The sequence below is a fragment of the Arvicanthis niloticus genome, chromosome 2 (assembly GCF_011762505.2).
Source record: "Arvicanthis niloticus isolate mArvNil1 chromosome 2, mArvNil1.pat.X, whole genome shotgun sequence".
In the NCBI taxonomy this organism is placed as follows: domain Eukaryota; kingdom Metazoa; phylum Chordata; class Mammalia; order Rodentia; family Muridae; genus Arvicanthis; species Arvicanthis niloticus.
Genome location: NC_047659.1, coordinates 89812941 through 89938579, shown reverse-complemented (window position 1 = coordinate 89938579; position 125639 = coordinate 89812941). Strand labels below are relative to the sequence as shown.

Here is a 125639-nt window from a genome sequence, read left to right as displayed (position 1 = left end):
GACAGCCAGGCCTCAGCTCAAGTCAGCAGAAGGGACCCGGCGGAACACCAGAAGTTCTCAGCTGTGGCTCTCTCAGGGAAGCGAAGACTAACATGCCAAACTCTCTCTCCATCACTCCTTCAAGTCCTATTTATACCCTCCAAACATCATGTGTCCTCCAAGTGCCTTGCCTCAGCACCGGTCTTGCCTCAGCACGTGCATCCAATCAGCCTGAGTCTGAGCAGTCCAAACAAACAAAGCTCAACAACGCATGTAAGGTGGACCAATACATGCATGTTGTTAGCAAACAATCCTTCACCACATGTTCTTTCACATGTCTGCTTTAGCAGAACATCCTCTCTCCTGTGTTTACTTCAGCGAAACATTCCTTCACAAGTCTGCCTCATTCTTTCACCCGTGTCCACTTCAGGAAAATACTCCTTCATGTTTTTTGCCCTACCAAAACACCATCCAACACATCTGACTCTCCAAAGAACCCTTAAGTTTCTACTTCAGTACACTGAGTGCTGTGAATTGAGGCGAGACAGTAAGTGGGCTAAGGGTGTGTCTAGGATGTAGAAGGCCCTGGTTCTATCCCTAGGGCCTCAAAAAAATACAGATGGAATGACCATGAGTACACTGACAACTAATGTCACTTGGTCACAGGCTGAATCCAGTGCTGAGGGGCAATATGGTCCCAGGCCTGACCACTCTGCCTATCTACCCATGGAGACCGCTATCCCTTGGGGCTAAGAGACCCCACTCTTTCTCCAAGCTGAAGGTATGGGGTATTGAGGTTATCAGCCCCAAGTGGTCCTACAGAGCAACAGGCTGCTGCCAGTAACAGAAACTGACACACAAGTTAGCTGGATGAAAGAGAGTAAGTAAGCCGATCAGAGCCAGAAAGCAGACATTGCTGGTGCTCCAGAGAGCAGGGAGTGGATCGGTGCAGCTCTCCTTACCCAGCAGGCCCAAGCCACAGAGAAGTAGGAGTTTGGTCTAAGGTTTGGGAGGGACACTGGAGGGTCAAGCCACACCACAGACCACCTCCACCCTCTATTATGGTTTTAATGTCAACTTGCCACAAATTGCCATCACCTAAGTAAGGAGCCTCACCTCAGGAACTGTCCTGGTTGCCTCGATTGATATGGAAGGGCACACCCTGACTGGGTGGCACTGTCAGGTAGCAGCCCATATAGAAAGGCATTTCAGAAGGATGTTCATCTCACTTTTGCCTGCTTGGCTTTCCTCTCTTCACCAGCTTGATTTTCCTCATTGTGGATTCCTCCACTGATAGTAGAATGAGTTTCCAATCTTCCTATGAAGCCTGGGTGGACTAAGAACCAGCAGCTCTCAGGATCCTTCCAAGCTCACAGTGGCCAGATTGGGACCAACAAGGCACCCATGCTACGAACTTAGTAACTGTTGGTTGTCCCACCACCCCTGGTGAGACAGCTACTGTGAGACTTCCTATGCTTGAGCACCCAGCTGCAATCACCGAGGAACTACCAGATTCTCAGCACCTCAGGTGTGATTCTGCTGTTGCCACTATTTTAAAGGTTACGTAATATATTTATTTATTCATTCCCTTGGCTCTGTCCCTGTAGAGAATGCTGACTAATGCACCCTCCTTTCAGGTTTGCTTCAAGGACATTTCCACACCCCTACACTGAAACTGCCGATACCTGGACCAGCCACAGGGTCTGGAACCTTGACCGTGCTCAGGCCATGCACACACCACACAGCTCCTCTGCAAAAGGCAGTTTGGAGACTGTTTTGAGTGCAGAGCCCTGCCTCAGTTTCTCCCGGCTCTTCCTCAACATCTGTTCCCATCCAGAGTCTCTTGAGCTTTCTCTGGACCGTTTATGGGTGTTCTGCTATCCCTGGGGAGCGGTGTCCCCTAGCTGTTGCTCCTTTTACTGCTCCTCCTGGCCCAGGCTGATCTATTCCTGTCTGTGTCCAGGGCGCTTCTGTACTTTTGAGGCTCCCGTTTGACATGTTGAAGCGCTGGCAGCCAAGAGCAGGTGTGTTCCTGAGACGAGCTTGGCATAGGGGGTTTTGTCCTCACATCTGGGAGCTCACTCTATGGCTGGTGCTGGCCTTTGAGTGCGTAAATTTCAGAGTACTTATTTCCTGGAAGATGTGACACAAAGTTCCAAAGCTCACTGGATTCTCCATATCCTGTTGTTGGCAAGAGCATTTGTTCTAACCTTCAGGAATCCCAGCGACCCAGGTGGTGGCTGCCCTGATGACCCCCTTACCCCCACCCCCACCCCCCAGGGCTGGAGGAACGACTCCCCAAGCTGTTGTATTTTGTTTTTTTGCTGCCTGGATCAAAATCAGGGCCTGATGTATATAGTCTTTGCTACTTTGTGGGTCTTTTCCCCACCCCTTATCCCTCAGAGTGGGGGGGGGGGGAGAGAGAGAGAGAGAGAGAGAGAGAGAGAGAGAGAGAGAGAGAGAATCTCTGAATCTAGTTTCTTTCCTTTTTTCTTTGAGCACCTACAAACAACAACCCGTCTGTGATGTTTGTATTTGCCTGGGCACCATATGAGTGGCAATATGAGGAGGTGTTGTTAAAGTAGGTGTGTCACTGTGGGCATGGGCTTTAAGACCCTCCCTCTAACTGCCTGGAAGCCAGTCTTCTGTTTGCCTTCAGAACAAGATGTAGAATCTCAGCTTTTCCTGTATCATGCCTGCCTGGACGCTGCCATGCTCCTGCCTTTAATAATAATGGACTGAACCTCTGAACCTGTACGCCAGCTCCAATTAAATGTTGTCCTTATAAGAGTTGCCTTGGTCATGGTGTCTGTTCACAATAGTGAAACCCTAAGACACCCTCTGAATGAACAACAAGCACTGACCCCGCCTTCTGGCATTTATATATTCTCTGAAAAGTTTCCAGGATTCCAAAATATTACACAATTGCAGAAACTATCTGCAGCTGGAAAAACCATGCCTCTGCTAGAGCACAAGGGAAGTCGTGGTCAGCTGGTAAGGACAGACCAAAGCAGCCCCACATCCCTATACCTGGGATTAAAATGAAAGCACATTCTTAGAATGTTTATGTGCTTTTAAAAGAAACCAAAATCCCAGAATTCTCACTACATTTCACCGCTTCCTTTGTAAGTCATTAATTGTGCTCTCTGTAGTGGGGAAATTATAAACAGAAAAACAAAAATTAAAAAATTTATTTTTTCAATGAAATCAGTGTTTTTCAGGTTATGGCCAAGGTTTTCAGGAGGCCTCTCCTGTTCAGTTCTAATCCTTTTATCAGTTTTGATGATGTGGAGGTTTGAATAGGTTTGGCCTCCATAGGGTCACATGTTTCAATGCTTGGCCACAGGGAGTGGCTCTATTAAGAGGTATGGCCTTGTTGGAGTGGGTGTGGCCTTGTTGGAGTGGGTGTGGCTTTGTTGGAGTGGGTGTGTCACTGTGAAGGCTTTGAGGCCTCCTATGTTTAGACTTCACCCAGTGTGGAATGAGAGCCTCCTTCTGACTACCTGTGGTGGACATTTAGAACTCTCAGCTCCTTCTCCAGTACTATGCCTGCTTGTAGGCTGCCATGCTTCTTGCCATAATAACAGATTGAACCTCTGAAACTGTAAGCTAGCCCCAATTAAATGTTTTCTTTTATAAGAGTTGCCTTGGTCATGGTGTCTCTTCACAGCAATAAAACCCTAGCTAAGAGAGACAGTAGGTACCCATAGCAGCTGGCAAAACCACACTTCCACTAGAGCATGAGTCAAATCAGGGTCAGCTGGTATGGACAGTCCAAAGCATCCCCATATCCCAGAACACATGGGATTAAAACAAAAGCATGTTCTTATAATGTTTCTGTGTTTTTAAAAGAAACCAAAGGGGAGCGGTTAGGGGAGGGGCAGACGGGGGGGGCGATGAAGTCTGGGCTATAAAAAAAGATTAAAGGATAAAAATGAAAAAAAAAAAAAAAAAAATAAAAGAAACTCCAGAAATCCTCGCTATGGTCTGACTCATGTGTGCAAAGCAAGTGCTCTACCACTGAGCCACACCCTATTCCCAACTTAAAAATTAATCATTTATCTTTATTGTGCTAGTGATAAATCCTAGGGTCCTGCAAATGCTAGACAAACATTCTGACTCTGAGCTCCTGCTCCCAAAATGCTTTTAAACACACCTCGCTGAAGTGGGAAGAGGAGTTGTAGCATTTGGTGCCAATCAAAGCACTAGGAACTGCCCTAATCACTTCTGTTGCCTGGATACGGAGTGGAGGTATCAAACCAGCCTCACAAACTCCAAAGTAAGACAGCCGCTGGCCTCAGAACGGCCCTTAGGATCCAGTGTGATCTTCCCCCTCCCACAGTCACTGTCTTTTGTTACCCATCTTGTAACAATCCACCCACTCTCTGAGACATGGTAATAAACACTGCATACAGTGTATCTCCTTTTAAACTGTGTTACTCTGCCAAGGAAAGAACCCAAATTATTTGAAGCTGGGGCACAGTAGGATTTATAAAAGTGGCTTTATTCTTCTATCTGTAAATAAAAACCCGGTTCCTAGACATATAGGACCACCAGGTTATAGTTGCTTTGAAAGGTGACCCAGGGAGCACATGTACTCTGGGTTCCTCCTCAGCACCTCACCAGACAGACAGGCTTGTAAAAGGGTGGCTGAAGGTGTGTGGTGGCGCACACCTTTAATCCCAGCACTCACATGGCAGAGGCAGGAGGATCTCTGTGAATGGAAGTCAGCCTGGTTTACATATTAAGTTCCAGGAGAGTCAGGGCTATATGATGGACTGTCTAAAAAAAAGACCAGATTCAGACATGGATACAAAAGGAAACACACATAGACACACACACACACACACACACACACACACACACAAATGTAATAACAAATAGAATCCTGCTCACACTGTGCTTTACCTTGATATAAAGGTTGCAGTAAAGCTCAGAAGACTGCTGGTATGCATATGTGTGATAGCAAGGCTCCAATCAATTAGCCAGGACCTCAGTGTCGAGAGGTTTTCACAGAGCCTTAGACCAGTAAACATTAGAACTAAATCCACACACACGCTTATTTGGAGACCATCAGCTTTTAACACTGAAAAGCAGGGTCTTGGGGTAGCATCATTTAGAGGACGGCAGTGGCTCAGGGAAGTTAAGGTCACAGCTAAGTCAGGTCCAATTATTCTGGTTTCAAAGGAAGCACTTCTAGGCCTGGTGAGGTGACATACACTTATAATTCCAGCCTTGGGATGCAGAAGCAAGGGGACCACCATAAGTTTAAGGCCAGCTTGGTCTTCACAGTGAGTTCTAGGCCACTGGTCCTATACAGTGAGGCCATCCTAAAAACAGATGAACAAGCAAACAAAACAGTCAGCTTTCTGACCTCCACATCTTGTCTGGCAGGAATCATACCCTGAGAACTTCTAGACAGGTGCAGGCCTGTAAAGTTGATCCCTGTAATGTAAACCCTAACTGGCTGTTAAGAGAACCCACTCCCCACCCCCCCACCCCCCCACCCCCAGAGCTCACCTGAACCAGGAATGCAAAGCAGACACAAGGCAAATGCAACTAGTCACTCAGCCTGTGGAGAGCCTTGGCCAGTGCTCCATGTGCTGGGGCACAGGACATGCCTATCTGAATCGTAAGCAATAATAACTTTCTTATCTACCTAGTGATGGCATGCGCTAAGTCTGGAAGAAGTCACCGGGCAGCTAGCTGTTTCCTATGCCCAGCTTATGTGTCTGACCCCTGTACTTTATGCAGTTTCTCCACTGTACACAGTCACTCACCTTCAGCTGTTATCCCGAGCCCACCTTGGTGAAATTTTCTTTTCTGCTTCTTTTCTGCCTTTACTAATACTTTATTGTAGCACTATTTTTTTCAATTTTAAAATATAAAAGCTAATACATATATATTCATCTCTTGTTTACAGATTTTAGGTGGTTTTATTTTATTTATAGATATAGATATTTTATTTATTTTTATTTTATTATTTTTATTTTACTTTATTTATTTATATTTATTTTATTATTTTTTAATTTATTACTGTATTTATAGATATAGATATTTACTATGTAGCCTTGGCTGGCCTAGAACTCACAGACATCTACCTGCTTCTATTGCTAGAGTGTTGGAAAAGAGATGTATGCCACCAAGCATGACTCTGTTGACTGATTCTGCGACATTCAGTCCAGGCAGGCTACAAGCCCACTGTATAGCAGAAGACAACCAGCTTCCCCTCCCCCTCCCCCTCCCCCTCCCCCTCCCCCTCCCCTCCCCTCCCCCTCCCCCTCCCCCTCCCCCTCCCCCTCCCCCTCCCCCTCCCCCTCCCCCTCCCCTCCCTCCCCCTACCCCTCCCCCCTCCCCCTCCCCCTCCCCCTCCCCAGTGTGGGGATCACAGGAGTCCCAATGCAGCTGTGTATGCTGTAACTTTAACTTTGCAAATCCTATTTCTAATGATGGTTCTTAAACACTTCAACCTCCCTTTAACCTACTACACACTAAAGGCCGTTGGAAAAAAAAAAAGGATACGGGAATGTATCATGTTTAGAAATGGGCCTGTTTAGAAGGGTTCCTTGGAGCAACTCCCACCTGTGTTGTCTGGAAATCAGCAGTTCAGTTCACAGGTCAGCAGGCAGCAGCAGCTTGATCCACTCACAAACACTTCACAGATACACAAGCAGTTCAGTTCAGAAGAGTCAGGTTAGCAACAGCAGTGACAGGACCTAGCAGAAACAGCCAGGCCTCAGCCTCAGCTCCAGTCAGCAGGAGGGAACCGGATGGATACCAGTTCTCAGTTGTGCCTCCCTCAGGGAAGTGAAAATCAGGGAAGACTCAAGACACACAAGCTTTGCACAGCTAGCTGTATCAGCAGGCCAAGCTCTGTCTGTCACTCTATGGAGTCCTATCTATACCCTCCAAACATCACATGTCCTCCATGTGCCTTGACTCAGCACGTGCATCCATTCAGCCTGAGTCTAAGGAGTCCTGACAAATGCAGCTCAACTACACAGTGAAAGGCAGATGTGTCATTAATAAAGAATCCTTCATCATGTGTCCTTTCACAGGTTTGCCCCAGCAAAACACCATCCAACTGACCTTCCAAAGAACCCTTAAGTTTCCACTTCAGTATGTGGTGCTGGGAATCCAACCCAGGATGTGCAGCATGCCCACATGACCAGGCTGGCAAGTTAAAACGACTCTGGAACTGCGGCACAGAGGCATCCAACTCTTTCAGCTAAATAGGAACCCAAATTAAGTATACATGGAAATAAAAAGTCCACGCCACAGAGAATACCCTTCAGAAATAACTTTTTAAAAAGAGATAGTCTCAGTATCTAGCTCAGGGTGAACTCAACCTCTCTACCCTGCTCAGCCTCTGGATTACAGCTGCACCCCACCACACCTGGCATTAACATAACCTAGACAGTGAAGCGTATCATAATGTGAACTCAAAAGTCATTAGCATGCTACGTCAGCATAATAAAATGCTGTACTGAAAGTGCCATCTAAGGACAGACATTAACCTCAGAACCAGTATAATTTGTCTCTGAATTTGTAGCTGGACCTCTCCCAGGATTTTCATGTTTGAGAATTATACACGTTGCTGGACACAGAGTGACAGTAAACACACAGTCCCTTGCTTACAAGACATTTGAAAACTAGCAGTTTGGCAACCTCAGAGTCACAGGGAGAGGTTGATCTTGTGGAACAACTATTGGTCAGCTTCAAGACAGCCACAGGAGCCTCTTGGGAGCAATAGCAGAAGCAGATGGTGGCAGAAACAGCATCTTTACAGATGTTCACTTGACATCCATCACATAATCATACAAAACCAGCTTATGAAAACTCAAGCTTTTATCCCAAAGCAGTATTTTTAAATTATGCTTTATTTATTTGTGTATGTGTGCTTGCACGAAGTAGTTCTGTCCTTCCACCGTGTGGGGCCCAAGAATATAACTCTGGTCACCAGGCTTGGTGGCAAGGGTCTTTATCTATTGAGCCATCTCACACATACATGCATGTATACACATGCCATAGCACATGTGTGGAGGTCTGAGAACAACGTTCAGGAGTTCTCTTTTATCATGTGGGTTCCAGAGATCAAATTCAGGTTGTCAAGCTTGGTGCTAAGTACCTCTACTTACTGAGTCATTTCAAGAGCTACTTAAATATTTTGAAAAAAGAAATTGAACTATATGTCATTCAGTCCCTTGTTCACAGACATAAGAAAGTGTAATAGTAACAGAAACAGTGATTTTAGAAACTTCAAACAGATCACAAAATATTTAGACACACAAATGAACTTTCAGCATACTACAAATAGACATTTAGATGCATTCTTGTTAATGATTTTAAAAGGAAGATTGGAGTGTTGGCTCAGTGGTTAAGATCACTCACTGAAACTAACCCAAGTTCAGTTTCCAGCACCCACCCACATAGTGGTCACAACCATCCATAACTCCAGTTCTAGGGGATTCAACACCCTCCTCTGACTTCCAGACACCAGGCCTACATGCTGTGCAGACATACAAGCAGGAGAAATACTGTCTTAGCTAGGGTTTTATTGCTGTGAAGAGTAACCATAACCAAGACGACTCTTAAAAAGGCAAACATTTAATCATGGCCAGCTTAGTTTCAGAGGTTTAGTCCATTATCGTAACTGCTGGGAGCTTGCCAGTGTCCAGGCAGACATAGTGCTGGAGAAGGGGCTGAGAGTTCTGCATCTTGATCTGCAGACAGCAGGAAGAGACTTCATGCCACACTAGGCAAAGCTTGAGCATAGATCTCAAAGCCTGCCCCACAGTGACACATTTCCTCCAACAAGGCCACACCTCCTAATAGTGCCACTCCATATGGGCTAAGCACTCAAACACACAAGTCTGTGGGAGCCGTTCCTATTCAAACCACCTCATACCCATACACATAAACAAACCCTTAATAATAAACAAAAATGGCAAAGCTTCTACAATTCCTAGCCTTTTTCTTTTTTTTCTTTCTTTAATTTTCCTATTTTTGAACTAGAGTCCTATGTAGATCAAGCTGGCTTGAGCTCACAGAGACCCACCTGCTTCTGCCTCCAGAGTGTTGGGATTAAGGTATGGGCAACCACACCTGGCAGCCTAGCTTTTTACAAGCTGGAAAGTGATTGTTTGCCTTCTGTCCTCTCTAAGGAGGACTTGTGACAAACTGGTGCTTGCTCATGGCAAGATGTCTGGATGTCACATGGGTCACCCACTGGTGACAAAGAGTCTTAGAAGCAGTGAGGGCAGTTGTGGTTTGATTATGCTAGGCCCATACGGAGTGGCACAGTTGGGAGGTGTGGCCTTGCTGGAGGAAGCATGTCACTGTGAGGGTTGGGCTTTGAGACCCTCCTCTTAGCTGCTTGCAAGTTAGTCTTCTCCTGTTTGCCTTTAGAGTAAGATGTAGAACTTAAAATTCCTCCAGTGCCAAGCTTCCTGACATGATGACAATGGACTGAACCTCAGAACCAATAAGCCAGCCCCAATTAAATGTCCTACGTAAGAGTTCCCTTAGTCATGGTGTCTCTTCACAGCAATGGAAACCCTACGACAGCAGTGTTCATCCGCTGTAGCAATGTTTTAGTAATACAAATTCTTAGAGAAATTTCTCAGCTGGAGAATATTTCAATTTAGAAAAGATTCCCAAATTGGCTTCTAAGAATGAACCAACCAATGTACAACTCACCTGCGGCTAGTGAGTGATCACTTTCTTAATCTCACTGTTATCTTTGATATATATATATATATATATATATATATATATATATATATATATATATTTAAAACATACATATATTAGGTTGTATGAGTGTTTTGCCTACAAGTATGAATGTGTACATTCCATGCCTGGTATCCTCAGAGGTCAGAAGAGGGTGCTGGATCCCCTGGAACTGGTTACAAATAGTTGTGAGCCACCATGTGGGACCTGGGACCAAACCTATGCCCTCTGGAAGAGAAACAAACTCTTAAATGCCTTAGAAGGCTGTTCATTTCCTACTTCTAGTCTGGTTTTCTTCTGTTTTTGAGTACTTTGGTGAAAGGTTTTATTTATACCTACACATTAGAGTTAAGAACATGAAATTCCTGTCCTTAGTTTAAGTAGTTGTGAGCTATAGAAAAAGGGTTTGTATATACAGGCATGCACGAGATCACTCCACTGTGCACAAGATAGTGAAAGGAGCTACAAAAAAAAAATACAAAGGGCAAAAAATGGACAGGAAGTAGCAGTGAACCATGGGATGCTACAGTGCATAAGGAAGCCAGTGAGGACTTCTCTGGTCAAGAGATTTGAGAAAGCACCTTCTTGAAGAAAGCAAATATGCCATCCACAGAACTGGAGAAGAATTCCAGGCAGATGAAAGAGGCCAGAGGGATACAATCTTTTTTTTTCTTTTCCTAAATTGACCTATCCAAATTGGTTTGGGGAACAAGGAATACAAGAGGTTAGACCACAGCATAGACTATAAAGTAAGAGGTTAGACCACAGCATAAGGATATAAAGTATATTCTCTGCACAAGGCACCAGAGGGGGTTAGAGGGGCTGAAATGCGCTGAGCTGTGCAATGGGAAGGGCTGGAGCAGTCTTTACCTCGCACTAAGGCACTGAGTTAACTAATGGGACACTGGGGACAGAGTTCAAGCTTTAGGTCATGGTTTCAGCACTGGATGCTGTGTAGTTCATTCTTTCTCACATTGATCTTTCAAAGGTTTTGTTTATTTATTGTGGGTATGTGTGTATTTGTATGGGCTTGTGTGACACGCACATGTATGGAGTCAGAGGACAACTTGTAGGAGCCTGGTCTCTCTTCCACCATGTAGACGGTAGGACTCTGGTCATCAGGCTTAGTGGCAAGTGCTTACCCAGACTTATCTGTACCTTGGTAAATACTCAGCTTCCATGCCTCTGAACTCATTAAAGTCAAAGTCTGTCATGTTAAAGACAAGCTGTACCTGCTCAATAGGGAGCTGTTCGTGAAGTCAGAATAGAGTAACTTTTGGCAGAGCAAGAATTCCTTGTTTTCATTTGCAATCAAGAGCACACCTTTACTGTCCTTGCCTTATAGTTTCACTTAAAGACATCAACAAGTTATTCTGAAGGCCTGTGCTAATGCTGAAAGGCTTTCCTACCTGAGATCACAGCTCGAGCAATAGGCCACAATTTCCTTCAGCAGGAAGGAAGTTCACACTTCCAGACTCGGGTCTGGCCTCAATTAGAGCACTCTGACTTGTGGGGAAGATGCCTCTAACAGGGCCCCAAGCAAGTGAGGGCACAATGCTTTGTGAATGGGGAGACCTTATTCCAGTCTTTCTCCAAACAAGTAAAAGTCCTGTTCTTCCCAGTTGTGCATCTTTCTCCCAGGCCCAGCTGTCTGCACTTCATGCTTTAGTGAGACCAGATCAAGAGCCACCTGAAGCCTCTGCACAAAAAACAAGGGCTTCCTTCTCCTAAGACTACAGGCATCAAATACAAGGGAGTCTGGTGGTTGGGTACCTGAAATCCCAGCCCTCTGGGGACTGTGACCAGAGTACCTGGAGTTTGATGTCAGCCTGTGTCATGCAGCAATCCTAGCTCAAAACCAAACAAAACTGAAGCTATGGCAGACACTGTTGGTGAGGTGATGTTCTCTCCTCTCCTCAAAGGCTGGAGTTGGCTGAGGTCTGAGAGTAGAGGGTGCAGGGTGTCCTGACTCCCCACTACTGCATGTACTTTTAGAAACAAGGTTTGTCTATACAGCAACTTGGCTGTCTAGACTGCTGAAGAACTCACTAGGTAGAAGCTTATGAAAGTTAAAGGCTCTCAATTTCCTGGGCAACACAGGGAACTGGGGACTAAGGAGGACTTGATTACAGAAAGGCAGTTTTGTCATTTAATATCTTCAGTATAAGAAACAAATTGGAAGATGTTTGCAGAGTTGTATTTTGGTTGAAAGAAAATATTTATTTTCTTTTATTATCTTTTAGATACAGAACATTTTTTCTAGCTTGACCTGCTGAGTTTGCCTAATTGTTTCAGTTGAGAAATTTACTTAGGGAATCTGCTCTCTAACAAGCTTAGAGCAACAATGGTGACAAGCAGAGGGGACTCGGGTACCAGCATGGATGGACATCAGGTGACTGATGCTTATTATCCTATACTGAACAAGCAAAAGCCTTAATGCCACCCGCAGCTGTGTTCCCCTTTGGTGCCCAGTGTTCCACCAGACACTGTTTCTAAATTAGTTCCCACTTCAGAGTCCTCTTTCTGTTCTGACCCCTGTTTTCCTCATGTCTAAGTAAAACTGTCTGTCTTCTGTCCACTCAGCAGCCCTTGTGTCCTGCATGAAATGACAGGCCGCTGAGTACTCTGTTCCGAATGGTTGGTAAGCACTTTAGGCAACGCCAAATAAACCCAGAAGCACTGTACTGTGCCCACTATACTATGAGTATAAACACCTCTGTGAAGCTTAAGAAAAGCTGGTCGGTATGCATCATTCTACCTGCTCTCCTTCTGGACCCCCGTGAGGAGGCCAGAGAGACCAGAGGAAGAAATGGCTGTTCAGCTGACTTCTTATAACCAAAAGGCAGCTGCTCTAAAACTAGGATACATACGTTTCCACCATAAATTAATTCCTCTCTAAAATAAAAGCATTTATCACCTTAGTTCGCAACTGCAGATGAAATGCCAGCAGCAGAAATGTAACAAAAAACGATTTTATTATAAAATACACAGTGAGAGGAGAGTACATAAAACAAAATTACAAAAGAGAAAAGGCAGAAAACAGAGGTTAAAAAGCAGCTGTTTGTATGGAATCGCTTTTGAATAAACCAGATGAGGCTGCCAGAGCACAGCCATCTGCTAGACGCTGTGCTGCTGAGAGTGACCCTCTGCTGAGGGACTGGTACTGTGTCTTAGCATGCTCTAAATCAAAGCACAGCAGCTCCAGGCCAGGCTTGCACAGTGCAGCCTTGGCTCAGGCAGGGTTCTGGGGGAGACTTGACTGCCTGTCCTCCTGAAGGAGCAGAGCTTCCGGACTGATTACCTTCCCCAACTTCCACAGGGCTTTGTTCAGGTGGCTGTGGAATGTGGTATCAAAAGCCCCACTCATTTCTGCGGCAAGTTCTCTCAGAACAGACACTGTGGACTTGTCACTGGCATTCAGAATCCGCACAAAGAATTTATTCCACAATTCACCGTCCTTTAGTCTAAGAAAATACAAAAAATAATTTCTATCAAGATTGGGCATGTGAAAATTAGAATTCTTTCTCAGCTTCACTCAGTAGTACAGTAACGTGCCAGAGTGATATAGGATGATACCAAGAAATCTAAGGCTGGAGATCATTCAAACACTCTTGAAGGTACCGGGGAAACTATAAAAATAAGTCTGCCATAGTGGCTCTGAACACACATAGAAAGAAGGAAATCCACTCTCACCCGAACCCACAGCTCTCCTCTGGCCGCTACTGTGCAGTGACACCCACTAGCACGTCTCCTCCACAGTCAAAGAAAAAGAACCTTCCACTCTCCAGAAGCTCTCACTGCAGGTCCCACCTCAGGCACTGTCATCCTTAGTTCTCTGAATCCTGAACTTGACTAAAGTGACTTGCTCTTACCCTCCTTGTCCCTTATCTGACAACATCTACTGTTGTAGAAAGCACGGGTGTTGACGCACACCCTGGCTATTTCTGCTTGTGTTAATTAACTACACCTAGTCAGTCCACAGCTAGCCGAAGACGCCTGTTAAACCTGCACATCTCAAAGTATGCTTCAAGCAATTTCATAACGTAAGTTGTTTTTGTTGTTGTCTGAGACAATGTCTCACTTTGGCTGGCCTTGAGCCTCTGCCTTCCATGTGCTGGGGTTAAAGGCCTGAGCCACCATGTCAGGATCAAACCTATTTTAAAAAATACATGCAAGAGACAAATGTGATTGGCCAAGTTCCGAATCAAATGGAGAAGAAAATACAACTTAATGTTTTTGGGAGGAAAGCAGGGAAGGGACATTAAATCTTCAATACTGATTTAAAATGAACTCAAACTTAAGAACAGGCAGGCAGTGTGTCATTACTTGGAGGGCTTCTGCTGGCAAAGGCGAGCTAAAGTGGCATGTAAGATATCAAACAGGTCCCCGGCAGGCCTGAGAGATCACTTATTTCTGCACTAGGAGACTGGTTTGGTTCTACCTAATCATTAAATAGATAATAATCTAAAGTCAGTATACAAGTTGGAAACTTAACTCTCTCCAAAAGACAATCTTTTGATAAACACAACTGTTAAAGAGACAAACACCAATTGGTTAGAAAACTTAATTCTTCTAAAATGTTTCTAACATTTCTAAGCTAAGAAACGTCCATACTCCTGTATGACATGGCAAGGTTCTGAATGCCCTGAAGTCTGAGCAGTCTAGGTCTTGTTTTCACCTGGCCGTTCCTTTCCCTGTAGTAGTGCTCTGCAGACACTGAAGTGAACACAAGACATCACTGCAACCACAGTGCTTGGTTTAAAACACTTAGGTTGCTCACCACAGCAGAGATCGCTGCAGAGAGAGGGCAAACCATTGGGATGGGGAGAATGCAGGACCCAGTACTTACTCAGAGGTATTTTGGCTCTGTTTCCAGAGGAGCCCATCCCAGAAGACATGCAGGTGTTCCTTGAACAACAGCAAGTGTGCTAGGTCCGCTATACCCAACAGATCCACCTGAAATCACAACACAGTCCATGAACTAAAGTGGTCTCTGCTTCCACTATGAACGTGTGTACACAGAACTGGAAAGCAGTAAGAGCTCACAGACTTCAGCAGATGCTCCTTATCTTGACAGGACAGGGAAAAGCTGCCCAAAGAAATGATCAGAGATAATTTAAGGTCTTATTATTATGACTTTACCTTTTTTTTTTTTTTTTTTTTTTTGGTTTTTTGGAGACAGGGTTTCTCTGTGTAGCCCTGGCTGTCCTGGAACTCACTCTGTAGACCAGGCTGGGCTCCAACTCAGAAATCCGCCTGCCTCTGCCTCCCAAGTGCTGGGATTAAAGGCGTGCGCTACCACTGCCCAATTTACGGGGTTATTTTTAGGTTATTTTTAAGAGCCAATGACAACAGATTATCTTTGTGAATTACCTGGATTACCAAATCACATCAGGACACCTAATACATTTGTGTGAACTCCAGCTGTGATCTCCTGTGGCCCACATGACCACTTCAGGTACATACTATGTGTCCAGTGGGCAAATACTTATGTCTAGAGCTAAGTCAGAAGATGTGTTTGTGCAAGACGAAGCCACGTGAGACACTGCCCATCCCCCTAGTGCCCTCACCCACAGCACACCCTCAATTCTGCCAAGTCTCATGGACAGGGAGCACAGGCTGCTGTTCTTCCTGTCCAGTGAGGAGTAAAGAGCATGACTGACAGACGCACGGATGGCGAGGAACAGAAATGGGCGGAGCACTTAAGGCACTCACTTATGTATTTACATATGTATGTTTATATCCCTGAGCACTGACAGGAAAAACAGTTAACTATAAGTCGCTTGGTGATACAGTATTTGAAAACTGGGTCATCCAGGTGAGTCAGTGCCAGTAAATACCAGCTCTCAGGGCTTATCTAGGCAAGGAAGGGGTTAAGAATGCTCTCCATATTTGTCCAGGCTTGTCTTCCACTTACTTGGTAGGGAGAAGAACAGTTAACCAGAATCTTTTGTCCTTCCAGGATCTGTGCAGTCCGAAAGCCACTATAGGCAAATGCATCCAGCTGCAGCTGCATTTCCCTCAGGTCGACACTGTAGGAGAAGTCCACAATCCTCACAGCATGGTCGTCCTTATTTATATAGTCATAGGGGTCGTGGATTCTGAGGAGAGTGGAGGGGAGATAACACAAACAGGCTGTTAAGCAGTCGTCTTTCCTTTTTTGAAAGGGCTGCAGGTGTATCTTAGCCTTGCCAACAGTGCCCTCCAGTGGTTAGTTATGAAAATGCACACATAGAGTAAAGGCAAGGTCAGTCCAAAGGGTTAAGATTGCTTTGGTCACAAGGAATGTAATGTAAACTCTAACCCACAGTGCATGGCCACCTCAGAACATTCGCAAGCCTTTATACTACACCGTAAGGACAGGAATTAGACGTGAGCTTGCCCCACTCAGGTGTCCAGGCCCTTTCTTTAACAGGTGGGCTTTCCAAGTAGCAAGTGAAAAAACAATTTAAAACCATTTAAGCTTTTTCTAGTGAGCTGCTATCTATAGTGTTAAATTTCCTGTCTCAGTTAAACCAACACCATATTTTACCTTACTTTTTTTGTAACCTCATCTTTTATTTCATAAGAAAATACTTAAAAGCACAAAGTTACTATCAAGTAAGTATATTTCCTATATTAGTTATGTGCATGAATCTCTGGATACAATCTGCCCAGGGGGAAACACTCTTCATGTCACAAACCTCTACAGCAGAAGGGTTTAGTTTACACCAGCTCCCTTTTCTCCTTGGCATAGAACCAACTTAATTTTGCTTTAATAAACTATAATCACTTAAAACTCTTTTTTTTTCTAAGCTTGAGAGAATGTTTCACAAGTTAATAAGAAGCATGGTCTTTCTCTAGCTCTCTACTTAGCAACTAGTGTTGCCACGGGCAACACCTCTCTTCCTCCTCTCCCTCTCCAGAGATCAAGCCCAGGCTATCTCTTCTCCCTCTCCAGAGATCAAGCCCAGGCTAGCAATCACTTTCCCATGGAGCAGTATCCCTACCTCACAGTCTCACTTTCCTCACACGTTATGTTCACAATAAACTGATTTACTTCAGAAGTCTCTTTCTCCAGGACTGGAGACAGCTTAGAGGTTAAGAGCGCTTAACTGTTCTTGTGGAGAGCCAGGGCTCAATCTCTATAACTCACACGGCAGTTTACAGCCATCCACACCTCCAGTTCCAAGGGTCCTATGTCCTAACCTCTCATGGCATCAAGCATGCATGCAGTTCACATATGTACATGCAGACACACACACTAAGAAAATATATAGATATATAATTAAAAGTAACAAATAAAAGGCTTTCTGGTTTTTAGTACTTATAACTGTATATACTATTTCCTACCAATTTTATTAAGTAAAAGATAATGTCCTTTTACATTTTTCTGGTGTTCAATTGGAGCCCATGGCTTTACACATACAAGGCAAAGCACCCCTTCACCCGTATGTTCATGCACACAGCACCTATATGTTCCCAGCGCCCCTTCACCTGTATGTTCATGCACACAGCACCTATATGTTCCCAGCGCCCCTTCACTGCCCCTTCACCTGTATGTTCATGCACACAGCACCTATATGTTCCCAGCGCCCATATGGCAGCTTCATGACCATCTGTTACTCCAGTTCCAGAGGTGCTGACTCCTGTCCTTGGGGGGTACTGGGCACACATGTGGCACAAAGACATACAAGCAAAAAAAACACTCTCACGTGCTTTTTTTTTCTTCTTCTTCTTCTTCTTCTTCTTCTTTTTTTTTTTTTTTTTTTTCCAAAAGTACGAGAATTACTCATGGTTTAAAAACAAACAAACAAACAAACAAACAAAACCCAACAAAGCCAATGAAGGACGATAAACGGACCTACCTGTTCCTTAGGATCAGGCTCCTCGGACTCAGGTCTCCATGCACTATCTCAGCTTCGTGCAGTTTCGCCACCATTGTCAAAAGGTTATAAATAATCAGCACTATTATTTCATGAGTAACTAATTCGCTGTGTTGGAGGAGATCCTGAAAACAGAAAGAGAGAAAACTACTTGTCAAGCTGTCCATCGGCAGCATGCGCCCTGACGGACGATGGCAGCTGTGTGCTCTCCTTTCAGTCCCTGCTGGGCTGCAGCTGGACCCCTGGCCCAGCTCTAGCACTGAGGTCTCCTTAAGTCGGTAAGGATTTAGTGAGACTGTGAGTGAAGAACTAGAGAAAAAGGGAAGGTGCTTGCTGCCAAGCTGGAAATCCTTTTTGATCCATGAAATTTATATGGTGAACAGAGAGAGAAAGGACTCCTGCAAGCTGTTCTAATAGCCACACACGTTCACCTACATGTGCACGCACACACACACATAAAGTAAAACATTAAAAAATTATGTTGGTAGCAAAACTTGAAGAACAGAGCAAAGAATAAAATGATATATTGTGTATTTTTAAAGGTTTCAGGGGACATAGTACTAGCAAGACACAGATTTTGCTTTAAATGAGTTGATAATTATTCTAGCGAGGTGACCTGTTCATTTCTCCTCTCTGCCCCCTCTTCCCCATCTCTCAAGATAAAATGCTAAAAAATATCAAACAGGTACTTGCTCAAAGCCACGTGTATAAGAAGTGGGATGCAGTTTAGTTGTTGTCTAGACTGTACTGGGCTCTTGGCAATCCTCAACACTAAAATCCAAGCAAGCAAGCAACCAACCAACCAAGTATTAACTGAGAAGAGTCATCAATACTTTTAAGTTTTAATTGAATTTGTCTTTCTCTACAGATGGGATGTTGAGGTACGCCTGTAATCCCAGCACTTGGAAGCTTGAAGTAGAAAAACTTCCATAAATTCAAGGCCAGCCAGGTCTATTCACTTGCCACCAAGCCTGCTGACTTCAGTCTGATCCCTAGAACCTATGCATTGGAAGGAGAACTGACGAACTGACGTTATCCTCAGATCTCCACATGTACACCAAGCATGAACACACAATAAATATTAAATAGGAATTAAAACTGGACTAGTTCTTTTTTTCCTGAGACAAGGTATCTCTTTGTGTAGCTCTGGCTGTCCTGGAACTCAATCTGTAGACTAGCCTTGAACTCAGAAATCCATCTGCCTCTGCCTCCCCAGTGCTGGCATTAAAGGTGTGCGCCACCTGGCTGGTCCACTTCTTGATGACTGAAAGGAATTTTGTACTAAGTATCTTAAAATTTTAATTACATTTCTCTCTCTCTCTCTCTCTCTCTCTCTCTCTCTCTCTCTCTCTCTCCCTCCCTCCGCCCCCCCTCCTGTGTGTGTGTGTGTGTGCACATGCCATAATGTGGGTGTGGAAATCGGAAAACGACTTACAGATTTAATTCTCTTATCACACTCGGGCCACTGGCAGTCAGGGCCACACCTGCTAAGCCATCGCTGCAGCCCTGGAGGAAATGTCTTTCATAGATGTAGCATGTGTTTAGCATTCTTACAAACCTGAAGGGTGGAGCAGTTTATATACTGGTACCAAATGATATGGCCATCTTGGTACTGACAGCAGCTGCAAAGCTGGTCACAGTCCTCATTCAGACGCTCCTTTAACTTGAGGTTGATATAAAAGTCCCATGGGATAGGCTGAGGAGAGGCCTGGAAGACATAATATTTAAAATGGTAGGACAACTAGAACGTGCTGATGGCTGGCAGATTGAATGCACAGCTGGAGACAAGATCTCACAATGTAGTCCTGGATGACCTAGAACTCTCTCTACAATACTGTAAGGGGAGGTGCTGATACTAAGGTCTAGTTCCCTAATTTGTTCTTGATTTGTCAATAAAGAAGGCTGGGAGCCAATTGCTGGGGGGAAGGTACGGTGGAAAAGGCCGACACAATGAAAGAGAGGGGCTTTTCTGCCATGCTTTGGAACAAGAAGCACACAGCAATCAAGTAAAATCATGTAAGCTAGGGCCTGTAGCCTCCACTACAGGCAGATGGCCAAGAAGGTTGGCAGGGGCCAGCTGAGACAGGCCACTAAGTTCTAGGCGGGAGGAAACATGGGGATGATAACTGCCGAGGGCATGCCTTTCCAGGCAGGAGGTTCTGCGCCCAGCAACTGTGCCTAACCTAAAATTAATACAGCTCTCTGTGTGTCCTTTATCCGTGCATTCTAGGGTCTCAGGAATGGGCTGGTAATGCAACCACTCCTGGAACAAAGGCAGGTAGAGAAAGAAGCTGGGATGGGGCTGGCGGCAGCCTATCCAGGAGCCAAGCCAGAGCCAAGCCAGTTAGAAAAGGAAGCAGGTTTGGGATGGTTGCGATCAATCCTAGAGCTAAGCTGGATACAGCAACTAGGAGTCAGGAAGGGGGTGGGGTGGGGCTGGCAGTACATTTGCAGCTCCCGGGCTAAGGTGGTAACATGCTTTTAAAATTACATGCAACACTGTACAAACTAGCCTTGAACTTATAGAGATCTACCCGCCTCTGTCTCCTACGATAAAAAGTGGGTACTGCCATGGCCAGCTGGAAAACACGTCTTAGTTGTAAAGAACAGAATCATATTATTTGTAAGAAAGTGGATAGAAATGAAGATTATGTTAAGTAAAATGAGCCAGACACACAAACACACTATGTCTGCTACGATACACAGAATCTCAACTCCACATGAAAGCAGGAGGGAGCTCTGAGGAGGACAGCAGTGGGGAGCCCGGGAGGGCGATGGAGGGGAGCAGTGAGAATAAAGTACAATCACACACACACACACACCCTCTATAGTAAAACCCATTCTTTTGTATGCTAACTAAAACCAACTAACCAACCCAAAAGAAAAAAGAAACAACACTGTAGAACTCAGGAGGCAGCAGAGAGGAAGAACAACACAAGTTTTGTAGCCTGGTTTCTTTATTCAGTTCTGGACTAGCCAGGACTTCAGAGGGAGACCCTGTCTAAAACAAACAAACAAACAAACAAACAAACAAAACAATAAGACCCTCCACATTTCTTCCAGCCTGTCTTAGTCACTGTTTCATTGCTGTGAAGAAATACCATGACCAATGCAACTCTCATAACAGAAAACATTTAATTCAGGGTGTGCTTATAGTTTCAGAGGCTTAGTTCATTATCATCATGGTGGCATGCAGACCGACACACTGGTGCTGGAGAACTAGGGGAGAGTTACATCCTGATGCTTACGCAGAAAGACCCTGGGCCTGGCAGGAGCTTTTGAAGCCGCAAAGCCCACTCCAAGTGACACCCTTCCAACAAGTAACCCTTATTGAAAGCACCACACAGCCCCTCTGACGTGAATGTAAATATAAAAAGTAATTTAAAAGCATGATCTGTCCAGGCGGAGTGTAGCATCCTTTAATCCTGGCACTCTGCACTGTGAGTTCCAGGCCAGCCAGGGCTACATAGTAGACCTTGTCTAAAATGCCAAAAACAAACTGCCACCAACAAACATCAAAGCATAACCCATGAGAAAGGACAGAGGAGCAATATAGCCCTGCAAGCTGAAAAGACAGAGTTAATGCACTTAGAAGGCACAAGAAACACTGTCTTAGCAGCGGTGGGACCCGGCCAGCAGCCATGGCACACAGGCGCTACTGTGGAAAACCAGCAGCTGTGAGGAAGGCTGCTGTAGCTGCAAGAGTGCCTGAACCCCACTTAAGAAGACTCAGTCTCCAGATTCTCCTTCCTGTTCCTGTAGCCCAGCTCCACAACCACTCCTCCTCTCAAGACAGATCATTTCCAGGTGTAAAGCAACAGGCCTAGACTAGGTGACCTGGGGGATGGGGTGGGAGCTAGGAAGGAGCGTTTCTGTCACATGTGGAACCTTCCATGCTGCTTCTCTCCTCCACCACCTTCTTCCGCCAGAGTCAGGCAGGAAATGAGAAGCCTTCTTTCAGAGATTCAGTTTACTCAAGAGAAAAGACTTAACAGTTGGTGGGTTTGCCAATCAAATGCCAAAACTACATCATCTACAGTGAAGCCCCGTGGCTTTCAAGATCTCTCTATACACACAGCTTTCAATTGGCTTTTAATGTTAATGCCTAATTCTGAAGAGAGCCAAACATGCAAAACTAAGTTGCTAATCTAATATGAAAAGACAGAATTTTAAACAGACAAAAAATGAATGGGAGGGGGGCAGGATGGGGACACGAGGATACAAGGAGGACACGAGGAGGACAGGAAGGGATACAGATTGTTTTTTCCTCACTCTTTTAGAAGAACATCTTATCCTAGGCAGTGGTAGAGGCAGCATATACATTTAATCCCACACTCAGAATGCAGGAGCAGGCAGATCTCCGAGTTCGAGGTCAGCCTGATCTATAGAGTGAGTTCCAGGACAGCCAGAGAAACTCTGTCTTGGAAAAACCAAAACCAGAGGGGCAGGGAAGAGAAAGAAAGAAAGAGAGAGAGAGAGAGAGAGAGAGAGAGAGAGAGAGATTGGTGCTCACAACCATCTGTAATGGGATTTAATTTCCTCTTTTGGTGTGCCTGAAGACAGAACACTCCTATATATTAAATAAATAAATCTATAATAAAAATAAAAAGATAAATATATAATAAAATAAAAAGAAAGAAAAAAAGACATTTAGTGTGTGTGTTTGTGTGTTTGTGTGTGTGCGTGTCTGTGTGTGTGTCTTGTGGCATGGGTATGAAGGTGACAGGACAACTTGTGGGAGTTGGTAATGTTCTTCCCTGTTGGTTTCAGAAACTGAATTCAGGAACTCAGGTTGTCAGGTTTGATGGACAGCACCTTTATCCACTGGGCCATCTTGCTAACCCAAGAAAAACAATGTAAAACTTCATTAATATCTCAGCGAAATAAAAAACATTCCCTCTTCAAAAAAAAAATGTAAAAGCCTATAAAAAGAATAGGACTGTGGTGATAAGAGTCTGAGCCTGCAGGATTTGACCACAAACAGAACTGGCTGAGGCAGGGTGCAGAGCAACACACAATAAGTCACACAATATGTACATTATGCCAATACTATAAATAACGTAACGAGGATTTAAAGCATATGGGAAGGAGTGTGTATGTCATCTGCAGCAACTGTGTCAGTTTATAGGAAAGACTTGAGGACCCTCAGGTCTGGGTGTCTCACTCAGAGAAGGAATGCTTTAAAAGCAGTCACCTACCTGCAGCTACCAAGAGACAACCACACTACAGAAGAAGAGACAAAGAAGCAGCTAGAGGAGGAGTAAACATATTTTACTTTTAATTTTGTCTGTGGGTGGGGAAGTACATCCAATGCAGTACCCTTAGAAGAGGGGCTCAGATCCAGGGAGCTAGAGTTACAGGTGGCTGTGAGCAGCCCACTGTTGGTGTGATGGCTCAGTGGCCAGAGGTGTTTTTCACCAACCCATATGATGGGAAAGAACGAAGGCCCACAAACTGTCCTCTGATCAATACATACGAACACAAGTAAATAAATGCTAAACAAAAAAATAATTGTACTGGGAAATACATGCCCTAATATGAAAAATTACAAACTGAAAAAGCAGAAAATTGAAAGAAATGCCTTTTTTTCATCAAAGAAAATGTCAAGACTACAAGAGCTCCCAGACTGAGACATGTGCTGACCATCTGCCCAGCACACGGATGAGACGTGTGCTGACCATCTGCCCAGCACATGGATGATAACAGACTTTTATCAAAGCATGGAACTGTTACATGCTGGGTACAAACAAGACTTCCAGGATCTAGAGAAAGGGAGAAATTTCACACAAAGCCACTAGAATTAAAATGACAGCTAGACATGGTGACACATGCCTGAAATCCAAGTACCCAGGAGGTAGAGACAGGGGGATTACTGGTTTGAGACCAACCAGACCTGCATAATGACCTTATCTTACAACACCCAAGACAATTGACTCCCACTAGGGTGAACTTGTGTTCATACAAATGCCCCACTGCACTTGTAGAACCTGATGGCAGAGAGGCTGGCTCCTGACCCCCATTCCCTCATCCCTTCGTACTAGTTCTTTTACTACGAGCCAAAAGCTAAAGACTGTGTGAGGCTGGACCCCAGCCAACTGGGAAAAGACACAGTCACCACGACACCACATACACTAGAATAAAAACTAAGTGAGTGTCGGTGTCCAACTGTGCTTGGTTTAGGGTCTAGCACATCCTTTTGCAAACAAAACTGCTTTGCTGAGCTTAAAAAAAAAAGATCAGGATGGCAAAAGACGTCAAAGGTAAAGAGTTGAGGATGTAGCTCGGTAGTGTGATGCTTGCCTATGCAATGCCTATATTCAGTTTCTAAAACTGTAGGAAAAAACCAGTCAACCAAATAACAATAAGAAAGCAAATAAAATCAAGCATGGTTATAAAAAAAAAAGGCTTAAAAATTCTAAAGCCAAAAAAAAAAAAAAAAAAAAAAAAAATTAACAAAGAATTCTGTATCCAGTCTCATACTACCAATCCTGAAAAGACAGAGAATAAGAACTTTTCAGACCCAGAAGGTACTAAAGGATGTACTTTTCCAAAATAAGAGGAATTAAACCAAGAAAAACAGGAGGGCAAAGTTATTTGGGTTCCAATATAAGAAAAACAAAACGAGGCTTGCCCACAGTGATGGTGAATGGAGGTTTCAAGGCGATCCTCACTGTGTGTCAAGACTAGAATACAACCTGTCCTGCACGGAGCAGTCCACACACTCCAGGGCATATTTCCTCACAAGATAAAGCCAACAGAATCCTTAGTATGCTTAGACAAGTGTCTGTACATAATCATCCCTCATTTCTTAGCTCTGATCTTGCCCTAGGATGGTGACTGACTTTTTGGTGTCTTAGTGATTTCCCAGGCTTTACCATACCATAAGGACAGACTATCTTCTTTGCTGATTGACAAGGTGATAAAATTATCAAGGGCCCATCTCACCTTTATCATGGTTAGCTCTGCAGAGTTTCTTGGTGCCACCCAGTATAATGTGTAATCTTCACATGTTAGGTGCTCTTGTTTGATGCAGTAATCTTCATGACCTGTTGAGAAGGTTTGGTTCCATTTTAAAGTCACTGTGTATATATGTAGGTCCTTACACTTTACCTCCTGGCTTAAGTGTGAGAGGTGACAGTGTTTTGGCCATTAAGTGGCATCTAGAATACTTTTCAAAGTCATTTATATAAAAATCCAAAGGAGCTCTGGACAGACGGCTCGGCAGTTAGGAGGACTTAGCACTCTTATAGAGGACCTGGGTTTAATTCCCAGCATACACATGCTGACTCACAACCATCTATAACCCCAGTTCTGAGGGATCGAACAGGCATCACATATATGTAGGCAAAATATTCATTAAGTAAAATACATACATCTAAAAAAATATTAAAAGAGGCAAATAAAGTACCATTGTTACTGTGCCATGAATTTATCAATGTGTTAGCCTCTCGTGCTATTTACTACAACCTAGGAACATTTACAGTGTTCAAGGGCTTGTGGCATTCAAATCACGCATTTGTATATGCTGTCACAAGTAAAAGGACAAGTATTCAACACTACTTACCTAACTCAATTTCTTTCCCAGTTTCCAGCATAGGCATTGGTCTGTCTACCATAGAAAACTCTACAAAAGCACTTAACTCTGGTAGGGATTTTAACAGTTGTAGGCGATACTGTGAACACCAGGGTGACAGAATAGCATTTTCTGTGGAGAAAAGAAGTTGAAAAAATATAAAAATTAATATTTAAAACACAGTAGAAATGGGGCTGGACAGACGGCTTGGTACTTAAGAGCAGTCTCTATCTTCCAGAGGGTCTGAGTCTGGCTTATGCCTCACAGCTCACAACTGCCTAGAACCCCAGCTCCAGGAGACCTGATGCCCTTTTTTAGCCTTTGTATGATCTGTCTGTCTGTCTGTCTGTTTCGGCCTCTGTCTCTCTCTCACACACACGCCCATCACACACATACACGAAACCGAACAGGGGCGGGGTGGGGGCAGGCAGTGGTGGCACATATCTTTGATCCCAGCACCTGGGAGGCAGAGGCAGGGAGATCTCTGATTTGAAGGCCAGCTCGGTCTACAGAGTGAATCTAGGATAGTCTGCGCTACACAGAGAAACCCTGTCTCAGAAAAACAAAACAAAAAAGGTGTGTGTGGGGGTCTCCAACATTACAAAATCAACACTGCTAACTAACCTGACCACACTCATTTGCCTTGGGTATATGAAATGACATCGAGTAGTGCTGGTTTATCTGGGAAATAGCACAACTGAAGCAGGGGGCTAGTTTACAGGTCAGCCTGCAGAGGAATCTAGACGTTCAGCAAGCAGACCCAGAAGCTTGCCTGTTGTCTGGAACAATCTACCTGCTGCGTCATTAGTCAGCTCCAGCTTTTCCAGAATCTGAAAGCCTTTGATGGAAGACGTACTGGTAACTGAGGAAGAAGACCTGGAATAGCTGGATGAGTGGGTGGCCTCACGGCTGTCTTCAATAATTGGGCTGCAAGAAACAAGAATGAAGCTGTTGTCAGGAATAGCACACACCAACTTCTGTCAGAACTTTATGTATTCTCTTAATAAAGATCCATTAGCTTTTACACGTGTTTTGCCTGCATGCATGTCAGTACACCAGTGTGGGGACAGCATCCACACAACCAAAAGATGGTGTCAAGTCCCTGGAAATGGAGTTCAGAGGGTTGGGAGGTACCACTGTAGGTGCTAAGAACTGAGCCTGGGAGCTCCGCCATAGCAGCCAATGCTTTTAACCACTAGCTATCTCTTTAGAGCCCAACTTTAGACATTTTTAAACAACTTTATACATTTTAAACTTTATACATGTTTAAATTTTATACTGAATTCATCTTGTAATAGAATTTATTTTTATTAGTCTTGCTTTTAAAGCACATTTTCCCCAAATCAGAAATAGATAAAATTTAAAAACCACAAACCCTGTTTTAGATTTATTTATTACATATGTAATAACCTTGTGTGCCATGCATGTGTCTGGTACACGTAGAGGTCAGAAAAGGGCACTGGATACCCTAGACCTGGAGTTACAGAGATGAGCGTTATCATGTGGCTGCTGGAAATCAAACCATCCTCTACAAGGAAGTGCTCTTCACTGCTGAGCCATCTCTCCTTCCGGACCTGAGCCTCATAATCATCACAATATAATCTTCTAATCCTCAAACCCAAACCACTCAGTAACCTTCACCCACACTCTACCTGGAAGACTTCCTCTCTTATTAAGCATTTAGTAGACAGTAAGAGCCTGATACCTGGTCACTGTAAGTGATAAGCACACAGACCAAGAGAGAAACACTCCAATCACCTCAGCTTCTTTACGCTGAGGGTCTGGTGATGAACAGTGTGATGACCCTCAGTGGCCTTGCCATCTAGATCCTCTTCCTGCAACAGTCCCTCAGGATCAGAAGCAATGCCCTTCGAGGACAGGATCTCATGGAAAGGGGTAGATGCCAAAGGGGCTGCTCTGGCAAAGTCACACGTGTCCTCAGGGTTGAGACAAAGCGTCATGTTCCTGAAACCGGTGATGATGGCATCTTCACTCAAAGGCTCAAGTTCATCCTAAAATAAAACAAACATGCTTTAGCTATGACAGCTCAACAAACCTGACACAACACACACATACGTACCCACACATATTTTTAAAAGCTTACATCAGATCACTGACATGAGATTTACAAATAGCAAACCAGGACCTCTAGTTGAAGAAAATTTTAAAAGTACAGAACAGAATTGAGGAAAATGATTTTGTTAACAAAAATATTATACTTCATCAAAAAGGAGACTGTACACACAAGACTCTACACACAGAAACTGCTTAATGTCCTCTCCAATTTACCTGAGGGCTGAAGAACAAACACTACCTTTCACTTACAAAGCACTCCAGGGACTGGAGAGATGGCTCCAAGAGTTTGTGATGCCTCTCCAGGACCCAGGTTCGGTTCCTAGCACCTGAGATGGCACAGCTTAGCTCTAAGGGGTTCGGAATCCTCTTCTGGTTACCACTGATACCCCGACACACACACAAAAGTGAAAGAAATTCAGAGAACAAACAATCCTCACCTTACACATACCACACACACCACACACCACACCACCCACACACACACACACACACACACACACACACACACACACACACACACACACACACACACACCATACACATACCACATATCCACACACACAGGCACTTACGGACACACACCTCACACACAGCATTTATTTACACGATCACACACATAGATATAAATAAAAACACTCAACCAGGCTGGTCACAATGCACATGCGTACACGTGTGTGAGCCATGGCATGTATGAAGGCCAGAGGACAGCTTGTGTGAGTCATTTCCTCCTCCACCGTGTGGGGCCTGGGAGAACTCAGTTATCCCTGCTTCCCACCACTTGAAAACTATTTCAAAACATACACAATTTTTTAAATGATCATTTAAGTGTTCCTAGGATAAATATTTCCAATATAAACTACTTTATATACTTATCTACAATATAAGAAATGTCCACTCAAGCCGGGCAGTGATGGCTCATGCCTTTAATCCCAGCACTTGGGAGGCAGAGGCAGGTGGATTTCTGAGTTCGAGGCCAGCCTGGTCTACAGAGTGAGTTCCAGGACAGCCAAGGCTACACAGAGAAACCCTGTCTCAAAACAAACAAACAAACAAACAAACAAAACCCCCCAAACCAAAAACCAAACCAAAACAAAAACAACAAAAAAAGAAATATCCACTCATTTAACCCTTGCAGATACTAGGTATTAATTTCCTAGATTAGCTACAATTTGACATTTTTGACACAATTTCTGACTCAAAATTAAGGAAGCAGCAGTAGAGGTATATCTCAAAAAGACAGTGAATGTAGATTTAAAATAGGTTAGTTCAAAGAGAGAGCTCCAGGCCTGCCTCAGACACCTAAATAGACAAATACACACTCATAAATACATAAATAGCATTTAAAGTAAAATAAAATACTACTTATGACTCTATCTACCAGTTTAGACATTTAAGATATGACTGGGGGAGGGAGACGGCTAAAATATTCAGGTAAGTACTTCTTTAAAAAAATCCAAGGAAGACATTACAAAGGAAAGGAAAGAAAAGAGGGAGAAAGAGGAAAAAAGGGAGAGAAGGGAGAGGGAGGCATAGAGAACGAGGAGAACCAGCTTAGGAGTCCATGCCATCACCGAGGAGCTGACCCCAGAGCCACCGCCCAGTCCTCCCTAGCTGGGCCATCATGGACTGGTCGGTACTCTCCAGAACACAACGTCTACTGCTTGCTCTTTCTAATCGCTGTGCTCTCCATGGCAACCAGGGAACTAACTGAATCAGAATTTCAGAATTATAGAGTGACTTTCCCAAATTATTTAAAACAAATATAATTTGGGGAATATAATGTATGGATTCCTTCTCTGGAAATTCAAATCTCATAAAACTGGAGTGGGGCCTGAGTATCTTCCTTCAGTCATTAAAGTCTCCTAGGCTCTTCTGAGTCGTCAGAAATTCTACATTTTGGATATAAAATAGCATTGACATTCATATCTATCTAGCAATAAAATACTGGGTACCCTATCAGATAGAAAATATTTATCAAAAAAGGTAAATAAAAAGAAAACTGTATTAAAAAGTCACTGTCTCCCGGTGACTTTGGTCCCTTGGATGTGGAGGAAGTGCAGTGTAGCTTCTCCCCGCACCCCAGCCTCTTCACCCTCCAGCAGTGCCAGGGGCTCAAAGTGCCGTGCCATGCCAGTGCCTCTGGTCTTTTTTATCTGACTTGAATGCCTACATTCTATCTTTTCTACCCTGGGAATTATCAAGTCCCTATGACAGTAGATAGAACAGAAGAGGAGGAGGAGCATCAGACAGCTCAGTGAGTGAAGCCACCCACAGCCAGGCCCGGTGACTGAAGTTCAATCCTGAGACTCACACAGTGTAAAGAAAGAACTTTGCCCTCATATACATGCAAGCACTCCCCACACATAAACACGAAACAATTACATGGAAATAATAATAAAAAGAACAGAAAGGGAAAATGGTTGGTCTGCATGTTTCCATTGCCACAAAAGGCATTTTACATGTATGTTGGAAAAAAAAATACTTGCAAGTGTAACAAGGCTGTCAAATTAGTGACCCCCCCCTTAAGACTTTGAGATATAATTCATCACTTCAGTGTGCACCTAAGTTCACATCAGTGTGCTATTTTGGTAGAAAGCACAATACACTACCAGTGCCTTGCCGTCACCCTCTCCATAATTCCCAACTACTCTGCTTTATTATGAACACCTCATGTAAATGAAAACCTTTTTACTGTAAGTTTCTTTATATCACATCAGATCCACACATTTCATCTTATCTTTCTGAGTGGAGAAAATAATATTAAGTGTACCAAGCCAGGAGAGCATGGGAATCACCTCCAAAGCAATACTCTCCCCAGATCCATGACTTCACTTACATGAAATGCCTAGTTTCCTCACGTACTGTGAGGGTCAAGCATGCTGTAACAAATATCAGTCCATCATTCATTCCTTTGAATCGTCAAGTAATATGCCACTGTGTTGATATATATTTTATTTACTCATTAGTTGCTTTCTTGATCATGAACAGCATTTCTACACTATTTGTGTATGAATTTAGTTACCATGGGTGGGTGTGGCACGGATGAGACATGCTGTGGCTTACAGTAACTATCTTTAACTAGTAAACATTTTTTTTCCAAGACAGGGTTTTCTGCGTTGCCCTGGCTGTCCAGGAACTTGCTATGCCAGACTGGCAAACTCAGAGATCCACCGGCCTCTGCCTCCCCAGTGCTGGGATGAAAGGCGCGCACCACCACTGCCTGTCTAGTAATTATTTTATGCGTATGGATGTTTTGCCTACATGTATGTTAGCAGATGTATGTAGTACCCACCGGAGCCACAAGAGGGCTGTGGACAGTTGGCCTTACAGCCCGTTGTGGCCTGCCAACTAGGGCTGGGAATCAAACCCAGATTGGTCCTCTGTGAGAGCAAGTGCTCCTAACTGGCGCTAGGTTTAACATTTTAAGGAATGACCAACGTGTTTTTCAAAAGGACTGTTCATGCAATGTATAAAGGTTCTAATTTTTCTACATCTTTGTCCCCAAACATTTGTCATTATCTGTCTCTTGATTATAGGCATTACAGTGGGTACAACATAGTATCTCACTATGGATCTAATTTGCATTTTCCTGGTAACATAACTATGAATATCTTTTCATGTGCCTAGTTCACGTTAGTAATTTTAATGTTTATCCAAATCTTTTAAACAAGATCTAGCTATGTACTCAAGGCGGCCTAAAACTCACTGCAGTCTAGGGTGACTTTAAATCTGAGATTCTCCTCTATTCCACTGCCCAGTGAGATTATAATAAGCAAGCTTCAACATCTGTTGAATGTTTAACATATGTTTGAATTTTAATACATTTATTTGTCCATCTGTGTGTCAGGGAGAGTCATGAGGTCAACTTGTGGGGATCAGTTCTCTCATTTCATCATGTGGGACCCAGGGACCAATCTCAGGTCATCAGGTGTGGCAGGCCAGTGCCTTAACCTGCTGAGCCATCTAGCCAGTCAATGCTAAACTTCTGAGATATTTGAGTGAGATAACTCACTAAGTCCATTTATGTTAATTTACACAAACATCAGGAGACACAACCTCATTTGGGGTGATGACTTCTGTAGTCTTGAGAACTGTAAGGGGTCTTCGCTGGGCATTGAGAACCTGTGGACCATCTGTAGCAGGACTGGGAAAAAGACATATTCCAGTTAGCACTCCCTGTTATTGCATACAGAAATAACAGTAAACTTCTGATTTAGGCTTTTTTGATTGTTTGTTGAGATAAAATTGTATTAATGTATCCCAGGTTGGCCTTGAACTCCTGATCTTCCTATCTCAATTCCTTCTTCTCAGCTCTTAATTTGTACACCAAAGTACCTAGCTACCCTCACTCACAAGTCTAAGATATTGGGGAACAACATGATTCAGTTGTTCTGAAGTAGCAGTGCTTTGTAGTAGACGCCTGCTAACTTGAGTTGTATCTAAGAGACCCAATGGTAGAAAGAGATATGCAATTCAGAGTTGTCCTCTGGCTTCCGTATGTATAGATTGGCATGTACCCCCCCCCCACACTCACGTATATAATATACATATGTATATAATACATATATGCTATAAATATATATACAAGATATATAAGAAAACTTTTCAAAGAATTTAAGATAAGGGGCTGGAGAGATGGTTTAGTGTTAAGTACTGGCTGCTCTTGCAGAGGACCTGGGTTCGACTGCCAGCACCCACATGGAGGCTCACAGCTGCTTGGTAACTCCAGTTCCAGGGGATCCAACACCATTTTCTGGCCACCTTGGTCACACAAGCAAAATACCCACACACATTACTTTTTTTTTTTTAATTTAAAATTTTTAAAGATCTAAAATTTTAAGAAAGTGTACATATATAGGAAGATCTATTTCTTTATAACAAACAAACAAAAACAATAAAACCAAACCTTTTGTCCTTTGTGTCTGCAAGAGACTCATCAAAAATGGAGAAAGGCATACTGGGACCTATAAAAGGAGAAAAAAGTTTTAGGAGTATTTAATTCTTTAAGAAAACTATAAAAAGTAATTAATTCTGCATTGTTTGAAAGAAAAACCACAACTGAAAAAGATTTTATTTTTAATTATATATGCATGTATGTGTCTTGTGTATGAGTATATTATATACAGACCAGTGAGTTCAGATGTTTGAAGAGGTCAGAAAAAAGTATACATGACCCGATGCCACACAATGTGTGTGCTGGGAACCAGACATGGGTCCTCTAGAGCGGCAGGTACTCCTAACCACTAAGCCATCTTCCCAGGCTCGGATTTGTTTTTATAGGAGAAAAGGCATATAAAAGTAAAGATCATTTCATAATAATTATCTAGCCATGCACGATCTTACTTCTATACTCCCCAGCCTTGCTACCAACCCCCAATCCAACCCAGCATGGCCCTGACACAGGTCCAGAACACTTCATTTCACCTGCAAATGTTTTAGTATGTTTTCTAAGTTTTTTTTAAAGACTCTTTTTATTATTTAAGATATAATATCTATATGACTAACAATCTCTGAATACCTAGCCAGTTCTACGTCTTAGAAACCGTTTCCAATGTTTGTTTAAAATGTGTCTGAATTGGAAATGCATAATCTGATCTGTATTTTGTCAATGAGTCAAATGTCTTCTGAGGCTGATGAGATGGCTCAGTGGATAAAAGGTTCTTGTCACCAAGCCTGACAACCTGACCCTGGAACTGACAAGGTAGAGGAACTGACACCTGAAAGTTGTCCTGAGCTCCACATGTGCCATAACAAGCAAGTTCACACATACACAAATAAATAAGTAGATAGACAAATATGAGAATAAAGCCCAAGTCATCTATTTTTATATTTCTTTTTGATCTCTCCATGCTGCGTTTTGCCACCTATCTTCCCTCTGCTGCTGAACACACATCTCCCTGCTTTGTGCTCCCTAGACATTATAGGCTAGAATTAGAGGACTCTAGGTTTATGTCTTAGAAAAACTACTTTAAAGTGGCTATTCATGTTTTTACCACTTAAAACATTTTAGTGCACTTCAAGTCTTTCTGTGTAACATCACTGCTGAGCCGTCTTACTGCCCTTAGGTTTCCTTTAACATATTTTTCATAGCTTACAGGTTTTTTTACACAACAATCATCATTGATACAAAAAAAAAAAAAAAAAAAAAAAAAAAAAAAAAAACTTGAGAGGAAAAATGTGGAATCTTTTTCAACTGAGATTAACAGATGGGAAGCCTAATCCTTCTAACATATTGTTAGCAGAAAAGAAAACCAATCTGAATATAAAACAGTTTAAAACGTTCCCTCTCCAAGAGCTGTTTTCCTTAGACAGCTGACTGCTGAGTATTCCTGTTACACTTGCCTAAGTGCAGAGAAAAATAACTGTTTATTTTGCATATGTATCAGCACATTTTTGTTGTCAGTGACTGTGTGAAGGGCACTGGGCTCTGAGGATAAAAACACAGGTGATTTGAGCTCTACAATGGGTGCCTTAACCTGTCAGGATATTCTGCTGGCCCTAAACTAAGTACTTCAAAGAAGTAAAAAATCTTATAAAAATATTCTCTCAAGCCACATGTAATAAATAGTATGTGCTCATTGTCTTCTTATAATTACTTTATTGTAATTAAGAAAAACACTGTTGCTATATAATACATTTGTTGTATTTCTCAAAATGCTGTCAAATACAACTTACCTTTAGAGTTAGGGTGTTCTTGAAAAATGTTTTCAACAGGTGAAATTTCCCTGTGAAGAAATTTGTTAAAAAGAAAAAAAAATGTGCTCAATACCCACAAGAAACCTTCTGTTTTAGAGAGAAGCTCACATAGTCCAGGGAGGCTCCAACCAACGCAGTGGACAGGGTCTGGAACTGCTACCTCCCCAAACTGGGACAACAGGCAGCTGCCACATGACAACCATACTGCTTTTAAAGTTTGAGGACTTTCTATTAAACACAATCTTGTTCATCCTCTTAAAGAGGGAACCATTACACACTGAAAATGCTATGAGTATATGTGATAACACAAGAACAGTCAAAGCAGATTACAATAACCTAAGCCACCAATTTTATAAAACAAAAATAACAGCACCACAGAAGGCACATGTTAGTGTGAACAACAGATTTTTTTGTGTGGTAATTATTTGAGTTTTGATTTATTTATTATTATTTTTTTTAAAGACAGGGCTTCTCTATGTCATCCTGGCTGTTCTGGAACCTAGTCTGTAGATCAGGCTGGCATCAAACTCAGAGATCCACCTGACTCTGCTTCTGCCTCTGCCTCCCAAGTGCTGGGAATGAAGACATGTGTGACCATGCCCATCTTTGAGTTGTGATTTTAATTAGTATATATTCAATGTACACAGCACTGAGCTGAGGTTGATAAGGACAAGTATGTAATGTACTTTAAGTGTATGTCCTCACCCCACAGTTTGCTTTTCTGAGATACTGTCTTACCAGACTTTATCAGTTAGACTGACTTTGATCATTCTGCCTTGGCCACCTGAGTACTAGAGTTACAGGACATGCACCATCACTTTTATACTTTTGGGGGGTGGGGGGCAGGACCTCATGTACCCCAGGCTGGACTTTTGGCCTTGAATCCTTGATCCTCCTGCCTCCAACCCCCAAGTGCTAGGGTTACAGGCATGAACCACTGTTGGCTCAACAAACATTTATTTTTATTTTCACCAAGGAGAAGTCAGCATCATATACTCCCTCTTAGCATGAAACCTTATGGCAACGTTTGTACAGCTCATCACTCAGGACTGCAAAAGGTTGAGGAGACTCCAAGCAGCCAGAATCAAGTTTGTCCTATGATCTGTGAGCACTTTGCCTTCCACCACAGTGGTCTTACCTGGGATTCAAGCTTAGTGGACAGGACAGAGGCACTCCCGACATTTCCTGAGACTCTGAAGCAATCTGCAATCTGGCTGGTTCCTTTGTAAGCATCTTCTCTTCTTGCTGCTTATATTAACATAAATAAAACAAATGTCCCTCCCATACAGAAAATGCTATTTTTAAGTTTTAGTGCTAAAATTGTTTTACCACTTTCTAGACATCTGCCAACCACATCAGACAAAAGGTCTCTTGTAGAGAGAATCTCTTGTGTAGTGTACGGAAGTATCACCTATCAATTAAAAGCTGATTGGCCAATCAGCTGAGGCAGGAAATAGGAGATGGACATTCCAATAGGGAGAGAGAATTCTAGGATAGAGTCAAGCACAAGAGATTTGCCCCAAACTCTGAGGAGACAGATACATGAACCTAAGAAGCGGTAACTAACCACAGGGCAGGAATTAGACTAATTTAAACTAAATAATTGAGGTAGCAGAATGACCCAAAGCTTTTGGCCAAGGCATTCATTCATAAATAATTTAGTCTCAGAATCATTTCTGGAACTTGGGCACAGAATGGTGTCCAACAAGGGGTATGTTAGCCAAGCATAGGGCATGAGAAGGCTCAGAAAGCCCAGCAAGAAAGCTCAGAGAGCAGCTGGAAAGGCAGGAAATAAGCACTTCCCAGAGCCAGACCATTTCCTAGCCCAGTGGGAGGCTAAGTCCCTTTAAGAGAGAGCAAGCTGAGCCTCAGGCATATCCCACATGCAGAAAAACTTCCCAGAGCTGAGGCAGATATGCTTGGCTCCCAGCCAGAACAGGGTATGAGGCTCCGATCTCAACGAAGTGCAAACTGTGCCTACAGTCCAGAACCAGTAAGAGCAGCCTGCTAGACTGAACCAAAGAAACGGAGTTAGCCACCACAGACAGGCTTTGGCCTCAGGAGCCTGCAAGACACACATAAAGGCAAAAGGAACTTTTGTTTTGCTTTGTTTTTGAGACAGGGTTTCTCTGTGTAGCTCTGGCTGTCCTGGAACTCACTCTGTAGACCAGGCTGGCCTCAAACTCAGAAGTCCACCTGCCTCTGCTTCCCAAGTGCTGGGATTAAAGGTGTACGCCACCACTGCCTGGCTTAGGCAAAAGGAACTTTATCTTGGGGCCATATCGGGACTCTAAAGCCCCAAACTTCTGAACTGGTAAGGTATTAAGTTTGAAAATAAAAGGGAGAAACAAACATACAAACACTGGGAATAAAAAGAAAAAAAAAACATAGGAAGAAATATTTAATTTGAAAATAAGAAAGAAGTTCTTAAGGAGAGAGTTAGAAATTAAATAGAAAAATATTTTCTATGTTAAAAGGGAAAATGCAATGACACAATGTATCTGGATCCCATATAATTTTTTCTCTTATCAGCATACAAATAATTATTTTTACAGTAATGACTATACTTTTATATATCCTTTTTAAGAGAGATCAGAATAAAACACCTAGATAAGGAGAGAACTGAAAGATGGAATGCTAGATTGGAGGGGGGGGGTTATAGAACAGAGGTTAGAGGATTCTTTTAAATCAGAAGCTTCAAAAGACTCCAATTTGGAATCTACACTAACAGCAAAAAATGTAGTTCTAGATGAGAAAAATGCACAAAGGCTTGAGGAATTAGAATGGCAGCCCATAGAGATGCAATATTTGAATTAAGAATACAAATTAGGATTAACTACTACTTTAGAGTGATGTCATACAATAGATTATATGTTTTATTTTATAGAGTCTGGAGAATTAAGATATGTACACAAGTCGACACACTATACTATTGATACTTATTCAGAATTCCAATGGGCTTCTGCCCTCAATTCTGAAAAGGCTGATTCTGAGATTGCACATTTATTAGAGCTGGCAGCCATCTTGGAAATGCCTTTGAGGTAAAGCTGATGATGCTCAGGTAGGTGCATCCACTAGACTACAGCAATACTCCAGTCATTATGGCACACGGTCTGCTGCAGATGTATCTTACACTCTTACAGGCCAAGCAACGATCTAACAGGGCTTTAAAGGAAATACTCATAGAGCAGAAGGGGGATATGACATCTCCTGGAGATAGATGAAATAATGCTTTATGGACTTTAAGATGTCAAAGAGATAGAGAACACAGCTGCTGAGATACACTGTATTATGGGGAAAGAACCCTGCTGAACTAAATTAGCCTGTTTATATTAAGGTTGTTTTCCTAACCTCAGAATGAAAGGAAAGAAACACGTTACTTGGTGGTGGGTGTGGAATATTTTGCCTTTGTTACAATAGGAGAAATAAGGCTGTGGACTCCCTCCAAATTGATAAAAATCAGGTTTGACAGGAGGAGACCCCCTAAAGATCTAGGCTGCACCTGTGAAGGAAGAAACCAAGAACAGAACATGTAACATAAATTGCTGATCTATCTCTATGGGAACAACTCTGAGACTGGTTGAAGCATGGAAATGTCTCCAACCAGGACTTCAGCTATGCATAACTAATAAATCTTGTTGGCTATAGAATCCTCAGGACTAATCATGCCATCCTTTCAAATGGCATAGATAGAAATTTATATTTCAGTTTAGTTATCTAGCCCAAACTAACTTACAAAGACAGACAGAAGCCTTATCTGCCTGAATAGAGAGCAGAGAATCATCTTTAGCTTAGTGTGTCCATTGCACAGTCCACACATGTGCTAAAACGGACATGTGCGTCACTTGTGAACCTTTATGTTTATATATACAATGAGGTTAAAGAAGCTCCAACAAGACTCACCTTTGGGGTGCTGACAAGGGTGCTGAGTCACTGAAGACATATTTACTTCAGCATCCTGCTTGACCCTGCCTCAGGCTGCCTCAGTGCTGTTTCCCCAAATTCTACATCCGGGACAATTTCCAAACGGCTAACTAGATCAACCAGCATCACAGACTGTTCAAGTCAGGACTTCATTTAAGCCATGAACTTTCTCAGCACACAGAAAGTGGACAGCAAACGTTACAGCTAGCTAACCAATATTCCAATTTTCTTAGCCCTAAACCCCACCTTGAAAAAGGGAAATGATGCCCCCAGACAGCAGGAAGCAATTAAGAAAGTGACGCCCCCTTTCCAAGGGATGGGCTGGGTGGTTTTTGGTAGTTCAATGAATGTTGGATGTTTGTCTTCATTTAAGGGGAAGGGTTATAAATATTTGCGATCTTGGGCAGGGAGGAAACAAAATAAGGGAGGTTAGATTCAGGGATTTTTTTTCTCTTCCTTTTTCTTTCCTCTATCCTTCTTTTTCTCCTATCTATAAGGCTAGGGGGCAAGAGGGGAGAAGGGATGCAAAGGAAAAAAAGGATGTAGGAATAATAGGATAAAAGGGTAGATTATTGAATCTACTCTTTTAGACCAAAAAGCATCAACAAGAGAAATATTTTTACAGTGGTATGGACTTTGTACGTTGATACAGGTAGGATTTTATTTTGCTACAACATACTATGTATGTTTCCGCTCTTGTTTAAGGGATTGTACCTATGCAATGTGAAGTTCTAGTCCTTGAAAGCTACTAGTACAGCCTTTGTGGCGCACGCCTTTAATCCCAGCACTTGGGAGGCAGAGGCAGGCAGATTTCTGAGTTCAAGGCCAGCCTGGTCTACAGAGTGAGTTCCAGGACAGCCAGGGCTACACAGAGAAACTCTGTCTCAAAAAAAATCAAAACAAAACAAAAAGATGTTTTCAAAGTTGAACAGATGGTAAATAGCTAGAAATAATCAATGCTTGCCTATTCTGACAGACTCTAGATAGACGGTCTTCACAAACCTCAGAGATCCACAGAAAATGGCATGTAAGGATGTTTTGTTAACAAAAGGACTTTTTTGACAAGACAGGTCTGCTCCTGACAGCATCCCCACTCTACTTCAAAGAAGATAAAGATGATGAGTACTGAAGAACCTCCTTAGGGAGTTTATTTCAAAAGCTGTAAACTAGTCACTGGGCACGACTGCCCTTGCTTCAACTGCTGACAACATGTCCAGGCTGGACAAATGAGACACAGGGAAGTCAACCGCCAGCTTTGCCAAGACAGGGTCAGTAGCTCTTCATAATTTCTGCTTCACAGAAAAGTCTATCAGATATTCTGGGCCAGACTGAAGAGGGATGCGCCAATGTTCTAGAAACAATTCTGGGGGACTATACAGACAGACAGCTTTCTCTGTCTTTTCTATAGTTTTGGAAGCTGCTTGTCTTCACTTCCTACATACTCAGGTAATATTTATTCCCCCTCAAGTCTCTGATGGGGTTAAAGACTAATTATAGTCTCACAATTAAACTCAAGTTGTTAGGATTTAAGATGTTTTTAGGTTAGTAATGCAAGTTATGATAGAAAACAATTTAGGTGCAGAACTCTGAACTCACCAAGACAGAATAGATAATAGAAAACTTTCTCCAAGGTTGCCAAATACATATGGACTGGACCTAATAGTTAGTTATCATAATTGTTATTATTGTTTATAGTTTATTATTAAAAGAAAAAGAGCCTTTTATTGGATTAAAGGGGGGAATGTAGAGAAAAATCTCTTGTGTACTGTATGGAAGCATTGCCTATCAATATAAAGCTGATTGGCCAATGAGCCGAGGCAGGAAAAAGGAGGGGGGAGTTCCAATAGAGAGAAGGAATTATGGGATAGAGTCAAACACAAGAAGAGATTTGCCCCAAATTCTGAGGAGACAGATACATGAACTTGAGAATAGGTAACTAGCCACATGGCAGGACTTAGGCTAGTTTAAACTGAATGACTGAGTTATGAGCTAGTAGAAATGAGCCAAAAGTTCTGGCCTAGGCATTCATTCATAACTAATTCAGTCTCAGAGTCACTGTTTTGGGAACCTGGACAAGGGTAGAAAAGTCTGTGGTTACAGTCAATCCAATAATTTAGGTTCCTAGTCAACTGGTACTGTTGTACTCAACTGAGTGGTGACTATATATTAAAATTTAAAAATTAACCTCATTTTAATGGACCATGACTAAAATAGAAAGTTAATATCAGCATTAACAACAAAAATATAATTGAGAATTCAGTGAATTACATTGCTTATTTCACAGGCCATAAATCCCATTTAAAGTCACTTGTTAAATTGCTTTCCTGCTAGTAATAACTAAATATATACATATATATATTTTTTTTTCCCTGTTTTTTTGAGACAGGATTTATCTGTGTAGCCCTGGCTGTCCTGGAACTCACTCTGTACACCAGGCTGGCCTCGAACTCAAATATCCACCTGCTTCTGCCTCCCAAGTGCTGGGATTAAAGGCATGAACCACAACTGCCTAGCCCAAAAATATTTTTTAGGCTGGACATGTACATCAAAGGTAGAACTCTTGTCTGGCATACCTGAGTTTTCTGTATTAAAAATCAGTTAAAAAATAAAATAAAAATGTACCTGGTTGCCAGCTCTTTCTTGCTGAACAGTCTGGATTGCTTTCAGCTTCTTCTCCATCTCTTCAATCTGCTTCTGCATTTCTTCCCTCTTCTTTGCACTGGTCAACAGTTCGGCTGGAAACAGTGAAATTAGCTGAGGCATTTTTTTTTTTTTTTTAAAGATTCATCCTGTTAAAACTGCCTCTGAGGCTCATACGGCGTACATGTTAATACTAATGAAAAGGAAAAAAGGAAAACAAGGCTCTCAATTTGAGGTCTGCTTCTCTATTCTTTTACGTATCTAGTCTAGAAAAAAAAAAAAAGGAATGCACAAGTACAATGGAAAACAGGTTCCAATGATACAGAATCCTTGGCCATTTGAAGCTAACATCCAAATATGTCAGAAACACAAAGTAATTATTTAGCGTTTTCAGCTAGTTTCGGCTACAAGCAAGACTTTCTCAAAAACACCACAAGTGTCTATAAGACAGGGCATGAGACGTAGCTTAGCTGGTGGCGTGCTTGCCTAGCATGGAACCTTGGGTCAGAAAGAACAAGGCACAGTGATGCATGCCTGTATGCGCAGTCCTTGGGAGGTAGAGGCAGGAAGATTCAAAAGACAATATCAGCCTTAGATACACAGTAAGTTCAAGGCCAGACTAAGTTACCGGAATATATATCTCAAATAAATAAACAAGCAAAACACCTCCTAAAACAAAACCCCACCAAACTTGCAGGGAGGAGGCACTATAGCCCAGTGATAGATAACTTGGTTTACAGTGCAAACCTGAAGCTCAATACAGCAAAACTGTCAAACAGCAGCAGTACCAACAGAGGGTATACAACAGTTTAGGAGATGAAGATACGCAGGTGGGGTGGGGCTGGGGCTGGAGAGACCACTCAGTGAGCACTGCATGCTCTTCCAGAGGTCCTGATTCAATTTCCAGCAACCACATGATGGCTCACAACCATCTGTAATGGGATCTAATGCCCTCTTCTGGCAATTGCAGGGTTACATGCAGATAGAACGCTCATATACATAAAGTAAATAAATCTTTAAAAAAAAAAAAAGATATGCAGGTCATATCTAGTAAAAACCCAATCATCTTTTTGATAAAAATGCAATGATACGTCCGCCTGCAGAGGGTGTGGGTCCCTCCACGCTCTCTCTCTCTGTGCATGTTCGAATCCCGCCCACCTCCTCCCGAGTCTCGTGGGGAAAAAAATGCAATGATAAAGCTAAAACTGAATGATGAGGGATCAGTCATACAAAGATCTAGGGGAAGTCTGTCTAGAGGAAGACTATTGTACTGAATCCAGAGGAAAGCTAACTTGCTTGTAGCTTCCTAGAAGGAAAGCAGTAAAAGGTGGGGTTGGAGAGGTAGTCATGTGGTATTGTGAAGAAACAGGCACTGGATTTGACCATGAACACACAGAACGCCTAAGAGAACACTGGCAGTGAGAGTGACCTCTGGGGAGGTCTGGGATCAGGAGGATGCTGGGTGTGAGAGTGCCTGCCATGTATGCACGGCTACCACCCTGCATGCATGATGGGGATTCCCAGAGCAAACTGGCTAGCCACACTAGTCTATAGACAAGCTCTGGCTTTTATCAAGACTCTGCCTCAATGAAGGAGGTAGAGAGTGATGGAGGGAAACTCCCAGTGTCACACAAATGTGCATGCCTATGCATACACATGCACATATGTAACAGTAATTTTCAAACCCAATAAGCCCATATTAAAAAGACACAATCCAGTTATTAAATTTATAAGCAATCTAACACTATACTAAGTTATCCCCCAGCTATGAGACCCTTTGCTACCTGTAGTCACTCCTGGTCACGTGGTTCTGCTCCATCTTCTTTCTCCTCCCCTTCTTCCATCCTCCCCTCTCCTTCTCTTGTTCCACCTTTCTCCTCTACTGCCCAATCACAGCCTCTATCTAGCCTTTATTGGCCAGATAAAATGGGGGAAAGGGTTCACATGAGATCACCTGAGTACATGATACACTGCTTGGGGGGTAGGGGAGCAGCCCCCCTTGAGAAAGCAGAATTAACATCGGAATACAAACGGCACCAGAGCAATGCATGGCACACATTCCTTATGCTGAGTAAGACTGGTCCTGAAGAGCTCACTTACTTGAATGTTTGGTCATCAGACAGTGGTACTACTTAAAGGATCAGGAGCCTTGTTAGAGTAGGTACGGCCTTGCTGGAGGAAGAATATTACTGGGGGTGAACTTTGGGGTTCACCCAAAAGAAAGGCCCAGTGTCTCTTCCTGCTGCTTGCAGATCCAGATCCAGAACACTCAGCTCCTTCTCCAGCACCATGTCTGCTTGCATGGCACCATGCTCCCCACCAGGATGATAATGGACTGAACCTCTGAAACTAAGCAAGCTCCAAATCAATACTTTCTTTTTAAGAATTATTAATGCCTTAGTCATGGTGTCTCTTCACAGGAATAGAACAGTAACTAAGAGAGACTGCAAACCCCACATCTCCTACAACACTCACATATACATGAGAGGGGCAGGAAGATGGCTCAGTGGGTAGATAAAAGCCCTTGCCACTCCACGATGCAATTCTAACAACCTAAGTTGTCTCCAGAACCCACCTAATGGGGAGCCCACTCCACAGTAATGTCTTCTTCATGCACCCCCCCACCCCCCACACACACCTGCCACACCTGCATGCCATACCCTCCCCTGCCCTGAACAATAGGAGTAAGGTTTTTGTTGTTGTTTTGTTTTGTTTTTTAAGAATGGGAAGTTTGCTCTTTGGGGCAGCAGAATGATGAACGAATGGCTTGAGAAGACCATGGGAATAATAAAGGACTTTAAAACAATGGGAATCCATGTGTATGACAATGATAGAGAGAGAAATGCTGGAGGGAAGGAGCACTGTTGAGAAAAGAGGACTCTAGAACTAACTGAGAAATGTGAACAGTATTTACAGAAGGAAACAGGGACGGTAAGCGGCCAGAGATGGCAGATTTGACAGTGATGAGAAATGAGACGCTTCAGGTCTTTCAATGAACTATGGGAGAAAACCAGAGCTGCAGATTAAGACTTGAAAATCTGAGACAAAATTGAATTTATCTACCCAAATCCCACTAAACCTCAGCACAGAGATTTCTTCAGCTGAGAATCAAATGTGTTTCACCTTACTTCTACATAGTAGGTATGAACTAGAAATTTTCCTTAGAAAAACATTTTTATTGAGGTACCTCCTCATCTACTTTGTTAACTTGGTTCTTTGGCACTTAGGGGTATTTCCTGTGCCAGAGACTGACTGAACCCAGGTCTTCACACACACTCTTATCACTGAGTTTCACCCTTCAGCTTAGTTTCTATTTCTTCCCAGAAATCCCACCTTCTCCTTTCTGCACAGCTTTTGATTGGCAGGTGATGCATTTACACAGTGCACAAGCGCTCATCCCTACCCTTTATGTGCACAGGTTTGCCTGCATATGCCTATGTACTACTGTGTACTTGAGGCCATAGAGGCTGGAAGAGGATGCTGGCTCCCTGGGCTCTAGTTATAGATGGGTGTGAACATGTATGCTGGGTAGTGAACCTGGGTCCTCTGTAAGAGCACCTAATGCCCCTGACTGCTTAGCCATCCTTCCAGTCCTCCAGCTCCTGATTTCAAAAGGCAGTTAGTTACTCAGTCTCACACAGACCTTTAATCCCATCACTCAGGCGGCTGAGACCAGCCTGGTCTACAAAGTGAGATGAGACCCTCAAAACAAACAAAACAAAGCCTCGCTCAGCTAACCTTGTTGGGAGCCGACTCCTAGCAGAAAGCAGCTACCATCTTTGCAGCCATCTCAGGCCATATACCCTGACAAGAGACTTGTTTTTCTAGCATGATATTTTTGCAAGCAGCCCACAACAGCTGAGCACACTCTGATAAACATCTTGTTTTGCTCACATATCTTATTTTGTTGTTTAATGCCCCCAGCTGCAAGGTGCACATCACCATGTGTCTTTATCTGTGTTCTCCTGCTTGTGCTTATACATACCCAGGATTTCCTTTCAATAAACGGACTTGATCAGACTCTCTGTCTTGTCTCCATTCTTTGAGTCTCTTGCTCCTCCATCCCCACTCTCTCTCTTGCTAGACTCTGTTGTCTGATCCCCTCGGACCTGAGCACTTAGCTCCCAAGCGTGGGGTAGTGTGGGCCTCAACATAACCCCTTGCTTTGCAACCATGTCCTCTCCCCACATAGGCACAGAGGGCTCATTTTTCAATAAGTATTTGAAATTTGTTTCATCCTCTTGTTCTAATGCCCTGAAGTCTCCAGCATTCCCTCTCCTGTGTATAAAACAACAAAACACACAGCTCCAGAACAAGAACTGCCTTCTCTGCCCCTCAATTTACAAATCTTCCCTTAATTTTAGAATGAAATAGTGCCTTGAAAAATAACAGAAATAAATATTCTAAGTGACTGCGATAGGACTAAATGTGTTAATATATATAAGCTGCTAGAGAACTGAGACTGTTTCAGGCAGCATCAAGAAAGGTGCTTAAGGAAGCTGCGCCTGATGCGATGCACGGCCTCGGCTGCGCCCTGGATGCCCCTGTAGCTGACCACCTCTTCTTTTACTCTGGAGCACAGGCCGTTTTCTCAATAAAAACGTTTTATGGAGGCACCAATAACAATTCAGCATACCTATACACACATACACACACACACACACACACACACACACACACTTGAGCTGGAGGTTGGGGGAGAAGCAGCTACACAAGCATAGAAACACCAGCACATGAAGATACAAGTAAAGGAGGGAGGCAATCTCTCTCAGACTTGCAAAGTTATTTCTTAGAACAACTCCCATACCTTCCCTTCGCTCTTTCAGCTTCTTCCGAAACGCTTCAGCTCGGATCTCCTCAAAGGAGAATTCCCCAACTCCAGCATAAATCTTCTCCTTACAGTACATCATCTTCTCCTTCTCCTCACACTCTTGCTGATGACTCTGAACTCTCTTCAAGGGGTCTCCTTCCTCTCTCCCTGGCTTTCTGGTGCTGAGAACATGGTTGATACTAGGTTCAATTTTACAAGGTGTCCTAAGGAAGGGAAACAATTTTCATTCAATCAAAGTCAAAGTGCATTTTTTCGTATTTACTTTGCCCAAACAGATAGACAACACCAGCAGCAGGACTATATATGATTTGTTTTTTAAACAAAAACAAAGTGAGGTTTTAAAAATGGAGCTAAAACAACTCCTAAGCATCACAGTAATTATATCCTAGAGCTCAGTGATGAGGTGTTTGCTTACATCAAGGCACAGAGCTTGGTCTCCAACACGAGAGCGCAAGGTGTGAGTTCAGAGGACCACCCATGCTCTGAAGAGAATTGGTAGCAAGTTAGGGTCATCCAGTCTAAATGACCACATACTAAAACTTCTTAAACCTGAGCCAAAATAAATCTTTTCTGTTTAGGAGCTGGTTGTTCAGGCATTTGAGACAGTGACTGAAAGTTGATTAAAACGTTAGGTTGGAGAATTCCAGCAAAGAATGATTCTCTTAACATGAAGAACAACTACAAATCATTAAGAAAAAACCACCTGACCGGGCATGAGGGTGCTTGAGTATAACCCCAGCATTTGAGTTGTCTATGCCCTCCACATGTGTCCATACACCACCATACACAGGTGTACATGTGTACACATACACCATACACACACACACACACACACACACACACACACACACACACACTACACACACCCCACACACATACTAAAATAAAAATTTTAAAACAGAGCCAGAGTAGTGGCACATGCCTAGAATCCCAGCATTAGGGAAGCAGAGGCAGAAGCAGGTGGATCTTGGTGAGTTCAAGGCCAGCCTGGTCTACAAAGTGAATTCCAGGACAGCCATTGTATATAGTAAAACCTGTCCCAAAAAACCAAACAAATAAGTTTAAATTTAAAAATGAAATTGACATAAAGTTCAATATCAATTCTATAAAGGTTCTGATGGCTTCCCGTGTTTTATGCTTGAGACAGAATTTTTGCCCAATATTGTACTCAGTTTGCATTCCTATGGTGCCTATCCCATGGTGTGAGTTATAAATTAGCTATAAAGCTAAAAGAATGAAGACATAGTATCATGTGCCCTTTACCCCAGCTCCTGGGAGGCAGAGACATATGAGTTCAAGGCTAGCATGGTCTAAACAGGAACTCTGTCTTAAAAAAAAAATTAAAATACATATTATTAGCTATGAGGAAATTCTTATATTGAAACAGAATTGAACCTAGAATTAGGACACACAATTAAAGTTTGGGATAATTATTTATCTATTTATTTTGCCTAATTTATAGCAAAAATACTAGGGGCTGAAGAACTGGTTCTGCAGTTAAGAGCTCTTGTACTTTCAGAGGCCCTCACTGTATTTCCAGCACCCATATGGTAGCTCACAACTGTTTGTAACTCCAGTCTCAGAGAATTCAATGCTCTCTTCTGACCTCTGTGGACACCAGACATGCATGTGGAGTACATACATGCATACATGAAGGCAAAACGCTCATACACATTATTTAATCTAGAAAAAAATTTTTTAAGTGTTAAGGATTATGAAGGAGAAAAAGAGACACCCAGAAGAGAAAAACAGGTTAAGACGAAAACTCCACTATCTGATTATTGCCAGTAACAAAACAGTGCCTCTCATGTGTATCACAGCAGCTATTTCTGCTACAGTAAGAGGACCATAATCCCGATCATTAAATTCACTAGCACAGACAACAATGACAAATGAGACACAGGCTTATTTATCTGCCATCAGTCACACCACGAGATGCACTGGGACTCTCAGGTACTTTGCCCATCCTTAGCAATCCCTCTGCATATGATGTGGAAGCACTCACATTACTGTCTGCTGGGCGCTCTCTTCCACATACGGAGTAAAGTTGGGAAGCACACTGGGTACAGACATCACAGAGGCTGGATTGCCATGAGGCTAAGAATGAAGAAAAATTAAAATGAGCACAGACAGGCAGGATGGTACACAAGTATAATACTAGCACATGGAAAGCTAAGGCAGGAGCATGGAGAGTTTAAGGCCAGCCTCGGCTTCACAGCAAGTTCAAGGTTAGGCTAAGCTAACTCAAACAAGAGCAAACCAAGAGACCAATCAAGTCTTCCCTAGATTGGCAAACACCATGAGTCCTTACCCTACGTTCCACGGGCCTGTCTGTGTTCCACGGGCCTGGCTGAAGCTCGTTCTCTTTGGCCCTAGGCATAGGGGGCGCCATCCATGGCTGGGCTACAGGCTTAGAGAACTCCAGTCTAGATGCACTATCAGCATTTTCATCAAAAACAGTGATCCTGCGATTATTGTGCACTGGCTGAGGAACTGTATTTAGGAATCCTCTGCTCTGACCTGGAGCTAGGAGAGAAAGGTGACAATGACAATGTCATGTAAAAGCCTTAATTATTAACTTAGATGCCATATAAGATACACACGTTCTGCTCCAAATTAAGAGGGACACTTCCTCAAAATGAGATTTAAAAGTTTGTTTGTTTTTTTAAACCCTAAGGTGAAGAGACGGCTCAGCAGCTAGGAGCACATACCGTTCTTGCCCAAGACCTGAGCTGAGTTCCAAGCACCCACATGGGGTGGCTCAAAACACCTGAAATTCCAGAAACCCTCCCTGACCTCCAAGGGCACCTGCACTCACATGCACACACCCATACATAGATCCACAAACATACTAATCATTAAAAATAAGTCAATCTTAATAATAAACAGTAATAAATTCTCAATGCTTCAACTAGTAACGTTTTTACACAGTTTACATTTTCTCTTTACTTTTCCCTTTATCCTAACACTTCAGTCTTTTCTTTAAGATTTATCTTTACTATTTCTGATTATGTCTAAGGGTGTTTCTGCATATGAGTATATGCCTATGAGAGCAGGTGTCGATAGAGGTCAGAGGTGTGTGTCTTCCCCCCCCCCCCCCCCCCCCCCCGCAGCTGGAGTTACATACAGCTGTGATCTGCCTGATAACAGAACAGAACTCAGGTCCTATACATGACCCATATCCTCTCTTGACTCATAACTTAAAAAGTCTTACAACCTTTTCCAGTCATCATTGTAACACTGCCTAATGTTATGTCGTTTGGTTGGTTAGTTTCAGGTGTTTTTGTTTTTGAGACAGGATTTCTCCATGTGACCATGGCTGTCCTGGAACTTACTCTATAGACCAGACTAGCCTGGAACTTAAGAGATCCCCCTGCTTCTGCCTCCTGAGTTCTGGATCAACAGCATGTACCACCACACCCAGTATACTGCCTAGTTTTATCAGAAACTAACCTAAGTATTTTTCAGTTTTCTATGTTATCTTAATTGAAATAATAGAAATGTACTAGAACCAAAACTACAGAACTAGCCCACTTACTAGGGGAACCTTCTACTGTGAGACAATTGTTTTAAGCTTTACCATGATGTCATCATGGAAAAGCCTCTGATAGTACACACTCCCTCTGCCCTAATTCTAGGCTCTCCAATCCACATTTTGATTGCTGCTAAAATGAAACCAGGAAAGGGATAAGGGAAACCAGTCAGGTTAACATGTCTGATTGTTATAAATTCAAGTAACAAAAGCTTATTTTTCTCCATACTTTCTAGACAATTTTGCTATGACCCTATTAACAGTTTTGAAAAATAGTCACTGCTAATTAAAAAGAGGGAGAAAAGTTTATGCCAGGTGTGGGGTACTGCCTATAATCCTAGCACTTGGATTCAGAAGCAGGAGAATCAGGAGTTCAAGGCCAGACTCTAACATGAAGCAAGTTTGAAGCCAACTTGAACTATAAGAAACCCTGACTCAATAAAAGAAAAAATGTATTGTTGCCTATCTTTGGTGCACAAAAGAGCATCCATTTCTGGTGCTAATCAGCTAAACATGGTATTCCCTAAATCCACTAAGGAATTAGTCTACGCAAGCTTTATTTTGACAATACCTACTATATTATTACACATACAACTACATTTGAAAATATCACATCTCAAGTATCAGCCTCACAGTCACAACATAAAGACTGTACGTTTGGCTTTCCCCCACCCTGTGATATTAGCTCTCTTTCTCTTTGCTACCTAGTATTCAGGAAGCTAGGACAGCATCCACACATGCATTTACGTGTGTTTATGTGCTGCCTTCTTACATCATTTGCCACCACAAGAGACTACAGACTCTCCAAAATAACATTTAACAAGCTCACCCACCCTTTAGAGCACCTCCAACTCGGCTGATGGGCGCTCTGGCCATCTTCTTCCCTCTGCTCTTCAGCTCAGCCAGTGTGCTTCTTTGTGGTTCAGAAGACCCCAAGACCTCTTCCTCTTCATTCCCAAGAGCCAAGAGAGCTTGTCGGGACACTCGAGCCTGGAACTGTCTAAAGTAGACAGGACAGTCAGCTTTGATAGAAATGACCAGTTCTCACCAGACTTTACATTTCTAATTTGTTAATGCTAACAATAAGAACAAACCAGAGGGGGAGAGATAGAAAACTATTCCAAGGAAACTTATTTCTCTAGGAATCAGGAGGCAAGCTTATGACATAAGGACACCCTGGCTAGGATGACTTAGAGTCCCTTAAAATTTACAAGTGACCAATTGAAGATAATCTAAAAATCATCCCCAGGTTGATCTGAGGACCAGCTAAGACTAGAAACTTGATGAAATTCAGTTTTTCAGCAATTTTTTATTATACATCTGAAAATAAAATTTGCAGAGTTGTGTTAGAAGTAAATGAGTCCCCAAATATCCTTCACCCAGGCCAACCGACTATCAGACTCCTGCTGTATCTACCCAATACACAGGGTTACCAACTGTTAGAATCCTGCATTATCTACCCCTCCCCCAACACAGTTTATTTCTTACCCAAATGAAATGAGTTTACATCAACATGACATTTTACCTTAGCATAGCTGGCAGGAACCTGAAAACTAAACTTCTATGTCACTGTTGCTACAATTTTAAAGTTTTGGAAAAACAAAGAGTAGCTTGTAGGTGCCAAACAGGGCACATCACACTCAGATCCGTCTCTCTCTGTTCCACCACTTAAATTTAAAACTCTAAACACATAAAAAGAGAAAGCCATGACTCGGAAAGGTCAGCAAAAGCAAGTGAGCTGCAGGAGTAGACCGCACATCCTCCGAGTCCTGTCTTCTCCTATGGTTTTGACCTACTTCAATGGGAATTTGGGAAACCTTCAACTCCTTGAGAAACTCTATCTTTCTGGCCAACGGAGTGGGAATAGGGGATTCTGAGAGCCATAACTATTAGAAGAATATTGGAGTGCCATATGCTGAAGACTAGGAACCCTTAACTCCTCCTCTCAGCTCACTACTGAGCTATGTATATAGAAAGGCTTTGAGAACTGAACTATGACATAATCCTCTGCCCAAGTCTCCACAAATTGAGCAGTACATGTAGGAGACAAATGAAAACAGCATCCCAAAGGCCTTAATGCTCAACCAACAATAGATCAACCATTGCCTTAAGGTGAAAAAGAATTTAAGACATCTGGAATTCAGTTTACCGAGACAACATTACTCACTCTCCAGAGACAATGATTTAGCACACTATCAGAATGAATGTCCTGCATGTAATTCATAATCCCTTGACATATTTAAAAAAAAAAAAGCGACTAATTCTCAAAGGAAAGAAAAAAAACAAACACCAATATAAAGATTATCCATTGATGAGATTTTAAAATAACTATTATAACTATGACTCATCAGATAAAAATAATTCTTTTTTAATTTTTATACGTCTTGCCTGCATGTATTTCTGTGTACCATGTGTGTGCCTGGTGCTGTGAAGGCCAGAAGAAGGCCTCAGATCCTCTGATCCTCTAGAATAAAGGCACCATGTTGGTACTAGGGACTATAGTAGACTAGACAGAAACAAACAAAAAAAAAGCTTAATTCATACAATAGAGCTTTTCACAATTGAAAATTTTCATTCTGTAACATAGTTAAAAGAATAATGAACGAGGCCATTATTCTGGGGTTCCATCTCCCAATGCTATAATTTAAAACAAACTACTTAATCCGGGAGAAATAGACTTACAAATCATATATATGTTACAAAAGGCTTGTATTTAGAACGTATAAGGAATTCTTTTTGTTTCTTTTGTTTGTTTTGAGATTAGGGTGTAGACCAGGCTGGCCACAAACTCACAAATGAACTTGCCTCTGCCTCCCAAGTGCTAGGATTAAAGGTGTGCACCACCATGCCTCACTCCTAAGAATTCTTAGCACAATTAGTTAAAGGAACTAAACTCAACAAGTTACATACTGGCTATTCTGTGACATCCTGGGAAAAGTAAAACTACAGACCTGAAGGACAGGTGGGTTTGTGAAGGTCAGGGAAAGAACAGGTGTTAACTATAAAGAACAGCATGATCCGGTTCTTGTACAGGGAGTGGAATCATCTCACCCTTGAGAATGGTTAAAAACAAGTAAGCACACCTAAGTGCATTTTACAGTAAGACAAAAAGGTTTATAAAGGCAAACAGCAATTAGATAAATTTAATACAACCAAGCATTCTTTGGATATTTAAATAAGCATTAGAACAGGCTCTGGAGAAGCAGATTACCTGTGCTGGGACTGCAGTCTGTCCAGGGGCTCAGCCTTGCGTTCAATCCCTTCCTGAAATACCATGTCCGCTTTCTTGAAGTTTTCTCTAGCTTCGTATTCTTCAGCCCATGAAATATAGAACTGGGCAAGGGACACTCCAATTCCTTGGCTTTGTAAATAGCTGTACATATCCAAAGGCTCATTGCACAAATGCCCCTGCAATACATTAAAAACAGTACCAGTTAACCAATTTCCTTTCACTTATCAAATGCCTGTTATGTGATTAAACAACCACTGGGGAAGCTACATGCAGTCCCAGTGTTGAAGAATACGTATAAAATACACTTGGGATAAAGACTCAAGAAAGACACAAGAGGAATCGATCACCTCACAAGTAGGCAAGGGAATAGAAGGCTTCAAACAGGAGGTGACACATGATTGGACTGGACAGGAACTGGACTCTCATCAGATACAGAATGGGAAGAGTATTCTCCCTATGTCTGGCATAAGTGAAGACAAAGACAAAATCTATCAAGGCAGGGCAGTGGGGAATCCAGAGGAAAACGCTATCACAGGTCTTAAATGTCAAACTAACTGATTTTGTTTCTGTCTGATAGTAAGAGAGTTAAAAGCAAAGACAAGATTTGGTTAAGTCTGTTTGTATTTAAGAAACTTGGTAAGATCAGGTATAGTGTAGAATTTGTGTTGTTGTTTTGTTTTGAGGGTTTCTCTATGTAGCCCTGGCTATCCTAGAACTCATTCTGTAGACACAGGCTGGCCTTGACCTTGGTGATTCACCTGTCTCTGACCTACTGAGTGCTGGGATATGCCACCACTACCTAGCTAGTGTAGAAATTTTTAAAGCAAAAAGAAAGAAAGAAAGAAAGAGAGAGAGAGAGAGAGAGAGAGAGAGAGAGAGAAAGAAAGAGAAGAAAAATTCCATGTTTGACATATTTCTACATTTCTTGGCCATAAGAAAATTTTATTTCACTGTATTTTTCTTTTATATAAAGTGTGTGTGTTTGTTTATGGAGGTATGGTCTTACTCATAGTCCAGGTTGACCTGGACTCATTATATAGAATAGGATGGCCTTGAATATGTGATAATCAATCCTCTTGCTTTTGCCTCTCAGGTGCTCGTACTACAGACAGAGCCACTGGACCTGGCCTCAAATTTTTATTGAGCAATAATCCAATGTCACTCAACACATAAGTCAATGGTTAGAATAAGTAGCACATGTGCACTCAGAATAAACAGTAAGCTTCCATATTTGTGTTATTATGACTCATATCATACAGTACAATTCAACCACTCACTCCACAGAACTATTAGAAAATCACCGACATCAGAGTGCAATCCTGCACTGTCAGAGCATTACAAAACTCTGTGCAGAGTCAGATCTTGTTGAAAGCAGACACTGCAGGAAAGTTAACTTTGGGGATCACCACCTACGGAACAGAAGGACAAGTACTACTAGCTTTTAATCTGGACTCGCCTAGTAGAGTCAGGACTTTTCAAAGGGAAAAGTCCCCAAAAGCACCCAATATTATCACAATTAAAAGTAGGTATGAGTACAGATATATTCAGCTACTGCACAAACCTGACAGCCCAAGTAGCCACAGCAATTACAACATGCAGCATTTTTCCATGCTATTCTGATTGCAATTATTTTTTTGTCTGTCTGTCTGTCTGTTCCCCCCCCCCCCCGCTTTCTCTGGGTGAGTTGTGTGTATGCTAGTGTACCAGTGTGTATAGGTGCAAACTATGGCCAGAGATCCCTCTTTTTCCATAACTATCATATTTTTTGAAACAAGGTCTCTCACTGAGCCTGGACTCACTAATTCTGCAAGATCAGTTGGCCATCAACTCCAGGAACTCGCCGCACTGGGACTACAGCATTGGTGCTGGGGGTCAGGACCCAGGTCCTTCTGCTTCTACAGCAAGCACCTTACCAACCAAGCCACCCTTCCAGCCTTCTAGGAGTTTAAGGAACAAATGTAAAACATATGAAGAGATGTCTTAACAAATGATTTATAATTGGGCAAAATTAGAAGTTGTTTAAATACAGAAAAATTGGTTAACAAATTAGAGAATGTCAACTACACATAATGTTATGCATCCATTTAAATGTAACTGAAGCAGACTGGGGCAGTGGCTTGCACAGGTAGAAATACACAGTAACACACTGGAAATAAGCAAACCCCTAGAGATCAAATTATGCTAAAATAGTAAATTTCTTTCTAAGAGGATTATATAAATTTAAAATGCTATAATGTACAATGTATAATGTATATGTACAATGTAAATGTATAATGTATAATGCAAAGTCATACTTTGCTCTCATGTTTATCTGATCCTACTCAGCAACATGAGATCAGACCCTTAATATATTCCTATACCTTCCCTGTAACAATTTGACATATGCAGCCTTCTCTGAATAGGGCTATGCTACAATCACACTCAATGGCTTCAAGCCCATCTTCTCTAATAAAACAGTCTCCACAAAGGTAGAAAGCATTGTCACCTACAAATTACCCCTGCCTCTAACCAGGGTTTTTGGTTTTTTGTTTGTTTTTTGTTTTGTTTTGGTTTGGTTTGGTTTTTCGAGACAGGGTTTCTCTGTGTAGCCCTGGCTGTCCTGGAACTCACTCTGTAGACCAGGCTGAAATCCGCCTGCCTCTGCCTCCCAAGTGCTGGGATTAAAGGCGTGCGCCACCACCGGCTGGCTCTCACCAGGGTTTTATATGACTAGTCTGGAAAAAATGAAATCAAACATGCCATCTAAAAACCTTTAATCTTATTTTATTCTGGCTTTTGGAGACAGGGTTTTGCCACATAGTTCTGGCTGACTTGGAATTCCCTATTAGACCAGGCTAGCCTCAAACTTTGGAGGATCTTATTGTTTCTAATTTTGAAGTACTGTGACCACAGACTTGTGCTACTCTGTCTAGCTTCTATTTATTTATTTTTAACAAAAATCATTATTACTTCATAGTTTAGGTTTGCTTAATCAGTAAACACTGTTTTGTTTTGTTTTCCCTACCTAGATTGGTGTTTTCTCATGATAGTGCTTTAGGAAACTTACTTGAGTGTAATGTCAGTTTAGGATCTAGTCTTCGGTTCTCACTACACAGATAAGGCTTAAAAAGTTTAATATATGTGGCTTTCTGATTGACCTTTGCTCTTGCATATGACATAGTCAGAAAAGGTCAAATTACTCAGAGTAGAATTAGAACATTTAAGACATAACATAAATAAAAAGACAACATGGCTAGATGAATAGATTCAAAAGTTAACATTTTTGGCAACTTCTAAATAGTCAAACTAGTTTTACCTCTTTAACTGAAAATACTGATTTTCTAGTAATAATTTTTTTCTTAGCTAGGTTATAGGAATCATTTATAAAACAATTCTGACTAGAAAAAAAATCTTTTCATAAAGAAAAAAAAAAAGATATAGTGTGAAGACTCCCTGTCACATCTTTGACCACCCTCTCAAAGAAAGAAAAAAAGTCAGTCATTTAATATGTGCTCTGTCGCTCCATGTACATATTTCAGTGACTACTAATAATTTCACAGCTGAGCATTTGATTGTGATGGCTGTTTAGACTATACCTTCAGACTATCTGTGAGGATAATCTGTGTGTGTGTGTGAAAGCTTCCACTTCATTGTGGACTGATATTTTTCCACACTACTGGGATTTCATCCTGGCACTGAACTCAGTGGTAAAGCACCACTACCAAGTGCTCTACCCAGGTGCATCCTGAGCCCTCTCTCACTTTTTATACTTTGAGACAGGGTCTTACTGATTTCCTTGGACTGGCTTTGAGTATACTGCACAGTTCAGGCAGGTTTTGCCCTGTGATCCTCCTGCCTCAGTCTCCTAAGCAGTTGGATCACATAACAAGTCTGTTAGTATAGTTAGTGGTTTACAGTATTCTACTCACTAATCACAGAAGTTGGCTGGAGAGCTGGGTCAGCAGTTAAGGAGATCTGCTCTGGCAGAGGATCCAGGTTCAGTTCACAGCACCAACACGGAGGCTCACAAACATCTGGAACTCTAGTTCCAAGGGGATCCAATGCCCTTCAAGGGCATTGAACATACATGCACACTTAAATACATGCAGGAAAACACTCATATAAAATAAAAATGAATAAAATCTTGTAAAAAAAAATAGAAGCAGTCTCTCAAATATAGATTAAATGCATCACCAAACCCAGCTCAAATGGTTATTCAAGTTTCTAAATGTTCATTCTTAATTTTTGTAGTATTGTTAACAATCTGCAGAGAAGTTCTGTAAACTTAGATTACACCTTTTTCTTTTTCTGTGCTAGGGACAGAAGGCAGGCTTTCACGCACGCAAGCAAGACACGTGCTCTAGCTGAGCTCTGCCGGCTAGCCCTGCACCACGCTTCCACCACAAACATCATTATTCCCTTTCACTAACACCACGACAACATAACTAACAAAGAAATTATTCCCACCGATTTACGAGAAATTATTAATTCAGGGGGTGGGCAGTGGGCGTATGTGCACATGAGTACAGGTGCCCTCAGAGACCAGAAGTGCTGAATCCCTTGAGCTGGAGTTACAGGCATTTGTGAGTCTCCTGATTTAACTGGTGGGAACCAATATGGGGTCCTCTGGGAGAAAAGCAAGAACTCTCTAACTCTTGAGCCATCTTTCCAACCCCTGTAATTGTTATTTTTAATAACTCCAATTAAATAGTCATCAGTTCCATGAATAAACTAGCTGGACAAGTTTATTTATCTAATGTCTCAATGTTCTCGTGAATGGACAGTTCAGCTGGTGAGATGCTCACCACACAAGCACCAGGACCAGAATCTGGATTCACAGCACCCACACTGAAAAGCTAGTTGTGGCAACATGAATGTATAATCCCATCACTGGGGAGGCAGAGGAAGGCAGATCCCTATAGTTCACTGGATGGCCAGCCTGGCCAAAATGGTGAGCTCCAGGGTGAGTGAGATACTCTGTCTCAAAAAGAATAAGGAAAAACTCAGTACTGATGTCTGGCTTCCACATGTACATGTGGGGTGTATGTGTGTGTGTGTGTGTACGCACACACATGAGTACATGTACATGCACATACATATAAATATTACATGAGATAAAATGAAGGACAAAAATCTTGATAAACCAGCAGGGAGCACAGCTTCTGAGCTAACAAATCAATTTAATGTTCTCTGAGAACAATCCCTTGCTATAAATACAGTCTTGTAACTAGGATCTCTCAGGTGAATTCTAACTTGTCACTAGAATGCCAAAACCTGCCAACATCCCACAGAAATAAAAATCACATGACTTCTTATACTTGATTTTAGCAGTATTATTTTAGCTTTCCTATGTAGCCCAGGATGGTCCCTCCTACTCTCTGTCATTCTTGTGTTCACTCCTTGTCAACTGTTGCTCCTCCTCTTGACCTATGTTGACTGTATTTAATCCTGTTTACAATAAACAGAAAGTTCTCGGATTAAAGGTATGTGCTAGGGTTAAGCCACACCACAACTAGAAACAGGCTTTTCCAGTACAATCTCACAGTGCAATCAAATATCCAACAACATTCTTGGATTAGTGTGTGCCAGGGCTGAGCCACAGAACTAGAAACAAGTTTTTCCAGTAAATAACACAATCTCAGGGTTTACAGTGTGATCAAAATAAATATCCTGCAACAATGTTATATTTAAACCTTTAAGTCAAAGCAACTCAATAGATCCAAATACTTATTAATCATTAGCAGCTAATTGAGTTCACTTTTGCCGTTTTTTAATTAGATACCTCTACAGGAAAACTATCAGTTTAATATTCTGAGTTCAGATGACACTCACCAATTTGATCCAGAGACTGAGGAACCGGGGGTCACTATAATAGCGCCTCTCCCCCTGGAGTGCTTCTATGGCTCTCTCTAGCAACATCGACATGTTACTCTCCTTCCCCCCTTGAGGGTAGTTCTGTTCTGTCCAATTAATATATCTGAATGAGAGAAGGAAAAGAACAGTTTTGCATTGATGAATACTTTTGCTTTGGTTCTAAGGCTCATTCTGAATGGTTTTTGCTTTTGCTTTTGAGTCTCACTCTCTAGCCCTGGCTGGCCTGTATTCAACTATGTGGACCAGGATGAACTTGACTCAAAGGGATCCACCTGCCTCTCCTCCTGAATGCGTAGATTAAAGGATGTCCCAGCACACCCAACCTATTCTAGATTTACTTATTTATTTGTGTGTGTGTCTATATACTGCATGTGTGCAGTGCCATTAGAGGCCAGAAGAGGGCATCAGATCCCTTAGGATGGAGTTGCATAGGGTTGTAAGCTGCCATATGAGAGCTGGGAACACAACCCAATCCTCTGGAAGAACAGCCAGTGCCTTTAACAGATAAGCAATTGTTCAAGCCTTCTATTCTGGACTTCTTTACTAAGATTTATTCATTTATTTTATGTATATGAGTACGCTGTTGCTTTCTTCAGAGACACCAGAAGAGGGCATCAGATCCTGTTACAGATGGTTGTGAGCCACCATGTGAGTGCTGGGAATTAACTTAGAATCTTAGAACAGTCAGTGCTCTTAACTACTGAGCCAGCTCTCTAGCCCCCTCTACTCTGGATTTTTAGGCAGAAATATTTAACTTATTCAAAGTAGGTTTCTTTAGAAGTTCTCAATGACATGTGCCAAGCCTCTATTTCTCAAGCTTTCTTGAAGCACTTGTAACAAACACTCTAAGGAAAGAGAGTAACACTGAGGCCGGGCAGTGGTGGTGCACACCTTTAGTCCCAGCACTTGGGAGGCAGAGGCAGGCGGATTTCTGAGTTCGAGGCCAGCCTGGTCTACAGAGTGAGTTCCAGGACAGCCAGGGCTACACAGAGAAACCCTGTCTGGGGGGGTGGGGGGAGGAAAGAGTAACAAGCCTTCATGTTGTGTCATGCTCCAGCCTTAAACACCTCAGGGAAACTGTAGTTTAACTATTATACAGCCCTTCCTTAGCATATGTAAAGTTCTGGGATCTATACACAGCCCTGCACAACAAACCTTAGAAAACTACCGAGGCTGCTCTGGAATTTTCTGCCAAACAGCACTGTCTGCTCCATCCACCACACCATATCCCTCTAACTGAGAAATGAAGCCACAACAGTCATCTGTGAATGTCTCTGTTGTTCTTTCCATACAAACATCCTCACCTGTCCCAACATCCTCACCTGTCCCACACATCCTCACCTGTCCCACACATCCTCACCTGTCCCACACATCCTCACCTGTCCCACACATCCTCACCTGTCCCAAACATCCAGAGGGTCATTTCCAGAGTAAAAGCGGATTTCAGCTTCAAATGCCCTGGAATTGAAACATCGTATGTTAGCACAAGCAGTTCACAGCCCCAGGAAACAGGCCTCCTTTCCATTTCTACTCACTTCTCAAGGAGTTCACAGTGATCTAAGTAACTAGACTAGAGTTTGAGAATTTGTTAAATAGAAATAGACGGCGTTTAACTCAGTGGTGCAGTACTCAAGACCCTAGTAGATTCAGAAGCAAGCTTTTTTTAAAAAAAAAAAAAAAGGGCAAAAATCACACCAAATCAATTATGGAATACTGTTTAGGCTAGAGAGTTGAAAGTGCTGTCTCAGTAACTTTCTATTGCTATGATAAGACACCATGACCAAGGCAACTGACAGAAGAGTTTATTGGGGGCCAACAGTTTCAGATGGTTAGAGTCCATGACCACCATGGCAGGGAGCATGGCAGCAGGTACAGCTAGAGCATAACTGAGAGTTTGTGGTGTTGATCTATAAGCGCCAGGCAGACAGGGCCAATGGGCCTGGTGTGGGCTTTTGAGACCTCAAAGGCCACCCCCAGTGACACTCCTCCAACAAGGACATAGCTCTTAATCCTTCCCACACCCTATCAACTGGAGACCAAGTCTGTTCTGCTTGCTCTTGCAGACTACCCAAGTTTGATCCCAAGCACCCACACCAGGTTGTCATAACTACCTACAGCTTTATTTACGTATGAGTGCCTGCTTACATGTATGTATGTGTGCTTCATGTATGCAGTGCCCAAGGAGGCAGGAAGAAACATGAGAGAAGTACAGTTGGCTGTGAGCCGCCATGTGTGGCTGGGAACCAAATTTGAATTCAGTGCAAATGCAGTAAGTCCTCTTAACCACTAAGCCATCTCTCCAATCCCACCCTTCCAAAAATAAAATCTTTCAAAACAATCAATCAAACAAACAAACAAACAAACCAACCACCAAGTTCAGTTTTCAGTACCTGAATCGGGTAGATCACAATCACCTAGAACTCTAGGTGACAGGGACCTGATGGCCTCTGGCCTTAGCAAGCACATGCATCCACATGCACATACCCAAATACACATATAAATTTTAAATAATAAAAATAAATCTTAGAAACCCTGTCTCAAAAAACCAAAAATAAATAAATAAATCTTAAATGTAACAGAATCCCACCCCCAATTAATTTAAATATTAATACAAGGAGCTTGTGATTGGGCAATGGAAGTGAAGGAGGAACTGAAAAGTTTAGGGGAGGAGGAAAGAGAGAGGGGACAGGGAAAGAAAGGAAGGAGGATGGAGGAGGGGGAAGACGATCCAAGTTCCAAGTGGCTTTAAATAGCCACAGGTAGCTATGAATATCATAGAAAATAATTGGGACAACTTGTCTAATCTAGGTGGGCAGCTTGTATCATTATCAATTGGCTCAGAAATTATTGTGTGGGCATCCTGTGAATTGAGAATTTATTAGTATATAAATCTGACTGATAAAGTATAAACTTCTAGAGTTTTGATTTACTGGATTAAGGGAATTTGTGACAACTAGCCACAAGGGGTAGATGGCTGAGAAGGTACAGGCGGCTTTGAGGCAGGTAAACCAGAGAAGGGAAGGAAGACTGCCTACTGGGGCTAGCCTAGAGGTGGCGAGACACCTATAAAATGGGGATCATAATATTACTTATTAGGTTTGTTTATATACATATTTTAAAGATTTTTGTTTGCTTTAGAGACAGGGTTTTTCTTTGTAGACCAGGCTGGCCTAAAAAAAAAAACAAAAACAAAAACAAAAAAAAACAAAAACAAAAAAAAAAACACAGAAATCTGCCTGTCTTTGCCTTCTCAGTGCTGGGACTAAAGGTGTGCACCACCACTTGGGTAGGATTTATTTTTAATAGTGCTTGCTGTGTGGGTATGTGCATATAGGTACCCATGGAGGTAAGAAGAGAGAATGTATGTCAGCTTTGGTTAGAGAAGCTTCTTTTTGTAGTGGGGGACAGAGAAGGCAGAGACTCAGTCAAAGCACTGAGAAGAAGCAACTGTTAGTGCACAGCTCTAAGTGGGACATCTTTATCCCCTCTGAAGCTCAGGGAGCATCACAGAGGATGTGGGAAGAGATAAACGGAGAAAGCATCCTAAAGCACTGTCTCCTGGACACAACATGGCTATTCCCCACCAATTCACAGCAGCTGTGGTTACCTGCACAGACCGGACAAAGAGAAGGCTCAGTGGGCAAGGGTGCTCACTGCCAGGTCTGAGGACATGAGTGGGATCCCAGAACCCACATTCCTGCATGTCATCCCCTGACCTCCACACAATAAATACAATAAACAATACATACAATAAATAAATACTAAACAACAACAACAAAACCCGTCAACCAAGATCAACTGCGGATGGGGGCAGGCTCACGGGCTCACGGGCTCACGGGCTCACGGGCTCACGGGCTCACAGGCTGCGCCCCTGCAGCAGTTATCAGTTGCTGGAAAGGGAATTTTTTTTCAGGTTTTGGTCACTATTGGTTACTTACGACTGAGTACCTCATGGTTCATGGAAGCAACCCTAGTTCAACTCAGTGGGTCACACACACACACACACACACACACACAAAACTTGACAACCCAACAAAACAAAAAAGGCATGAAACTAGGAATGGTTCTTCTTGAGAATAAAGAGGAGTTGGGCAGGAATCAGAGGGGAATAAGAGGGTAAAGGGGAGGGCGCGAAAATTACCAAGAAAATTATAGAAACATGAAAACGTCGAGTAATAAAAATATAAACTAATAAGTATTGTAAAGACAACTTTAATGTGGGTGTAGTGACAGGCACAAGCCTTTAATCCTATTTTTCTTTGGGAGTTTTAGACCATCTTGGTCTACAGAGCAAGCTCCAGGACAGCCAAGGCTACAGAGAAAAAAAAAAAACTGTCTCAAAAAAACAAAACCAATCAACAAACAAACAGAAAACCCTTTAAAATATTAATAATAAAATAGCCAATAGTGTCTTACGTCTGTAATTGTTGCATAAGAGAGGCTGAAAGTTCAATGCCAGTCTGGCTACCACAGTGAGTTCAAGGGCAGCCTAGGATACTTGGGGAAGTCCTGTCCAAAAACAATAGATAAATAAAAACATTTCTGACACACAAAAAATTATACCTCTAATAAAAATGGCCAAGTATACTCATGAGAAAAAAAAAACAATCAACAATACAAAACGGGCATGGCCCTTGCCGAGAACAGATAGTAACCATTTTAAGAAGCTAAAATGGAGGTAGGAACTAGGAACAATCATAATATATTAAAGAAAAGAGGGATTTTTCTAGATCACCTGACTTTATGGTCCTGGATTTAAGCTACTCTATGGCCCAGGAAGTCCATTCCAAGGGGGTAGTGGGAATCACATCCACAAAAAGCCTTATCAAATATCCACTGGCTTGATTTTCAAAGAACAAAAGACTGAAGGGAAACTGGTGAGTGGCAAAGAGTACTCACTCAGCTGTGAAGAGGACACATGGTACATGCAACAGGGGAAGTACTCAACACACTTCACTGAATGAAGGAGCCATGGGATTCTACCTACAGAATACTCTACAATAAGCTGGTCATGGTGACAGACTGGTGCCCCAAAAGTCCATCACCTGGGACTGCAGGAAGTGACTCACAAGTTGAGGCCAGTCTAGACTATAGAGCAAGCCCCTATCACAAACAAACAACAAAACTCCAAAACCTTATCTTGACAGAATTCTATCTAGTCAGCAGGTGCTTTCATGGAGAGGGGAGGACTGAGGAGAAAGAGGGAACTTCCTAAAGTAAGGGCTTATGACGAGATGCATTGTCTTACAGCATACTCAAAGATCTGAGTGTGCTATATCCAAATTATACTCAAAAGAAATTCCCAGCACTATGGGATAGCTCAATGGTAAATGCACGCTTAGTATTCAGGAGGCCCTGGGGCCAATCCCTGAAAGCATGAGAGAGCTGGAGAGATGGCTCAAGGGTTACAAGAACACACTGTTCTTGCAGAGGACACTGTGCTGGGCAGCTCACATCAGCCTTTAACTCCAGCTCTGGGGGATCAAAGCCCTTTCTGACCTCTTTGCAAACGTGTACTCACACATACTCACACATGTACATATAATGGAAAATAAGTAATTTAAAAAAAAAAAAAAAAAAAGGAGAGGGGAAGATGAAAGAGCAATGAATAAGAGTCATTCAGATGAGTTTTTGTAATGTTAACCAAAACGGGAAAAATAGAAAAAGGAAGGTCATGTAGGAAAGAAGAGGTTTGTTCTCTGACAACAGAATTACATCCAGATAAATCTGTCATCACTGAAATCAGCCTAGGTGAATAATCACTAACTACATCTATCCTGCCAGGCGCCACAACTTAGCAACACAACACACTGAACACAGCTCAGCCTCAGAGACTCGGGGTAACTGGGTGCTACGGCTCTCTGCAGCTGCCCAGCATCTCAAGGTAGTCCTGCATATCCTTCACCCTTGAAAGACCACATTTTAAAGTATGATTCCTGTCAAATGAGCATCATTTCCACACTCCCAGAGCTGTCTACACGTTACAGTAGCAGACACTGAGAAGACAAGAGATGTCAAGGGTAAAGTAAAAGCAAACTGAGGGCAGAGACTGGGATGAAACATGGCAGGAGCGGGTAGCAAGGAGAGTCAGACAAGTAGAGAATCCAGTACAGGATCAAGCTCCAGGCACCAGAGCAAGCATCAAGAACAAAATAAAGGCACAATAGCACATGGTGTCATCCCAGCACTCAGGAAGCAAAGGCAGGAGGATCTCTGTTAGTTCAAGGCCACCCTGGAACTTCATAGTGAGTTCTAGGCCAGCTAGGGTTATAGAAAGAGACAGACTCAAAAAACAAAAACAGACTACTACTGTCTACACCGAAATCATAAGAACACTGTTTTCAAAGATCTAATTCAGTAAGTATGGTTGCACATTACAATTTAGCCTGAAATAAATACTATCTCAGGCAACTGAAAAGCTTGCAATCAGAAAACAGAGAGAACAGATTCCCATACTATCACTGAAGAGTATTCCTTAGGGCAGTGGCTCTCAACCTGTGGGTTGCAACTCCTTTGGGAGTCAAAGGACCTTTTCACAGGGTCACATAGCAGACATCTTATATATCAGACACACTGACAGTAGCAAAATTACAGTTATGAAGTAGCAACGAAGTATTTTACGGTTGAAGGCACACCAACAGCATGAGGAACTACATTAAAGGGTCACATCATTAGGAAGGTTGAGAACCACTCGCTGCCTTAAGGCCTTCTGCAGCTTCATCTGCATACCGCCTATCGCACCTGGGACTAACAAGCTACATACCGTTTCTGCTGCTGCAGAGCGGCGTTGCCAGCTGATTCCTGCTGTGCCAAAGCTCCCTGAAGTGTGGACATGACCCGGCCATGCCGTAAGGGCTGCACGTTTTCTTTACTCAGTTCCCACTCATCTCCCTCCAGGCACATGGCTTCACTATGGAGAAGGAAACAGAAATAAACCCAACGCCAACACTGTTACAGCACCACACTGTGATGCCATCTTCAGAGAGGTGACTTCTGTGATCTTTGGGGTTGGAGCAGCTGGCACATTGGGAGCATTATCATTCTCTTCAGCTTCTGAGCCTATCACATGCTCTCCAAGTTTATGCTCAACAGAAGACAGAACTTGGCAAGGGGGGTTGTTAACAATATTATTTAAATAAGTTAAAGCCAGGAAAAATAATCTTTAAAAGCATCATAATTTTAGCAAAAAAAAAAAAAAAAAAAAAAAAAAAAGCTAGCAGTTCTATGTCAGGCATGGGTTCACTTGACAATGAGACACCAACAGAAGCCTCCACTCCTGTTTCTAAATATGTACATGACTAGCTCTTCTCTTTTTTTAAAAAAAAGTATTCATTCTCTCTCTCTCTCTCTCTCTCTCTCTCTCTCTCTCTCTCTGTGTGTGTGTGTGTGTGTGTGTGTGTGTGTGTGTGTGTGTGTGTGTAAGTCAGAGGACAACTTTGGGGAGTTGGTTCTCTCCATCCACCATGGGGCATGAGCAAACAGGTCCTTGGTCTTGGTAAAAATCATCTCTGTCCACAGAGTCATCTTACCTGTCCATGACTAGTTTTGACCCAAATACCATCTCATCAGTGAGGACTCTGTTCAAATCTCCCCCTGCCTCTACCCCCCACCCCCAAACCTCATTGCTAGGTAATGAATCTAAGGCCTTATGTCCCTTGAGCAAGTGCCTACCCGACTTACAAGTCCAAACCTTTCTGAAACTGCACAAATTCCACCTCCAGTGCTGCCTGTCATCTCTTGCTTTATACTTTTAATACTGATTCTGATTTTAAATGTGTCTTATTGTTTTACACACATACACACACACCCCGATTCATTCCTCCCCAGAACTTGAGCTTCACAAAGGAGGGATTTTGTGTCTTTTACTGTTCGCCTTCAGTGTTCAAATGGTAGTCAATAAATTCTGTTCCATGAATGACAGCTTATGACAGGGCAATGACCCAGTTATTATGAGTTCCACAATTAAAATGCATATTAAATTCTAACCTAGAAAAACTGCTCTATATTTTATAGATGAGGAAAAGCTGCAAGTGTTCTGCTCTTTAGATTCATATGCTACTAGCAAAATGAGAACACCTATTAGTTGAAACCAAGTACTTTACAAATAACTTGAATTCTCCCAGAACTCCATAAAACAGTATTAATATCTGTGTCACCCTTCTCCCCATATAAACATGTTCAAGGTCAAATATAAACGGCAGAGGTGAGTTTGAGACCCTGATCACAAGACTCTCCCAGTTTTGCCCCTTGGCTAGATGCAGGACTCCACGCCGTTGGGAAGGGGGTTTGGGAGGACCCGCTCTTTGCCGACCCCCGCGATCCTCCTCGCCACCCGAGCACCCAGCTGCAACAGCTTGGCTACGGCCCTTACCTCGCCGCCGCCATCCTGCATTCCCAGTTTTTGCTCTCGCCCGTCTGCAGACCTTCTTCCTCCGAGTGCCAACTGTCTGAGCTTCCCTCAACCTTCAGCTGACTCTGGACCTGCGAACACTGTCACCCCGTGCAGCTAAACTAAATCAGGTACCCGATTTCTTCTCAAAGTAGCTACCTCACGCCCCATCACGCCCGGGCCGCCAAGTTTCAAATTTAACGACTCTTGACGCAGACGTAGCCTCGCCGTGCCCCGGCACCCGCCCCCTCCCAAAGCATTCTGGGGATTGTAGTGTATCCTGGGTTTAAGCTCACACTGCGCGATGCATAATGGTAGTTGTAGTTTCGGGGTTGAGGCGCTGCGACCAATGGTTGTCCTAGCAGGCTCAAGCACTTCGGGTTTGATCAGTGTTTCCTCTAAGGCAAGTCTTCGAACCCAGGGAGGGACACCTTAATAACAAGAGGTTCTTTGGTGTTTTCAGTTTCATTACATGTCTTTGAGTACATGTGCACTTCTGGGTTGCTCAGAACAATTAACTGTGCTCCCCAAGGTCTTGTTGTCTGTGCCGTCGGTCTTACACCTGTCCAGGGATCCTTAGGCCACTCTTACCCAGCTGTTTCCTGTGGAAAGATTGTGTTCTCATTTTTATCTTTTACACAAGACCTGGTTCAGCACTGCACTTCCTTTCCCTCAGCAAGCCCTTTCACCTCTACAACTTCTCAACTTTGACCAACTTCCTTTAAACTCTCTTGGAAGTGTACCATTTGTTCTCTCATGCAGCCTAGCCAGATGTCCTGTAAACTACGATATAACACAAAATACAAACAGGGTAAGCCCTTTGCTTGTTTCACTAGGACTAAAGGTCACAGGCTTGGTGGTACAGGCCTATATCTCAGCTACTCTGGAGACTGAGATGTGAGGATCAAGAGTTCAATACCATCCAGGAAAACTTAGTGAGCCCTTACCTTACAATAAAAAGTTCGATTTTGTTTTTTGTTTGGTTTAGTTTGGTTTGGTTTTTTTTTTTTTTTTTTTTTTTTTTTTTTTTTTTTTTTTTTTTTTTTCAAAATAAGGTTTCTCTGTGTAGCCTTGACTGTCCTGGAACTTGCTCTGTAGACCAGGCTATAAAAGTAACTTTTATTCTCCAGTTATAATTGTTGTCTGAGAGGCTTTCTGCCTCTATCTGCTAACTTAGACCCAGTCCTAAAAACTTCTAGCCTCCATAAAATCTAATCTAGGTCAGCCTCTAAGAATTGTTGAATAAGCTCACTCTTTCTTGTTCTTTCTGAACTCTAGCTGGCTGGTTCAACTCAATTGTTCTGGCTCAAACTTCCCTCCCAGCTGACTGACTCAGTCTGCCTTCTCTCTCGGCCCCTGGATTCCTTTGCTTGGCCTCAAACTAACTCTAGCAATCTTTTCAATTTTTTAATCTTCTGGCTCCTTCTCATGCTCATCCTGTCTTTACCTGTGTCTAGTTTGTTCTCTCTTCAATCTGTCTCTGTAAAATTCTCCAGGTAAAACTGCCTCCTTCTCCCTCGCTCTGCTGCTCTGCTGTCCCTCTTGACTCCACTGTCCTGTACTCTCCAGGTGCTCTACTGTACCCCTGTACTGCACTCTCTTCTTCCTGTACTGTCTGTCTCTCCCTTAAGTAGCTTCCCTTCCCTCTGTCTTCTTGTTAGAGATGTACATAGCTTAGTCTGTCAAATTTTTCTCTGTTTGTAGTAGGAGACAAACAAGTAATTTCAGGGCATTGATACCCAGAGCAGAAGCAGATAAATTAGTCAGATGAGCATATAGGAGGAGCATCCAACTTGGCTCTTGAGTAGAAAGGGAAGCCATGAGAATGTCTCTACAGAAGACAGTGAACCTGAGGGGAAAGGATGAGTTGGGACAATCTACTAATCAGAGCAAACCAAGTTCTGAAGCAACTGAAGTGTATCTATGGTAGATTTCCCCCTCTCTAGTCACCACTGTCCAGTGAGTTTCCTCTCAGCTCCCCCCTCTTGATGTCCATGCTGCCCCATCAAAGAGTGTCAGATTATGCCCCACTTTCTTACCTAACCATCATGTAGAAAGCAGGGCTGGATGCTGCTGAGATGCTCCTGACAGTGTATTAAGACACTAACACATGGTATAGGAGACTAGAGAGATGTAGTGTTTGATAGTTTCTGAAATGCTGGGTTACGTGAACAGGTCCCCTGAGGACTTAATCTGTCAGATTGCACCAGGAATCTCTAAGGGTGTAAGTAGTCCTGATGCACATGTAGGAAATGCTACCACTCAATAGCTTAAAATGACACAAACTCACTGTGTTCTGGTCTGATGGATGAGAAGTTTGACACGGGTTCTCTGGGTTGACATGGAGAATTCTGTCTTGTTTTCTAGAGCTGCTGTGGGAGAGTGTGTCTCTCTTTTGACAGTTTTCTAGAGGCTTCCCTTCTTATCTTTAGTGCTAGGGATATGGCATCTCTTCAGCCAGGCTTCAGGCATTTCTTGCCTTTCTCTGATCATAGTCAGGAAATGTTCTGTTTTTAAAGGCTCATGAGATCAAATGGGACTCGCCTGGAGAATTCAGCACAACCTTTGCACCCCTCAATGTAATTGTATCTTTTATTTGCCTGAACTAATTGTCTATGCTGCTTAGTGCTAATCCTACTGCTAGGCCCAGTACTGGAAACTTTAGCCTCCATATAATCTAATCTAGGCCTAGAAAGCTTTCAGCCTCTGACACTTACTGCTGAATAAGTTTACCTTTTCTAGCTCTTCCTAAACTCTGGCTGGCTGGTCAACTCAACTGTTCTGGCTCAAAAGGTCTCTCCAAGCTGACTGATTCAATCTTGCTTCTCTCTTGGCCTCTGCCTGAATTGCTCTGCTTGGCCTCATACAACCTTTGGCAATAATATTCTAACGTTCTGGCTCCTTCTCATTCTCCAGCTTGTTCTCTTTCTGTAACCTGTCTCCCTATAACTGTCGCAGTAAAACTCCCTCCTTTTTCCTTCTTCCTCTCTGCACCACTCTCTCTTGAGTAGCTTCCTCTTTCCTCTCTTCATGAGTTGGACATATCCTATTCTGTCAAATCTTTCTCTGTTTTGTCACTTTGTCTGCCACTCAATTAAACATCACTTTCAATCACGGATGCTTCTTTCTACAAACTAGCTTTACCTTCACTGTTTGAGATAAAGATGTATACTAAGGGTGTGTCTTTATTCCAATCTGAGGATTAAAGATGTGTGCTAGTGGCTTTTCAGTAAAGAACACAATCTCAGGGTTCACGGTGTGATCAAATATCCTGTATCACCCCAATTCTAAACCCTAATCATATCTGCCAGGCCCCTTTGGCAATATAAGCTGACATAGTCACATGAACCATTTGAAGAGTCTACTCTACTAACCTCAGGTTGAAAATTATTCTACTAACCTCAGGTTGAAAATTACATTAATATTTACGATAATTTGAATATGTTTGCCCCCCTTGGGTTCATGTATTTAGTTTTTTTAAGATGTATTTATTTTTTATGTCTATGAGTGAATGCTCTATCTGCATGTACTCTTGCGCACCAGATCACATTATAGATGGTTGTGAGTAACTATGTGGGTGCTAGGAGTTGAATTCAGGATCTCTGGAAGAGCAACCAGTGCCCTTAACCAGCGAGCCATCTCTCCAGCCCAGATTCATGGGTTTGAATGCTTGGCCATGGGGAGTGGCACTACTAGGAGGTGTGGCCTTATTGGAGGAAGTGTGTCACTGTGTAGGTGAGCTTTAAGGTTGTGCATGCTCAGGCTCCACCCAGTGTGGAAGATAGTCTCCTCCTGGCTGCTTGCAGGAGACAGTCTCCTTTTACTGCCTCCAGGTCAAGATCTAGAACTCCTAGCTCCTCCAGCACCAAGTCTGCCTGTGTGCTGCCATGCTTTCCACCATGATGACACTGGACTAAACCTGTGAAACTGTAAGAGAGCCCCAGTTAAATGACTGCCTTTATAAGAGACACCTTAGTCATGGTGTCTCTTCACAGCAATAAAACCCTAAGACAGTACCTCTAAAATAATTTAATCATGTGCATTAATATTAAGTTTAATAATTTAATTGTTAAAATTTCCATGCTTCTTTCGGGATGCCTTCGTGGGCTGTACAAAATTGGCTTTGGCATGACAAATTGTCCAAAGATGGGAACTCAGGTCCAGGGTTAGGGTCCAATCCAGGACATCCCTGGATTGACTATTTATTGTGCAATTACAAGAGGAGAGTTATTGGGGTTTGTCTTAATTCAACTCCCAGAATCATAGGGGAATCTGCATTTTCAGACGCTAAAGGAAGCCTGCCCCCAGTTGGCTCTGATTGGAAAATAAAGTGGCCAATGACTAGTGGCTGAAAGGTGAAAGAGGCGGGACTTTTAGATTGCACAGGCAAGGAACAGAGGGAGGAGAAGAAGCAAATCTTCATAACTCACAGGGAGAAGGATCAGGTTTAAGAGCTGCAGGAGAGAAAGTATCCTACATTGTAGGTTGAAAAGGGAATGCGCCCTATAGTGGAGTTTTTGGTACACCGCTTTGAGCTCCCAACACGTCGCAGGACCACACCTGTCCAGGAGCTGTCTCGGATCCTCGGATAGAAACCGCGCACACACATACACCAGTTAATCTTGAAATGCCGTGGCTGACTCAATGACTGGGCACTCTTAAATCTTCCCTGCTACTCCAAGTCCAGTCAGGGAAATGGCCAGAGGCGGGGGTCCCAGAAGGTAACAGAGCAACAAAGATAAAATATAAATTTAGAAAGTGTTAAACATGGAATACTGGAGAGAAATGTCTGCTAGCCCTGGGGAGTATTAAAAATGCCCAGTCATTGAGCCAGTTAAGGTATATCAAAATTAGCTGGCATGTGTGTGTCTTTCATTCGAAAGTCTAGAGAGCTCTTGGGAAGTTGCCCATGTGTAACCTGCCGGGAGCCAAACCAGTTTAACTAATTCTCCACTACAGAGTTTCTCTGGGGGTAGAAGTAACTCTGTTGGGGGAACAGAGTTAGGGATAATGAAACAGTGTTCAAAATTAGAGGATACTACATCTGGGAAAGTAGTGCTACTCTGGAGCCTTTACCTTGACAAGAGATCAGCCAATCAGAACAGCAGAGACTTGTTGAAGGTACCAATGATTAGGTGTCTTGAGGTGAGAGAACCAATGAGACCGAAGTATATTGAGCCAATTTAGTTGTTGCCAGTAAGAAGGAAAATAGAGGGTGGGAAAGCACATTGGCCCAAGACTGAGGGCTGCTGGCTGCTGCCCAGTTGAGTCTCCATAGTAGCTGTTGCTGACAGGGTTCTAGGGAACTCTCCACAAAAAAAACTGGGGTTTTCTCTTCAATACAGTGGAAACTCCTTTCTGAACCATACTTCTGCTTTTCTGCAGAAGTACCCTACTTTCACGATCTCAACACTGGAAATCACTTGACTCCAAATTTCCACTGATATATTCAATAAATGTCTCTGCAGAACAGGGAGGTACCAGTTATTAACTTTCCGACATCTGGCAGAAGAGGACCAAAAAGTCAAAGCAGACCACAGGCTGAGAACATGCAAGCCATAGGGGAGGCTTGTAAAGAGAAAATAGCAGCATTTAGTTTGAACATTTGGTGTGATGGTTTGTATATGCTTGGTCCAGGGAGTGGCAATACTAGAAGGTGTGGCCCTGTTGGAGTAGGTGTGGCCTTGTTGGAGTAGGTGTGTCACTGTGGGTGTGGGCTTTAAGACCCTCATCCTAGCTGCCTGGATGCCAGTATTCTGCTAGCAACCTTCAGATGAAGATGTAGAACTCCCAGCTTCTCCTGTGTCATGCCTGCCTGGATGCGGCCATGTTCCGTCCTTGATGATAATGGACTGAGCCTCTGAACCTTGTTTTCTGTTGTGGATGGCCCTGGTGTTGCTGGTATTTTGATGCCAATTTCACTCTCCAGGGAGGGGCTGCGGATGAGGAGTGAGTTGTACTCAGGCGACTTCTTATGAACCATCCCCTAATGAATAAAGGAGCCAATCACTGGGTGAGTAGGTGTGACTTCTGGGTTGGAGAGGGGAAGAGAGAAGGCAGGAGAGAGATATGGGCTTTTTAGACAGGGATAGTGAAAGGACAAGATGTAGCTATAGGTGTCTCCCAGTTTCAATGGTGGATCTGCCAGGATTTGCCACCAAAAGATTTAGATTTAATATGGCTTACAAGATTAGGATTCTAGTTGTTGTGTCCAGTGATTGAGTTACCATTGTTTCTGACCTAAGTTTGTGCTGTGTTTTCCTTCACGTGGCGGCTCCTCTGGGTTCCAGAGGAAAAGGTACGGAGGCAAAGTGTGGGTTTGCCTGATGTGCACCACAAAAGGCTATGGGGGTTTTGAAGCATGGGGGTGGCATGGTAGCGACCTGCCAGTGGGAGCTTATTGAGCTGAGTGGAGAGATTTTGGAGCTCTGAGTCAGAGAGTCTCCATGAGAGAAGAACTGGTAGGCCGAGACCACTGGGGCTGAGAGTAGCTGGGTATAGTGGGAAATTGGTGCCACTTTTAAAATATTTCCCACAATAGTTGTCCTTATAAAAGGACTCCTTATAAGAGTTGCCTTGGTCGTAGTGTTTGTTCACAGCAGTAAAACCCTAAGACACTTGGGAAGTGGAAGCAGGAGGACCAGATGTTCAAGGTCATCCTCAAATACATAGTGAGTTCCAAGCTAGCCTGGGCTACAGGTAACCCTTTATGGAACAAACAAACAGTAGCCTCTCTCCATTAAAACGGAGGAAGAAACAAGACAAGATGAAGAATTAAATAAGTTCGGGAACTGCAGAAAGTACACAGCTGAGGCTGCTTCACCCTCACTCTCACATCGGCCAGCCACTTCTGTGCTCTTGGCAGATCTTGGAAAGAGTCTTAATCTTTCCCCAGTATCTCAGCTTTCCTGAACATGGCTGTCATTTCTGTAGGCTCTATTCTTTTCCTCACTAACACCCCTAGTTAGGGTTCCAGGACCAAGGCAAGAGAGATGCACAAAGGCAGAGGAGTTGTTAGCTTCAGGCCAATGTAAGGTTACATAATGAGATCCTGCCACAAAATACCAAGGGCTGCGGGTGTAGCTTAGGTGTAGAATGCTTGCCCAGCACATGAAAGGTCCTGGGTTCCATCCCCAACATTACAAATCCAGCAACAGAAAGAAGCCATGTTGTCCTAATTTACCTGAAGCACTATGTGCCAGACCTCTGGCAATGGAGTGTCCCTATGAGTCCATGCTCAAGGACACCCTACTGTACCACTCAGTCTGTATTCCAGGAGCTGATGATGGAACCAGCCTACCTAGGGTGGTTCCAAGATGAACCAGCAAACATGGCTGGTTGACAGGATGGTGGAGTGTCTAGTAGAGAGGATGTAGCCAGCTCTCTCTGCCTCTCTACTAGGCAGGATTCCTTGGCTCTTTAAAGGCATTGCCTCCTGAGGCTTGGGATACATTGTATGAAGCTTGCCTCTGACATTCTGAGAGGCCATGGGAATGGGGGGTAGGAAGGACATTCCTGTCAGTCTGGGTTCCTCAGTGTTCTTCTGAGGAAAGGGCAGAAGTCAGAGATCCCCATACCATTGGAAACTATACAGTTTGGCTGAATGTAGGCAGCAAACTGAATCAGAGAAGGATTAAATGAGGAGATATAGTCATTTGGCCCTGGTTCTCATCCATACCATTCTCCCCAAAGTCTCTTGTCCCTGTCTCCTCCGTCTCCCTCTTCTCTCCCTCCGTCTCTCACTCTCACTTTGATTGGAGGGTAGGCCTCAGCTAGAATTGGCCAACGTTGAACTTACATTGATATAACCTTAAGAGATTGAGGACCATTGGAGGTGCCCTGCCCCCAGCTGGCTTCAATTGGTAATAAAGACTTGCCATACAGCCAATGGCTGAGCAGGGAGACAGAGGCAGAATTTTTAGATTATAGGCAAGGGACCTAGGAGAGTGGGAGAGGAACAGGAGAGGAACAGGAGAGGAACAGGAGAATCACCATGACCTGGAGGCAGAGAGATCAGATTTAAGAGCTGCAGGAGACTAGTGTTCACATCCCTGAGCCTTTGGGAGACATTCTCATTCAAACCACTACAACCTGAATCACTGCAAATCAGCAGAAAAGGGCTTTGTTTTCCTAATTTACTTGGGAAATTGTACCCACCTTTCTGCCCATGGGAAGGAATCGTGGAAGTCAACAGGCATTCCTAGAGAGAGGTGGGAATGTTTGGTAACTCTTGTCCATGTTTTCAGCTGGGGAACTGTGCACTGTTCTACAGGCTGGCTCCTGCCAGTGGTAAGATGTATGTAGATCCCATGCTGAACATAATTACTTATGACTGCTATCATGAGTAACCTCCTCTAGGATGACAAACCTATGGGTCAGACTGTCTTCCGTAATTGTGAACAAGGAAAAAGAAATGGATCGGAAGATCTTCTAATATTGAATGCTCTGGATCAGTGTTGTCTCCTGGCTGGAGTGTAGAAGCCATGGGACAAGGCATGTCAGCTTCTGCTGTACATCAGATACTCAGCACCTGCCCTGAGGCAGGAGCTCAGTAAATACCACCATGTGGCCTTAGTAGATCATGAAAATGTCATACATTCACTCAACAAACATTTCTTGAATATTTTGTGTCAGCTGCTACGCCAGGCACTGAAGACACAAATATGATGACAGTGTAAGTCATGTGATCAAGACAAACAACTGGTAACATGGCTAGAGTCAGGAGTGTTCAGTGTGAATGAATAAGAGGGGGTCTTGAGGGCCGGGCAGTGGTGGCGCATGTCTTTAATCCCAGCACTTGGGAGGCAGAGGCAGGCGGATTTCTGAGTTCGAGGCCAGCCTGGTCTACAGAGTGAGTTCCAGGACAGCCAGGGCTATACAGAGAAACCCTGTCTCGAAAAACCAAAAAAAAAAAAAAAAAAAGAGGGGTCTTGAAAAAGAAAATCGGATCCTAAAGGAGAGAAAACGAATGCTCACTGGACATCTGAGAACTGTTGGCAGTCATAATGGTAGGAGCATAGGAGAAATGTAGGGTCCTGGCAGGAGCTACCCTGGCCCACAGCCCGGTGAGTGCAAGGTCAGAGGCCAAACTGAACCTGGCAGACCTGGTCCCTTTTCTATGTTGGAGGGTAAACCCCGCCTCTTTTGCTCAGGCCTGGGGGTTGGGAGGATAGGTGTCTAGTGTCTGTCTGTGTGCTTCCTCTGAGCTCTCTATTGGTTTTACTATGGAGCTGTATAATTCTCCCACCTGACAAAAGGGCCTGATAATCTCTTAGTCTTGCTATAGGGCAGAGGCGAGCAGAGCACAGAACAGGCACTATCCCTCCTCCCCTGGGACATATTCCCTTCCTCACCCCAGACATAACTCTCTGATGTCAAGTTGTTCTCATTTGTTTGCTTTACTGAGAGTGCCAGGGCCAAGGAGAACTGACCCAGCTGGTCTTACTGGTTGGAGGGATCCTGAGTCTCTCTTGTTCCACTGCTTTGCTGCCCACAGCATGGACACTGGTTGAGGAAGGACAGGCTCATGCCTGACATCCTGCTCTGTCTCCTTCCTCTATCATGATGTTTTAACTACTGCATCCTTCCTCACTGCCTGGGTCCATCTGTAGACAGGCAGTGCTGGAGTCAGGCAAATTGCATGTACCCATGGTCTTATGAGAAGGACTCTTCTGGTTGCAAAGAACACTAATCTCCAGTGTTATACATCAAACAACCTCAACCTGGCTGTGTGTCCCAGAGTGTTAGAAGGTATTTGTTAGAGGATATTTCTACTTGTTATGGAATTTTAAAAAAGCATACTGGGTTTTGACAGGATGTATTGCAAAGTGGGAGATAATTCCATACAATACCAGAATGTCCCATACATGTAGCCGCCCGTGGCCACAAGTCAACTGGGTTCACCTGAAAGGGGGGCTGGGAATTGAAGGGTGAAGGAGGGCAAGAAGAGATGAGGCCAAGACAAAGTTCTCTGATCAAGGCCCCCAGTGTACAGGCAGGGCTGTCCCTGACATCTCATCTCTTCGCCAAGTATAAAAGGACTGTGGCGATTCTAATCTTACCAAGGTGGGGATAGAGGCCTGACCTCCAGTAATTAAAGGGGACCTTGTAATGGCTCCAGTCCTCCTGTCATTGTCCAGTAAGGCATAAGGGCCATACCTGTCCCGATGTCTTTTTCCTGGAGAAGGGATACTTTTGACATCAACCCCTATGCAGTCAGGCTTGTCCCTCAGGGAACCCAGAAACATATTCTTAACTTTTATTTATATTCCCTTGCAGTGCTTCGCCTGGCAGCCTACGCAAGAATTCAGATCGCCAGACAGAGGGGGTTCTGGGTGGCCCCTCTCTGCTTGGTCTAGGGGCGGAAGTCCCCTCTTTTAGGTTGGGTGGAGATGAGACTTGGGAACACCCTGGATAGAATAACAACCTGGTCTAGAGTCTTGGGTCCTCCATGGCTAACACATGATAATGTGTCTGACTAAATTTTGTTATCAGATTCTTCAGAATCATAATTATTAGGCTCAAGATCTGTGTCCACTTGACGGACCAATCTTTCAGGCAGCCATCGGGCTCCATTTTCTTTTTCTGAAAAAAATACAGACTGATCCACGACCCCAAATTAAGACAGGGTCAGGACCATTCCAAGAATTAGTTAAGGGGTCTCTCCATTAGACCCTGGAAGTAACTAGATGCCAGTGGCGATCTGCTGCAGACTGACCTTTAACATCAGTTTGCAGAAAATTTAAAACAAATAACACAAAAGCAAGATGTGCTTTTGGTGACCTTGGAGGGTATAATTTCCCCCCCCCCCTTTTAGTTTAAAAAGCCAACCTTTTAGAGTTTTTGTAAAATCAGGGAAGAAGCACCAATAGTTGCTTTTCCCACACTCAGAGAGTTATAAAGATATTAAAGTCTCATAACCTCTCTTTCACAATTTTTTGTCTTTGAGAATAATAAGGAATCTTGGTAATAAAGTTGTCAACAACATCTCAAATGTTTGACTGTAGTCAAATAACTGCAATAGCCAGTTCTATTACCTATCTTAGTCTGGTATGGAACACCAAGCACAGGAAAATAATATAGGCAATAACTAATTACATTTTTAGTTGCTTCTCTTGTTAAAGTAGTTGCAACTAAAAAAATCTAAAAAGTGTCAAGTCATGTGTACATATTTTAATTTTTTTAATCAAAAATAAGTAACATCTATTTGCCAACATTGATTACATATGAGAATACTGAAAACAAGTTTTTGCAATTTAACTTGCACACTTTTTAGAAATGCCAAATTATTGTATCAAGCTATTACTATTTTGATGCTGTAAAGAATAAGATAGTGTGGCCAATTATTTGCAAGGCCTATAATCTGTCTGGTATACAAATCTGCTCTGGCATTGTCCTGGGGTTCAGGCAATCCAGTGAGCTTTTGAATGTTTTATAAAGTTAAGAAACAGTACATGTTTTTAAAATTAAGCTGTATTTTTATAAATAACTATAAAATTTGAGAATTAGCAATATCTAAAAAAGGAACAATTTTAGGCAATTATAAATCATGAACCATATACTGGCTATAAGTATATAAATTGAAAGCTTGATTTTCTAGTATTTTAAACAGTGGCTACAACACATAATTTAATTATTTGTGCTCAAGTAGGGGAAACTCAAGAAAATAAACATGTCATCTAAATATGTGATCTAATTACATATACTGCCCTCTCAATAGATGAGGCATCTGTAAATACAGTAAATACAGCAAATGTCTTTTCTATGAGCTGCATGCGTAGTAAATTTCAGGAAATATAAAAGCATGTAGAGAAAACCTGTAACAACTTATCTTTTGGATAGTGATCATCAAATTTGCTTAAAATGTTTGCCATAATAGGCCAAATATTATTTTTCAATAACCAATCTTTTTTAGCTGAGTGAGAGTATCAGATGAATGCCAAGCTGAAGGCGATCTTCTAATAATTGTTACATAACTTAAGATTAGGTCTCTTGCTAGTAACAGACTGAACCCAATATATATTAGAGGAACCAAAGCCATCTTGTCTTTTCTCTTTCTAAACAATTTGGGAGGAAGCATATGCAAAGCAACAAAAACAAGTTGAACAATTCTTTTTCCAGCAGGTAGTTACAATGCCATGGGGGAAGCAGCCATTATTTAAATTTCTCCAGCATAATCATTACAACTCTTGGCCCTGAAGACTGTAGTGAATGTCTTTGGACCTGAGGCTGACCCCTCCCCAAGGGACAAACTAGGCAATAAACAAATTCCAGAAAACACCCTTCAAGGGGCTGGTCAGGATTTGCCCACAGCCAAAGGAGAGAGGGGGAGAGATGAGCTCCAGGGCTGGATTGGTGGTCTCCGTGCTGGGAATGCAGAGAGTTCTTCTGAGGGAGATTAGGCTAGGCCGCAGCTCTGTGGATGAAGGCCTGCTCCACTGTTCCCCACAGCAGGTTTCTAAGAAGAGAAACAGTCCATGGTCTTAAGATGTTTATTGTCATGGCAGAAAGTAGATGAAAACTATACCACCCCCCACCCACACCCCCGTTTCCTCAGGGTGGGTCTGAGGTTAAATATCTTTTACAAGGAGAAGGGACTGGGAAAGAATGTTTCATTGGCTACATCCCTCTGGCCTTTAGGTATCTCATTAATATGGAGATCTGTCTTGAGGCTCTGTGGCCTGTAGTCATGCCTTCTACCTGGGGACAGGTTAGGGGGCATTGTCCTATGTGACTGAAAGGCACAGATCTATGGAGGTCTGCAGCCTCATGTCAGGAGCTTGGAGTCTGGGTGTGTGGTGAATTGCATGCCATCCCTTATGGACACCTGTGTCCCACCTGGGGCCCCTCAGGATCACCTAGTGTCTTCGGCAGTTTCCAGAAACCAAGCTGTCCTTCACAGTCCTACAGGCATACATGCAAGAGAGAAAATGCAAGGGCAGCCTCACTTTCTAGTCATCCCATGCTCAAAACAACCAGTCTCCTGAAACCAAGAGCTTGTTCACTACCCCAAGAGTGAACTAGTCCTGCATGGAAGGCATTAATTCCTTAAATGATGCAACTACCTCACACAGGCCTATGAACTAAAGCTCACCCTGAAGTGATGTTTACCACATCCGAGCTAAAGATTGTGCAGTCTGGCTGATTAGAATTTAATTACTGTGCAAAGGTAGAATGTTGTCATTCAAGAGCCAAATTATGTTGGGGTGTCTTTAGTCCCCTCAATAGCTGTGTATTCCTGACCTCTGCTATCTGAGTGCATATTTGTGGCTATTAGCTAAAACTTTGGAATGTATCTACTTAGCAGACCACTAGTGCCCACCAACCCTAAAACTAACAGTGGTGTAATATAAAATATAAAATCTATAGGAGCTATCTTCCCTGAACCCTGCTGTAACTGAGTATCTTAGTCACATTCTATTGCTGTGAAGAAACACCATGGCAACACAACTCTCATAAAAGAAAGCATTTAATTGGAGCTTACTTACAGTTTCAGAGGTTTAGTCCAATGTCATCATGGCAGGCAGCATCGTGGCACATAGGCAGACATGGTGCTGGAGGAGTGGCTTAGAGTTCTATAACCAGATCCACAGGTAGCAGGAAGAGAGAGACACACTGAACCTGGATTGGGCTTTTGCAACTTCAAAACTCAAGTGACACACTTCCTTCAACAAGGCCACACCTCCCAGTCCTTCTCAAGTAGTGCCACTCTTTGATGATTAAGCAGTCAAATATATGAGCCTATAGGAGCGATTATTTTTCATGTGTACTGGCTTTTTTTTTTTTTTTCCAAATACTATGACCATTGTACTGTAAGACTCTAGTGAGCAGAGCCTAAGTTTACTGGAGACCCCCTGAAAGAACCATGCAGACTCAAGAGATCGCTGCAAAATGCAAGAGGAATTTTATTCCGATGTGTCAGGGTCACTTCACTCTCGCAGGAGGAAGGACCCCGAATTTCTGAAGCACACAGCTTTTATACTTTAGCATAGGCAGACTTTAGCAACAGCAAGACTTGTTTAAACTTAATTGGACACTTTGCTTACCCTTTAAACTTACTGGCCACACTCACTCAGGCAGTTATTTCTGGTGGGCTATGTTTATCTAGGGCTATAGAGGACACAGCTGGCTACGAATCAGTACATTCTGTGGTTTTTCTCTGAATTGTTTTTATTTTTTTTTATTTTTTTATTTTTTTATTTTTTAACTTTCTCCCTGTTATCTGGAACAACCTGACCAGCAGGGTGGTTGTGTCTTTAATTCATCCTTGGTCTCACAGTACTTTTGGCATTTTTCCCATACTATTTCTTTTTCTTTTCTTTTTTTCTTTTTTAGTTCACTTTACGTCCCAATGGCAGGGCCCCTCCCTCCTCTCTTCATAGTCTCACCCTTACAAATTCCTCCTCCCATTACCTCCTCCCCTTCTCCTTAAAGAAGAGGAGCCACACTTGGGTACCATTCCACCTTGGATCATCTACTCCCAACAGGACTAAATACATCACCTCCTACCCAAGCAGGCAATCCAGGTGGAAAGAAGGAGATCCAATGGCAAGGAACAGAGACCAAGACAGCCCCTGCTCCACTTGTTAGGGGACCAACATGAAGACCAAGCTTCACATTTGTTACAAATGTGTAGGGGATCTAGGTCCAGTCCCTGCATGCTCCATGGTTAGTGGTCCATTCTCTGTGAGCCCCCATAGACCCAGATTAGTTGAGTGGATCTTTTTGTAGTATCCTTGACCCCTCTGACTTGCTCACGTCTATTCCCCACTCTTTCACAAGACTCCCAGGACTCTGCCTCATGTCTGGTTGTGGGTCTCTGCATCTGCCTCCATCTACTGCTGAATGAAACCTTTCAGGCAACAGTTATGCTAGGTTCCTGTCTGCAAGCATAGCAGGGTATCATTAATAGTGTGTATCCTGCTTGACTACGGGAGGTGGCCACTTCAGTCTCTATAACCCCCTCTGGTAGGAATCTCAGCTAGGGTCACCCCTATAGACTTCCTGTATCCTCCCCAGTCTCAGGCCTCCAGCTGGTCACCAGAGATGCCCCTGTTGCTGATTTCCATTCTCACTCCTAGCCCTCTCTCACTCCTCCTCTCCCCACACCTGATCGCCATCCTTGTTAACCCCCTCATCCTTTCTCCTACACAGTTCCCTCTCTCCATACACTTCTGATGACTATTTAGTTTCTCCTTCTGAGTGACATTTGCACATCCTCCCTTGATATCTCCTTTATACCCAGTTCCTTTGGGTCTGTGAATTGTAGCATGATTGTCCTACACTTTATGGACAGTGTCCACTTTTAAATGAGTACATACTAATGTATCTTTCCAGCTCTGGGTTACTTCACTCGGGAGGATCCTCTCAAGTGCCATCCATTTGCCTGCAAAATTCATGATGTCTTTGTTTTTACTGGCTGAAGAGTATTCTACTCTGTAAATGTACCACATTTTCATTATCCATTCTTTAGTTGAGAGACATCTAGGTCTGCTGGGAGCCAACCTGACTCCATTTTGCATTTAGACTCCATTTTTAAAAGAATAGTTTTAAGTTTTGTTTTCCCTCAGCTATTTCTGAAAACAGGCGGCCAATGGTTGCTATGCCCTGAGGAAAGTGGTCTCTGGCTCTGAGCTAGACAAAAGAATATCCCGCAGCCACCAGGCTGTGGGCCCAGTTTCTGTGAAGGTCCCCTAATTGCTTCACCCCCTCCCCTACCTGTATAAAGAACCTAAGAAAATACAATTTATTGGACCTTGATCAGAAAACTTGTCTTGGTCTCGTTCTTTGCGTCTCCTGTCCCTTCCATTCTCTCCCCCTTTCTCTTAGGGTACCCTGTCAAAGACCCTGCAGGCTGGGGCATAGGTCATTTCCAGCTTCTAGCTATTACAAATAAAGCTGCTATGAGCGTAGTCCCTATGGTATAGTAGGTCATCTTTTGGGTATATGCCCAGGAGTGATATAGCTGCGTCTTGAGGTAGAACTATTCCTTGTTTTCTGAGAAAATGCTAAATTGTTTTCCAAAGTGGCTGTACAAGTTTGCACTCCCACCCGCAACGGAGGAGTGTTCCCCTTGCTCCACATCCTTGCCAGCATGTATTATTACTTGATAGCAATGTACAGATTCAATGCAATTCCTATCAGAATTCCAACACAATCTTTACAGATCTTGAAAGAGCAATTCTCAACTTCATATGGAAAACCAAAAAACTCAGAATAGCTAAAACAATCTTGAACAATAAAAGAACTTCTAGAGGTATCACCATTCTTGACCTCAAGCTATATATAGAGCAATAATAATAAAAACTGCATGTTAATTGTATAGGAACAGACAGGTTGGAATTGAATTGAAGACCCTAGAATGAACCTACACACCTATGGACACTTGATTTTGACAAAGAAGGAAAAACCATACAATGGAAAAAAGAAAGCATCGTCAAAAAAAAAAAAAAAAAAATGGTGCTGGTCTAACTGGATGTCTGCTGTAAGGGGAGGTGCTGATACTAAGGTCTAGTTCCCTAACTGCTTCTTGACTTGTCAATAAAGAAAACTGGGAGCCAATTGTTGGGTAGAAAGTATTGGTGGGACTTCCAGGTCCCAAGAGGAAAAGGAGTCATGGGGAAGGAAAGAGGGGCTTTTCTGGCATGCTTTGTAACGAGCAGTCAGCAGTCATGTAAGGTCTCCAGGCCTGTGTCCTCCACTTTAGGTAGATGGCCAAGGACGTTGGCAGATCTAGCTGATAAAAGCCACTAAATTTAGGGTGGAGGGAAAGACAGAGATAATAAATTTGTAAGGGCACATCTTTCCAGGCAGGAGTCATCCGCTCCCAGCAATTGTGCCTATCAGACAAATTCTAAAGTCATAAAGCTGTTTATGTGTCTTTTATCCACGGATTCAAGGGTTTTGGGAGTGGGCTGATAACATGACTCCTCCTGGAGCAAAGGCAGGTAGAAAGGAAGCCAGGTTAGGGCTGGTGACAGCGGATCCTGGAGCTAAACTGGGAGTCAGAAGGGCCAAAGCTCAGGCCTTGGTCCCAGGCAAAAGGCAGTGGCATATTTTTTTTAAACTACACACAACAGTCTGCATGTAGAAGAATGAAAATAGACCCATATTTATCACCCTGCACAAAACTCAAGTCCAGGTGAATCAAAGACCTCAACATGAAACCAGATACCCTAAATCTAATAGAGGAGAAAATGGGGAATAGCCTTGAACTCATTGGTACAGGAGACAACTTCCTGAACAGAACACCAATGACTTGGGCTCTAAGATCAACAACTGATAAATGGGATCTCATGAGACTGCAAAGCTTCTGTAAGGCAAAGGACACTGTCAGTAGGGCAAAATGACAGCCTACAGATTGGGAAAAGATCTCCACTAACCCTATATCTGACAGAAGGCTAATATCCAAAATATATAAAGAATTCAAGGAATAACCTGGGTTTTTTGTTTTTCCATACAAATCTTGGACACCAAAAATATAAACAATCCAACCTAAAAAATGAGGAAGAGAGCTAAACGGAGAATTCTCAACAGAGGAATCCGGAATAGCTGAGAAGCACTTAAAGAAATGTTAGCATCCTTAGTCAACAGGGAAATGCAAATCAAAATGATCTTGAGATTCCATCTTACACCTATGAGAACGGGGATCATTCTTATTCAAATTACCACACCAATCTACTTGATGCCTTTTCTGATTCACTGATTTATGACCGTACTATTTCCGTATGATAATTAAAGTTCATGTAACCTCTTGCACATTAAGATATATTATTCACCTGAGTCTAGGTTCCCTATCATGGCTACTCATATTGCTTCAGAATAATCTAATCCCTTAATCCCTTTCTACAAGAACAGTGTTCTTGGCTTTCAGGCCCTGCTTACCAATCCTGCCACAATAGCACCAAGTTTCAACATGTATTTTGAAGAAGATATATAGATTTTTTTTCAAAACCTGCTTTATTTAGGGCTCTTAAACGCTTCAACCTCCCTTCTAACTCACTGTCCAGAGGTAGGGGAAAAAGGTTAATAGGGAGAGGGTGTTATGGACCTGTTTAGAAGTAGTCCCTTGGGCCAATTCCACTCTTTGTTGCCAGGATACCAGCATTTCAGTTCAATAGTAAACACCAAACATGAATCAATAGTGGCAGCCTGATCCAGCAGAAACAGCAAGGCTCCACCGAATCGGCATGAGTCAGTGGAAGCAGCCAGAATCAGCTGGAATACCATGAGAAGTTCTTGGTGAGCTTCTCTCTAGAAAGCAAAGACCAGCAAAATCTAGCAAAGCGTTGCATGGTGTAGCAATGTGAGAGCCTTCTCTCACTGTTTGTGGGTTCCACTTATATTTTTTTCTAAACATCACATGCCCTCTCACAAGACAGCTTCCAGAAAAACATCACATGACACAACTGGGTTGTTAAAGAAACCAGGAAGTTCTACTTCAAAGACACATCTTTTTTTTTTAATTGAAGATTTATTTTATTTCTTATTTGTTTGTGGCAGGGAGTGTGTGCAGACGAGTACAGGTGCCCATGAGTCCAAAGAGAGCACTGGATCCCTTGGAGCTGGAGTTACAGATGGTTTTGAGACTGACATGGGTGCTAGACACTGAAACTCGGGTTCTTTGCAAGAGCAGCATATGTTTTTAACCTCTGAACCATCTCTCCAGCCAGACACGTCATATTGAAAGCATAGTAGGATGAAACACTGCATAAGCTTCACTCCTGCTCTTGGCCTCACCCAATTTAGGAAACATTTGTTATTTTGAGGCAGGTCTTAGCTCAGGCTGGTCTCGAACTTGATATATAGCCCTGACCACCCACCTCACAAGTGCCATTATAGGAGTGAGCTACCATGCTAGCAAGACACTTTTTTTTTTTTTTTTTAAATCTTTGTGGGTGTTAGACATGGTGGCACATACCTGTAATTCTAGCCCTTGGGAGTTTGAGGCGAGAAGATTGTAAATTTGAGACAGGACTGGGAGGAGATTCTAGCTCAACACACGCACACTTAAAAATACATGAAGAAAAAAGAAAAAGAGCCGGGCAATGGTGGTGCACGCCTTTAATCCCAGCACTTGAGAGGCAGAAGCAGGTGGATTTCTGAGTTCCAGGCCAGCCTGGTCTAAAGAGTGAGTTCCAGGACAGCCAGGGCTATACAGAGAAACCCTGTCTCAAAACAAACAAACAAACAAAACAAAACAAAAAACACACACACACAAAATAAAAAAAAAAAAACAAGAGGAAGAAAGAAAGAAAAGAAAAAAGAAAATGTGCTACAGGAATGGGATGGAGGAGCAGAGGGAGTGGGATGGAGGAGCAGAGGGGAGTGGGATGGAGGAGCAGAGGGGAGTGGGATGGAGGAGCAGAGGGGAGTGGGATGGAGGAGCAGAGGGGAGTGGGATGGAGGAGCAGAGGGGAGTGGGATGGAGGAGCAGAGGGGAGTGGGATGGAGGAGCAGAGGGGAGTGGGATGGAGGAGCAGAGGGAGTGGGATGGAGGAGCAGAGGGGAGTGGGATGGAGGAGCACAGGGGAGTGGGATGGAGGAGCACAGGGGAGTGGGATGGAGGAGCACAGGGGAGTGGGATGGAGGAGCACAGGGGAGTGGGATGGAGGAGCACAGGGGAGTGGGATGGAGGAGCAGAGGGAGTGGGATGGAGGAGCAGAGGGAGTGGGATGGAGGAGCAGAGGGGAGTGGGATGAAAGATCCTGAGCAGGTGAGGGAGACCATGCTTTAGTTCTTGCACTAGGTGATCCTTCCTGGGTGTTCTTTACATTATTGTGAAATAGATAAGCATAAAAGAGAGGTGGCAACCATCGATTGTGATGGAGCAATGACTTTGATGACAAAAATATCTTCCTCCTCTTAGTCTTTTTTGGTTATTTGTAAGCCAAGATTTTTCCTGGGATGGAGCTTACTCTGCACCCCAGGCTGGCCTTGATTCTCCTACCTCTGCCTCTTAGGGGCTAGGATTATAGGTGTATGTCACCATACCTGTTTTTTATGATGATGTTTCCATTGGCACCTTTCTTTTTCTTTTTTCTTTTCTCTTCCTTTTCTTCTTCCTCCTACCTTTTCTCCCTCCTTCTCCTCCTCATCCTCCTTCTGTTTCTTTAAGGCAGGATCTCAAACTAGGCCCTAGTCTGATTGTCTAGGACATCATCTTGTGAAAAGACCAATTTCAATGCAGTGAGACCAGATGTTCAGGGATTGAGGGTATGTGGAGGAGGGAGGGGGAACTTCTGGGACTGGAAGGAAGATTTCACAAAGGAGCCTTCAGGTTGTATTTTGATTCTGCCTATGCATAGGTGGTCTGGATTATTCTCAGTATGGTGAGGTATTGGACACATGGCAGCTTTAGAGACAGATGCTTCCTCCCTCAAGATTGTCCCCAGTAGAAGTCATTCTTCTTTATCATCATGCACCATTGTCACCATCACATACACCAGTATTCACTGTCATGTTGGGCACAGGCTGCATCCTCAGCCCTAACAATAACATCATCACAGAGGCTGACTGTCTGCCTGGCTCCCCACCATCATCCCCTGGCCTCTCCTGCAATGGCAGGATGATTGTTTAGGATGTGTCCTAGTTTGCTTTTCTATTGCTGTGATAAAGCACTGACCAAAAGCAACTTACAGATTATAGTCCTTCAATGAGAGAAGTCAGAGGTAGGAACCTGGAGACTGAAACTGAGGCAGAGGTCTTAGAGGAACATTGTGGCTATGTGGCTAGACCCTACCATAGCAATCCTTAATCATGAAAATGTTGTTTTGGGTTTTTTGTTTGTTTGTTTTTTAAAAACTAGCTGGGCAATGGTGGCTCAGGACTCTAACCCCAGCACTCAGGAGGCAGAGGCAGGTGGGTCTCTGAGTTTGAGGCCAGCCTGGTCTACAGAGTGAGTTCCAGGACACCCGGGGCTACAGTAACCCTGTTTTGAAAAAGAAAAAAAGAAAAACAAACAAAAAAACAGAGAGAAAGAAAGAGAGAGAGAGAGACAGACAGACAGACAGACAGACAGACAGACAGACACAGAGAGAGAAAGAGAGACAGAGAGAGGGAGGGAGGGAGGAAAAGAGCATGCACTTGTAACTTCACCAAGCAGTAGATCATTGTTTGCCCAAGTCAGCATGCCGGTCTGTTCCCCAGTGTCTTGGTCTCTCTTGTCCCTGTGCTCTAGTTATAACCCAAACAAAAGTCTGCAGATGGAGAAGGTAGAGGAAACACAGTTGCCTGATCGTCTTACCCTTCTGCCTGTCTTGGAGACAGTGGTGATGTCTGGAGCGGGGCTTCTATCATGTGACTATGGGATAAAAACAATCTGAAGGCACACATTATATGCTAAAGAGAAGCAGACACGGAAAGCAAAGTGTCTGCCATGGACATCCTAGGGCTTCTCATTCTGTAGGGGAAAAACATGCCTTACTTACACCACATTTGCTGGGCTTTCTGTTATAGGAACAAATTCACCTCTCCTACTCCCTCTCCACCTCCCTCCTTCCTTTGGTCCCTGTCCCACTGTGCATGTGTGGAAGTCAGAGGACATCCTCTGGTATTGGTCTTTGCCTTCTACCTTATTTAAAACAGGGTTTCTTTATTGTCAACTTCCTGCATGTATAAGGTAGATGACTTGTGAGCTCCAAGGATTCCTGTCTCCACCTGCATGTTTCCTTAGGAGTCTTTAGGAGAACAGACTCATGCTCCCATTCCCAGCTTTATATAGACTCTGGGTATTCAAACTTGGCTTCTCTTGTACATGAGTGGCTGAGCCATCTCCCCAGCCACATATCCATGTCTAAGTAAATACCTTCTATGTCAGTCAAAGTCCTAGCAGAAAACCAGTGACATATTTTAAGTGAGATGAGTCAAGATGGTTTACAAAGATAAGAGCACAGAGACTGGGAACAGAAATGAAAGACTGGGGGACAGCAGTGGCTGGAAACAGTTGGCCCTAGTTCTGATGGTGCAAGATATGACAGTCACCCAGAAGCTGAGAAACAGCAAGGAAGGCTGAGCCTGACAGGCGGAGGTCAAGACGAGCCCCCAGCAATCATGGCCCCCCAGAGGATACCTCCTCCACTTTCTCTCTCCTCCAGCTTTCTGGTCTTCACCCAGGGCTTCCCATTGGCCAAATGAACTAGAAGTCAGGGGCAAAAAGATCAGCGGATGCAGGCCTTCCAGGAAGAGATGTTGGGGGAAGAATGGAGGAGGAAGCAAGTGGGATAAACATGGCAGGTGTGTGTGTGTGTGTGTGTGTGTGTGTGATCCTGGGAAGAGGGGACCTTCTGATCCTGTGCAGGGTTCTCCTGCTACCTCCCTGTAGCAGAATTGCCTACTGAAAACAAATTTGCTTTGTACCAGACCTGGTAGTCCTGGAGCCAGAAGTGTGTTTTTCGACTACCCTCACTGATAAATGAGACGTCTGTGAGTCACCAGGTGTCCTCTATCTGATCATTTGTGAGGAAGTTAGATGACAGATAGTGCATGCAGTTATAATAACTACCGTTAACTCACATTTTCTGGAATAATGGTTACCCTGTACTTATTACATGCCTCTTACTTGTTTATCCTTGTCGACTATTAATTGTTTCAAATTATACATGAGACTAAATGGAGTGTGAACAGTAAGTCCAGGCTGGGCTCAACCTCACTACATAGCTGAGAATGGCCACAAAGTCCTGATTCTCCTGTTCCATCTCCTAAGTGCTAGTATTATAGGTGTATATCACCACACCTCGCAATGTCTTGCCTTGGCTCTGGGTAATAAATACACAAGGTGAGCCTGCCTTTAATGAGACATCTGCTTCTCAGTTAACTGAGTGTCTGTGGTGGGCAGGTCATGCCAGGTATGGCAGATTTACTCTACAAATTCTTTAGGAATACGAACCTTTGAGGGGCTTGAGGACCAGATGCCCTTTGGCCCTTCATGGATTTTCTGCTGAGACTCTCACCAAGAATTCCTTGGCTAAGCAGAGGACCAGCTGCAGTCTCACCCATGACCTCGACTCTGGTATCATGTGAGGAGCAGTGTGAACACCTCAGAGGACCATCACTGTCTGCATGCGTGGAACTCATGGGTGTTTTAGGCTTGGGATGAATTTTGCCCCCCACCCTAGCTTGAGGATCATTTTGGGATGGTGGGCAGACATGGCACCAGTCTCCATGGAAAGAAAAGGATAGGGTCTGTATTAGTCTATTTACTGTCACCAATAACACTATACTACAAACTGGACAAGCCATAAAGAAACAAGAGGGGGACCGAAGACATAGCTAAGTTTGTCAAGTGCTGGACTAGTGTGCACAGCGCCCTGGGTCTGATCTCCAGCCTCATAAAGGAGGTGTGGTCACACATGCCTATAATGTGTCCAACACTTAGGAGCTAGAGGCAGGAGGATTACAAATTCCATGTCATCCTTGGCTATGCAGAGTTAGAGACAAGTATAGATTACAAGAAACACTGACTCAAAAAGCAAGCAAGCAAGCAAACAAACAAACAAATAGAGGAAAAGGAACAGAGAGAGGAAAAAAGAAAAAGAAGTGAGGAAGGAACGGAGGGAGGGAAAGAGGAAGGAAGGAAGGAAGGAAGGAAGGAAGGAAAGAAAGAAAGAAAGAAAGAAAGAAAGAAAAGATGTTTGAACTAGGTGTGTACCTGCTGCACAGACTACTCCTGAGGCAGTGTGTGGGGGACCATTTGAGCCTCTGAGACCAACTCAGGCAATACGGGTTTATTTTGGCTGTGGTTCTTTCTGGTGGTCCAAGGTTGAGGAGCCATATATGGGATTGTTTTTGTTTTTTGTTTTTTCTGGCACAGTTCCAAGATGATGCACTGTCAAACAGCAAACACCAAAATATTTTTTTAGGTTTTTTTGTTTTTTTGTTTTTTTGTTTTTGTTGTTGTTGTTGTTCTTTAAAAGGGCCAACAAGATGGCTCAGAGGATAAGGCGTTGCTACCAAGCCTGAAACATTGACTTGAGTTCAGACACCACACCACACATGGTGTAAGGAGAGAACTGACTCACTGACACCCACAAGTTGTCCCCTGTCTGCCACAAGTTGTCCCCTGTCTGCCACATGGGGACACACACACACACACACACACACACACACACACCAAATGAAGAAATAATTGTAATAAAAAACCAAAAAGGCCATTAGTTGTAGCAGGTATGTCGACGCAGATCTGTCTCTATCTCAGCCCTTAGAGATGGACGCAGGACTAGGAAGTCAAGGTCATACTCCTCTGTACTGTAAATTCCAGGCCAGCCTGAGTGACATAAGACCTTGTCTCAAACAACAGGAGCAGCAGCAGCAGCAATGACAACAACAAAACCAAGAGAGAGACAGAGAGACAGACGTACACATATGGGGAGTGCGTTTTCTTCGGACATTCCTCCCTCTTCCTGTAAGCCACCAGGATTCAATTATCCCCAAGACTGAATAAACTTATCCTAATCACATCTTAGAGAGCTAGCTACATTCACCCTGTTAATGCCTCTTAATGTGGATTAAATTTCAACACATAAACCATTGGAAGACACACTAAGAACCACATCTACACCATGGCAGGGATCCCATGGGAAGGCAAGGCTAAAATGACAACCAGACTTAACCTTCTATGTAATTATTCTGCCCCTAGCAAACCTGCTCTCATGGCTGCCAAGCTTTGGCAGGGGCCTACTAGACCCTGCTTCTGTTGGTCCTCTATCACTTGGGGCCAAAAGGGATCAATACTCCTGGCTGGCTTATACTGCTCTCAACAGTCAAGTAGGATGGCCTTTCTTCCTTCTACCTCTAAAGGACAAAATTGTTTGGTGTAGTTTTAAAAAAAACACTACTGCCTTGCCCGGGATTGGACTGCTCTGGGCCCTCCTGGCTTCCCTTTCTACCCACCTTTGCTCCTGGAGGGGTCATGATGCCAGCCCATTTGCAAGACCCTTGAATCCACAGAATAAATACACCCACAGCTTTGTTACTTTATAACTTGCTTACTGCACACAATTGCTGGTCACAGATATCTCCCACCTGGAAAAGTGTGCCCTTACCAATTTATTATCTCTGTTTCTTCTCCATGCCTAAACTTAGTGGCTTGTTCTACCTAGCCCCTGCCAAACATCCTTGGCTACCTGCTTGTAGCAGAGGCTGAAGGCCCTAGCTCCCCTCCCCCAGCCCCAGCCCCACCCCCAAGGCCTTATATGATTGTTGCATTCTTCTTCCTTCTAAGCATAGCAGAAAAGCCCCTCTCATCTTGTTGTGTCTGCCTGTTCCTCCTGCAACCCAGAAGTCCCACCTGAACCTTTCATCCAGCAATTGGCCCCTGGCCTTCTTTATTGACAAATCAAGACCCAATTTGGGGGCTGGAGAAATGGCTCAGTGGTTAAGACTACTGACTGCTCTGCCAAAGGTCCTGAGCTCAATTCCCAGCAATCACATGGTGGCTTACAGACGTCTGTAATGGGATCTGATTGTTCCGAGCCTCTCCGTGTCCCCTTCGCCGGCGAAAGAGACACGTGAGGCGGTGTTCGGGTGGTTACCACAACGAGGCTTTATTCTTGTATCAGCAGAAGCGGAAAGACCCCAAGCCCGGAAAAGGCACTGCTATATGTATCCTAGAGTGGCGTGTTCACTTCTGATTGGCTGTTCACTCATCACCCCATAATACGCCCCGGGATGGGCAGTGACTTTGGCGCGTTTTTTTTGCCTTTTGCACCTGCATAGTTAGTTGTTTACTAGTGGGAGGACAGGATGCCTGCGCCATCTTGTAATGGCGAATGCTATCACGCTCACGCGGCTCCTAACATCTGATGCCCTTTTCTGGTGTGTCTGAAGACAGCTACAATGTGCTCATACATTAAAATAAATAAATCTAAATAGATTTAAAAAAAGAGAAGCAGTTGGGGAATGGGATTTTAACATGAGGACCACCCTCTGCACTAAATCACTGGGTACATCTCTGCCCTTTTAGACTGGCTTCAAAGCCAATCAAACAGCCTTCATTGTTCCCTATTCTCCAAGAGGAATAGCTTTTTTCTTTCTTTTTGTAGATTTTAGTTATTATTATTATTAATTGTGTGTGTTTTAAGTGAGTGCCTCACGCACACAGCCCATGCAGACATAGAACTTCCTGTGTTGCTGAGACTGGCCTTGAACTCTTGACTATCTTGTCTACACTTCTCAAGAGAAGGGTTACAGGTGTGTGCCACTATTCCTGGCTTAATAGCTGTGTCTTAAGAGGGCCCTGTGGATGCCAAAGAAGGGGTTCTAGTTGTGGTACCTGGAGGACTTAGCATAGGTTACAGAAGCCCAGAGTCTTTGGGCCCCTTTTCAAGCCACTCCAGTACATAATCCTTTGAAGAGAGAAGGGAACTATAGTACCCAGTCTGGGTGGTTCTGATTTGAGCATCATGGGAAGTCCTGAGACCTTACCCACAACTGGGCTTGATTCTCAGGATACAGGTAACTCGAAGGCTAAAAAGTTACTTGAGAGTAGACTTTGAAAGATCAAGGCAGCCCAGAGTTCCCTCTAAGCCATATATGTTCCAGCCCCTTGCATTTTCATGTTCCACCTACTAGGTTTCTATCACACATTTCTTGGCTTCTGAGCAGAGCTGAATGACAGCTCATTAGATACAGAGAGCCCATAGAAAACAAGAATTTAAAACACACTGACTTTGTCCTGGAGCAGAGAACAAAAGACTCTGCAGACTTGAAAGCAGGAGATGAGGATGGTGTACTTTAAAAGCAGAGGTAATGGATCTTAGTCAAGTTCTTCCACATTCCCGGGTCTGTCCTGCCTGCCCTCTTGTAGACTCCTTACATGGTCGCACACTGAGAATATGCCTCTGAATGTCTGTCCTGCTGGAGGTGATCTGTCCTGCTGTGCAGATCCTTTGTGGCCCCTTGTGGCTAGTGAGGACCCTCTTCTTCCCAGGTAGTCTGTAGGACTGTGAAAGGACAGCATGGTTTCTGGCCAAGCACGAGCTAGAGATGGCCGGAGACCTCACTGGTTTCCCTGCAAGGAACGGCATACATATCGCCATGCTCCCAGACTCTAGGCTCCTGACACAAGGCCGAAGACCCCCATCAATCCGTGCCTTTCAGGCAAGTAGGACAATGCCCACTAGCCCCTCCACAGGTAGAGGGCGTGACTGCAGGCCAGGGAACCTCAAGATAGATCTCCATATTAATGAGATACCTAAGGCCAGAGGGCATAGCCAATTAAGCATTCTTCCCCAGACCCTCCTCCTTGCAAAAGGTATTTAACCTCAGGCCCACCCTGAGAATACTGGGGTATAGTTTTCATCCATTTTCCTCCATGACAATAAATATCTTAAGACCATAGCCTGTCTCTCTTCTTTGGGACCCGTTGTGGGAAACCATGAAGAAGGTTTTCAACTACTGAGCAGCTGCCTAATCTTCCCCGCCGATGACCTCTCTACGTTCCAGTCTCTAAGACCCAGCCAAGCAAGTCGCAGCGGAGCTCTCATCCCCAAGGGACACAGCCAGAGCTTCTCCTTCTCCCCCACAGGACCTCAGACTGTGTTCCCCCAACCCCAAACGGAATCCTGCTGCCTCTCATAGCTGGATGTCTGATCGGTGCCAGCATGGAGTGAACACAGTCAAATTCCCATGCAGCCCTAGCCCCTTGGAGGGTCAGACAAGGGACCCACAATTCAACCCAACAGATCTACGTACACTACAACCCAACAGTAGCCCAAGGATCCTCTGGTACTTAGGCAGAGAGTCCCTGAGCCATATCTTCCCTAGATCTAGAGGAAGCAGAAACAGGAGCTGAGAAGGCAGAGAGATCTGGGAGAATGAGTCTGCAATGGGCCTTTGGCCCTCACTTTGGGGGGGTTCCTAAAGTGTCACTACCTACTTGTGGCCTGCAGTTCTGTCACCTGCTTTGCACAGGTCAGCTTCTAATATTGAGGTTGATTGCAATCATCACTGAGTGGCCTAATGAGAGTCCTGCTTTCTCCTAAGTGTATGTAAATGCAGGCCAGGAAACATACCCACGCCTAGGCTAGCCCATTAGGTCTGAGGTTACTTTTATTCTTGAATCCCAAGCTGGGAATGTGGGGTTTATGTAGTCATTCCAGAAGCCCAGGTGCATTGGAATGATAGAGCTATTTTTTACCAAGTAACTAATTAAATCAATTGATTAATTTGGGAGGCAGGGTCTCATGTATCCAAGGCTAACTTCAAACCCCCCTATGTGGCCAATGGTGGTCTTAAATTTCTGATCCCCTCCCCTTGCCTCCTGAGTGCTCAGATTACACGCTTGGGCTGATACCACTCCAACTCCTGTTTGCAATTCCCTTTTTAAAGGCTATTTTCCTTCTACTTCTCTGTCTCTGTCTCTGTCTGTGTCTCTCTCTCTGTCTCTGTCTCTCTCTCTCTCTCTCTCGCTTTCTCTCTCTCTTTCTCTCTCCTTTAGAAATTCAGCTCTGTAAAGTTGGAAGTGTAGGGCTGGAGAGTTTCAGCAGCTAAGAGCACTGGCTGAGGGCTGGAGAGATGGCTCAGCGATTAAGAGCACTGACTGTTCTTCCAGAGGTCCAGAGTTCAATTCCCAGCAACCACATGGTGGCTCACAGTCATCTATAATGAGATCTGATTGATTTCCTCTTCTTGCATGCAGATCTGCATGCAGATAGAACACCCATATACATTAAATGAATAAATAAATCTAAAAAAAAAAGTTGGAAGTGTGGCTCAGTAGTAGAGAACTTGCTTGGCATACACAAAGCCTCAATTCCTAATACTCATTTAAAAATATATATAATATAAAGTATATAATAACTATAATATCTTAAACGTAACTATCTATTAACTATACATATATATACACACATACATACATACATACACACATATCTATACAAAACGGGGAAATATGAAGCTATATCTAAAGGTAAACTGAAACCTATAAAAAGCCCAGGCGTTCACAAAAACAGGGATCTGTAGAGAGAGAGCATGTGCAACAGGCTCCCAGGAGTTTCAACTCACTTTTATAACAGTAATTCTGGAATTTGGAATCTCTGTTAAACAGAGATCATATAAAGCTATTATTTTGAATTGAATTGTTGTGTTAGTAGGATCACTACAACCCAACAAAAAAATGGAGTTAGTTATGCTAAGCACCACATTATTATACTGAAACTTTAAGGAATAACCAGACAGATCCCAAAACAGACCAACATTTACTGAGAACTGGAGATTCCAGTCTGAGTCAGCTAGTAAGGAAGTTGCCCCTGCTTTAACCCTTACAAAAAAAATTAGCCTGGAGTGGCCTAATGGTAACCTATCAGCACCTCTATTTTTTGCCTTTCTTTGTTTCTATACTATGAAATTGTAATATTATTGCTCAGAGAGAGCTCTTTCTATTTACAGAATTCATGAATCATAAGTAAAAGCCAACTACATCTCTAAGTTTGTTGTGACTTTGTCTTTGACAAGAACTAAGCTGTAGATTCGGCTATTTTAGTTCCTGGAAATGTAAATTGTAACTTGTGTGAATTAAAGAGGACATTTAATTCCTTGAGCTAAGGAATCATTGAAGAAGTAGTTAACATGTAAGCCTTAGCCTGTTTTAACTAGCGGCACTTCTGAAAGGCACAGATGCTCTCTTGTAAAGACACTGGTGGCTCTAGGGGTCAGCTGAGGCAGTCCGATTGTGTTCCTGCAGCATGTTCCCCTTTTGGAGAAGGGAAGAGAAACTAACATGTCATAAGCATCTGCACAGTTGGCATCATGAGAAACTCTACATTCATGATCTCTTTGATCTCTACTTAGAAAAAAAAAATGGTAAAGAAACTAGGATTCAAAACTAAGGAACCTGGGCTGCGGCTGCAGCTCAGCTGGTAGAGTGCTTGCCTGGCATGCAGGAAGCCCTGGGTTCGATTCCTAGCACTGCATACACTGGGTATAGTGGGACACAACTGCAATCCTGAACTGGCGGGGGTGGGGGGGTGGGGGGTGGAGTTGGGGTTGGGATGGGGTTAGGGTGTCAAAATTTGAGTAAAAAATTTGTTTCTTCTCAAGATTGACTGAGAGATAAGAAAGAGCAGGCTGTGTGTCTCCAGGAACCCAGGAGCACTTCCCTAAGGCTGGGAAAAGCTCATTTCCTTTCTGGTCTCTGATGTCACAGGCTCAGTTTACAAAGAAGATGGCAGGATAGGGCCTTTAAGAAACCTGTATAGCCAGGCAGTAGTGGTGGCACATGCCTTTAATACCAGCAATTAGAAGGCAGAGCCAGATGGTTCTCTGTGAGTTTGAGGCCAGCCTGGTCTACAAAGCAAGTTCCAGGACAGCCAAGGACATACAATAAAACCCTGTCTCTAAACAAACAAACCTGTATTAGATTTACTAGTTTTAAAATTTGAATAATCTGTTATTATAAAGCTCTACCAAGAGGAATATCCGTTTTTATATATAATTTACTTATTTTTATTTTATGTGCATTGGTATTTTGCCTGCATGTATGTTTATGTGGAGGTATTGGATCTCCTGAAATTGAGTTACAGACAGTTATCAGCTGCCATGTGAGTGCTGGGAATCGAACCCAGGTCCTCTGGAAAAGCAGCCAATGCTCTTAATTGCGGAGTCATCTCTCCAGCCCCAAGAGGTATATTCTTAAGCCTTAGATATGTACAATCTTGGGGCTTTAAGAAATTCTATGACTGGTCTCTAGCCCTCAGATGACGATAGTTGGTCTCAGTGGAACATAGATATCTCAGATTGTTTTAATTTTCCAGGTAATTCTTTTATCTTTTTTTGGATTTTTACATTTATTTACGTATGCTCCTATGCTGGCATATCACAGCATGTGTGTGGAAGTCAGAGAACAACTTGTGGGAGTTAGGTCCCTCCTACCATGTGGGGTCAAGAGATCAAACTCAGGTCATCAGGCTTGGTGGCAAGTATCCTCAGCTACCTAGCCAGCTTGCTGACTCTCTCCAGGCAATTCTAATGTGCAGCCCTGCTGAGAACCGCAGCCTTGTTATCAGGAGAGCTTATGACGACTCTGGTTGCTGAGTCCCACACTCTGTGTTTACCACTGAGAGGTCTGGGAGGAGTAGGGGAGCAGTGGGGGAGAAGTGGGGGAGGAGTGGGGGAGGAGTGGGGAAGATGAGGGGGGACGGGAGGTTGTTGCTTTTCTGATACTTCAGGTGTGCAGCTTAGGGTAGAGAACTTGCCCAACTGGATCTAGTTCAGGAGAGTTATACTTCTAGTAAATAAATAAATAAATAAATAAATAAATAAATAAATACTGCCACTAGTGTGCTGTCTAGTTTTATGTTAACTTGGCACAAGCTAGCGTTATTTGAAAGGAGGGAACTTCAACTGAGAAAAATGTCTCCACATGATCCTGCATTTTCTTAATTAGTGATTGATGGGGTAGGGCCCAGTCCACTGTGAGTGGGGCTGGTGGTCCTGGGTACTGTGAGAAAGCAGGCTGATCAAGCCATGAGGAGCAAGCCAGTAAGCAGCACTCCTCCATGGCCTCTGCATCAGCCAGTGCCTCCAGGTTCCTGCCCTGTTTGAATTCCTGTTCTGACTTCCTTCAGGATGAGCAGGGATATAGAAGTGTAAGCCAAATAAACCCTTTCTTCCCTAACTTGCTTTAGTCATGGTGTTTCATTATAGCAATAGAAACCCTCACAAAGACAACCTCCAAGCAAATGTTATGTGTTAGAAATTTTGGTATAAAGCATTTATTCTTATAGTAGTTATATTCTATACATACTTTTTAAGATAACATGTTTTTAACATTCTACAGTTCATTTTGCATCTGACTTTTGTAAAACAGGGCCAATGGTTTTGTTTGTGGTTTTTTTTTTTTTTTTTTTCATTTATTTTGTGGATTTAAAATATTTTTTTACTGCATTTACTTATTTAAAATCATGTGAGTAGATGTGTTTGGGGGCAAGTACCATGCTACATGTATGGAGGTCAGAGGGTCTGGGGATCAAATTCAGCTTGTCAGTCTTGGCAGTAAGTATCTTTACCTATTGAGCTATCTCGATGGGCGTATGTATGTGTGTGTGTGTGTGTGTGAATTTTTATCACAAGGAACACATGGTAATAGCTACTGTTTCTTGAACATCTTATGTACAAAAGCACTCTGCAAAAGTACTTTGTATTTACTTATTGTGTTTATTTGTATCCATCCATTTATTAACTTATGACAGTTCATTCTCCAACCGTATACAAGGGCCCCATCTGATAAATGAAGTGGCAACTTAGAAGATTGTCTATCACGGGCACAAAGCTGGGCATGAATCTTTATGTGTCAGACTCTAAAGGCTGTTCTTACCCTTTTATATTAGCTCAACAAACAAACAAACTTCCTTTTTGGGACAGAGTCTCTTGGGACAGTCTCTATCACTGTAGCCTAGGATAGCCTAGGATTTACTAGGAAAGACTAGTGGGAATTATCCTGCCTTAGCCTCCCAAGTAGGAGGGTTACAGACATGGACCACGGTGTCTAGTTCATACTGCTGCTTAAGAAACAGCATTATCTTAAGGTGTTATCTGTGCTGAACCAATCGACTCTCCAAGGATTCCAAGCTTTTTCTTCTGTTCCAATGGGCCACAGGAAATGAAAGAGGAATGAAATACCCACCTAGTTGCCTCCCTAGTCCTCCTTGTGTGTCTTGGGGCACATACAGTGTGCTTAATACATACCGTGAAAGTTTCTTTTTAGAGAGGAAGTGATAATTATTTCAGTTAAGCCCATTGGGATTGTATGAAACTAGGAAGTGACCTTATTGCCAAAGGCAAAGTGAAACAAGTTCTCAAAATAAAACACAAAAACACATGCCTGTAATCCTAGCACTGGTAGGGCTGAGGCAAGCCCACTCTAAGTTTAGGGCTACATAATGAGACTGTCCACCCCCCCAAAATACCTAATTTTTGTGTTAGTATGATTTGTATTCATTCTTTGAGAATTTCATATGTACATACAATATATTTTGATCATATCTACCCCCCCACCTCCAACTTCCCCTGGACCCCCCCAACATGTGCCCCTCCCCATTTCATATCCTCTTCTTCTTTTAAAAAGACAAACAACCAACCCACTGAGTCCAATTAGTACTGCACTGTGTACATGGGGGGGGGGGAGGGGAACTACCCACCAGAACATGGGTACCTACCAGTAGCCACACCCCCAAGGAAAAATGACTCTCCTGCTAGTACCAATGCCAATGGCTCCTCAGCTTGGGGTAGAGCCACATGAACTCCCCCTCATCCACTCTGGGACTTTGACTGGCCTGGTCTTGTGCAGGTAACCTCAGCTGCTGTGGGTCCATGAATGTGACAGTCCTGTCATGTCAGAAGACAGTTCTCTCCATCTTCCTGCTTTTCTGTTCTTTCTGCACCCTCTTCCTTAATGTGCCCTGACCTTAAGCACTGAAACTGACAGTCACTCAGTCTCACACATTGACCAGAATTCACTATACTAACCGAGAGGCCCTCTGTAAAAATAGGCTTCTCTGACCATGGTTGAGAGTAGTACACAAATCTAGGTAAATATTTACAAAGAAATCTGACAACATAACCATTTAAATAAACAATAGTAGGTTCCCCTAGGGCCTATAACGTCTTCAGACGTGGGCTTTTCACACATTTTACAGTACCACACATGAGTTCCTTGCCTGTGGAGCGAGCCTCAGAGCTGATCAGATAGCAGCTGGTTGGCCCCACACCCCTCGTGCTGCTATTTTACCAGTGGGCTGTGAATGAAGGCTCCCAGAAAGAAGCTGCACCTTAGACTAAATCTTCTCCAAGGACAAGCAACTGATTAAAAATGGAATGATTGTGGGGAGGCTGGAATGTTACAGGCCCAGAGTCTAATTACAATTACCATGGATTATCCTTAGCCCCTAAACAGCCATTCCTTGCCTAACTTTGTGTCTGTCCTAACATCATTTGACTAAAGCCTTTTAGAATGTAATTAACTTAATAAAACCCAGTTTCCACCAATCAAAAAGCTAAGAGCATCATCAGCTGGCATTTGAGGCCTCGCATTGAGATTTTCCACTTTACTGTGACCACCTACTTAATATTTCCACAAATTTACTTGAAAGACGCCTTGATTAACACTTTGTTCTGTTATTATAAAAACATTGTGAAAGTTAAGGAACCTGAATCTGTATTCCTAGGCCATGGTCATTCATATTTGGCTTTCCAATAATCTCTTATCCTCTTTGAGGTAAGAGTTGTGTTTTTTTGTGTGTTGATGGGGAACATTTTGAAAAGATTATGGTTTTGTTTTTTTTGTTTGTTTGTTTTTGTTTTTTTGTTGTTTTTTTTTTTTTTTTTTTTTTTTTTTAATTATTTTGAATTTTTAAGACAGGGTTTACCATGTAACCTGGCTGTCCTGGAACTCACTCTGTAGACCAGGCTGACCTCAAACTCAGAAATCTACCTGCCTCTGCCTCCTCAGTACTGGAAATAAAGGCTTCGCCACTCAGCTAAAGGGCTAAATTTTTAAAAGTTCAAAATCACTTTTCAACAATAGTATAAAAATTGTAGCTGGACAGTGGTGGCACACACCTTTAATCCCAGCACTTGGGAGGCAGAGGCAGGTGGATTTCTGAGTTTGAGGCCAGCTTGGTGTACAGAGTGAGTTCCAGGACAGCCAGGGCTACACAGAGAAACCCTGTCTCGAAAAACCAAATAGATAGATAGATAGATAGATAGATAGATAGATAGATAGATAGATAGACAGATAGACAGATAGACAGATAGATAAATGTATTTATTATGATGATGTGTGTCCTGGTGCAGGTGTAGTTGGTTCGCTCCATCCACCCTGAACACTAGGGTAGAACTGGGGTTGCTAAGTTTTCCTGGTGAGCATCTTTAACCACTGAGCAATTTTGTCAACCCTAAAACTTTCTTTTTAAGTGACAAAGAAACGCAGCTCAGCTCAGATGGAGTAGATTCCTGGTAAAGCCCTTACTTAGCATTTGAAAAGTCTCATGTTCTATTTCTAGAACTGTAACAACAACAACAACAATCCCTCAACCCAACACAAAGAAGTAGAAAGCTTTCTATTTCCAGGGAATATTTAAGCAATAAGCACTGAAGCAAAAACAACCTTTCCACAGAGAAGAAAACCAGCAAGCTTCAGGAACACTGGCCAAGGAACTGGATTCCAAAACAAGATTATTTTCTTCTTACCTCTGAAAACTTGCCTAGTCCCAAAACACAGTTAAGAACAATCCTCTATCTGGTAGATGCTGGAGAAGTCAGTAGGAATGTGTACTGAGAATTTATACAGGGGTCATAACTAGACCACTCCATGAGTAGAAATAAAAGTTTACTAGGGATCAAGCTGCCAAGGCTATCTCTGGGTGTGTGGGAGCATAAAACTGCAGAAAAGCAAGTGCTAAAATGCACTTGCTATGTTAGCAGTGTGACCTGATACAGGCTTATTTGGATTGACCCAGAATTAGATGTCTAAGGTAGTTGACATTTGGGGTGAATTAAGGGAGGTTCCTGATAAACAGAAATGCAATTCATGAAGAATGTTGAATTTAAGGCTCTGTTTACCCGGTAACAATCCTTCTGTTTAGGACATTCTCACCAGCACTGCCATTTTGGGGAGGCCAATATGGATCTAACAGTCTTACATACTTTATACTCTCATTGTAAGAGAGGCCAAACGTGAAACACATTTCATTAAACTATAAATCTATTATAAAACTTTTTTTTGATGATTTTCTACAGTTGAGAAATTCAGGATTATTTAGTTTCATTATCAAAAGGTCACCACGTCTGCTGGAAATGAAGCCTGGAGCAGCCTCAGAACCAGGTCTACTCTAGGGGAAGAGTTCAGAATTCATAGGCTTGCTCCTTCATTGCTTAAGGATATTTATATCTAGAATATACTTGGCTACAGCAAAGCCTGAAGTGACCTTATCACCATCCAGTTTCACATTGTAGCTTGACAGTTCTTTAGACAAACTAACCCAATAATGGCAATTAAAGCTGCGCTTGCCAAAAAAGGACACTTTCATATTTATTCAAATACTAAACCAGGCCAGGCAGAGAAAAGAAACACACACACACACACACACACACACACACACACACACAGAGAGAGACACTGCTCATCTGTGACTCCACACGTGTACACGGGTACATATGCCCAAACATAAAACACACGTGCATATAACATAAAAGATTATTAAACAAAATCTTACCTGGTAAGTGGGTGTGGTAGCATTCAACTGTAATCCCAACATTTGAGACTCTGAGGAAGGAAAATTACCATATTCATATATACTATACAGTGTGTATGTATATACACGGGGGGGGGGGAGAGAGAGAGAGAGAGAGAGAGAGAGAGAGAGAGAGAGAAAGCGAGCAAATAAACAGTAATTCAGGCATGAACAAACCATTTTCAAATGGGGAAGATAACCTTAAAACTAGTGTCTTCACCTGGAGACTTCCACTAATATACATTTCAGTCTTTTTGCTGGGTGTGGTAGCATATCCTACCACTTGGATGGAGGGTTGGAGGCAGAAAGTTCTTGAGCTCAAGATCTTTCTTGATCTTGATCTTAGCTCAAGAGAGATAAATGGAGACCCTGCCTCAAAAAAGCAAAAGCTGTGGAGAATTTTGAGCTGATAAAGAGCTGACATCCATAGTTGTGGCTCAAGGTGAGACCAGAGAGAGAGGTAGAGGATACAGGATTTAGCCAGAAAAGAGATAGGGAGGCTAAGAGATCAAAAGACCTGTGGGAAAGAGAAGAAAGCAAGGAGGAAAAATTCAGGGTGGGCAGAAAGAACTATTTATCTGAAGTTCTAGAGGATTCTATAGAAACATGAAGGAAGAATGCCAGCCAAATGCAACACCTACTGGATTCAGATACCACATCAGAGACTTTCTACCTGTGTTGACAGCCCTCCGTGTTCATCTGACAGCAAGACCTGACCCACATGTGTGGGCCACTGATCCTTGAAAGGTAAATGTAAGTTGAGAGTGACTACCTGAGACTCCCTTCCTTCGGGTGTCTCTTGTTCCCAGAAGGACTTTTCTTTGTGCCCATAGATTCCCTAAGTGATTATTAGCTAGGAAAATCCCTTCAGCCAGAGCCTGCTCTACCCATCACGTCATGTCTGGAAAAGGACTGAGGAAACCCTACTGGTCCTACACAAATCCCATCCCGATGACAGATCCATCACACAGTACTTGTGCACAGTGGCCTGAACCCACAGGGTCAGGGCAGGGTTTAGGAAACAGCGTGGCAGACAGAGGATGGAAGTAGGAACTGAAAATATGCCCCAGAGCAGAGCCGGAGCTGGGGCTGCTTCCTGTGCATGATGCAACAGCTTCTGCCACAGGTGGCATTGGGCAGACTGTGGGAGTGTCTGCCAGTGACAGGCTGGGATTGACCTCATTAGGCTGCTTCAGGCGTGCCTATTCTAGGGACAGTAGGGTGGCATATCATGGGTGGAGGCAGGGTTTGCCTGCCTTTAAGTCAGTAGATACAGCCGACAATTTAAATTATAGTTCCAATGTTCACCTGCTGCTGGAGAAATGGCCTTAGTTTTCTTAAGTGTAAAATAGCTCAGTCTTGGGTTGTCAAAGATGAAATGAGAATCATTTTGAACATCAGGTCTGTCTCCCTCCTGGGAGTGCTGCATGGGGGTGGGGTGGGGGGAAGGGTTGGTTTAGCTCCAGCATAGGGACCAGCGAAGGACTAAAAGAAGAGGCTATTGTCAGCCTTTGGCTTTTTGGGTTGTTTGGTTTTTCAAGACAGAATTTCTCAGTGTAGCCCTGGCTGTCCTGGAACTTGCTCTGTAGACCAGGCTAGCCTCAAAATCACTTGCCTTTGCCTCCTGAATGCTGGGATTAAAGGCTCCACCAGTTCCCTGCTCAGCCTTTATTTTTTATGGGTTTTTGTTTGTTTGGTTGGTTGGTTGGTTTGGTTTGGTTTGGTTTTGATTTGTTGAGACAGGGTTTTTCTGTATAACAGCCCTGGTGTCCTGGAACTGTCTTTTAGACCAAACCAGGCTGGGCTCAAACTCACAGAGATCAGCCTGTTTCTGCCTCTTGAGTGCTGGGATTAAAGGCGTGAGAGATTCTCAGCCTTTGGTTTTTAACCCCTGTTTTGTCAGACTTCACATAAAGGTCCACATAACAAGGCCTTAAGTGTGAGTGCTGGAGGGTCAACCTGTGCTGCTGCTGCTGAGAATGAATGGCAGATCTGATTTTTGATGTGGGGCTCCTTCTACTCTCCCGAATGATAGGTTGGCTTGGGGAACAGGAGAAGCGGGACATCAGATCTTTCTAGATATCTCCATATAAGCAAAGGCCATGCCACTGAGGAGGAAGCTTGCCCTCCCTGAGAAGCTAGTTTTCTATTGCCTATCTAGTTTTTTGCTATACTCTGCTCCTGTCCCAAGTGATCCTTTTATCCTGGGTGCAGTGTGTAAATGGTCATACAGTGTGTATATGCTCAGGGAAACCCAGGATACCTAGACGCTGGCATGGAGCTTAACACTCAGCATAGTTACATGTTTGATAAACTCTCATCTCTCCCTCATAGAGACTTATTCCTGTTCTAGAGACTTATTCCTATTCTTATTGCTAGAGACTTATTCCTATTCCAGCCCAGTGAGAGCAAAAGGGTTAGGTGGGAAGCAGCTGTTCCAATTTGCTTTCTCAACAGCAGGAGTTTGCTTAACTTATGGTTCCATAGGGATAAGGCCATCGTGGTGGGGAAGCATGGACACCCGGGGTAGCAAGCTGGTGGGAGGAACACAGAGCTGAGAGCGCAAACTTCAATAGCAGGCATGAAAGGGATTTTAATGACTTAAATGGGAATTTAATCTCAAAGTCTCTGGAGAGGTACTGCCTTATCAAGGCTGTAACACTAAAACCTCCCCAGATAGCCCTGGGGACCAAGTGTCCATATGCCTGAGACTATGGGGGCATCCTTGTCCAAACCACCCCAGATGTTAATTAAGTTAGGAGGGATTGGTCCCCACCCCATCACAGTGTCAGGATTCATTGCTAGCAATCCATCTCTTTGGTCTCCCCTGGAAAATCCTGTAATTTCTCTGCTAATCTCAAAGAGAAATGTGTAGTGATGTACTGACGCACTTCTGTACTAGAGAGGCCACCCTCTTTTGGTGTTGGTGAATCGGAAGGAAGTATACTTTGATCGGATCTTTCCAATCCCTGGGAAGATGAAACCAACTTCTTTCCCTTGGTCTAGGCCTCAGGTAGGAGAGGAACCCAGAGCACAGCTCTGGTACCTGGCTTGAGATTTTTTAAGTAAACTGTCTTGCACAGACAAAGACTTTACAATGTCCTAAATATGGAGCAGGTTCAATTGATCTTATCTCTGTCTCCTAGAGGGATTCCCTCTGTGGATGAGAGCCTAAGGAAGGCTAGGCTTCCCAAGGACAAACACAATTTAGATAAGGCACAATTGAGATGCCCCCAGGCTGCTTTCTTCCTGTGTTGTAACACTTGTTTCTGTTCCTTTGGAAATGGGAAAATATGCACTCCTGTATTCCCTCCACAGATATGTACTGAATAGTTTCTTTCTTTCTTCTTCTTCTTCTTCTTTTTTTTTTTTTTTTTTTTTTTTTTTTTTTGGTTTTTTCGAGACAGGGTTTCTCTGTGTAGCCCTGGCTGTCTTGGAACTCACTCTGTAGACCAGGCTGGCCTTGAACTCTGAAATCCACCTGCCTCTGCCTCCCAAGTGCTGGGATTAAAGGTGTGTGCCGCCACTGCCCGGCAAGCAGTTTCTGAAACAAGACTGAGCCTATGCTGGGCATCCCAGAGCACAGGACCCTGAACTCCACAACCATTTTTTACCTTGGGTTTCTGAATCTTGAGATGCTGTCTCTTCAGCATCTACTACTGAATCCCCAAGAACATAATTAGTGAGTAGTAAGTTCACTAACCTGCACATCAAGTTATTCCATGTGCATAACTTGCAGAAGCCAATCTGTTCTGGAATATTCTTTGAAATCATAGCAGTCTTCCTGCCATATGTCTCCAGTGCTGGGATTACAGGTATTGCTTCTACACTTGTTTAGTTTATTATTGTTACTATTATTATTATTATTACTATTACTATTATTTTGTGGGGAGACAGACTGATGGATAGGGAATTTGCCAAGGCTTGAATAAGAATAGTCCCTATGGGCTCATATATTTGAATGCTTTTTAACCAGGGAGAAGAACTGTTTGAAATGATTAGAAGGATTAGGAGGTGTGGCCTTGTTGGAGGAAGTGTGTCACTGGGAGTAGGCTTTGAGATTTCAAAAGCCCATGCCAGACCCAGTCTTACTCTGCCTGTGGATTAGAATGTAGCTCTTACCTACATTTCTAGCATCATGCTATCATCCTGTCCACCATGATGATAATGGACTAATCATCTGAAACTGTAGGCAAGCCCCCAATTAAGTGCTTTCTGTTGTAAGAGTTGCTATAATCACGGAGTCTCTTCCCAGCAATAGAACAATGACTAAGACAGACCCCCAGAGATGATGATGCACTTAAGGCAGCCTGAGGCACAGGCCCAAGTGGAACGCCAATGGTAAGAATGAAGGGAAGGGATGGAAGGAATTCGGTGCATGAGGAGCAGTGGTGAGTTCCTCATGCTTCATCTGCCTACATGTGGTATGGGTCCAAGGTCACCCTGACCCTCTGACTCTCTCTCTTGGCCAAGCCTCCTGGTAAGATAATGCACCTCCTTTTGGCTTTAGCATCTCTTGTTGGACAACTATCAACTCCTGGTAGGCCTGGGCTACTGGCCAATCCTAGTTGACCCTTCCTTCTGTCTTTCCCCCCCCCCCCCCCCCCGTTTCCGTCCTCTGGGATTAGTATTTTCTTACATGAGCAGCCACAGAGCACAGCCCACCATGTGCCTTCTTCACTCTTCTTTCGGATGGGCTTTGAGAGAACGAATGAAATAATAGACAGTAAAGGACAGTAAAGGCCCCGGAGTCTGGCATGAGGATGCATGGCTGCAATTCCAGCTTTAGAGAGCTGGAGGCAGGAAGAGCAGGTCATCTTTGGCTACACAGAGTCTGAGGTCAGCCTGGTACACACAAGGCAGGGAGGGAGGGAGGGAGGGAGGGGTGCTGAAGAGAGGCTCTGCAGTTAAGAGCACTTGTTGCTCTTGCAGGGAACTAGGGTTTGGTTTCCAGCACCCACATGGTGGTTCACACCCATCTTTAACTTGAGTTTCAGGGCATTCCACCCCCTCTTATAATCCCCTGGGGCATCAGGCACACGCAAGGTACACAAACATACATGAAGGCAAAACACCCACATGAATAAAGTAAAAATAAATACATCTAAAAACAATTTAAAAAGAAAAACAGAAAGAAAGAAACCAAAGTAAATAAATAAAATTTTAAAAATGAAAATAGCCAAAGACAATTAAGCCTGGGAGCCCCAGCTCCACCCAGTGTGTATCTTAGAGCAGGTTGTAGGCAGAGACTACTGAGCCCAGCTGCTCCGTTTTGACCAAGCATCTATTGTAGCTCATTTAGGTTGTGGCAGGGTTTGGTTCCATTCACTGATTTCTGGCCCCGCCCTCAGTTTTCCCCCAAATTCACCTTCTGTGAATACCAACCCTCTATAAAATATAGATTTCTTGGGACTGAAGAGATGGTTTAGTGGTTAAAAGCACTGGTTGTTCTTCCAGACCACCCAGGTTCCATTCTAAGAACCCATGTGGCAGCTCATAGCTGTCTGTAACTCCAGTTCCAGAGGATCCACTGTCACAAAGACATTCATACAGGCAAAACGCTAATGCACATAAAGTAAAAATAAATACTTTTTTTTTTTTGGTTTTTCGAGACAGGGTTTCTCTGTATAGCCCTGGCTGTCCTGGAACTCACTCTGTAGACCAGGCTGGCCTCGAACTCAGAAATCCACCTGCCTCTGCCTCCCAAGTGCTGGGATTAAAGGCATGTGCCACCACCGCCCGGCACATATTTTTTTTAAGTACAGATTCCTTAGCCTGGTATTCCAGGGGGCACCTCTGCAATCTGACCTGCATCTACCTGCCCATGCTTCATCCTGAATCATAGTGAGGATGCCAGATAGCTTGATAGAGGGGCCCGACCTTGCCTCCCAGACTAGCTAAGTACTTTATTCTAGCTTCCTGCCCTCTCTGGGTCAGGACTGTTTTATTTGGTTTTTATTTAGTGAAAAAATCCTCATTCTTCAAGGCCCAATTCAAAAGTCTTTGCATATTATCCCTAAAATAGCATCGTTCATGCTGTTTTCCGTCATTCACAAGTGGAGTCATAATTCACCGAGGTCAGGCACCAGAAGTCTGGCACCTAAACCAGTACCTGGCACACAGTAGGTGTTCAAAAAATGTGCAGTCATCCTTAGATTGGCTATAGTACACGAGATGTGTTTTGCTTTCCTAGCAGCCTAAGAACAGCCTTCTCATGCTGCCATAAGCAGGGCTGCCCAAGTTGCCCCCTTTGATTTCTCCTCTGTCAGAGTCCTCTCTCTCTCTCTTTCTTTCTTTCTTTCTTTCTTTCTTTCTTTCTTTCTTTCTTTCTTCCTTCCTTTCTTTCCTTTCTTCTTTTTCTCCTCCTCCTCCTCCTCCTCCTCCTCCTCCTCCTCCTCCTCCTCCTCCTCCTCCTCCTCCTCCTCCTCCTCCTCCTCCTCCTCCTCCTCCTCCTCCTCCTCCTCCTCCTCCTCCTCCTCCTCCTCCTCCTCCTCCTCCTCCTCCTCCTCCTCCTCCTCCTCCTCCTCCTCCTCCTCCTCCTCCTCCTCCTCCTCCTCCTCCTCCTCCTCCTCCTCCTCCTCCTCCTCCTCCTCCTCCTCCTCCTCCTCCTCCTCCTCCTCCTCCTCCTCCTCCTCCTCCTCCTCCTCCTCCTCCTCCTCCTCCTCCTCCTCCTCCTCCTCCTGACAGGATTTCTCTGTGTAGCCCTGGCTGTCCTGAAACTCACTCTGTAGACCAGGCTGGCCTCAAACACAGAAATCCGCCTGCCTCTGCCTCCCAATCCTCCCTGGGATTAAAGGCGTGAGCCCCCACTGCCTGGCCAGAGTCGTTTTTTCAACAGTGATCTTGCACAGTCTAGGAGAGAAGACATGGCATTTCTTTGCACTTGAAGGATCCGAATGTCATTTGGTTCTACACACAGACACACGTGTTCTCTCCTGCTTTCCTCAGACACGCCCAACAGGCAAGAGGGCGGGTTTTTGTTTTGTTTTTCTCTTTAGGGACTGGCAGCTCGTCTCCTCCCCCTCCCCCCCCCCCCCCCCCCCCCCCCCCCCCCCCCCGCTATATATTACAAGTCGCGGCTGAAAGCTCCCAGTATCATCCTGAGCCTGCTTTCTGGAAGTCCTGCAATAATTCAGCCCATTTCCAAGTAGACAAGTGTCTCGTCCCCACAACCTAATTGAGAACCCAGGGACTCTCTGTTGTTTCTGGGGCTTGCATTTTGAACCGAATTCTCACCCTCGACAGCGCTCCAATTGCGCTTCTGGTGGAGGTCAGAAATGCGCCCGGCCCCTTATAATGTTTCCAAGGGAAGGTTCGTACATTGGTGACTGTCCCTGGCAGCTGCCCAGCTTGAGACTTGGAGCTCCACTTGCCATTGGTCAGTGGCTGGAGTGACGCAAGGAGGGGCGGGGCCTCATCAGCTGTTTGCGGGATGCCCAGAGCGGGCGTATTTTGGAAACAATACCGCGCGGTGCGCCGTGGCCTCCTCCCGCGCCAGCTCGCGCCCGCAGCAGTCGCTACCCCAGCCCGCGCCACCGCCTCCCACTGCAGCCCGGTGAGCGCCCGGGCGGCCGGGGACAAGGCGGAGTTGGAGCGTACCTCCTCGGGGAAGTGGGGAGCGGAGTCGCGCAGCGCGTGGGGGCCCGGGGAAGGGTTTGGACTGCGAGCATCTGGGGTGACCACGGGGAATTGGGGTGCAGGGATGTGGGAACGAAGTGCAGAGCACAAATTTGTGGTTGCTGCTCCAAGAGGGGCTTTCGGGAAGCTTTTGGAATTCGGAGTTGAAAGTAGGTGAACAAATGATCCTGGGGTCCACTGCCAAGCTCCCAAGACGCTCTGGCCTCCGGGTGTAACTGTGTGGTGGGACCGTGAGTTGTGGTGCGTTTTGCTTCCCTGCGGAGTCTGAAGGCTCCTCTTATTAACAGCTGGAGTTTGCCCCCACCTTCCCAATCGAGTGTGGGCGCCAAGTCCCCCGAGTGTTCGTCACCCTGGACCCTGGCGCAGAGCCCTGGCATCACGACTCGGAGGCTGAGACGCTGTCCTGGAGTCACCCAGGTGTGTGTGCGTGTGCGTGTGCATGTGCGTGCGCGTGTGTTCTGAGATCTTAGTCACTATCGAGTCCAAGGTATCTGGCTAGCACTAACTCCTAAGAAGAGGAGGAGTTTATATTGAGTGAGCATCCTAGTTGGAGCGCGGAGGTTCTGGGATGGCTCCATAGGACTTTAAGCCCTTTCCTGGGAATAAAGCATTCCCTGGCTGTGCTCTCAGGAAGTGCCCTCTTCCTACCAGTCTGGACATTACTGCTTTAGCTCAGGGAAGCTGAGGGTCTCCATTCTTTCCCAGTTTACTTTTGATTTTGCCCAGAGCCCCTCCGAGGCTCACACCGACTGGAGAGCCACCTGCAGTTCTTGTGCAAAGTGGGAGGTGGGGGTCTCTGCGTTTTCAGAGCCACACCCTCTGGCTGCACCTCCCCCACTGTCCAGTCAAGGCAAGGGTTGAACTTTGGGGCTTTGCTGGGAGGGGGAGGGGAGTGATAGGCTTCAAAAGAAGCACCAAGACAATGACTCCTGCTTGTGATTGGCTCTGGAGAGTTTCTAGTTTGGTTGGGATAGCCACACTCCAAAGAAGAGGTTGAAGGACAGAAGAAGCTCTGCTAGGTGACATCTCTTGGTCCTTTCAACTGGGAAATTTATTTCCAGTTGCTGATAAGCTGGAGTTACCCCTTACCTATCAGAACAATAGCAGGCATCATTCTCCAGGGAAGAGAGCACAAGACCACAGATAGCTCAAGGATGGGATGGGGTAAGGCTTAGGGGTTGAAGCAAGAACCTCGTAGAGCTTGCATTTGGGAAAGGAAGGTTTCTGAACTCAACTGAGATTTCTTTAAAGTCTTAACCCCACAAACCACTTGGCTTGTCTTTCAAAGGCAAGAAAGTGGGCGTTAGAACTCCCTGGAATCCCCGGCAGACTGGTGATGACAAACTTTGTCTTTGCATCGCCTTAACCATTCAGGTGCTGGTCGACGCTATGCTTCCGGTTGTCCCACGGGCCCTAACTGAGGCGAGGTCAGCTTGGAAGTTCAAGCTGCTGGGTGACTCCAAGTGCAGAATTTCATGAGCTGTCAGGTGGATCGAGAGGAACTTAACACTAAGAAACAGCCCCACTGTGTAGGCAGGGAGAGAGAGCACAGCAGGAGGGCTCAATTTCACTTCCTTCTGTGAGGCACATTGCACCTATCTCAGGTTCGGCTCTGGCAGGAATGGGAGGCTGAGCGGATGAGAATTTGAAGTCAGGAAGATTAGTGAGAAGAATTAGCTGGACACTTAGTTAGAGGCTGATTCAACCCTCAAGGTTAACCTGTGGTGGGCAGACAGCTTTGCTCCTCTGGACAGGAGCTGAGCAGCTGGCCAGCTGGAGTGACTAAGTTAGGTCCCCTGTTCCAGGACACACTCACCACACCACAGAGCCTGTTTGGTTTGTTGTGTTGTGCAAGGAGTGGGTGGAGATGTGCAGTAGGGTGGGGCTTAGCACGTTAGGAGGGAACCTGGCTGCTCTACCATTGCTGCCTCTTCCTTTTGCTGCTAAGCCTGGAGTCCAGACTTAGACGAAAGCCTGGAAGTTCCTCCTTAGGAAGTGTGTGTGTGCGCGCACATGTATGTTGTGCACTTTATACAGTCAGTAAGTGTTCCCCCTTCTGTGCCTCCACAGCCATTTACAGAGGCTAATCTTGCTTCTATTTTCCCAGGTACCTGGGGTTAGCACCTGATCCTGCCCCTGCTGTTGCTCACAATCCTCAGTGGCAAACTTTGTGATCAGCCTAGGTCAGAGGAGGTGGGGGGTTGGGAGGAAGGGTGGTTGCAGAGAAGAAGTATGGATGGGCCTTGACCAGAGACTACATTTTGGGGGTGAATGTCACCCTTGGCAGTGTTTTATTACCAGAGTTGTGTATCATTAGAAGTTGGCTTGGTTCCCTTACATAAGAAGATCGGGAAAGGAAGGAAGGGAGGGGAATCGTAGGTCTGGTCTCAGTAGGACAGCAGCCCAGATGCTTCTATTGTTCTCTGACAGGAGAGATGGAGCCACCTCAGTGTGTGGAGGAGCTAGAAGATGATGTGTTCCAGCCAGAGGATGGGGAGCCAGGCACACAGCCTGGGAGCTTGCTCTCTGCTGACCTGTTTGCCCAGAGCCAGCTGGATTGTCCCCTCAGTCGGCTGCAGCTCTTCCCTCTCACCCACTGCTGTGGTCCTGGGCTCCGGCCCATAAGCCAGGAAGACAAGGCCACTCAGACCCTCAGCCCAGCTTCCCCAAGCCAGGGTGTCATGCTGCCTTGTGGGGTGACAGAGGAACCCCAGAGACTGTTTTACGGTGAGTGCTCTTAACCTTAGAGATTGGGGGAAAGAGGGGACTTTCCCTCCGTAAACCTGCTCTTCACTGTTTCCTTCCTCAAACTGAGCAGCTAGGGCCGTCTATTCACGAGCCTTCAACTTTCCTCACCTGAGCGTGGGTCCCCAGTAGAGCAAATCGCTTTGTTCTTTCTGTTCTTCTTGGAGGAGTTTCTTGGTCCATGCATTCTCCTTTTGCATCCTATCTCCTTTCAGGGGCTCTGCCCTTTGTGCCCCAGTGTTGATTTGCCTTTTGTGAGGTGGAAGGGAATGTTAAAACCATGTGTCACTGTTACCACTGCAGAAAAAGCTCAGCCAGTTCTGATACAGAAGGTTCCTAAAGACAGAAGGTGGCTTCAAATTGCCATTTGGGACTTTCTGTGATTGGAAGAGGAACTGGAGAAAGAGGTTGGGCCTATCTGGGCTCAGTGCCAGGAGAGGGGCTGTTTCCAAGGCTAAATCAGACAAGACCCCTTCATTTGTGGGCTTAAATGGTTTGTTTTATGAGAAATATGCCCTCCTCTGGCAAAAGGGCAGGATTAGACACTCGGTCTGTTTTCTTCTTTTAGCACACTGGCCTGTGGAGGGAGGGTAAAGGCTCAGAGGTCATCCTGCTGTGTCTGCAGAAGCAGACTGAGGAGCCGCTGCACTTAATCTCAGAGGGAGCTGCCCATAGGGCACTTCTGGAAAAGCAGTTCTGGCGGGAGTCTGCGAAGCTGGATGAGGCCTGCTTCGGGCTGGAAGAGGGAGGAGGCAGGAGGTGGCAGGCGCCCCCAGCGGCCATTCTGGTGCCAACACTCGGTGAGCCGACTTGGCTGCTCTGTGGGCCTCAGGAGTTTTCTGATCCGCTTTTCTGCTGCTGCTCTGATCTTTGAGTGATGAGCCCAGCTTTCCCTAACTGTACTAGAAAAACGAAGACACTTTTGGGTTTTTGTTTGTTTTGCTTTTCTCTGTCTGCTTTTGTACAACCCAAGAACTCTGGAGAATTATCCCAGAGAAGAGCTTCAACCTACAAATGACAGAAGATTGGCATGTCCATCATACACGTTAGCACCCCGCGCTATGCCATGGTACTGAGAGCGGAGTGCTGAGGAGAAGGCAGGGTCTATATTCTTTCCTGTTTTTCTAGCATAGCTGTGAGTGCACGTGTGTGCGTGTGTATATGTGTGTGCATGCACTCGCTCAAGTGTGCTAAATATTCAGCTACTTCTAAGCTACACCCTCAGCCCTTGTACCAACTTTTATATTCTTGGGCAGCTGTCCAAGTTTGGCAGGATGCCTTGGTAAAGGCAGGCTGCTTCCTCTTCCTTCTATCCTAAGATTTACCAGTAACTCCAGGTCTCGGCCAGAAAGGGCTGACATGGAGAAGATGGGCTAAGAGGAGGAAATGCTGAGCTATGGATCCTCTGTTTTTGCAGGCAATGCTGGCTACAGGCTTCCTCTCCCTGCCAGTTTCCCTGCAGGCTCACCCCTGGGGGAGCAGCCCCCTGAAGGACAGTTCCTTCAGCACCGAGCAGAGGTACAGATCGCAAGAAAGCTTCAGTGCATTGCAGACCAGTTCCATCGGCTTCATATGCAACAAGTAGGCATGAGGGTTGGGAGGGGGGTTGAGGCTGGGAAACCAGGGCCGAGGGTTACTAGACCTCTGGGTGTGTTTCAGAGTTTTGGTCTTGGCTACTGTCAGTTACGATGGACTGGGTAGGCACAATTAGATGAGTACTCCTGTCCTTGAGAGCTCCAAGCTGCCTACTCAGCTTCACAAGAGGTGGGAGATACTGCCATCTCTCCCTGCCAATGGGATGGCTTCCTGCAGTCTGGTTTGTCAAACTCTCTGGACCCAAGTGGAGGGCTTGCCTCTTGCAGAGTGCAGCAGTGAAACTGAGCAGTTGGGGGTGTGCCTGGCCGAGGAACAGTGGGAAACCAGTAATCAGTCCTGAGATGGGGCCTGAGTGGGGGAAAGTGGTAGAACCGGTTGAAACCTGACACTTTCCAGCTGGGGAGCCAGTCCTCACTGTCTGTGTCTGGGAACCCAGGCGCAGGACTCTGGAGATTGTACCTCAGAGTCTCCCCAGACCTGTGGCCGGCGGGGCGCTGTGCCTGGTGCTTGGCCGGCAGCCTGGCACCAGCCCCGCCAGGGCGGAGCATCGCGTGTCAGCCGAGCATGTGGCAGAGTCCATCAACAAAGGCGGCGGCTGGCAGGCTCGTGCTGGAGCCCGTTGTGCCATGGATGGGAGGTTGTCCTGCTTGACAGCCCAGCCACCGTCTGTGCTGAGCCCCCAGGTGCTTAACCCTTCCCAGGCAGGCTGGCTTTCTGAATGGCTGCCAAGGCAGGGGCGGAGCCTGGGGCTGGATCCCTGCTGGTACAGATGCTACCTGGCAAAGCCACCAGACAGCGGAATGAACACAGTCTCTACCTGTGGGACTGTGTTCTTATCCTTGCTCTCTGTAGTGGTGTGTGTGTGTGTGTGTGTGTGTGTGTGTGTGTGTGTGTGTGTAGATCACAGGAACAAATAACTGTCAGGGCTGGGCATAACCGCACATTAGATAGGCAATTTCAGATAACCAGAATAGTTATTGGTAATAGTAACTTTGACTTGAGAGACACACACCACAGTGGGCAAGAGAGGGTAGAGCTGACCTTGAGTTTTCTGAAAACAGGCTACAGGGTGTTATTAGTTTACTAATGCTCTCTGTCAGGGAGTCTGAGAGGGATTTGGGGCCACAGCTATTTCTGATGGGTTTTCCCAGTCCTTAAGTGGTTTGGAGAGAGGGTGGCTCTGTGCTTGGCTATAAGGCTGCCTGCCTAATTGCTGTGGCACAGTCCCCATTCCTTCTGTGATTATATTGTACAATCTTGGCTTAGTGAGTCCCTCCCAGTCCATGTATGGATGCCTTCTGATTCTTTCCTGCACATTTAATCCACCTTGGCTCAGCCCAACTAACTCATGGTATCTGGTCCTGGTACTGATGAGGATGGGACGACACAGTGGCTATCGTCTCTAGCCTCATCTTGAGCACATCTGGAAGGCATCCTTTCTTCATCCACAATAATCTAGCCCCTCTCAGCAGCTGTTTCCCAGGATAGCCCCCTGTCCATTAGTGAGCTCTGATATGCTGGAGACTAGGCTAGAGGCCTCCACACAGGTGGACTCAGGTTCAGAAGACCCTGTCCTGAGGTCTCTCTCCTCTTCACTGGCTGATAAATTAATTCTCCTAGTTAGGGCTGCTTCTCTGAGGACACAGGTCAGTTCTAGATATGGTGCTGTTGTCTTATCCAGAGCGCCCCCAAAAGGTAGGAAGGATAATTGCATGAGAGTATGAATGTTAGCTGCCCTTTTGCCCTTGTAATAGACCTCAGTTGTTGCTGTTGTTGTTGTTTTCTCCTTTTCCTGCACAGTGAGGTGTGGGACATAACAATGGTGTAGGATGGCATGCTGGCAGATTGGGTGTATCACTTGTGGCCCCAGGGCAGCAGGTGTCAAACTGCCCTGGGTGTTAGTTTATGTTGGCCATATTCCTTGTGCCTACCTCTAGGCCATTTGTCTTTCTCACATATTTCCTGAGGAGTGTGTCTAGGGGGAAGACTAATCTGGCTTCCCAGATGGCTGGTTCAGAGTGGCTCCCCTAGAGTCACAGACAAGACTATAGGCAGAAATCAGTCAGGTGCTGCTCACTGCTAGTTCCTCGGGTTTCTAAAGCAGGTGGATGTGAGTGGAGGTAAAAAATTCCCTCCCTCCTCCTCTCTCTCCTTCCCTCTCTCTCTTCTCTCCTTCCCCCTCCTCCTCTCTCTCCTTCCCTTTTTTCCTCCCTCCTCTCTCTCATTCCCTCCCTCCTTCTTTCCTCTTTCTTTTTCTTCCCTCTCTCTTTCCCTCCCTCCCTCCCTCCCTTCTTTCTTTCTTTCTTTCTTTCTTTCTTTCTTTCTTTCTTTCTTTCTTTCTTTCTTTCTTTCTTTCTGGGGTTGGGTAGGTACCACAGGGTCTTGCTATGTAACTCAAATTGGATTTAGTCTCTCTGAGTTCTGGAATTACAGGCATGTACCACCATGTCCAGTTTAAGGGAAAGCCTTTTCAAGCTTGCATGTGTATCCACCTCTCTGCAGGGTCGGGGGAGGCTCTATTCTCCCTCTTGACTGGCAGGCTGCAGCAGGGATGTCTGATATCTCAGTGACATTAACGTTCTGATGACAGGGATGGGTTCTGAGAGAGTGGCCCCTTCAGTTTCTCTGTGGAGGAGGGAGGATCAGATTCAATTCCTGACAAACTCACAGCTGCCCTGGTCAGAATGTCTGAGCCTCTGTGTCTCTCTGTTCTCTGTGAGTGCCATCCCAACCCCCCTCCAGACAGTGCAAGCCTAGGGAGAGTCAATAACTTGTTTTCTTCCCTGTGGAAAAGTCTGCTGTGGCCAAGTCTGAAGTGATATTTCTAGATGGTGTTGAGAAACTCAAAAAAAGTAGTTACTGTGGGCCATTGAATAAGTGAACAAGGAGGTTAGAGTTCTGTATGTTGGACTTTTTTTCTTACTTGGAATGGAGACCAGTAATGTCTCCATTCATAAAAGTCAGATTTAGAAATTATCTAAATAGTAATTAGACATTTTGGAAATGAAATCTAAGGACACGTTCAGCCCTTTGTTTGAAACCATCTTCATTTGCAATTATCAAAGGAAGGGTGGTGGACTTTCAAACAGCAGATCTGGGAAGAATGTCTTCCCGGCCACTTACACAAGCTGTGTGTGAGAGCAAATCATTTTACTGATCCAGCCTCAGGTTCCAATGCAAACCTGGCAGGCTTGCTGTGAAAGGCCTTTGGGAATTGTAATATAAAGCACTATTGGTCTTGTAGCTCAGATAGGCAGTAGACACTTGCTTAGCATCCTGGAGACCCTGGCTTTGATACCCAGAACTGCAAAAACTAAAACCAAGAGAGCATGGTGGCTTGGAACATTGAACACATGCTACTAGCAAGGCTGGAGGAAGGAAGGAAGAATGCAAGTTCAAGGACCGCCTGGGTAACTTAAGAAGACTCTGTCTCAAAATGTGAACAAGGATATATAGACCAGTGGTAGAAAGTTTACCTAGTGTGTGCACACATACATGATGGATTGGGGATTTTGCTTAGACCTAACTTGATAATTCCTGGGGAGCTCTTTTGGAAGCTGTATCCAGATTGGTGTTTGCATGGTTCATCACCTAGCAGCTTTTCTACCCAACATTTTATGTGTTTTATTCTGGGAGTCCCTGACTGCTGCCTGATCTTTAGGCTGCTCAGTAGTTTTCTGGAGCAGAGACTATGGCCACTCATGCTCTAGAGAGAACAGCCTGGCGCAGGGGTACCAGAGGTTTGTCTTAGAGTGAGAGGTGCCCTTGGGAAGCCATCTTCTGTCCCAGGAGAAGGAGGTCTGTGCAGGACAATGCTGGGGGAAGAGTGGAGCTGGGGGAGGGGTCGCTGAAAGCTCAGTGTTCGTGAGAGTCTGTGCTGGGGCTTGGGGGCCCTGTGTTTGCTCTGTGGCTGGCTCTGTTTATATCACTCACTATATTTAGCTTCTGAGTCATCCGTGTGGCAGACTGGAGGCCGAGTTCCCCACACACTCTGCACCTGACTGTTCTTTCTTCCAAGAGAAGGCCTTCTAGTTCCGGGCAGTTCATCCCTCTCTGCCCACCAAGATAGGCCATGGGGATGGGAGTTAGCTTTAGTGTGTTTTCAGGATTGGGGGAGGTGGTGGGAAGACAGGATTGGAGGAAGCACAAAGAAGAATAAAGAAAAGTGCCTGGTTTGCCTTTTGATCCATGTCTGGCAAGCCAAGAGGGCACATTCCATGACCAAAGCAAGAACAGTCTCCTGTGTGCTGAGAGAAGAGTTCCAACCTTTATCCTTGCCCAGTCTGCCTTGTCCTGTCCAGCAGACTGTCCCCATAGAGAAAAAGAACAGCCAGTTGCCAAAGCCCCAAGTTGAGAGTGAGCCTGGGGGGGTTCATTCTCCATAGCAGTGTCGTCTTGGAACAGGCCCACCACTCCTGCTTTTCTCCCTCTCTCTCTCCCTCCTCATTAACTGAGATACTTCCCTCCAGAGCTCTTCAGAACTTGCCTAGTGGTCTCCTGAAGCTGGTCTGAGACAAGGAAACTGAAACACCCTGAGGGAGTTGGGTAAGGGTGTCAGGAGTTTCTACTTCCTGGCTATGGAGGTAGGGACATTGGCAGTGTTCCACAGCAGTGTCTCCTGTCTTGCTACTTGACCCCCAGTGGCCAGATCCAGTGACTTCCAGTTGTGTCAGAGGAAGCCCTGTCACCTCCATCCAAGAAGTGGTTGTTCTAGCCCGTCTTTTCTCGGAGAAGTGATGGGCTTTGCTTTGGCAGCTCTCAGATCCTGTTAGTACTGTTGCCTACACTGAGAAAGCCCTTGGCAAGGAGTATTTCTTTCCTTTTTCATTTTGCTATGTTGCCAATCATGGAGTGTCTGGGCAGTGGCTCACTGGGTCCCTGGATGACCCTCTGGGTGTCAGACCCCAAGTTGGTTTGAAAGCCTTGAAACCTGAGCTCAGCTGCCTCTGGCTACTGGGACCAGTCTCAAAATAGGAAGGCTGGCCTGTCCCAAGGACTGCATGAGTCTGCACAGGAGGTGGTGCTTGCTGGGGCAGGGGCAGGCTTGTGAGCATAATGTGTCCATGCTGCTTAGTGCTGCCACCAGGCCTAGGGGCAAATGTATAGTTTCTCATGTAATGAGCAGAGTGGCCTTGAATGTCCAATTCCATTGTTCCTATCTCATACAAAACAGGTGCATAGAAGCAAAGCAACATGCCTAAGTTACTCTGTAAGTGGGGAACTCTGGGGTTGTGACCGCTGATTCTAAAACAATGACATTTCTACCTCCCATCCCTGTTTCTTGGCAAACACATGCTCAAAGGCAAGGATATGATAGAGCTGTCATTTACCACTCTAACCAATCTAATACTTAATCCTCTTCTCTTAATTTATTCTTCATTAGATTGTAAAATCACTAAGAATGATGTTATATCTGAATCACCTTTGTGTCTCCTTATAACTCTTAGCTCTCTGTGTTCCATAGAACCTCAGTGGCTTCTGCAAAAACATCGTCCCAACCTCTGGAGAGTGGAATTTTCCTAAGGTTGCTTTATCATTGTCCCTGCTCTCAGCCACAGGCTCTTTCCTTCAGCCTTGGCCTGGGTAGGTTTACAGTGTGACAGGAGAATGAGAGAGGCCAGTGTGCAGATACGCTTGTGGCATAGACCGTGCAATTCTGCATTTTGAAGTAAATGAGGGTGGTTTCAAACCAGGCTCTAAGGTCCTAATTTCAGACCAGTCTTTAGTTCTGTTTGATCTTCAGTTAGCTCTTTCTCTGAAAGGTTTCTTTTTGTGTGTGTGTCCACCTCATCCTTTCTGAATAGTTAACGATCTGGAACCAATGTCTTTAAGCATAGTAGGGGAGAGGTTCTCTTTGCAAAGGTAATACTATTTGCATAGTGTGAGTAAACACTGCAACTTTTTTTCCAAGATAGGGTTTCCCTGTGTAGCTCTGGTTGTCCTGGAATTAGCTCTGTAGTCTAGGCTGGTGCTGTCCTCAGTGATCTGCCTGCCTCTGCCTCTTGAGTGCTAGGACTAAAGGTGTGTGCCACTATGCCCAGCTGACACCGCAATAAATTAAGGAAAGAAAGCTTTATAGGATCGGAACAACATCTCATTGGTAGAGTACTTACTTGCCTAGCATACCCAAGGCCCAGGGTTTGATCCCCAGCCTAAACAAGTTTCTTGTATCAACTTGTGTAGGTGTTTTGCCTGGAGGTAATGTCTGTGCAGCACGTGGGTGCAGATGTCTGCTGCCCTCAGAGGCCAGAAGAGGGCAGCAACTCCCCTGGAGCTGGTTATGAGCCATCTTGTAGGTGCTGGGAATTGAACCTAGGTCCTCTGTAAGAACAGCAAGTGCTATTAACCTCTCCAGGCTTCCCTTCCTTCCTCCATCCCTCCCTCCCTTCTTCTGTTCCTTCCTTCATTTTTAAACAGAATAGCTTGAGATCCAGAAGTCAGGGATTTGAGTAACTCATCAAACTTGCTTAGGATGAGGGGTTTGTTTTGTTGGGTTGTTTTGTTTTTAGACTCTGCTTCCCCATCTGTAGAACAGGGTTGGTAATACCTGTCAGTCCTATGACTCAGTGAAGAGATACAAAAACACAACCTGACATGGTACAAATTGCTGTTTGGTAAATTTGCTTTTCAAGTGTTAGATCTTTTGAAAACCTCTTTTTCTGATTCTTTGGGTGACTTAGCCGCAGGGGTTTCTGGAACGCTGGTGACACCTGAAGCTCCCCGAGGGCAGGAATTGAATCTGGATAGGAAGATTCTTATCCAGGGAGGGCCAGGGACATGCTTTGTGCTTAATGCACAGGCCCTGAGGGACCAAACAGAGTTTGATTTGTGTAATCTAGCTGTGTCAGATACCACAGCCAGCTAGATTGAGCTCCTTTTCTCTCCTTCGCCCTCCCTCTCTTTCTCTTTTTTGTTTGGCCTCTCCCAGACAAGAGGCTGAATCTATCGCATAAAGGACATCTCTTCCCCTGGGCAGGCTTTTGGTATTCCTGGCCGTAGACACCTGGGTTATCTTGCAGGTCTGACTCTTTTGCAGTCCGGCCATGTGCATCGATTGGTTGAGGAGCCACAGTGTGTCTGCCAGCTTCCTACTGCACAGGATGAGTGGCCAAACATTCAGTTGTAGTGTCTTGTTCACAGTGGGCATTTAAACGCTTGCCCATCCCCATTTCATAGCAGGAGAAGAGTTTGATCCTTGGTTAGCTTCTGGGGTTTTCTCTGTGTAGCCTTGGCTGTCCTGGAACTCAGTCTGTAGACCAGGCTGGCCTCGAACTCAGAAATCCACCTGCCTCTGCCTCCCAAGTGCTGGGACTAAAGGCGTGCGCCACCACTGCCCGGCTTCATGCTGTCTTTCTTAAACATTTGGTTTTTGTCTGTTTTGCTTCCAGTTAGGTGGGGGCCTATGTGTGCAACAGAATTCAGAGAACAACCTTCAGGAGTCCCTCTCTCCACTTTATGGATTCTAGGGTTTTTTTTTTTGAGACAGGGTCTCACTATGTAACCCTGACTGGCCTGGAACTTGCTATGTATACCAGGCTTCCTGAGTGCTGGGATTAAAGGCATGTTGTTGTTATGCCCTGTGGGTTCTAGGAATTGAACTCAGATCATAAGGCTTGGTGGCAAGCACCTTTATCCTCTGACTCTTGTAGTCAGCCCCCTTGAACAGTTTCTAGTCTTGGGTCTAAACCTTTGTGTGTGGGGGGTGGGGGGTGAGGGTAGGAGGGGCTTTAGGGTAAGTGTTCCACCCCTTATTCCCAGTCTCTCTTTGGGTCACTCCATTGTGGTTTCTGGGAGCTTCCAGCCCAAGGCACATATGCCTGTCAAGGAGAGCTGGGCCCTGTTCCAGGGGTTTGCCCTTGGAGATTGCAGATTGTATGCTGAGTCCTGGGCCAGGTGTCTGAGACCCGGAGGCCGGCAGAGTCTTTCCTGGTTCCCCCTTTCTTGCTCCTTTGGAGGGACAAGTGCTGTCTGCTGTTCTGCCGTCTTTGTAACTTTCATCCTGTTTGGTAGAGGCAGATTTCCTTCCTCGGCAGTGGCCCTCTCTGGCCTCCTTTCAGGTCCTTTCTCTTTCTTTCCCATCAGTCTCTTTTGTTTCACTTGTAGAAATATTTTTGTTTATTGTTGTTCCTCATAATCTTGACTCTTGGTGTGTGGAAGCTTGTTTTCTATTTTAGGGTGTGCAGGATAGACCTTGGTACAATATTCCAGGCTTGGTTTATGCCCTGGGAAAGTGCTCAGGGTTCGGGAATAGGCTCCCAGCCACCCCCCCCACCCCCCCACCAGCCCCAGCCAGTGTACAAGCCTGCCCAAGTACTGCTGGGACAGTCAACAGGACTCAGGCCTTGGCACTGTGTTGTACTCCTGAAGGCAATTGTGGTCACAAGCTCCCTGGGTTTGGAAAGCACCTCCATGGTTTCCAAAAGCCTGTCTGTGGCCTGGCCGCTGCACAGGCACCTGGGCAGGCTCTACCTTTGGCTTGGCCACCAGAGCAAGACACTGGTTCAATGGAAAGAGGTTAAAAGGCTCTGAAGAAGGTGCCAAATTATGAAGTGTTTTCTTCTAGGCTGTAGGATCATGGCTGGCTTTTATATTCTTCTCTGTACTTTCCATTTTATAATATTTCTACAATGAATATATATTGCCTTTATTATCTAAATATTTAATACATTTTTCCTTCTGATCTTTCTTCCTTTCGTTTTTTTTTTTTTTTTTTTTTTTTTTTTTTTTTTTTTTTGTGTGTGTGATTTTTTTTTTTTTTTTTTTTTTTTTTTTTTTTTTGAGACAGGGTTTCTCTGTGTAGCCCTGGCTGTCCTGGAACTCACTCTGTAGACCAGGCTGGCCTCGAAGTCAGAAATCCGCCTGTGCCACCTCCGCCCGGCCCTTTCTTTTGTTTTTGCCACACTGGGGATTGAACTCAGGGCCTCTGTGTGCTAAGCAAATGTTCTTCCATTGAGCCACATTCCCAGCCGCCTTCTGATTTAAAAGAAAATATTTATTTTGAACTATTTGCACATATTTGTGTCTGTGTGGGGTTATGTGCACGTGAGTGCAGATGTCCTTGGAGAGCAGAGCGTCAGATTCCCTGGAGCTGGAATTACAGGTGGTTGTGAGCCACTACTGTGGATGCTGGGAGCCAAACTCGGGTCTTCTTCGGGAGCAGTACACACTGCTAATCACGGAGCGGAGCGATCTAGCTTGCTGCCTCTTCTGATTTTTAAACTGTTCTCCATGGAGCTTGTTCAGTATGTATACTCCTGGGCTCCTTCCCCGGACACTCTGACCCTGTCGGCATGGGTGGAGCCTGAACACTGTCTTGTGACATAGTTGGGTTTAGAAGTCATATATCTATTATGACACCAGTGTTTTCCTTACAAACAGTGAGAGATGCAGCCTAAAGCCAGGCTCTCTGGTTCCTGATCAGAAGCTCTGACTCCCCCCTTTAGTGCTTTCTTTCTAGCTCCCGAGCCCTGAAACCTCACCACAGGGGTTTGGGTACAGGGTGGTACCAGAGGCTGGCCTGTGCACCCCACTGTGTGCTTCATGATTGCCCCGCCCCTTGCAAGCCTTCAGCCATTCTGTCTGACCACTTGCCAGCTCAAAGATGCTTTTCTGATGCTAAACTCTGCTGAAAGAGATTGTGGTCAGATTTTTGCCTTGCCTTACTTCCAGAGGACCTCGGAGGTCCAGGAAGCTTCCTCTGTAGCAAATGACCTCTCTTGGTAGAATTTGGGAGAAACCAAGGCATATGGAGACGGGATTGGTGCAGGCGTAGAGTTATAGAGAGGTGGCTTCCTTCCTCAGCCTTTAAGCTATTTCGAGATGATGTAGCAAAGAGAAGGAGGGAGAATCTTCTTGGGCACAAAGAGCGATGACTGGTGGCACTTGATGTCTGGTGACCATAGGTAGGGATGTTGCTCCTCGTTCTAGCCAGTCCTGGCTATTTACTAGCCATCTGACGGCTGGATTAGATCTTCAGTTATCTCATCTGAGATGGTCGCGATAATATGGATGCATTTCATAGGGTGTGGGAGGTGATGGGCTTTACCATAAATAGAAGAATCCTCTTTGTCTCGTGCTGTATTGCAAACTTCAAAATTCTGGGGATCTCCTTGAAATTGCACATTCTGGTTCAACGGGTCAGCATTTTCTAGTGCGCACCTGTTGTCCTGGGGACATACCTTAAGAATCAGGAGTGGAGAGCACCCAGTATGGAACCACTACAGTCTACTTCTATTGGTGTTGAGAATCACTGTTTTTTCAAACACGTACCTGAGGAGATCACAATGCCAGCAGACTGGCCCCTCCGGGGACCTGTCTTTTCCTGGGGTCTCCTGTTCCACTCATGACCCTTGCACCTGTTGTAGACAGCAGGTGGGGAGGGATGGTGGTGGTGGTGGAGGGAGTTCTCCCAGCTGTCACAGCCTGAGTCTCTAGCTTTGCAGCTGAAGTTCAGGCTGCTCTACTGGAACCAGATTTTGTTAAGCCGGGTGTGTTTCCTCTTTTTGCTCATCTTTGTTTACAAAACACGAGGAAGCCATCAGTCTCCTCAACGCCTTCTGCCAGGCTTCTCTGTGGCACACCCCACTTCCCTTAACCCGTTTTTGGCAGTCACTATACCTCACTCTCCTATCCACCACCCTCCCCTCCACCATTGCCGTGGACAAGGGGTATTCTGTGTCAACGTCACTTAGACACTATATTCCTTTTTGTGGCTGAGGATGGGGGGAGGGGAGCCACAGCTGGCTTGGTTCCCTGGGGAAACCCAGGGCAGGATGGAACTTCAAAGTTTCAGGAGTCCAGGAAATCTGGGAGTATGACCTGCTTTTCATACTCTTCTCCCATATGAGGAGGCATTGCCTGGTAGGAGCTGATTCAACAGGGCTTGTGGTTAAAGACTGCCTGAGAGATGGTCCCCGTCCCCCCTGGACACCTCACGCAAACTTGCTTGCTCACTGGGTACTGAAGGAATCCGACTCCAGCCTGTGCTGGCCTCCTCTCTGCACACTAGGATTTTATTCCTCTGTCCACTAAGAACCCCATGGAGAGGCCCCAGCCTGTCCTCCTTCCCTGACAGACAAGGAGAGAACAAAGACTCCCTCTTCCAGGAC

At 44.2% G+C, this 125639-nt stretch overlaps 2 protein-coding genes across 6 annotated transcripts in view; one reads left to right on the top strand and one right to left on the bottom strand.

Annotated features, from left to right (window-relative positions):
* Positions 1-12667: 12667 nt before the first annotated feature.
* Positions 12668-66571, bottom strand: Bub1b (BUB1 mitotic checkpoint serine/threonine kinase B). 2 transcript variants are annotated; one of them, XM_034495327.2, is made up of 23 exons: positions 66305-66571; positions 64697-64843; positions 59332-59391; positions 57892-58036; positions 52060-52256; positions 49682-49848; positions 47628-47842; positions 47322-47413; positions 45293-45519; positions 40468-40580; positions 35060-35169; positions 33901-33950; positions 32132-32189; positions 31282-31369; positions 26908-27161; positions 25943-26076; positions 25141-25281; positions 24522-24622; positions 19135-19284; positions 17559-17701; positions 15629-15812; positions 14561-14667; positions 12668-13175 (listed from the first exon to the last, which is right to left on the bottom strand). In XM_034495327.2, the coding sequence occupies exons 1-23, from the start codon at positions 66316-66318 to the stop codon at positions 12944-12946; spliced, it is 3129 nt and encodes a 1042-aa protein (XP_034351218.1). In that variant the 5' UTR covers positions 66319-66571; the 3' UTR covers positions 12668-12943. The 2 variants fall into 2 exon arrangements, with proteins under 2 accessions (XP_034351218.1, XP_076785597.1); XM_076929482.1 differs by having other exon boundaries at positions 35060-35166; positions 66305-66461.
* Positions 66572-109950: 43379 nt separating this feature from the next.
* The window catches only part of Bmf (Bcl2 modifying factor), a 20538-nt gene continuing 4849 nt past the window's right edge, over positions 109951-125639 (top strand). The window contains exons 1-4 of one of the 4 annotated variants that reach the window (XM_034496406.2): positions 109951-110107; positions 110478-110607; positions 112621-112917; positions 114353-114516. In XM_034496406.2, the coding sequence (XP_034352297.1) occupies positions 109985-110107; positions 110478-110607; positions 112621-112917; positions 114353-114516 (714 nt within the window). In that variant the 5' untranslated portion in view covers positions 109951-109984. Of the gene's footprint in view, positions 110108-110139; positions 110608-110647; positions 112231-112297; positions 112374-112620; positions 112918-114352; positions 114517-125639 lie in introns of those variants that run through there. The other 3 variants (XM_034496407.2, XM_076929481.1, XM_034496408.2) reach the window with 3 other exon arrangements.

Coding starts and splice junctions, on each gene's coding strand:
- Bub1b (XM_034495327.2), bottom strand. Junction 58,037..59,331: donor CCTCTGGATGTTTGGGACAG/GTGAGGATGTGT, acceptor TCTCTCATTCAG/ATATATTAATTGGACAGAAC. Junction 17,702..19,134: donor TAAACTGCTCCACCCTTCAG/GTTTGTAAGAAT, acceptor TTCTGTTTTCAG/GATCTCCTCCAACACAGCGA.